This window comes from Tasmannia lanceolata, unplaced genomic scaffold, assembly GCF_043159265.1.
Source record: "Tasmannia lanceolata isolate RefF3 unplaced genomic scaffold, GAP_Taslan_0.1 ptg000012l, whole genome shotgun sequence".
Classification (NCBI taxonomy): domain Eukaryota; kingdom Viridiplantae; phylum Streptophyta; class Magnoliopsida; order Canellales; family Winteraceae; genus Tasmannia; species Tasmannia lanceolata.
Genome location: NW_027518689.1, coordinates 40,658,380 through 40,802,558, shown reverse-complemented (window position 1 = coordinate 40,802,558; position 144,179 = coordinate 40,658,380). Strand labels below are relative to the sequence as shown.

At 41.7% G+C, this 144,179-nt stretch overlaps 1 protein-coding gene, 2 long non-coding RNA genes and 1 pseudogene across 3 annotated transcripts; 2 read left to right on the top strand and 2 right to left on the bottom strand.

Moving 5' to 3' along the window:
- Positions 1-47,269: 47,269 nt before the first annotated feature.
- Positions 47,270-55,827, bottom strand: LOC143888221 (uncharacterized). The gene is made up of 3 exons (XR_013254506.1): positions 55,588-55,827; positions 55,435-55,507; positions 47,270-52,562 (listed from the first exon to the last, which is right to left on the bottom strand). It is a non-coding gene; the product is annotated as an uncharacterized LOC143888221 (long non-coding RNA).
- A 7,404-nt stretch (positions 55,828-63,231) lies between these two features.
- Positions 63,232-65,626, top strand: LOC143887356 (uncharacterized). Its single transcript, XM_077391456.1, has 3 exons — positions 63,232-64,284; positions 64,369-64,811; positions 64,901-65,626. The coding sequence occupies exons 1-3, from the start codon at positions 63,306-63,308 to the stop codon at positions 65,363-65,365; spliced, it is 1,887 nt and encodes a 628-aa protein (XP_077247571.1). The 5' UTR covers positions 63,232-63,305; the 3' UTR covers positions 65,366-65,626.
- Positions 65,627-75,509: 9,883 nt separating this feature from the next.
- Positions 75,510-112,722, bottom strand: LOC143888222 (uncharacterized). Its single transcript, XR_013254507.1, has 5 exons — positions 111,913-112,722; positions 102,973-108,867; positions 94,033-99,927; positions 85,092-90,986; positions 75,510-75,854 (listed from the first exon to the last, which is right to left on the bottom strand). It is a non-coding gene; the product is annotated as an uncharacterized LOC143888222 (long non-coding RNA).
- Positions 112,723-136,331: 23,609 nt separating this feature from the next.
- On the top strand, positions 136,332-136,787 carry LOC143888809 (secreted RxLR effector protein 161 pseudogene; annotated as a pseudogene).
- Positions 136,788-144,179: the final 7,392 nt, after the last annotated feature.

The following is a 144,179-nucleotide window of genomic DNA, read 5'->3' as shown; positions in this document are numbered from 1 at the left end:
ACGACAGGACACACCATATCAACAAATCAGGACACACTCCTAACTCTAAAACACCCTAAATGTCTAGGACAGAATCTTAACTCTAAGGGAAGATCTTTTTGAAAAGGTTTTGAAGAGTATTATATTTTTTAATGGTTTGAAATGTTTTATTTTTGAAAGTTTGGCCGGACTTGGGATATGAATCCTAAGCTGTACTACGTACCTCGTGGAAGAGGATCAAGCCAACGTAGTTCGAAACAGAATTCCTAACTACTCTCCTAATGACTCAAGATTTTGAGATTTTTGATTTTTTTTTTAAATATTTTTGATGTTTTGGTTGTTTTATAGTGTTTTTTGAGTTTTTGACATAAGAGGACAAAATCCTATCATCATAAGGGTAGGACGGACTCCTGATATCCCGCAAAGGTTGGACAGCATCCTATGCTTTGCGAGGGAAAAGAACAGAAACACAACTCTGCAAGGGTTGGACAGCATCCTATACCTTGCAAGAGTGGATAGAAAAACACATGATTTGACAAAAGGTAGGATAGAATCCTAACCCCTATGATGATAGAATTTGATTCCTGAACAAGAGGACTGATTCTCTAGACTAAGGGCGGATTCCTATGCTAGTGGACTATCAAACTAAGATAAAGCTCACAAGTAATAAGGAAAAAGAGACCCTGTGCATATTTGGCAAAGGTAAAACACCCAGCCAGGCCGGACAGCTACCTAGCCCTAGGGTGCAACAAATGTGCAACCCAATACCCATAAGGGTAGGGGTATGTTGCCAAGCCGAGTAAGGTGTTCTCCCAAAACTAAACGACGCACAAAGAGGAGGTTTAGTAAGAGAATGAGACTGGGTAAGTCTCTTAGACACAGAGGTAGGATAGAGAAAAATGCTAGCAAGACTGGGCAAGTTTCCTAAGCATGGGCTAGGGGTAATGCTTAAATGTCTAAGCAAATTTCTACCTAAAGAGGTAAAAGGAAGAATAAAGAGGGTACTACCATGATATGGTGAGTTCCCCTAAGGATGGGCTTGGGCTATCGCCTTCATCGCCCTTGCAATGAGAGGGGATTCTAGTATCTAAAGAAAATTAACAGAAATCTATAAGACTGTGTTAGTCTATCAAAGAGAGAAGAAAAGGCTACCAGATAATCGCAAATTCCATTCTATTCTTATAAAAATAAATCAAGTGCTAAGCAAAGAAGAATTTTCAATAATAAAAAAAATCTATAGCAATCATAAAATGATAAACAACATTAATTAGTCCAGACCAGCCGCTAGATAGCCTAATAAAGTAAAAGAAAATAATATCAAACACTTCTATGCCCAACCACAAACACCACCCCAATATGGGGATGAAATCAGATGATGCTAAAGTAATCATCTGATATCATATACACATGATAATATTTCTATATCCCGCCTTGAAATCAGACAGTACTCATGTCGATAATATCGAATAGAGTAGTCATCTGATCTCCTTCTTCTTATTAAACAATTTATTTAAATAAAAATGAATGAGTATAATAAGCTTTGAGATAATCTCACCTGAACAATCCATTTATCTTCAGAATCTAACTCAAAACTTAAGATAAAAGAAAAGTAATAAATTCTCAATATTTTACACAAATTTTTCCAATGATATTTCTAATCTATACAAAGTATAAATTAAAAGAGGTGAGGTTTGTACATATTAAAAATGGTGTGGGGCTGTTTGTACTCCAAGGGAATGAGGGCTGAAATGAAGAATGAATAGAAGGTCTAAACATATAGGAATTTCTCACCCAGTTATGTTCTGTTCTAGACACAATACAATGGTCCAAAATATAAAAATTAATGAGTACATATCAGACCTTAGTCATGAGCAAATTAGGCAATTTCAACAGCTCAAAAAATGCCTGATAACTGATCATGTTTATAACAGGAAAGGGCAAGTCAACAGGTTTCCATTGTCTTATATTAAAATGAACAGTGAGACTTCAAATCTAAATCTATTCCTCTCCGAATAAAGATATATATATATAAAACAATGCAACTATTGCAAATCCAAATTGATTTTAGATATCAACTAATTAAACTGCAAAGGCTAAAGGAGCCAAAACCCAATGAGACCAAATCCTATCTTAAAATCATTTAAATGCTCCTACAACATCAAATATTGAAGTAAGACTATGGATATAAATTTCAACTTGATCCAATCGTTAAAAAGAGTAATGTAAAAAAAAAAAAAAAAAAAGAACTTGCCTAGTTGTTCCTAAATATGAAAATCTCCATACTTTTCAAATGTTTGAGTGAAAGAACTTCACAACATCAAAACACAAACCCAAAAGGAACAGGTAAATCATATCAATATGCTTTTCAAATGCATACAATATCCCATAAACATCAAGAAACACAGGAACTTAAAGAAGACGACAGGATATCCAGGTTTCAAGATGATATGCCGTTAAATTACAACTGGAGAATACAAAATTGATAAGAATAGCAGTTATAAACCAATTATAGTCACTAAGGTTTCCACGCAGAATGAAAGCTACAAAAGTCAAAATAGTGTTGGGTTTTGAATTCCAGAACAGAGAAAAGGAAGTCCAGATTTAAAAATAAGTAGTCGGAATTTCTAATAAATATATAAAAAAAAATGACCTAATGAGGTAAAGGAACCTTAACAACTAGTAATAGCCACAAATGAAAATCATAGAACTTACATTATTCTCTCTAGCATGATATATATATAAAATATGAATGAGAAAATAAAGAAAATGATCACCTGAGTACGTATTGAAATAAAAACGATTATAACTATAATTCTTAGGATATATAAAAAAAAAACAGATCTCCTAATTTTCACAAGACTCAATTTCAGATCATATAAATCTCATGATTTTTATTATTCAAAACTAAAATTTACAGCTATTTCACGAATCACAAGTTCAGGACAAAACAACAACAAAATTCTAAACGAATATCACTATTAACTAAAGCCACAAAATTCAAGTCCTAAAGATAAAATAAACTTCGAGAGTAAAGAAGACTACCTGATGAAGCAAATTCTTTGTATTTTGAATAGATCTAACCTCTCTTTTTTTCTTCTTTTCTTGAATCAAGTGAAATACTCAATGAAATAATGATGTCCAAGCCACTTGTCTGAATCAAGAACTTCTTGAAAAAATCGAATTTAAGGACCTATGGCTAAGATGCAGGATTTTCTTATGGGATCTAATGTTTAGAGGAATAGATCTAAGATTTTGAGGAATAGATCCAAGGTCTTGAACTCAAGCTTAAGGTTTAACACAAACACACAGTGAAAAACCTAAGATCTCTACAGAAAAACAAAGAAGAAGATAGCAAAAGAAAAATCGACCGGAGTTTAGCCAGATTCCGACCGGAATCCCGTCGGAGAAGATAACGGAAAAGACGAACAGAGAAGAAGATCGGAGCCCGAGAAATGGCTTAAAGTAGGGTTTGTCTACTAGAAATGGGGAAAATGAAGATGAAAATGATGAATTAACAATTAGGAAAAAGATCTACACCTGGAAGTCAGAGATCTGGCGCAAATCTCCCGGAGAAGATGATCGGAAAAGGTGAGCTCGCCGGCCGTAGATTTACCGGAGAGGATAATCGGAGAAGATCAGAAAACGAAGATTGAGATTCGGAAAAGCTTGTCTTCTCTCTCGCTCTCTCTTTTCTCAGATCTGGTAGAGTAATGCTCGGATCTTAAATTTCCAAGTGGAAAACAAACGGCCGGAAAGAGAATATTAGCCGGAGCTCAAACAAAGCTTAACCAGAATTTTGGCCACAGAAGATGAGAGCAGAGAGTAAAAAAAAACTAGGCTAGGGCTTCAAAGATGATCTATGATTAATGCAAATGGAAGAAAACAGAGTTACGTTGCCAGATCCGCATAAAAAGCAATCAGAAATCGTCTGGATTCCGGTCAGATCTACCGGAGAAGATGAAGCTCGTCGGAGCTTAGATCCGCCGGAGAAAATGAAGATCTGCCGGAGAAGGAGAGAGCTTGTGCAGCTGGCCGGTAATGAAATGAAAACCAGATTCTAGAGAATTCCGCCGGAAGAAGCGATCGGAAGAGAAGAATGGAATTTGGGAAAAATAAAAATGAAATCTGCTGCTTCTCTCCCTCTCTGCGAATTTTTTTTTCTTCTTTTTACAGATTTTTTCACTTTTATAAAAAAATATGGGGCTGATAATGGCACTATCATTTGATAGGCGCGCGGTTTTTTTGATAAAGCGCGCGCGCAATCCGTGCCTTATTCAGATTTGTATCGCACTGTTCCATGATTAATTCGCCCCCTCTCAGGATAAACTCACCCCCCTTTCTGGTTTACACTACGCACACTATCTCGGCTCGTTTGCTAAGCAAACGTGCACGGATTTCGATAAAATTTTACGGGGAGCTAGATGGGACCCTAAGCTAGCCTAGGGTGAAGTTTGGGATCCTAATTCATTCATTTGATGGGGTTTTTGCGCAAAATCGGAAGGATTAGGGCACGGTCAAAATGGGGTGTCTACAACAACCAACATAGAACAACTTGGGTAATTTCTCTGTTTTTTTCAACAGAAAACGATGAAAACAATGAAAATCTTCATAAAATGTTAAAACCCAACAAAACATGAAAACCTTCATAAAATGTTAAAGCCCAACAAAATATGAAAACCTTCATAAAATGTTAAACCCTATTCAAGTAGTGGAGCATGAACCTACTTGGAGCTATGTTTATCACCCAAGTTCAAATTTGTCACAAGTAATTGTGTTTTTTTTAACAAAATACAATGGGAATGGAGCTTCCAAAGGATGGCAATGGCTGGACTAGATGGTTTTCACGTTGGATGGGTGGGGAAGAAGAAAGAAAAACGTGAAGTGGGTAGCTGAAAAAACATAGGGATTAGAGCATAAAAAATGGTCGGAAAATGAAAGTGGGGGTATATTTGTCCTAAAACTCATACTCTCTCACCTGACAGCATTTTTTTTACAAAATTTAAATATCTACCTTTTATTCACGATTTAGCATAAACTTTGCATTTTTTTAATAATTTTTCCTTAAAAAAATGCAAAGTTTATGCTAAATTGTGAATAAAGGGTAGACATTTAAATTTTGTAAAAAAAGGGCTGTCAGGTGAGAGAGTATGAGTTTTAGGACAAATATACCCCCACTTTCATTTTCCCACCATTTTTTATGCTCTAATCCCTATGCTTTTTTCAGCAAACCACTTCACGTTTTTCTTTCTTCTTCCCCACCCATCCAACGTGAAAACCATCCAGTGCAGCCATTGCCATCCTTTGGAAGCTCCAATCCCATTGTAATTTGTTAAAAAAAAACACCATTACTTGTGACAAATTTGAACTTGGGTGAAAAACATAGCTCCAAGTAGGTCCATGCTCCTCTACTTGAATAGGGTTTAACATTTTATGAAGGTTTTCATATTTTGTTGGGTTTTAACATTTTATGAAGGTTTTCATTGTTTTCATTGTTTTGCGTTGAAAAAAACAGAGAAATTACCCAAGTTGTTCTATGTTGGCTGTACAATTGTTTTAATTGTTTTCTTTGGTTTTAAAAGAAAGTTAGAACCACTATTTTCTCTGTTGGAAAAAGACAATTACTTGTTTCTACCCAATTTGGTTTGTACTGGTTCCGGGGTAGAAAATGTCGTTCCGTACTGGTTCCGGTGTAAAAAATGTGGTTCCCTAGTGGTTCCGAGGTATAAAATTTGGTTCCGTACTAGGTTCAAGGGTATAAAATGTGGTTCCGTAGTGGTTTTGGGGTATGACATGTGGTTCCGTAGTGGTTCTGGCGTATAAAATGTGGTTCCCAAGTGGTTCCGGGGTTGAAAATGTGGTTCCCTAGTGGTTCCAGGGTATAAAATGTGGTTCCCTAGTGGTTCCGAGGTATAAAATTTGGTTCCGTACTAGGTTCAAGAGTATAAAATGTGGTTCCGTAGTGGTTCTGGGGTATGAAATGTGGTTCCGTAGTGGTTCCGGCGTATAAAATGTGATTCCCAAGTGGTTCCGAGGTTGAAAATGTGGTTCCCTAGTGGTTTCACGGTATAAAATGTGGTTCCCTAGTGGTTACGAGGTATAAAATATGGTTCCATAATGGTTGCAGAGTATAAAATGTGGTTCCCTAGTGGTTACGAGGTATAAAATGTGATTCCGTAGTGGTTCAGGAGTATAAAATATGGTTTCCTAGTGGTTCCGGGGTATGAAATGTGGTTCCCTATGGTTCCGGCGTATAAAATGTGGTTCCCAAGTGGTTTCAGGGTATAAAAGGTGGTTCCGTACTAGGTTCAGGGGTATAAAATGTGGTTCCCTAGTGGTTCTAGGGTTTGAAATGTGGTTCCCTAGTGGGTTCGGAGTATAAAAAGTGGTTCCCAAGCGGTTCTGGGGTAGAAAATGTTGTTCCCTAGTGGTTCAGGGGTATTAAATGTGGTTCCCTAGTGGTTACGAGGTATAAAATGTGGTTCCCTAGTGGTTCCAGGGTATAAAATGTGGTTCTCTAGTGGTTACGAGCTATAAAATGGGGTTCCGTAGTGGTTGCGGGGTATAAAATGTGGTTCGCAAGTGGTTCCGGGGTATAAAATGTGGTTCCGAGGTATAAAATGTGGTTCCGTAGTGGTTCAGGGGTATAAAATATGGTTTCGTAGTGGTTCCGGGGTATGAAATGTGGTTCCCTAGTGGTTCCGACGTATAAAATGTGGTTCCCAAGTGGTTCCGGGGTAAAAAATGTGGTTCTGTACTAGGTTCAGGGGTATAAAATGTGGTTCTCTAGTGGTTCTGGTGTATGAAATGTGGTTTCGAATTGGTTCTAGGGTAGAAAATGTTTTTCCCTAGTGGTTCCGGGGTATAAAATGTGGTTCCCTAGTGGTACGAGGTATAAAATGTGGTTCCGTAGTGGTTGCGGGCTATAAAATGTGGTTCCGTAATGGTTTTGGGGTATAAAATGTGGTTCCCTAGTGGTTCCGAGGTATAAAATGTTGTTCTATAGTGGTTTAGGAGTATAAAATATGGTTCCCTAGTGGTCCCGGGGTATAAAATGTGGTTCCCTAGTGGTTCCGGGGTATGAAATGTGGTTCCTTAGTGGTTTCGGCATATAAAATGTGGTTTTCAAGTGGTTTCGGGATATAAGATGTGGTTCCCTAGTAGTTCCGGTGTATAAAATGTAGTTCCCTAGTGGTTCCAGGGTAGAAAATATGGTTCCCTAGTGGTTCCGAGGTTTAAAATGTGTTTCCCTAGTGGTTACGAGGTATAAAATGTGGTTCCGTCGTGGTTGCGGGGTATAAAATGTGGTTCTCTAGTGGTTCCGAGGTATAAAATGTGGTTCCGTAGTGATTCAGGGGTATAAAATATGGTTCCCTAATGGTTACGGGGTATGAAATGTGGTTCCCTAGTGGTTCCAGCGTATAAAATGTGGTTTTGTAGTGGTTCCGGGGTATAAGATGTGGTTCCCTAGTGGTTCCGGTGTATAAAATGTGGTTCCCTAGTGGTTCCATGGTAGAAAATATGGTTCCCTAGTGGTTCCGAGGTATAAAATGTGTTTCCCTAGTGGTTACGAGGTATAAAATGTGGTTCCGTAGTGGTTGCGGGGTATAAAATGTGGTTCCGTATTAGTTTTGGGGTATACAATGTGGTTCCCTAGTGGTTCCAGGTATGAAATGTAGTTCCCTAGTGGTTCCGGTGTATAAAATGTGGTTTTCAAGTGGTTCCTGGGTATAAGATGTGGTTCACTAGTGGTTCAGTGTGTAAAATGTGGTTACCTAGTGGTTCTAGGGTAGAAAATATGGTTCCCTAGTGGTTCTGAGGTATAGAATGTGTTTCTCTAGTGGTTCCGGGGTATAAAATGTGGTTCTCGAGTGGTCATGGGGTAAAAAATGTGGTACCCTAGTGGTGCCGGGGTAGAAAATGTGGTTCCCTAGTGGTTCCGAAGTATAAAATGTGGTTCCGTAGTGGTTGCGGGGTATAAAATACGGTTCCCTAGTGGTTCCGGGGTATGAAATGTGGTTCCCTAGTGGTCACGGGGTAGAAAATGTGGTTCCCTAGTAGTTTTAAGGTATAAAATGTGGTTCCAGAGTGGTTGCGGGGTATAAAATGTGGTTCCCTAGTGGTTCCGATGTATAAAATGTGTTTCCCTAGTGGTTCCGGGGTCTAAAATGTGGTTCCCGAGTGGTCACGGGGTAAAATATGTGGTTCCCTAGTGGTTCCGGGGTAGAAAATGTGGTTCCCTAGTGGTTCTTAGGTATAAAATGTGGTTCCGTAATGGTTGTGGCTTATAAAATGTGGTTCCCTAGTGGTTCTAGGGTATGACATGTGGTTCCCTAGTTTCCCTAGTGGTTGTGGGGTAGAAAATGTGGTTCCCTAGTGGTTGCGAGGTATAAAATGTGGTTCCGTAGTGGTTGCGGTGTATAAAATGTGGTTCCCTAGTGGTTCCGAGGTATAAAATGTGTTTCCCTAGTGGTTCCGGGGTATAAATGTGGTTCCTGAGTAGTCCCGGGGTAAAAAATGTGGTTCCCTAGTTGTTCCGGGGTAGAATATGTGGTTCCCTTGTGTTTTTGAGGTATAAAATGTGGTTCCGTTGTGGTTCAGGGGTATAAAATGTGGTTCCCTAGTGGTTCTGGGGTATAAAATGTGGCTCCTTATTCGTTACAGGGTATAATATGTGGTTACCTAGTGGGTCCGGGGTATAAAATGTGGTTCACGAGTGGTCTCGGGGTAGAAATTGTGGTTCCCTAGTGGTTCCGAGGTATAAAATGTAGTTCCGTAGTGGTTGCGGGGTATAAAATGTGGTTCCCTAGTGGTTCTGAGGTATAAAATGTGGTTCCCTAGTGGTTCAAGGGTACAAAATATGGCTCTCTAATGGTTCCAGGGTCTGAAATGCGGTTCCCTAGTGGTTCCGGCGTATAAAATGTGGCTTTCAAGTGGTTCCGGGGTATAAGATGTGGTTCCCTAGTGATTTCGGTGTATAAAATGTGGTTCCCTACTGGTTCCAGGGTAGAAAATATGGTTCCGTAGTGGTTCCGAGGTATAAAATGTGTTTCCCTAGTGGTTCCGGGGTATAAAATATGGTTCCCGAGTGGTCCCAGGGTAAAAAGGTGGTTCCCTAGTGGTTCCGGGGTAAAAAGGTGGTTCTCTAGTGGCTCCGGGGTAGATGATGTGGTTTCCAAGTGGTTTCAGGGTATAAGATGTGGTTCCCTAGTGCTTCAGGGGTATAAATGTGGTTCCTTAGTGGTTCCGGGGTATGAAATGTGGTTCCCTAGTGGTTACGGTGTATAAAATGTGGTTCCCTAGTGGTTTCGGCGTATAAAATGTGGTTCACAAGTGGTTCGGGGGTATAAGATGTGGTTCCCTAGTGGTTCCGGTGTATAAAATGTGGTTCCCGAGTGGTTCCAGGGTAGAAAATATAGTTCCCTAGTCGTTCTGAACTATCAAATGTGATTCCCTAGTGGTCCGGGGTATCAAATGTGGTTCCCAACTAGTTCCGGGGTATAAGATGTGGTTTCGTAGTGGTTCTAGGGTATAGAATGTGGTTCCCTAGTTGTTCCGAGGTATAAAATGTGGTTCCAAGATTCTAACTTATTGTTCAAATTGTGTGCTTTTAACATTCTAAAGTGGTTGTATCATTGTAAATGGTTGTTCATAGTTTGTATTGAAATTTTATGAAGGTTTAATAATGGTTCTTAATATAATAGGGTTTGCGAAAATGGTGGAAAGAAGGGCTTCTTTTATCTTACACGTTGATGGGTACTTGAAGGATGAAGTATCATTTCAGTATATTGGCGGGATGAAGATGCCTTTAATTGTGAATCGACATATAAAATTTTCAGAATTTGAGTCTCTAGTTCACCAAAAAATTGGGACCACAGCAACCGGTATCTCGCTATCTATAAAATGTCGATATGTCGTTGATCCATATCAAATCTTATTGTACGACATTCGAAATGATGATGACCTAGCTATGGTGATGATGCTTTTTGAGAATTGCCTCTTCAATTGTATGAGCCTGTAAATAACCAAAGAGTACAAAGTAGGAGGAATTAGTTCTGCACCGATCCCCGTCCGGAGGTAAAATATTCACTCAGTTGGAAATTTTCGTTCTTTGAACTCTCATTCCATTACACTATTAGCTCATGTGAAATTTGTCATTGGTCAGGAATATGGTGGATATAAATCAACATTATGAAGATCCTATTTTATATGGAAATATTTGTGAACCTTCTTCTCGTCCTCTTGAACCGCCATTGAACCCCAGAAATAATTCCATCCGTGCAGCCTCAGCAACACTTAATCGAAATGACGTTGCTGGTCCCAAGAACATACCAATATTGGACAGAATTTGAAAATATACCAATATTGGTCGAAATCCGAAAAGATATTCAGTGGACTTGAACCAAGACTATGAGGACCCTATTTTTAATGAGACAGAGGAAAATACAACTCAACATATGAGCACTGCCATGTAATCTTCTAATTACTAATTACATTTACTTGGCCAGTTCTATGTTTGTCTCATACAATATTCATTGTAACGTAGTCCCTACTGTGCAGGCACGATGTAGAGTTCAGCAGGGATTTCCATAGTGATATGCATGTTAGTGATGGCATTGAATGCGAGGATGGTAACAGTATAAAGGGTGATGATTCATTTGGTGATGATGACTTTGTTGAGGACAGTAAGCGCGAAGGTGACTTTGGTAAGGAAGATGAGTGCGAAGGTGTACGCCCCCTCGTTGGTCTACAGAACGTTGTGGGCGACCCGTTCTGTAATATGTATACAAGGGAGCCGTTGGAAGTAGATGAGATGGTTGTAGATGAATTAAATGAGGGACGTATAGGACTTGAGGAGATCAAGGTGGGGGGAATCGTCGCGAATTTGAAAGTATTTAAGAACAAAGTCAAAGAGTACGCAATTGAACGAAAGTTTGTATTCGTCCCAGTAGAATCAAAGCCTACAAAGTATGATGTTAGATGAAAGGATAAAAGTTGCTCCTTCAGAATCAGTGGGAGAAATTATTTGGATCATGTTATGGTAAAAAGGTTTGTGCCAGAGCATACATGCTCACGTACTTTGAGGGGTAATGACCATCCCCTTGTCACAGCAGCTTAGGCAGCAGACACTTGCCTTGGGTTATTTTCCCGCCCAGGAGACATGAGGCCTACTTTGATAAGAGCATACATCAAGGATAAGTGGGGTATAACCATAAGCTATGCGTAGGCTCTCAATGCGAAGATCATTATACACGAAATAATGTATGGAAATGCCGAGGCGTCTTACCGCATTCTTCTTGCATATGCTCAAGAGATGGAGAGATGCAATCCTGACACCATTATCCGTGTATATCGAATTCGGGAGCAATGGAGGGGTGGAGATCATACATTTGGTCGTTTATTTTGGTCATTCGGCCCTAGCATACGCGCCTTCAGTCGAACAATTAGACCACTGATACTAATTGATGGGACACATTTGCGAGGCAAGTATAAATGAATTTTATTGGCTGCGACTGCAGTAGATGGTGACGGTCGATTATTTCCGTTAGCATATGCAGTGGTTGAGAATGAGATGTATGAGAGCTGGCTATAGTTTCTTCGTTTACTTTGCCAGAGGGTGATACCAGCAGAAAAAAATAATAACGAATTCACTATTTCCTCTGATCGGATGAAGGGTTTGCCTAGAGCTATAGACGAAGCATTGCCAGGATCATACCATAGCTACTGTATTCGTCACCTCAATGCCAATTTTCTTAAGACCTTTAAGAGTCAAATAATTTGCAAACTATTTTTGAGAGCCGCATATGCTTTAAGGGAGAGAGACTATAAGGAGACGATGGAATGTATTAAAGCGAAGAATGCAAAAGCAGAGAAATTGATATCTGAGATTCCTAAAGAAAATTGGGCTAATGTATACTTTAAAGGGTCTATGTGGAATATGTTGACAACTAATGCAGTAGAGTCCTTCAACAACGTATTAAAGGGTGCACGGGAGTTACCGATCGCGGCTCTAGTCGATCACACTAGATGGAAAGTACAAGACTACTTCCACCTTCGCTGCAAGGCTGCTTCTGAATGGAAAACGCAATTGACCCATAATGCAGAAAAATGGTTAGACAGATCATGTCTGTATGACAGTAAGTTTACACCCCGGCCGTGTAGTTGGAATGAATATGAAGTGATATTATCAACTAATACGGATCGTGTGGACTTAGAGAAGAGAACGTGTACGTGTGGTCTTTTCCAAATGATGGGATTGCCGTGTGGGCATGCCATAGCAGCCATGGGAGTAAACAAGCTGGACAAATATAGGTACTGCCAGGATTGGTTTTTGGCTTCAACTTATCAGACTACATATGAGGAGGTGATTCACCTTACTTTAGATCGAACACAATGGCTGGAGCCATCCCATGTTTTAGAAGTAGTGTTGCCACCACGAGTAAGAAGACTGCCTGGACGACCCAAAACAATACGAATGGAAAGAGGGCTGCAATTTGGACAACATCACAACTGCAAATCATGTGGGAAACCTGGACACAACAAAAGAACGTGCAAAAATCCCCCCCTCGTAAATCGTCAGTTAAATATGACTCCCATCGGGCCATCCGCACCTACAGTAAATAGGTATGTTCCATTATTACTCACTCGATATGATTTCTATATCAAACCCATCATTTTATTTATTGTTGCAAGTTTCTCTTGTAGGTCCGGTGTGTCCTTTGCACCTCCTTTCTTCGCTTAGGGATGGAGTTATTAGTTTTTTTGTACATGATACTTACTCACACGGAATTGGTAGAAATTAAATGTTATTGTAGCTACTATTTGGATGGAACTGTACATTGATTTTATGTTTACCTCTCTCTCTATCTATATCTCTCTAGATCTCTCTCTCTCTCTCTAATAGTAATAAATTGGTTCGAAGAGTGCAAGTTGTGTTCGGGACATTCTAATAGTATTCAATTGGTTGTACAACTGATCATGATTATTGTAAGGTATTTTAAACATGTTAGAACCATTACGTAGGCCTCGGAACCACTAAAAATACTGGTTTCAAGACTGTAAATTATGGTTCCAAGAGTCCAACTACTGTTTCATACATTTTAATAGTATATTATTGGTTGTAAAAGTGATGGGTAATGTATCATTGCTGTTGGAAATATCATTGGGGTTCGAAGAGTCTAAATTATTGTAGCTTGAATTTCTATAAGGTAGGCCCCTCTTTGAAACACAATCAATGCTAATGAAGACCCCATACACCCCTCCGAACCCCATACCCGAATCTAAACACGACTGAAAACTCACTGGGCCCACATTGTTTGGATCATCGGATCATCATAACCCATCCATCTGTGGACCAACAATGACTACTTAGCCCTACTCGGAAGTCCGAACCAAGATTCAGACTTCCGAATAGAATCCACTGATATGGGCATTGCAGTGGACTTCATACGGAAGTTCGAACTTTCGATTGGAAGTCCGACTCGGAAGTTCGACACAAGTATCGGACTTCCGACTGGAGCCAGTGACATGACTCTTCTACTGGACTTCATTCGGAAGTCCGAAATATCTTTCGGAATTCCGAAACTATTTCCGAACTTCCGAATGCAGTCCAGTAGAATGGCCATATCACTGGACTCCATTCGGAAGTCCGATACTTTGGTCGGACTTCCGAGTCGGACTTCTAACCAACCATTCGGACTTCCGAATGGAAACCAGTACAATGGATTCAGGAATGGGGTTTGGATGGGCGTATGAGGTCTTCATTAGCATTGCCTGTGTTTCAAAGAGGGGGCAACCTTATACAAATTCAAACCACAAGGGAGTTTACATGTAACTGTTTAAGCTATCAATAGAGACATTGGGTACAAGTATATTTTATTTACAAAACAGCACCCATAATACATACAAACAATGGGTACAAGTCATCCCTCAAAGTGATTACAACAACAATTCCCCAAACCATCTCACTACCTCTTTGATACAGTAATTTATCAATACATTACACACTGTCCTAGATATACCAGTTAATAAAGTATTCTATCCATAGAAGAAGAGAAATAAAAACAGCAGAGGCTCCCTCAATTTCCTGTGACCTTTAGGCTCCCAAGAAAAGGCAACAATCTTGTCATTCTTGTTCTCAAGCTCCAATACCTCAATTGGGATATCTTTTTCTTTGATAAAGAACAACTCAAAGCTAGTGTAAGTGCTTTTCTTTGTTTTGGTGTATCTATCAACCTTAATGGTGATCCTTAGCGGTGAGGTACTCCTTGTTACTTTGCCAGTACATTTTGCAGTCACTAACGCTGAAGAGATTGTTTTGTCTCAGTTCCTCTTTCCCACGAATTTGAACAAGGCTTACCTGCAAACAAGCACAATTATCATAATGAAATAAGTAAAACGAACAGCATTTCAGGCGAAGGGGAGAAACAAACGAAGTAATTGCACAATTATCCCAAGTAAGAGTGTCGACAAGTTACAGGGATACTGTCCCATACACCCCATTCAACATTTCGGAAAGTAGAGAAGCTCGCATAGCCGTAATATCTTTTTGGGTGAAATCGAGGCTAGCGTCACGGCTGATGTATTCCATCTCTTTCAAAACGAAAAGCCCACAGTCGTGGCTGCATAACATGAAGAATATATGCAACAATAAGAATTATTTATTTACGGAGGTTTCCTAATCTTAAGTAATTGTACGTAACATACCTGTTAGCTTGTATGGGCCGATCGGCTACTACATCAATGGGGAATGCACTTATATCACTGTCATTCACCCTTCTGAACCATTGAACAAGGTAATCGACCTACAAATCAATAATTATGTACGTTAGGCTAGTAGTAAGCACAAATTAATTAATAATTGGCCTACGAATCAAGTTTAGGGTAGTACTCACAAGGGGTTGCACCCTTCTACAATCCGTGTGACTGATTAGAGAATCGTAAAAAAGGAAGGTACGGTGCATCATATCCAACACTAAAAGAACCCAATGAACCATATCTATGTTAATTGGAATGAATACTTTTCGTATCTCTTCAAGTGGGAAGTTCTGTAGACGATTTACGAATCTGGAACATGCATCGGGACGTTCACATCTTTCGTGAAGTATAAGTTGCTGCAACCACAAAAACAAATGTTACAATTGCCTGCAGCTTCAAATACAAAAAGCATTACTTATAAGTCAATTTAATCTCACAGCTAGATGGGTAGTGTAGACACCCCATTTTGACCGGACCCAAGTTCGTGCTGATTGTGCAAAACCCCGTCCAAAGAGTGAATGGGTGACCCAAATTTAACCCCAGCATAGGTTAAGATCTCACCAAGATCCCCATAAAATTTTGTTGAAATCCGAGCTTGTTCACTTAGTAAACAGGTCAAGATAGTGGGCGTAATGCAAATCAAAAGGGGGGGTGAATTATCTGCTGAGGGGGTTGTCCAGGAAAAAAGGGGGAAATATATCAATTTTTATAAAAAAGGGTGAGAATTCATTTTCTTCGATTTTTCCAGAGAGAAATGGAGAAGAAGAATGAGGTTTTGGGGAAAATCTCAGATCTGGATCTGAGACTTTGAGAGAAAATCTCAGATCTGGATCTGAGATTTTCATAAATAAGAGATGGTTTTCTTGATTTTTCGCAAGAGAGGAGGGAATTTCTGAAAAAAGCAGAGGGAGAGAAGAAGGGGAAAAACCTTCCCGCCGGCCATCAACCTCATGCCCGCCGGTCATCTCCTTTTCTCCGGCCCCACCATCTTCTCCCCTCCGGCTCCATCTCAGCCACCCCATCTCCACCTCTATCCCACCACCTGCAACATCCAAACCCTCTCAAACCCACCTCCAAAACCCGAGCATCATCGGCCCAATCACCCAGCTTCGGCCAAGACCCATCTCCGGTGAGCTCACCATCTTCTCCGGTCAATCCTCTCGTCGGCTATCTCTTCCATTTTCCGATGGGCGTCAGATTCCGATACGGTTTGGGATAAATTCCTGCCGTCGGATTACTCGGAAATCCTATCCAGCTTTTCTTTGGAGAGGTCGAGTGGTTAAAAATGCTATATGTTGTCTTCAAGGGAGCTTTGTATTATATGGGTAGATACTCCTATGTATTGGCAGTGGATTTCTCTACCTGAATCTAGGGTTTGTGCTGTTGAAATGTGAAGCTTGGGGTCTCCACTCCAAGCTATTGATTTCATTTTGATTCAAAAGCCTCGAGTTACATTACAATTGGTAAGATCTTTTCATTTGTTAGTTTAAATCCCTTTCAAGAGTGAATTTGTGAAAAAAAATTAATATCAAGGAGGGAATTAAACGCTTTGGATTGTTCGATTCTGGAGTTTCAAGAAATTATGAGCAAGCAGCTCATCTAGATATGGATTTGACGTTTTTGAATGGATTAATTTTAAACTCTGTGAATTTCCAAGTATGTTTGTAAGTATTGGTTATTTCCAATTATTAAAGCCTAAGAAGCCAAGTCTCTTGCACTGAATCGGCATTTACAGCCTTTGTTTTAGTCTTGCTTGTTTACTGTTTGATTAAAAGTGTGAGAGAAAGCATTCTTCTTTCATTTTAATATTTCTCCATGAAATGAATTGTTGACCTGTTTGGTTAAATGAGACTCAATAATCAAACTAGACAGAGTTACTCACAGTTTTCTTTTGTTTGGGGAATTGTTTGATCAAAAGCCTCATCCACCATTCCATGTATAAGAGCTTTTCATTTCAATCAGAGCCATGAAGGATTTTAATTGCATGTTGCTTTGTTGATCGAATGTACAGCCCGTTGAATACTCTGATACTGTTTTGAATTGAACTTTAGAGATTTAGTCAACTAGAGACTCCTAAGGGCAGATATTATTGGAATTCTGTTTAAGATGAGAATATTATTCCTCGGGATTGGAAGTGTTAAAAGTCCCTAAGGATTCAGTCGTTTTTCAATCACTGAGTTTTCTATCTTCCCTTGCATCAATCAGCCATATGATTAGCGGAGCGCCAAACGTGACAAAGACCTTGAGAAGCAAGCCATCCAATTGAACTTCTCGTCAAATGGGGAATCAAGCTGCCACCAGTGAGGGTTTTGGGATTTATTAAGCCACCTAATAACATTCATAAAATCTCCTTCTACAATCATTTGTCCCTTCATTGCCAGGGCGATGAAGGCGCTAGCCCAAGCCCATCCTTAGGGGACTCGCTCAATCCAAGTAGCGCTCCCCTCTTTTGTTTAGTAGGCCTACCCAACCTTTTGGATTTCTTTTAACCATTTTTTTTAAAAAAAAAGAACCCTTCTCTGGGCAATGATAAGGTTACTTGGAGTCCGTCTTTGTGTTTTGTGGCTCACTGTTTTTACACTTGAATCTGCACAAGTTGATGCCTTCTGCTACACACTACAATTTGTATAAATTAGAATTATCATAATCTTTTGATTTCTTTTTTATATATATTCTTCTCTTGTACTAATCTTTGAGTTAGGTTTTGAAGATGATAATAAATGGACTGCTCAGGTGAGACTCTCTTAAGTTTCATACACTTGTCTTTTATTTAAATAAATTGTTTTAGGAAAGAAGGAGATCAGATGACTACTCTATTCGATATTATCGACATGAGTACTGTCTGATCTCAAGGCGGGCATAGAAATATTATCCTGTGTATTTGTGATATCAGATGATTACTTTAGCATCATCTGATTTCACCCCCATATTGGGGCAGTGGTACTTGTGGTTGGGCATAGAAGTGTTTAATGTTGTTTCTTGCTTTATTAGGCTATCCAGCGGCTGGTCTGGACTAATTAATGTTGTTTATCATTTTATGATTGCTACGGGTTGTGCACTCTTTAGTTGTAGATCACATTTTTCTGATATTTGATTTGTTTTTATAATAATTGATTGAAAATTTGAGGTTATCTGGTATCCTTTTTCCTCTCTTTGGATAGACTGGCGCAGTCTTCTAGATTTCTTTAGATAATAGAACCTGTACTAGGAGACATACTCTGTCTTGTTAGGCAATCCTCCTTTGGAGGCAAGCCTCATTTGTAGAATCCTCTCTGAGATTACACCTCAGTTTGTTCATTTGTTAATTAGAGACCAATTTGGTCAATTTGTTGTCTTAGCCTTGCTTCCCCCTTTGCAATGGCAATGATAAGGTTGCTTAGAGCCCATCTTTGTGTGTTTGGGAGACCCGTCCGGTCTCATTCTCTCGTTAATCCTCTTTGTGTGCTTTTTGATTTTGGGAGAACACCCTACTCGGCTTGGCTTCATACCCCTACCCTTATGGGTATTGGGTTGCACATTTGTTGCACCCTGAGGGCTAGGTAGCTGTCCGGCCCGGTTGGGTGTTTTACCTTTGCCAAATGTGCACAAGGTCTCTTATTCCTTTTGCTTGTAAGCTTCTCCTTAGTCGATAGTCCATTCGCATAGGAGTCAGCCTTGATTAGAGAGTCTTTGACTCATTCATCCTTTAGATAGTGTTATTAGAGAGTCTTTGACTCATTCGCCTTTTAGGTGGCGTTATTAGAGAGTCTTTGATTCATTTGTCTTTTCAGTAGTGTTGTAGGAGAGTCTTGGATTCATTTGTCTTTCAGGTGTTGTTATTAAAGAGTTCTGACTCAATCTTTCTCTTTTAGAGAGTCTTTGACTCATTTATCCTTTAGTCGGTGTTTTTGGAGTCTTTGACTCGTGTTTCTATCTCTTAGAGAGTCTTTGACTCGTATATCCTTTAGTCGGTGTTTTTGGAGTCTTTGGCTCGTGTTTCCATCTTTTAGAGAGTCTTTGACTCGTATATCCTTTAGTTGTTGTCAGTGGAGTCTTTCACTCGTGTTTTCTCTCTTAGAGCGTCTTTGAATCGTGTTTCCGTTTCTTTCGGAGAGTCTTTGACTCATTCGTCCTTTGGTTGATTTTGTTGGAGAGTCTTTGACTCGCTCGTCCTTTAGATAGTGTTATTAGAGTCTTTGACCTAGTTGTCTTTATTGATCTTGTCGGGGAGTCTTTGACTCATTCGTCCTTTGGGTGATTTTTATTAGAGAGTCTTTGACTCATTTGTCCTTTTAGGAGTGTTATTAGAGAATCTTTGATTCGTTTACCTTTGCTTTTGATAGTGTTATTTGTTTAGGGGTTTCCCCTATTTGCCCTAAGGTTTAGCCCTAGGGTTTTGCTTTGTGTATTTCCCTTAAGTCTTTGACTAAAAAGGTGAAAACAATTAAAATTCAAAAACATATTAAAGCATTTAAAGATCCCAAAACATTAAATATTTTAAAACTAAAAAACATTCGAAAAATCTTAAAAAAGCCTAAAGTGTTGAGTGTTTTAGAAGTATTAGTTAGGAGAGTTCGTTTCGAACTACGTTGGCTTGATCCTCTTCCGAGGTACGTAGTGCAGCTTGGGATTTACATCCCAAGTCCAGCCAAACTTTTGTAAATAAGGTTTTAAACTTTTTTTTGAATAAGCATTTGATTTCAAAAAGCTCTTCCTTTAGAGTTAGGACTTTGTCCTAGATAGAGAGTTTAGAGTTAGGATTTGACCTTTGTCTTGTTGTGTGCTTGTTTGTGTTTGTTTTAGAGTTAGGGGTTTGTCCTAGAGTTATAGGAGCGCCTTCGTCCGGTCAGTTGGCGATTCACATCGCTGACTGATGACTAGAGTAGGATACGCTAGTCCACCCTTGGTTTTCCTTAGGAAATACAGCCTAGTTACACATAGGTTGTAGGAACCACCTGCATTAGCCTAGGGCTAATCTGCATTTAGTTAGGGCATATAGGGTGTCCTAAAATCCACAATTCATTGGAATTTAAATAATCGTACAATAAACTTTAATAATTGGTCCGGTCTTTTAGATCGAGTTTAGGATAGAGGGCTAGGTGTCTTAGGCATCATAGCTTAGAATAGGCGCGAAGAACTACGTTGCCTTGATTCTCGTGGAGGCGGGGATACGTAGGCTTCTTTGGATGAATACCAGACCATCCGAGGACTCGGGCTAATGTTTTAGAGTCTTAGGACTTGTTGTGCTGTTATTGTAGGATTTGATGTGTTTTCTTACTCTATTGTACTGATTCTATACCTTTAGTTATAGCTTGCATGTGTTTGCACATCAGAACTTAGACACCCATTAGGCTTGTCACTCATAAACTAGCTATGCTTAGGTAACACATCTTTTATTTTATTTTATATGTGTTTATTATCTTTATCCCCAGGAAATGCATGCTTAGGTAGACGAGTCCTGAGGATTGTTCCCATTTCACATGATTTTTATTCAAACTTCTTTGGAGTTAATAATAAATGGCATAAGAGACCAAGTGCTTGCACTCGGACGAATCGGGGGTGCTCTCAGACCTTCCCCATTCGTAACCAGGCATGAACCCATATATATTTCTGGTTATCCATTGCACAGAGGATTTGATTTTAGGGTTCCATGGCATATCCATGGATGGCGACTCTGAGTTTATTTCAGGTATGTCTCGGTTTCGAGCCTCGGTTCCGGATCGAGACATATCTCTTTCTTTTTATGTCGCCACTCGTGCTATGCTATGAGGGTGGCATCCGTTTTGAGAGTTCCTTGGTAGAGCTCTCCTTCACATTGTGGATGATCCAGAGGGTGTTAGGGACCCGTTCCCTCGCTGCCTATCTCCGGATCGGGGTCCACAGGCTGGCGACTCTGCTGGGGAGTTTTTGAAACATTGCCTAACTCTATAAAAATGCCATTTTTACTAACTTTGGAGAAATTTGAGTTAAAATCATTTTAAATGGGAATTCTATCGTTAGAATCCAGGGGCACCAGACAGGTGCGTAATTAAAACGAGGGATTCACACACTACACATCATGCATTATCATATTTGTTATTTCTTTCATTGTTTTTCCTTCTTGGCTCCACGGGATAGATTCAATGCGTACCCGACTGGGATGTCTTCACCCTGATGGTACTGTTGAATCTATTTCCAAGCTATGCGCCAGCGCTGCAGCCGTAAACACTAGGTGTACTTGTGTTTACAGCAGCCGATGAGCAATGAAGCATACTATGTATAACACTAGGTGTACTTGTGTTATACATATTAGGTATGTTTCATACGCATAGTACCCGGTAGATTGAGTCCGGAGCTCTACTTTGTTTTATATATTATGTATATACTTACTAGCCTAGTGAAATCCAACTAGGAAGTACCTGTGTTTATATACATCTGTATTGCATTCATATAGGGTCGAACGTGTGTTGCTTACACATGTAGAGCCTAGAATTAGGAGCTTTGTCCCATTTGTAGACTAGGGTAGCTCATTTTTACATGGCTACAATGCGGTCCTAGTACACTCATTAGTCAATCTTGAGTCGAGATTTTCTCGACTCCGCTAGATTAGAATTAGGGCTGGTGCCCCTGGTTAGGATTTATGTGTATGTGTATATACCTATATATACTGATTATATATATTAGGGTTCTCCTCTTAGTCGAGATTCCTTATTCCTTTCAGTTTGTTATATCCATTCCTTATTCAGATCTAGATCTTGTCAGTGACTTTTGACCGCCATCACCTTGGCCAGGTTTAGTCCTTGATCTGTTGATTATAGGGTTTGACCCTTTGTTGTATATTCTCACCTTTGGTCAGTCCTTCAGTTGATCCCTTTTCTCTGGCCACCGTTATTCACATACCTTTGGTTGAGCTGTGGGAATCCTTTGTATAGCCGTTATGCTGTCGGATTTTATTTAGAATATTTTGAGCATGACTGCAATCTCTTAGAATTAGTTAAACCATGAGTTTACCTTACCATGGGCTTTCTTGTTTAGCTGTTATGCTGTCGATTTTTTTCGCAATACATTTTGAGCATGACTGCTAATCTTTAGAGTCGGTTTACTTAGTCTGGACCTTGACCTCCTTGTATAGCCGTTATGCTGCTGGATTTTATCCAAAAACATGTTAAGCATGATTGCTATCCTTTGGAGTCAGTCTACCTTGTCTTGATTCCCATATATACATTGTTCAGTAGGATTGGATCCTTACCTGTTTTATCTTGAGATCTGGCCGATAGCTCGTTTGCTGTCCTTATGACCATGGTCTATCATTTCTGATCATATTGATCGTACAGTTGTTGATATCCATCATTCAGATTTTAGATCTGGTCTTTGACCCTACTTTTGTCATTCTTATGGCCATGGTCTATTATCTGAGCCATTGATTTTTCATTGATCCATGTTTATCATATATCTTTTACCCCTGGATCATATCGAAATCATTGATGAAAAAGTTTGATCTTACCTGTATCCTTTGAGTGCATGATCATTGCTGAGATCGAAGCTTATTTTGATTAGGGATGTTTATCGTTCCTGACTCTTTCATACCCAAAAGAAGAACATTTGTACTCAAATGAGACTTAAAGGTGTGGATTGAGAATTCATTGAGACCCTGTTGATGTAGGTCATATTATCACTGTCTATTTTTCTTTAACCTTCATAGACAGTATTTCTTGGATTTTCAGAATAAAATACCTTTTGGTGTGTTTCAAGATTATTCTTTTCTCTATTTGTTCAGAATCTTTATCCCATGACTATTGATCTAGTGTGTGTGCTTCTAAGTCAAGAGTCTATGTTTAGCGAAAGACCATTCTTTCAAAAGACTGACCATATCTAAACTCATTTGATCCAGGCAGTCTATTGTTTTACCCACATTGTCAATATAAGCCTTTGGTTGCCCCATTTAACCTAGACCTTGTGGAATTGCCTTTTCTGGGATTCCTACTCCAGGATCGAACTTTATAATTATCATTCTCATGAGGAAAGGTGTATCACCTATAAACTTTTAGTGTCAGTTCACTACCTTTGAAGAAGTGTCCTGTGTCTTTAGATTTGCCTTTCATTGAGTGTACATCAACTTTCTTTTCTCTAAGTTGAAAAAGTTCAGTTATGTAGATGTTAAAAAAAGAAAGAAAGAGAGAAGTGTCATATCTGTCAGTCTTTCTTATATAGAGTCAGCGTTCTGTTTTCTATCAGAACTGATGAAAAGCCCATTGAGGTGTGTCAAAAATCATCAATGAACTTACAATCTTCAATTCTATAAAGTGGTTGATTTCGTATCTTTGATACTCTATGATTCACTCTTAGATTTAATGTTTAAATAACTAAAGACCCCCTTCTCGGATGAGAATGCAGACGAAATTCACCTCGAGATCTGAAAGATGGTCAAACGAGAGGAAGAACGTCGAGCATAGCCACTTAAAGAAGAAATCAAAGCCATTGATAGTGGTATCGAAATCCGAAACTCGGGAAAGATGGATTGGCAAAACTTTATCTCCTGAGGAGCGCAAAGAATTGATAAACCTGTTTATAGGGGTTTGAGGTAGTCTTGCTTGATCCTATAAGGATAAACCAGGGGAATACCCTGTCGTTGAGCAGAGCAAGACTTCATCTGCTTTAGACATCCAGTTGAAGAGTAAAATTCTAAAGAGTTGAACGTCAGGCACCCTGTGGAGCTGATGAAATATTGAGAGAAGATTTTCAGACAAAGTTGTGGTATCTTGAGCATAAATTCAAGATCTTCGAGATGAGAGTGGAGCTCAGTGGTTGAAGTTTTGCCAGAAAATCGCCAGACTCCTCGAAAAAAAAAATTTCAAAGATTTTGAACCTTAAACAAAAGAGCTTGTACATTAAATACATTAGGAGGCCATCCTTGATCGTTTGAGCTTTTATAGCCAAAATCCTAATGTTTTAAAATCCATTTGTAAACCCTTTGGGCCAAAAGCAAAATTAAAGCAACTTCTTTTCAAACACATTATAAACCCGGGGCATTTATGCGCCCGAACTACGTCGGACCTGATCCCCATTTCTTCAGGGGTACGTAGGCAACTTGATTAATTCAAGTTCGGTCAAACCTTGGGATAACATCCCTTTTCAAAATTTTGAAGCTAAATGCTAAACCATTCTTTGAAAAGTCCCTAAGCGAACTACGCGGATCTGATCCTCCATTTTTGGGGTACGTAGGTAGTCTGGCTAGACCAGATTCGGTCCAAATCCTTAGAACCTTAGGTATTCAACCCTTTTGAACCCAAGCCCACCTAGAAAGTCCTTCTGGTGAAACAAGCAAAGGTTCGAGACGAATGAAAAGAAAAACAGAAAGAAAAGAATGAGAGTCTGTAGACCCACTAGGTTGAAAACCCGAAAGGGCGACCTAGAGAAAGGTGAAAGTTTTTTTTCTTGCTAAGTCAACAAGCAAATGGATTGACTTATCAGAAAGTCAGGGTAGTGGTATGCTAGATTGGAAACTTGAAGAGACAATCTAGTCAGAGGCAAATACTTCCCATGAAAAGTTGAGTTGAATAGAAGCAGAAGGAGTTCCTCAGTTAAGTAGAATTCCCAAGTTTGAGTACAAGCAAAAGTTGAGATAAGTGGTCTTTTAGACTGAAAACTTGGAAGACATTAATTTTGACTTCTTCCGAAAAAAGATATCAAGGAGACTGAGAAGTGACCTCTACACAGGGCATGAATCTTGGAATCCGAGTAGTGTCAACAAGACTTACTTTGGGCACCTTTTTAAACTAGGGGCATTAAAACCAAGCAATCCAAAGGGGGTATAACCATGACGGAGATCTCGATGGAGGAAATTAGGTCCTCTTGACATGATTTTTGAGAGTACTCTAAGAGTGGCTAACCTTACTATAACAAAATAACACATTTTATCTAAGGGTGAATCAGAATTTAGTCAAGTCCTTTGAATAATTGTAAGTCTTCTTTGAAAGAGTCCTCAGGAGTCTATTCCTTGTTTATCATTGTTTTCTTTTAGAATCAAAAGTGTTTGGCACTGGAGAGAATGGGTGTACACCTCCCGAATTGTAAAGAAAAATCTAGAGTAGATCCTGGTTTAAGAATCAAAGAAGGGCAAGAGATTTGTTATTCAGACCTGCCTGAATCATCAAAGCCTCAAGCAATGAGCAAAATGAAGAATTCTTGCGTTCGGCCTTTGTAGAGATGGTCTTACCACTATACCAAAGAAAGAACCCATGTAAACTCAAATTTTTCCTACATACCTTGGTTCTGCTTTCTTAAGACCTTGTCATGGAAGCACATCATACTAGGGGCATCTTTTATGACTTGCGTCATAAAAGATATTGCACAATGATAACTGTGATATCTATTCTTAGCAAATAGAAACCAGAGAAGCTTGAGCATACTCTTTGAGTTGAATTCCTTGGTCAAGTTCTTTCTTTTGGAGTCAGTTTCAGAAACCTCAATTCCCAGCGAAGTATAGAATCTACTCTTGCATCCTTCAAACCTCATCAGAATGCCTTTCACCTGTTAAAAAGAGTCAGCACCTGAAAATCTCATCAATCTACTTAAGTTTTGCTTTCAGCAAAGATCATGCGCTCGTAGTTATTCTTGGTAAGAGATGACTGGTCCATTATTGAAATCAATCAAAGATGGTAAATTCTTCATTCCTTTTGAAGGTTTTTTTAGTAAGGATAGAAATTGATGGTTCCGTGTTCCACGGTTTGGTTTTTCTTCCATGGTTTTAGAAAGTTTTCAATAAAGGAAGAAATTACTATATTCTGTGTTATACGGTTTGATATTTTCTTCCATCATTAAAAAAAAAAAAAGAACTCTTTGAGTGATTAGTGTGTACTTATATGATTTGGTACTCTTTGAGTGTTTGATTTTGTTTGCTTTGACAAAGTTTTAATTCAAACAAAAAAAAAAAAAGAAAAAAAAAAGAAAAAAAAAACTCTTTGAGTGTTTTTAAGAGATGAGCATTACCGAACCTGTGTTACACGGTTTGGTCTTTTTGAAAGGTTTTAATAGGGGAAAATTTCTGATCCTGTGTTACACGGATTAGTCTTTTCTTCATTCTCCCGGGTATTTAGTACCCAGATGATTAGTAATGTAATGTCAAGAAGTGACTTACCTAATCATCGTTCCACAATGTGCAGCTTCCTAACGCGTTAGGAGTCATGCGTATCTGTGAAGAGGTTTGTATGGGACTGTTTAGCAGGACATACAAATTTGGGTTTACGTGGAACTGTTTAGCAGAACCGCGTGATCCGGAGTGATTCGCTACCTTGAAAGAGAGGAGTCAGAATTACTCGGATAGTTAAACAGATTTATTTTCAGCAATGATCTGTATAACTATCGCTGGGCTTGAGACTTAGTCTCGCCTCGGGTATTAGAAGTTTGAGTTTAGCTCGAATATTCGAATATCCTTTTAAATGGTCGAGTAAGTTTGAGACTGATCAACAAGATAAATTACCGAGCTTGCGTTACGCGATTTGGTCTTTTTGAAAGATTTTAACAGAGTTTGAAATTACCGAACTTGCGTTACGCGGTTTGGTCTTTTTTTGAAAGATTTTAACAGAGATAAATTACCGAGCTTGCGTTACGCGATTTGGTCTTTTTGAAAGATTTTAACAGAGTTTGAAATTACCGAACTTGCGTTACGCGGTTTGGTCTTTTTTTGAAAGATTTTAACAGAGTTTGAAATTACCGAACTTGCGTTACGCGGTTTGGTCTTTTTTTGAAAGATTTTAACAGAGTTTGAAATTACCGAACCTGTGTTACACAGTTTGGTCGTTTTGAAAGATTTTAACAAAATTGGAAATTACCGAACTTGCGTTACGCGGTTTGGTCTTTTTGAAAGATTTTAACAGAGTTTGAAATTACCGAACTTGCGTTACGCGATTTGGTCTTTTTGAAAGATTTTAATAGAGTTATAAATTACCAAACCTGTGTTACACGGTTTGGTCTTTTTTTTGAAAGGTTTTAGTAGGAAAAATATTTCTGATCCTGTGTTACACGGATTTGTCTTTTCTTTCTTCTCCCGGGTATTTAGTATCCTGATGGTTAGTATTGTAATGTCAAGTAGTGACTTACCTAATCATCGTTCCGCAATGTGCAGCTTCCTAACGTGTTAGGAGTCATGCGTATCTGCGAAGAGGTTTGTAGGGGACTGTTTAGCAGGACCTACGAATTTGGATTTACGTGGAACTGTTTAGCAGAACCGCGTGATCCGGAGTGATTCGCTACCTTGAAAGAGAGGAGTCAGAATTACTCGGATAGTTAAACAGATCTATTTTCAGCAATGATCTGTATATCTATCGCCAGGCTTGAGACTTAGTCTCGCCTTGGGTATTAGAAGTTTGAGTTTAGCTCGAATATTCAATTACCCTTTTAATTGGTCAAGTTTTAGACTGATCGGCATGTTTTTTTTAAAAAATTTTTTTTTAACTCTTTGAGTGTTTGGTTTTGAACTTGTTTTGGACGAGTTTCAATACGTTGGTCTTTGGTCTATTTTTGCAGGTTTCTAAAAAGGAAAAACTTTTTTTTAAGTGTTTGAGTTTGTGCTTGTCTTAGACAAATTGCAACATGATATAAAAAAATGAAAGCTCTTTGAGTAATTGAAGTGATTGGTTTGTTTGTTTGGTTTGTGCTCTTTGAGCAATTGTTATGTTTACTTTGGCTTAGCCTGATAAAAAAGGAAAATGTATGTTTGTGTTTTATAATCGTTCGTTCATCTTTGTTAACTAGTTTAGATAATTGAGTCATGAGTATTAGAGAGAGACTATCTCTTTGAGATGTCTTAGTCGCCAAGTTAAGAGTCGGTGAGAGGCTATCTCCTTATTGTTAGTGGAGTCTTGCCTTTATAAATACTGTTCTTAGAACCAAAAATCCAAAAAATTTGCTTTGCTTTCGGGTCAGTCAAAATGTGTCTTCTGTTCAGCTTTGCCATTCGCGTGTTACACACGCTCTGCCAAAGAGGGGCATCTGTAGACACCCCATTTTGACCGGACCCAAGTTCGTGCTGATTGTGCAAAACCCCGTCCAAAGAGTGAATGGGTGACCCAAATTTAACCCCAGCATAGGTTAAGATCTCACCAAGATCCCCATAAAATTTTGTTGAAATCCGAGCTTGTTCACTTAGTAAACAGGTCAAGATAGTGGGCGTAATGCAAATCAAAAGGGGGGGTGAATTATCTGCTGAGGGGGTTGTCCAGGAAAAAAGGGGGAAATATATCAATTTTTATAAAAAAGGGTGAGAATTCGTTTTCTTCGATTTTTCCAGAGAGAAATGGAGAAGAAGAATGAGGTTTTGGGGAAAATCTCAGATCTGGATCTGAGACTTTGAGAGAAAATCTCAGATCTGGATCTGAGATTTTCATAAATAAGAGATGGTTTTCTTGATTTTTCGCAAGAGAGGAGGGAATTTCTGAAAAAAGCAGAGGGAGAGAAGAAGGGGAAAAACCTTCCCGCCGGCCATCAACCTCATGCCCGCCGGTCATCTCCTTTTCTCCGGCCCCACCATCTTCTCCCCTCCGGCTCCATCTCAGCCACCCCATCTCCACCTCTATCCCACCACCTGCAACATCCAAACCCTCTCAAACCCACCTCCAAAACCCGAGCATCATCGGCCCAATCACCCAGCTTCGGCCAAGACCCATCTCCGGTGAGCTCACCATCTTCTCCGGTCAATCCTCTCGTCGGCTATCTCTTCCATTTTCCGATGGGCGTCAGATTCCGATACGGTTTGGGATAAATTCCTGCCGTCGGATTACTCGGAAATCCTATCCAGCTTTTCTTTGGAGAGGTCGAGTGGTTAAAAATGCTATATGTTGTCTTCAAGGGAGCTTTGTATTATATGGGTAGATACTCCTATGTATTGGCAGTGGATTTCTCTACCTGAATCTAGGGTTTGTGCTGTTGAAATGTGAAGCTTGGGGTCTCCACTCCAAGCTATTGATTTCATTTTGATTCAAAAGCCTCGAGTTACATTACAATTGGTAAGATCTTTTCATTTGTTAGTTTAAATCCCTTTCAAGAGTGAATTTGTGAAAAAAAATTAATATCAAGGAGGGAATTAAACGCTTTGGATTGTTCGATTCTGGAGTTTCAAGAAATTATGAGCAAGCAGCTCATCTAGATATGGATTTGACGTTTTTGAATGGATTAATTTTAAACTCTGTGAATTTCCAAGTATGTTTGTAAGTATTGGTTATTTCCAATTATTAAAGCCTAAGAAGCCAAGTCTCTTGCACTGAATCGGCATTTACAGCCTTTGTTTTAGTCTTGCTTGTTTACTGTTTGATTAAAAGTGTGAGAGAAAGCATTCTTCTTTCATTTTAATATTTCTCCATGAAATGAATTGTTGACCTGTTTGGTTAAATGAGACTCAATAATCAAACTAGACAGAGTTACTCACAGTTTTCTTTTGTTTGGGGAATTGTTTGATCAAAAGCCTCATCCACCATTCCATGTATAAGAGCTTTTCATTTCAATCAGAGCCATGAAGGATTTTAATTGCATGTTGCTTTGTTGATCGAATGTACAGCCCGTTGAATACTCTGATACTGTTTTGAATTGAACTTTAGAGATTTAGTCAACTAGAGACTCCTAAGGGCAGATATTATTGGAATTCTGTTTAAGATGAGAATATTATTCCTCGGGATTGGAAGTGTTAAAAGTCCCTAAGGATTCAGTCGTTTTTCAATCACTGAGTTTTCTATCTTCCCTTGCATCAATCAGCCATATGATTAGCGGAGCGCCAAACGTGACAAAGACCTTGAGAAGCAAGCCATCCAATTGAACTTCTCGTCAAATGGGGAATCAAGCTGCCACCAGTGAGGGTTTTGGGATTTATTAAGCCACCTAATAACATTCATAAAATCTCCTTCTACAATCATTTGTCCCTTCATTGCCAGGGCGATGAAGGCGCTAGCCCAAGCCCATCCTTAGGGGACTCGCTCAATCCAAGTAGCGCTCCCCTCTTTTGTTTAGTAGGCCTACCCAACCTTTTGGATTTCTTTTAACCATTTTTTTTAAAAAAAAAGAACCCTTCTCTGGGCAATGATAAGGTTACTTGGAGTCCGTCTTTGTGTTTTGTGGCTCACTGTTTTTACACTTGAATCTGCACAAGTTGATGCCTTCTGCTACACACTACAATTTGTATAAATTAGAATTATCATAATCTTTTGATTTCTTTTTTATATATATTCTTCTCTTGTACTAATCTTTGAGTTAGGTTTTGAAGATGATAATAAATGGACTGCTCAGGTGAGACTCTCTTAAGTTTCATACACTTGTCTTTTATTTAAATAAATTGTTTTAGGAAAGAAGGAGATCAGATGACTACTCTATTCGATATTATCGACATGAGTACTATCTGATCTCAAGGCGGGCATAGAAATATTATCCTGTGTATTTGTGATATCAGATGATTACTTTAGCATCATCTGATTTCACCCCCATATTGGGGCAGTGGTACTTGTGGTTGGGCATAGAAGTGTTTAATGTTGTTTCTTGCTTTATTAGGCTATCCAGCGGCTGGTCTGGACTAATTAATGTTGTTTATCATTTTATGATTGCTACGGGTTGTGCACTCTTTAGTTGTAGATCACATTTTTCTGATATTTGATTTGTTTTTATAATAATTGATTGAAAATTTGAGGTTATCTGGTATCCTTTTTCCTCTCTTTGGATAGACTGGCGCAGTCTTCTAGATTTCTTTAGATAATAGAACCTGTACTAGGAGACATACTCTGTCTTGTTAGGCAATCCTCCTTTGGAGGCAAGCCTCATTTGTAGAATCCTCTCTGAGATTACACCTCAGTTTGTTCATTTGTTAATTAGAGACCAATTTGGTCAATTTGTTGTCTTAGCCTTGCTTCCCCCTTTGCAATGGCAATGATAAGGTTGCTTAGAGCCCATCTTTGTGTGTTTGGGAGACCCGTCCGGTCTCATTCTCTCGTTAATCCTCTTTGTGTGCTTTTTGATTTTGGGAGAACACCCTACTCGGCTTGGCTTCATACCCCTACCCTTATGGGTATTGGGTTGCACATTTGTTGCACCCTGAGGGCTAGGTAGCTGTCCGGCCCGGTTGGGTGTTTTACCTTTGCCAAATGTGCACAAGGTATCTTATTCCTTTTGCTTGTAAGCTTCTCCTTAGTCGATAGTCCATTCGCATAGGAGTCAGCCTTGATTAGAGAGTCTTTGACTCATTCATCCTTTAGATAGTGTTATTAGAGAGTCTTTGACTCATTCGCCTTTTAGGTGGCGTTATTAGAGAGTCTTTGATTCATTTGTCTTTTCAGTAGTGTTGTAGGAGAGTCTTGGATTCATTTGTTTTTCAGGTGTTGTTATTAAAGAGTTCTGACTCAATCTTTCTCTTTTAGAGAGTCTTTGACTCATTTATCCTTTAGTCGGTGTTTTTGGAGTCTTTGACTCGTGTTTCTATCTCTTAGAGAGTCTTTGACTCGTATATCCTTTAGTCGGTGTTTTTGGAGTCTTTGGCTCGTGTTTCCATCTTTTAGAGAGTCTTTGACTCGTATATCCTTTAGTTGTTGTCAGTGGAGTCTTTCACTCGTGTTTTCTCTCTTAGAGCGTCTTTGAATCGTGTTTCCGTTTCTTTCGGAGAGTCTTTGACTCATTCGTCCTTTGGTTGATTTTGTTGGAGAGTCTTTGACTCGCTCGTCCTTTAGATAGTGTTATTAGAGTCTTTGACCTAGTTGTCTTTATTGATCTTGTCGGGGAGTCTTTGACTCATTCGTCCTTTGGGTGATTTTTATTAGAGAGTCTTTGACTCATTTGTCCTTTTAGGAGTGTTATTAGAGAATCTTTGATTCGTTTACCTTTGCTTTTGATAGTGTTATTTGTTTAGGGGTTTCCCCTATTTGCCCTAAGGTTTAGCCCTAGGGTTTTGCTTTGTGTATTTCCCTTAAGTCTTTGACTAAAAAGGTGAAAACAATTAAAATTCAAAAACATATTAAAGCATTTAAAGATCCCAAAACATTAAATATTTTAAAACTAAAAAACATTCGAAAAATCTTAAAAAAGCCTAAAGTGTTGAGTGTTTTAGAAGTATTAGTTAGGAGAGTTCGTTTCGAACTACGTTGGCTTGATCCTCTTCCGAGGTACGTAGTGCAGCTTGGGATTTACATCCCAAGTCCAGCCAAACTTTTGTAAATAAGGTTTTAAACTTTTTTTTGAATAAGCATTTGATTTCAAAAAGCTCTTCCTTTAGAGTTAGGACTTTGTCCTAGATAGAGAGTTTAGAGTTAGGATTTGACCTTTGTCTTGTTGTGTGCTTGTTTGTGTTTGTTTTAGAGTTAGGGGTTTGTCCTAGAGTTATAGGAGCGCCTTCGTCCGGTCAGTTGGCGATTCACATCGCTGACTGATGACTAGAGTAGGATACGCTAGTCCACCCTTGGTTTTCCTTAGGAAATACAGCCTAGTTACACATAGGTTGTAGGAACCACCTGCATTAGCCTAGGGCTAATCTGCATTTAGTTAGGGCATATAGGGTGTCCTAAAATCCACAATTCATTGGAATTTAAATAATCGTACAATAAACTTTAATAATTGGTCCGGTCTTTTAGATCGAGTTTAGGATAGAGGGCTAGGTATCTTAGGCATCATAGCTTAGAATAGGCGAGAAGAACTACGTTGCCTTGATTCTCGTGAAGGCGGGGATACGTAGGCTTCTTTGGATGAATACCAGACCATCCGAGGACTCGGGCTAATGTTTTAGAGTCTTAGGACTTGTTGTGCTGTTATTGTAGGATTTGATGTGTTTTCTTACTCTATTGTACTGATTCTATACCTTTAGTTATAGCTTGCATGTGTTTGCACATCAGAACTTAGACACCCATTAGGCTTGTCACTCATAAACTAGCTATGCTTAGGTAACACATCTTTTATTTTATTTTATATGTGTTTATTATCTTTATCCCCAGGAAATGCATGCTTAGGTAGACGAGTCCTGAGGATTGTTCCCATTTCACATGATTTTTATTCAAACTTCTTTGGAGTTAATAATAAATGGCATAAGAGACCAAGTGCTTGCACTCGGACGAATCGGGGGTGCTCTCAGACCTTCCCCATTCGTAACCAGGCATGAACCCATATATATTTCTGGTTATCCATTGCACAGAGGATTTGATTTTAGGGTTCCATGGCATATCCATGGATGGCGACTCTGAGTTTATTTCAGGTATGTCTCAGTTTCGAGCCTCGGTTCCGGATCGAGACATATCTCTTTCTTTTTATGTCGCCACTCGTGCTATGCTATGAGGGTGGCATCCGTTTTTAGAGTTCCTTGGTAGAGCTCTCCTTCACATTGTGGATGATCCAGAGGGTGTTAGGGACCCGTTCCCTCGCTGCCTATCTCCGGATCGGGGTCCACAGGTAGTAAGGCAAATGCATGTTCCCTTTTGTTTTGTTCGCAAACATTCGTCCCGCAAGTTCAAGTAGTCAGTATATACATTAACAATCTACAGAACAGACCATAGGTCAACGAGAAGGAACTTAAGAAGAAATGTGTAGCAACGCATTATTCACTCTTTACGTTACTAAGTGAACCATATAACATCTTACCGGAGATGATAACCACCCTCTACGATCGGTTAGTATAAGCAAGTATTCTTTACACATGTGGTACCCATCACTGTGAATGACTCTGTCACTGCAAATCCAGTAAAAAGTCATCTCCCTCTATGGACCTTAGCTCATATAATTCTACTGAAACAACCTATCTATGAAATTAAGCGGACAAATTAGAATTCCAAAACAATCTAGGTTGTACGGAAATTTACCAAGGTTGTAGCGCTGCCAATGCATCCACCTTCATTGCTGCAGGCCCGGTGACATTGCGAAGAGCATCATTGCTTTTCCGCTTGCTTATGAAATACGGTGAACTGAGTGCTCTACTAGGTTGTAACCTCCTTCGACGTTGCTTCACAATTTTTTCAATGCTCCAAATCAGTTTCTTATCTTGTTTCTTATTTGATTTCTTACTCTGACTGGGGTTCATATCAGGACTGTCAAGCAAGATAGTAACTATATTAGCTGCAGCATCCCTAACATCCCGAGTAATTAGGCTATCAATAGAGATATGTTCTACGCTATCATCAACCAAATATTTTCCCATATCATCTACAAAAACATCATCCCCTACTTCCCCCTTGGCAGTCACTATTTCGGCTTCCCCATCCTTATTTTCGGCCTCTCCTTCCCTCTTTATTGTTATCTTCGTTGGGATATCATTCCCTGACTCCAAACCTTCCCTCTTTCTTGAATCTCTCCCGAACAAATGAGTTTTTATCTCCCTCATTTCACGTTCAACTTTGGTTATCCTCTCCAACAATGATCTCTTTGTAACAGATTCATCTACTTTAGGGTTCTCATGTGCCTCACTTCCTCTCCTACTCCTCCTCCTTCTTTCCCTCCCCTACTCTACCGCAGTTGGCCCCATTGAATCCCCCACTACAGGCACAATTGGACCCATGCCATCCCCCACTGACCTCTTTGTAACTGATTCACGTACCTCAGACTTCCCATGTTCCCCTCTTTCTCTCCTACTCCTCCTCTGTTCTCTCCTCTGATATGTCGCAAGTGGCCTCATTGGATTACTCAGTACAGGCACAATTGGACCCATGCAATCCCCCACTGCAAGGACAATTGAACCGACTGAATCGCAAGGAATAGTAGCATCGTAGTCTTGATCATCGACAATAAGTAGAGATTCTTCCCTTACCACAGCTTTGACCCGCCTAACCACCTGGAATATATTCCATATTATTCATTACAAATACGACTATAAAACAATAAGACGAAAGACATACAATGATCAACATGTATTATACTCTCACATCCGAGGCTTTCACCGTCCCATGAAGAATACGGTTAATCAACTGTTTATGCTCCATCTTCTTCGTATCCATCTGAGCGGTCCACTTAAATAGACGCGGATACGCATCAGGACAAGCAGGTGCCCATAACGTGGTATGCTCAAATAGCCATACTTGATATCAAACTAGATTAGATCCGTATAAGATAGAAACAAAAAACTATATGCAATGAATGGAAAATTACCTGTAAAAGGATAGAGCAACCCAATATATGTCCCTTTCCACGGAGTGCAGCATGTGAATCTAATGATCTGACTAAGAACTCATGAACGGGATTAGCCCATGCAACATTTCCTATAGTCTGCAGATCAATATACAGGAATAGGCAAGAACATGCCTTCTGGTCCCTCTGCGCAAACAAGACAGTGCTGCAGAATAACAATATCAAATGCTTCACAGTCGATTTAACCAAGTCTTCTTCGTCTGAATCCATATCGGCATGAATAACCTTTACCACCTCGTCAAAGGTGGCTGTTGGAGCCCCAAACCTCCAACCATCCACACTATCCATGCTAGACCAATCTAATTGCAGCCTGTCCCCAATCATACTTAAACCTAATATTTTCGCTATATCACTAACTAGAAACGGAACTACAATGCCACCCAAACGAAATGCTTTCCGTTTCGGATCCCATTTTTTTACCAATGTCGTCAAAATCTTCTTCCGCAACTCCACATCTTCGAGGCCCTCATGTAGAATCAAATCTGTAAATGGGGTCTCCTTTATCAAATTCCTATGTGCATCCCGTAACCGAATATTTTTTAGGGACTCGTGAAAGCGTGACGGACAACATCTTAATAAGACATATTTTGCCTGCAAAAAATGATACTATGAAACAGTTGAGGTACAAACACAAGGAGATGCAAACAAAAAATAGAACAGTTACTCACCATGACGAAAATGCAAATAATTGATAGGAAAGATCCACAATTTCCTTAACTTGATCCGTATCTGTAGAAATCAGCAACAATCACTTCAAGCACAATATTAGTCCATTGAAACACAGTATTACTCCATTGAAACACGTGCTCTCCAACTCACTTCAAACAACTTAGGCCTATATAGATACTTAGACAACCATGACAAGCATACCATGCATCCAAGACAGAGAAATAAAACAACCATGATAACATATCATCCATCCATCCATAATAACATATGAAACCCGTATATAACATAACATCCATCCATCCATAATATCAACCACAACAACCATAATAACATATCAATCCATATACATGCCAGAAACAGTAAACCAAAAAAAATAAAAAAATTGCACTGTCATCACGTAAACCTCTCGTCAGCAGCAACGGTCTAATGATCTGGGGGCAACAGACGGCGGACCAACTTGCTGAGTGAAGAAACCTGCTCGGTGAGTGAGGTGACCGCCGTGCCGTAGTCCTGGCGGAGGCTGGAGACCTCGGTGCGTAGCCCAGTCAAAGCTTGCTGAGTCGCCAATTGGTCATGATGATGGGATTGTACAAGCTGATGAACCGCGTAAACTGCTCGTCAAGGTACTGACGATGTGCACGAAGCTCCTGCGCAAGAAACTCCTGTACATTAAGCCGCATGGCCTTTATAGTTTTAGCATTGAACGTAGTAGAGGGACTACGGCGTTCTTCACCACCTTGTATCAGCATCTCATGGTTGAAGACATGCGTGAGAAGCATCCCGAATGGTAGACTAGCCAAGGCCTTCGTCCTGGTGTTCTCCATGACCCTAAGGAGGATATAGCCAAGGCGAAGGGCCCTACCGCAAAGAAGTCTGTGCATAATAAAAGCCTCAGAAAGCCGGACCATGTCAGCATTACCTCCGCGAGGCGTGATATTGCTCGTCAGAATCTTGTGTAGGACTTTGCACTTAGGGCTGAGGGAATTGTATGATACGTTGGTTGAGCCGTCAGTAGGTGGGCCTCCGCAACTAAGCTCCCTATAGGTGGCGACCGGATCATCTATACAGGCACTAATGTCATCATAATACCAGGCCAAAAGTAGATTTCGTCGCCTGTGGTGGGAAGAGAGACGACTTCACAAAATTTTTCAATTGTCATATTGATGGTTTTATTGTTCACTCTGGATTGGAAGATCTTGGAATCTCTGTTGAATTTGTAATTGGCATAGAATTGCTTGACGAGAGTCAGGTACGAGTCACAGTGGATTTCGAGAAATTTCACCCATCCAACGGCCACAAATAAGGGTTTAACATCAAAGCTTGTGAGGTCTTTAAAAATGACTTTCCTACCTCGGAGTATGCCCTTCGTTTCTATACGACTGAGGGAGCCGACCTCTACGTCCTGATCGTCATCAGCCATATCCTCATCAGAGGCAGGAGGACTAGGGGAGGGCTCACGGATAGCCTTCCCACGTCGTTTGCAGGTGGAAGACCCTTCATCTACATTCACATTCTTCTTTCTTTGCTTCGCGCGCCGCATGACTATAGGGGTTTTGGCTTAGGTGCTTAGTGGGGTTCACAAAGTAAAAAGGGAGCCGCTTCCGGTCCTTATCTGCAGAAAGCAAGATAATAAACTTGGAGGGGAAGATACTTCAAGTAGAAGATAGTTGAAAAGTTGAAAATAAAGATACTTCAAAGAAAACCATGCTTCAGATAGTTTGTACAAAAACCACTATTTAGAGACTTCGAACCACTTCAAACCAATGTTAGGATAGAGGAACTACGGAACCACATATTAGAAAGTTTACAAATACGATAATTGGAACCACATATTAGAAAGTTCAAACCACAATAACTAGATAGAGGAACTACGGAACCACAAATTAGACAGTTTGAACCAGTATTACTGGATACAGGGTCCATGGAATACTGGTTCCAACTTGGGCAGTATATGTGGTTTCATGGATCCAACTTCCATGGAATAACGGTTCTAACTTTCAAACCCCTAATTGAAACCCTTCAAACACATTGAAAACATTGCAACCATTGAAAAGCATTGAAAACCATGGAAACCCCAAATGAAACCCTTCAAACCATTGAAAACCTATATGCAACCATTGAAGCCTTAAATGAAACCAGCCAAACCATTGAAACCATAAATGCGACCCTAAACCATTGAAACCCTTTGAAACCAAAAATTAAACTATTGAAACCCTTTGGAACAAAAAATGGTTCCAACTATATACAAAAAAGAAACCAAAGATGAACCCATTGAAAAATGCCGAAATAGAGGATCCTTGTTACGTGCAGAATCTGTAGCAGTTATTTAGTTATTTTCTTTTCTGTTAAGTGTATGTAGGGTCAGTCCCATGTATGTAATGGAGTTGGTTTTGAGTCATTGTGGTGTCAGTTATGGAGTCCTGTTACTAGTACGTGGAGTCAGTTGTGGAGTTGTGGTAGTTGTCATTTGGAGAATTGTATTGTACTTAAATTATTTTCTCATGAATGAAAGGCAGACAACTTTCTTCTCCTAAAAAGTATACTCTTTCCTGCAGGTTGGCTCCCTCGAAGTAGCCATTTTTCACGATAGGAAAATCCAACAGAAAGAACGTAACAGATTTGGTATCAGAGCTAAACGGTTCTGGTATGGCGGACGGAACCCGCTTAACGAAATTGGATGAGCCAGTCACACAATTGAAGGAGACCACCATGAAAATACAGGGAGACTATACTCTACAGCTTCAACTGATGAATGATTTCCTTCAAAGATTTTCTACACTAGACTCCAAGTATGAACAGCTTACATGAGAGCCTTTTCAAGATAGAGCGGAGGATTCAAACCGCCAATCCGTGAATAGGCAAACCGCGAGTTCACCAACTGATGGGAGTGGGGGGATCCAAACGCGGTCTACCAGGCTGGACTTTCCTCGGTTCGAAGGCGCGGATCCATCAAGGTGGGTTTATCATGCGGAACAGTTCTTCCGTTATAATCAAACACCCCCCAATCAAAAGTTGCAACTAGCTTCTTTCCATTTAGAAGAAAAGGGGCTACAATGGTTCCGATGGATGGAAAAAAGCGGAGCTCTTACAGATTGGGACTCTTTCTCCAAAGCTCTTGAGGTTTGATTAGGGCCGACAGAGTATGAAGATCCTACAACAGCGCTTGCTAAATTGCTTCAGACCACAAGCGTATCTGAGTACGAAACAGAATTTGAAGCGCTCGTGAACCGCACCGAAGGTTTGAACGAGTCATTTATGATAAGTTGCTTCATTGGTGGCCTTAAGGATGAAATTCGCTTGGAAGTCCAGATGTTTCGACCGCTCTCCCTCTCAGCTGCCTTTGGATTGGCTCGATTACAAGAAGAAAAGATGATAGCCCGTCGCCGGCGAGCCCAAATTGAAGGAAGCAGAGGCTCTTTGTCAACCGGTGCATTGCTCCCTAAACCTTCTACACCACCAATTAAACGGCTTACCCAAGCTGAGCTGAATGATCGACGTGATCGGGGACTTTGCTATAATTGTGATTAGAAAAACTCACCCGGACATCGATGTAAAACTTAAAAACTTTTTATACTTGATGGTGCTGATCCCGAGGAACCTTTACTGGAGGAAGTGGAAGGAGGTGCCAATTTCGAAGCCATTGATGCAGCAATTGTTGAAGGAGATCTCACCCCCGAAATTTCAGTACATGCCATTGCGGGTGCACCAACGCCTCAAACTATGAGACTGAAGGGTGTTATTGGTCAACATCAAATGGTGGTTTTGATTGACTCCAGCAGTACACATAACTTTCTTGATCCGAGTATTGCTCGTAGGGTGGGACTACCAATTAGTTCGGGTGGCCACTTCAGGGTGATGGTGGCGAATGGAGAAAAGCTTGCAAGTGAAGGTTGTTGTTTGGGAGTTACTATAAGCATACAAGGTTTTCCCATAACCACTGATTTTTATTTATTACAATTACGAGGTTGTGATGTGGTTCTTGGAGCCCATTGGTTGAGGACCCTTGGCCCAATCTTGTGAGATTTTGCTAACCTCTCTATGCAATTTACAATTGATGGGAAGACTCGCCAATTTAAGGGTGGGGTGACAAAAGAGCTAACTGTCACTAGTGGGGATGCATCAAGAAGGCTTCTAAAACTGAAAGAAGAGGAGTACTTCTCCAATTATTTAGTGTGGAGGGGAGTCTGCCAGAAGTAAATCCCAACTCACATCTCAAGACATCGCTGGCTGAATTCCAAGATGTCTTTGGAGAACCAAAAGGACTACGACCTCAACGCCAAATGACCACAGATTTCCTTTGCTTAATGGAACTCAGCCAATCAGTGTTAGGCCATATAGATACCCTCATTGTCAGAAATCAGAAATTGAGAAGTTAGTAAGAGAGATGATACAGCATGGTATAGTTCGACCAAGCGAAAGCTCCTTTTCCTTACCTGTCTTGCTAGTGAGAAAAAGTGACGGAAGCTAGCGTATGTGCGTGGATTATCGTTCTCTCAATCAGGCTACTGTCAAAGACAAGTTCCCAATCCCTGTAGTCGAAGAATTGTTGGATGAGTTGCATGGTGCCACAATCTTCTCCAAGCTTGACCTTCGTTCAGGCTACCATCAGATTCGAGTGCATCCGAACGACATTTCTAAGACAGCCTTCAGGACTCATGAAGGCCACTACGAGTTCCTTGTAATGCCCTTTGGGCTCACCAATGCACCATCAACTTTTCAAGGTTTGATGAACGAGGTATTCAAACCCTACCTACGCAAGTTTATTCTCATTTTCTTTGACGACATACTTGTGTACAGCCAATCATGGGATGCACACCTTTTACATCTTCGTACCACCTTGGAGTTATTAAGATCTCACAAGCTCTATGCAAAGGAGTCTAAATGTAGGTTCGGTTGTGACAAAGTGGAGTACCTTGGTCATGTAATATCAAGAGAAGGAGTACCTGCTGACCCAAATAAGATTTCTTGCATACTTAGTTGGCCTTTACCTACTTCAACTAAAGCATTATGCGGGTTTTTGGGGTTAAGTGGGTATTATCGAAAATTTATAAGGGATTATGGTAAAATCGCAGCACCTTTGACGGCTATTGTAAAGAAGGATTCTTTCAAATGGTCCGATGTAGCAAGGGAAGCTTTTGAAGACCTCAAAAAGGCAATGGCTGAACCCCCAGTGTTGGCTCTATCCAACTTCTCCAAACCTTTCACCATTGAGTGTGATGCTTCAGGAAAAGGGGTGGGTGGTGTCCTCATCAAGAAGGGAGGCCATTGGCCTTCTTCAGTCAACCCAGTATTTTCTTTTCATGTCTCTTTGCTCAAGAAGAAGTTGGGAGAGAGCATTCCAACCCCGACCTCACTGCCACCAGTTACTGATGAGGGATTAATCCAACCTCAACCTGAAATCATCTTAGATCGTCGAGTTCTGAAGCGTGGGAATCGAACCATGACTGAAGTGCTAGTGAAATGGCAAGGAGCTGAAGTTGAAGATGCAACCTGGGAGCGCTACCATGATCTATTGAAGAGGTTTCCAGATTCAAACCTTGAGGACAAGGTTGCTTGAAGTGGAGGGAAGTGTTACGTGCACAATCTGTAGCAGTTATTTAGTTATTTTCTTTTTTGTTATGTGTCTGTAGGGTCATTCCCATGTATGTAATGGAGTTGGTTTTGAGTCATTGTGGTGTCAGTTATGGAGTCCTGTTACTAGTATGTGGAGTCAGTTGTGGTAGTTGTCATTTGGAGAATTGTATTGTACTTAAACTCTTTTCTCATGAATGAAAGACATACAACTTTCTTCTCCTAAAAAGTATACTCTTTCCTCGAGGTTGGCTCCCTTGAAGTAGCCATTTTTCACCATAGGAAAATCCAAGAGAAAGAACGTAACAATCCTTGGAACCACAAATATGAGGGTTCGAACCAGAAGTTACATAGTTAGAACCACAATTGAACCAAAATTGACAATTGGGATAATTATTTCCACAGAAGGAACAATAGGAACCACTATTTTAGGAACAATAGGAACCACTATTTTCAGACTTGGAACCACTTCAAACACAGTATTAGACAGTTGGAATCAAAATCACTACTTACAAGGATCCTTGGAACCATACTTACTGGTTTCAAGGGTTTTAAAGTCTCAAAAATCCCAAAAATAATGGTTCTGCCTCTTTCCCTTCTATCAAAAGAGTGCAACACAAAATCGATAACGGTCCTTCTGCCAACAAAACCAAATGAAACCCTTTGAAAACAAAAATAAAACCCTTGGCCACCAAAATGAAACCCTTCAAAACATATAAATCCTGAATGAAATCCTAACAAACCACAGGTAGACCTTTCAAAACAAATGGAACCCTTTCGAACCCTAAATGAAACCCTTCAAAACATAGAAACCCTAAATTAAATCCTTCGAAACCATAGTCAAATACATGGAAGCTAAGAAAATATTTGGTTTCTAAAATATAATTCTTTCAATCCATCGAAACCCTAAAAAAACGAAAATCAACAAAATGAAACCCTTTGCAAACCATGGATAAACTAGAAATCAAGTGAAACATTTTGAAACCCTAACACAGGAACTAATTATAGCTTTATACAATTTCAATAATGGTTCCAAGTATTTCATATCCAACACCCTAAGAAGAAAACCCAAAAAATGAAACCCTACATTAAATGGTTTAAAAATACATTGGGAGAGTTGAAGTAGTGGTTTTGGCAAGAGGAGCTACACTTTCCGGCGAGAAGCAAAGCTTTCCGACGCGTAGCGAAGCTTTCCGGCAAGAATAGTATCGGTCGGCGACGTAAAAGGAAGAGAACGAGTGAAAAAACGAGTGAAAAATTGAGAAAACGAGTGAAAAAGGGTAAAAGGGGGTGAAAGGGTAAAACAAGAGGTTAAAGTGGATGGAAGGGTATTTTAGTAATCTTCCATTCCCAACCGTACCAGACAGCCCTTTTCTGATGAATTTGAAAACCCCACCCTTCATTCACAATTTAACAAAAACTTTGTATTTTTGTAAATAATTTTCCCTTCTTTCTTTTACATGGCTTATATTCTTTTGGTCACTCAAAATTATTCATTTAGCCATGTTTGGATTGCAGGAATTTTGGAAGGGAAAAATATTTCTAAATAATGCTACCTTCTTTAGATACTAAAAAAGATAACTTGGACCAACCTTGTTCAATTTTTACTTGAAGGGACTTTCAATTTTACCATAATATCCCTCTAAATTAACCATATATCATATCCGACTAAATTGTAGAAAGAAAAAAAGAAACTTTTCCATCAGAAATGTTTTTCTTGCAATCCAAACCGAGCCTTAGGGGCCCCTATTTGGATTGCTAGAAAAGATTTTTTTTTTTTTGGATGACGCAGGGCGTCCCCACCCCTTTCGGGAGTAAGACTATTCCCATACGGATGCACGCAGTGGCCCACAAACCATGTGCATCATGGTAAGTCTGGGTGGGATTTGAATACTCGTCTCCGGGGAGCAAACCCGTGACTTTATGCCGAAGAGCCAACACCCGTTTGGGCAGAAAAGGGAAATGATATGGTTTGGGCTCTTAGAATATGACGCTCATGTTGCAATCTATTTGATTGTACCGAAAGGCCCAATGAATAGGGATTTCTATATTGGGCCATGTCATTTCCGAGCATCATTTATCATAACCACAATTTCAAGGGAAATGATATGGGTTTAAAGCCCCTCTAAGTAAAATTTGAATAGAGCTGGTTCAAGTCATCTTCTTTCCTTCATAAAAAAATAAAAAAAAAATAAGGTAGGGACTTTTAGAAATATTTTTTCTTTTCAAAATTTTCCATGAAATTCCTAAAATCCAAACAAGGCCTTGATGAACTATTAGAAAGTTAGAATAATTTTTTTGTTAAGAAAATTTTAAGAATTTATCAACAACTCTTTGGTTATATTCTTTGTCACTCAAAATTATTCATTTGGAAGAACTATTAGACAGTTAGGATAATTCTTTATTAAATTGTCTTCATTTGTGACAACACCTTGGTCCACCATTGTCTTCTTATCATGCAAGGGAGACTTGAGAAGTAGTAGTAAGAGAAGAGCACGGATAGTGATCAACGGCAACATGCCTTGTGTTCGACGCTAATAAATCGTTACTCTTGTCTCTTGATGTCATGCTATAATTAATCATTGAGTTGATCAAGGGCAATCAAAGAATAACCCAAGTTATTTTGGGAACTCCAAAAGCATGGTAAAATGACAACTTGTGCCACCAAGCCATGAAGGAGCATGTTAGAAGGGCAAAATTAAGACACACAGTAGACCCCACTCGTGCATGTTTGGCTACAATGAAAAAAATATTCCATGGAATATTTGTGGGGTCAGTTGTGAGAGGAGTGGGTGAGAGGGGAGCATGAAAAGCCCCTACAAAATAGGAAAACAAAAACCCAATTTTGAGGAGATGGGCACTCCTTAATCTAATGGCTAATATTGACTCATCAAAGCTCAAGATTGACTACGTCTAATGGTGCGGATTGGTTCGGATACACTTTATCGAAGGAGTCTCCATTTCCCAAATCTATATGTCTATCCATTTTTATTTGGGATTAGCTTATCAAAAATAGACTAGAGGTTCACACCGAGACGGGTTCTTGCAACCAATCTTTTGTATATTTGCTCACGCTCATGATTAGCTGAAACTCTACTTAAATTTCAACATGAATTATTATTTAAACCTCCATTTTGTATGGCAGATCTCTGCAAATTTTCGCTAAGCATCATTAATGAAAATTCCCTTAGTGGCAGTTTGGATGCATGGATTTTATAATTCAGGATGGTAAAATCCTGGATTTTACAAGCTAAAACTTGGATTTTATAAGTCAAAACCTGGATTTTACGATCTCGGATTATAAAATTCAGGTTTTATGAAATCTATATATCCATACGGCCTCTAAAATCCAGGTTTTAGCTTATAAAGTCCACGTTTTAGCTTGTAAAATCCAGGATTATACAATCCAAGATTATAACCAAATAAAATCAATACCCAGCATGTGAAAGGACCAGATATGGCTCCTATAAATCAAATTTTAATAGACCCAATGGGGAAGTAACACATCATCTAGTTAAAGTATAAATAGAAGTTTCCGCATCTTTACTGCTAAACAATGAGGTCAAACAACCTTATTCATAGAAGTCTTAGAGACTACTACAAATAGGGCTGCAACAGGGTCGGGTTGGGCCGGGTTTTTCAAAACCCTAGCCCAACCTTGGATCCGGCCCTGACTCGCCCTGACCCTGAGTCAGGGCCAAAAAACCTCAACCCAATGCCCGCCTTGCAGGGCTCAGCGCTGCCCTGGCCTTCCCTATTGGCCCTGATTGGGCCGGGCGGGGCAGGGCCGGCCCTAATTGACCCTAGTGCAAATACCTGTTAAGAGTGCAAAAATAAAGCAGCCACATATCATATAGAACAAAATGATCAATAAACAAAGAAAGGGAACAAAATAAGACAATATGAATCAACAACATGACGGGCAGCAGAAACAATTAATAATAATAATCTAAAGGAGCATCAATCCAAGGTAATAGTAAACATTAAGAAAAGAAATATGCACATATGGTTTAATTCTATAATATAAAATAGGGTCGGGCTGACCCGAGGTATCAACCTTGAACCTGACCCGACCCTGAGTCAGGGCCTAAAAAATGAACCCTGACCCGCCCTCAAGGTTGGAAAATCCAACCCTGACCCTGTTCGGGCTCAGGGTGGGTCAGGGCTCACAGGGCCAAACTTGCACCCCTAACTACGAATTTATTATGAACTAATGAATTAAAAATATAACAATACAAGTGACCAAGCTAAAGATGCCAAAAATCCAAGGTAGCAGGTTCTCAATTTTCCCTGAAAAAAGATGATGAAAATTGTATCATGGAAAAAATTCCAGGGAAAATATGTTTACGGAACACTGGAAAATTGATTTTCCGTGGAAAAAATTTCTAAATTTTCTCCCTACAAATAATTGTGAAACATTATATTTAAAGAAAGAATAGAAGTACAAGAGGTACAAAGAATACAAGTACTGGTGTGAGTGATCGATCGACAAATGGGAACCATTACCAACAAATTGCATATTTGATAGCTTTGGGTGGAGAGAGTGCATATTGTTAGTCTAAGTTCTTATCTCTAACAAGATGATCACTATTTCAACTTCTTAATTATTCTTCTTACTAAATATGGATATTGTTATTCCAAAAAATTTCTATCTTGTTACTAAAATTTTGAATGTCTGTCTTCTCAATTTTATAATCCAGGATTGTAAACCCTAGATTTTACAATCTTGAAAATGCTCAATCCAGGTTTTAGCTTATAAGATCAAGAGAGGGTGACTAACTGGCTATAAAATAAGGAAAAATAAATCGTATTTTAAGTGACTTTTTTTCCTTGCTTTCCAGCCTTTTCTTACCATCTCTTCTCTCAATTCCTCTCGGGTCTCTCCCTCTTTCACCCTTCTCCACCATTGGGTAAGCAATTTTTTTCATGGAAAATATATTCATGGTTACCAACATGGACTTAAGGTTCTGAAAAACACTTCTTTTGCTTCTTTTTTTCACTCCACCGGAGAATGAGAATGGCAAAATTACGTTCCCCAACTCTAACTCACTTGGCTCATTTCACATTGAGCAGCTAGAAAGCTGGATTTGCACTGAGTTGCTTCAAGCGATTATGTTCTGCACCCGTGTGCTTGTTCTATAGTTTTAAAAATGAGAAGTGTTGAAGAACACATACTTTAGGCCCATCCAAACTATATTTATAACCATTAGGAGAAACTTTACTTAGGCCCATCCAAACTACTGTTTCCTTTGCACCTTCATTCATTCATAATAGATTACACGATTGTAAATTTTTTTGTCTTATCTAGTGTACCCTTTGCACATTCATTCATTCATAATAGATTACACGATTGTAGTTTTCTTTATCTCTACTAGTCGGTAGTTACATGAATAAGATAGTCTTTATCAAGATAGCTACCAACAGCTGCTATGTATGATGGGATAGACTCCAATATCCTAATTAGATATTCTAAAGAGTTACAAGATATGAGGTAACTTGTTGGGTAATTGGAGATCCTCAAGATCTTGTCAACAATTTCCGCTTACACGCCCCCTCAAACAAAACTCCCTTGTGGTGAGTTGAACTTGGACCGAAGATCTTCAAAGGTTCCGGTTGGTAGTGCTTTGGTCTTAATGTCGACAAGTTGATCCTTTCTAAAGATGTATTGCACGTACTGTATGGAGCTTCTTGGCTACCCGATCACGCACAAAATGGATATCAATTTCCACATGTTTCATTCTGCCATGAAAGATCAGATTCGCCTTAAGGTAAGTTGCGCCAACATTGTCACACCATAAGATTGGTGTAGCAGGTACATGGAAGCCAAGTTCTGAAAGAAAAGCTTGGACCCAAATGAGTTCAACAGTGGTATTTGCTAGAGAGCAATATTCAGCTTCCGTACTTGAGCGGGCCACTGTTCGTTGTTTACGAGAGCTCCATGAAATGAGGTTTGATGGGTAGTTGGAGATCCTCAAGATCTCGTCAACAATTTCCGCTTACACCGGGTTCCTCGAGCTTGAGGCATCGAAATTTAACTTCAACCACCCCGGGTTAATTAGGGTGACCATCTAGGGCCTAGAGTCTCGATCCTCATGGTCCCTACAACTGTAAATCTCTTTCCAACACCTTAGGTCCAAAGCCGAGTAAAAGGAAAACCCAGGAAGGACTTTAGCCTAAGAAACAACTGAATAGATTAGCCTAAGAAACAACTGAATAGATTGTCCTTGTGAAGGAATATGAGGCACTTTTAAGTCCATTCTTAAAAATACAAGCATCTCTCTTTCCAAAGGACTAAAATGGACACCAACAAAGCCAGATTCCATAAGGTCTTGCCCTTGCAGGGCCACATAATGAAAGTTTATCAATGAAGGAGATCTGACATATGAGTTGGAAATACCTCAGAAATTCTGAACATGTCCAAAATTTTACTCCAAACATCTTAGTGTACCTTTAGTGGGTGAACATATGGTACACTGTCTCGCTCGCTCCCACACAGAGGGCACAATGATCGACAATGAGCATGTGACAACGACAAAGCTGATCTATAGTCAATAACCTGCTCTGAAAAGCTGACCAGGCGAACGCTTGAAATCTAAGAGGTGCTGTAGTGCTCCATACATTGAAAAGCCGCGAGGGAGGGGAAGAAGGAGCCAAGTGGAGGTAGAATGATTTAGTCGTGAAGAAATCAGAGGCATTCAAGATCCAAAGCCTTTTATATTTGTTAGAAAACGTGAGATCTCACAATCAGATTATGTTGAATTCACGCCGTTGGATCACCATGGTACTAAAATGCCTTGTACCCTCGGAGTACGTGCCTGAGAGAGTTGTCTTGCCCATCAGGCTCATTCTCACCAATTTTGGCATTAGTCCATAGTGACTCATTTTATAGAGACTCGCCCATCGAGGCCTTGAGTCTCATCTAGCCCATTGTGGCTTCCCTTCGGCAATTGTGCCTGAGAGAGTCTTCAACTTCTTTGTGGATCGTTCCCAAAAGTCGATCCATCTCTTTGCCCATTGTGGCATTGGCCCATTGTGACCCGTTTCATGTAGACTCATCCATAGGGGTCTTGAGTCTCATCTAGTCCATTATGGCTTCCTTTCGGCAACCGGCTTTGGCATACATTTGGCAAGAAGCATCAATCTGCTGGGTGGTAGGGGACATTTTATTGTAATCAATTTGGAAAATCTTATTGTAAGCAAACGTTTATTGATTTTCAATCAATATACGTTTGAGAGGGCGTGTTAAGATTTGTCAAATCAGACCGTTGGATTATCTTGGTGTAGATTAGGCAAGTGGGTTGAATAGGAAAGGTAACTAGATTAGGTCGCTTAATTAAATTAGTAACTAGATTAAATTAGAATAATCTAGTATTATCTCTTTCCATGTTTACCACGATCTTCTTTCTATCTTCATCATGTAAGTGCTCTATATAAGCACCATTGATTCTCTTTGTAAAGTAATCCAAGTTTAGTGAAATCCTTAAAATTCTTCAATTAAGATTTGTCAAATCAGACCGTTGGATTATCTTGGTGTAGATTAGGCAAGTGGGTTGAATGGGATTAGGCAAGTGGGTTGAATAGGAAAGGTAGCTAGATTAGGTCGCTTAATTAAATTAGTAACTAGATTAAATTAGAATATTCTAGTATTATCTCTTTCCATGTTTACCACGATCTTCTTTCTATCTTCATCATGTAAGTGCTCTATATAAGCACCATTGATTCTCTTTGTAAAGCAATCCAAGTTTAGTGAAATCCTTAAAATTCTTCATTCTCTTTCCATGAGGCCGATCAAATGAACCTAAGGGGAGATGGCTACGAGAGTAGTGAAGGCATGGAGGAAAACCCATGGATGGAACATGGGAAAGTAGAGATGAAAATGAGGCAAACACAAAGGAAGCGAATTCTAAGAGTTGGGATTTAGATTTGCAGGGGCTGTTTTGCAGCGGATAAATTTGAGAGCTATGCTGGCCCAGCGGACGGCCGAGTTAGCCGTCCGCCGGAAAACGGAACTGCGAAAGCTGTGGTCAAGGACGGGTCGGATCGTCCCGCTTTGATACCATGAAGAATTATGATATTTTACTAATTTCTGAATGTTTTACAATGGATCTCAAAGTGTGCTTATATAGAGCACATACAAGATAAACATAGAAATAAATAAACATAACCAAGGGAAGAAATAATTCTAGAAATCCTACCTACTAAGATTAGCCTAATTGCTAATTTAAGCTAGCTACCTAATCTAGCCAGGTTACCCCATTCAACCCACTTGCCTAATCTAGCACCATGGTGATCCAACGGTGTGAATTCAACATAATCTGATTGTGAGATCTCACGTATTCTAACAATATTTTCCATGCTTCCCAATATAGTGAGATTCGAATTAGAGAACCACCGCATTCTCTTCCCAACCAAAAAGTTCCTTCTAAAACCAGTTTTCCATGATATCCTATTTCCTTCTCTCTCAACATAATTCGAATTTGAGTTCGCTCTGAAGAGATCCGGCAAGAGAATTGTTAGAGGTTGTTTACTGGGAAAACCAGAATGAGCTTTACACTTGGAGATAAGCAAACCAAGGAGCTGATTTTCTTTCGAAATCAGATTGCCCATGTAAAGGAGGACACATTCCCCCTCAACTCCTCCCCAAAGGTCTTTGTATGATCCTTCTTAAAGATTCCTCTGGAGCCCAATACTGGAGATTGTAAGTATGTGTCTTGGTACGTTGTAGTCGTCTTCGGCATGGCCTTCGATGCCTTCGTTTGTTTTCTTTGCTGCCTATGGGGCCCCCTTATTGTATTTTCTTTCTGGTTTAATATATCTGGTCGAGGTCACCCTAGCTTACTTATCCAAAAAAAAAAAAAAAAAAAAAAACCTTTACTCTGTCACCACTATAAATTCGAAATCTGAAACCTTTCTTGAAACTTAAAGTTCTGCCTTAAGAAATTGACTTGATAATTGAGATCATTCAATAAGAGCATGTCTGGCCGCCATGAAAAATTATGGAATATTTGTTGGCCCAATTGTGAGATAGGAGCTCAGGAGAAGAAACTTGTGAGGGAATGATTAGAGAGAGGAGAGCAAATGAGAAATCCCTAAAAACAAATGAAAAAAAATTCACTACTTCAAATTGGTTTTTTTTCTTTCTCTATTTTGCAAGGAGTTTTTATGCTTCCCTCACTCCTTCCCTCTCAAGCCTCTGTCTCTCTGTCCATCTCTCACAACCATGGCAACCATGAAAAAAAATCACGGAATATTGGTTTACTTAGGCCATGATTGGCCACCATGGAAAAATTAAAAACATTCCATGGTATGCTTGTGGGGCCCCAATTGTGAGAGATGGCAGGGAGAAGAAGAGACTTGAGAGGGTTGGGAGTGAGGGAAACCTTCTAAAAATCAGGGAAACAAAAAACCAAGTCTAAATAAGTATTTTCTTTCCACTAGTTTTTAAGGAATTTTGATGCTATCTCAACTCCAGCAGTCCTGCCCAATGCCCATGCATACAATTTCCGCCTTCTCAGTCCCTGTAAAACAGAGCACATGAATATTCCATGGCATATTTTTCATGGCTAACAAACACGGCCCTAGGTAGGAAGGGCAGAGAGATGGGACGGAAAGAAAGATTTGAGAGGTGGTGGAGTGAGGATTGCATGGAATGAGGCTGGAAACAAGGAAAATGAAATAACTACTTTAAACAAGGAATATTTTCTTTGCTTCCAACGCAATCACAAGCTCTCCTCTCTCACTGCCCTCTCCAATCTCTTTCTCATTAGCCCTCTCTACCCCTCTATCACCTTGGGTAAACAAATATTACGTGTATTTTTTTTTTGGGGAAATGAGAAATGCTCTTTTCGTTACTATGGACACCCGGGTGCACTTTATCTATGACTGCAAAGATGCAGCTGTACATCACATGGGAAGGATTGAAGGGACCTGATTGACATCGTACACTGCACCTGGGTTTCCCAGGTAATGAAAAGGGGCGCATTTATCATTTCCATTTTTTTTCATGGTTGCCAAACTTGCCCTAAGGCAATATTTGACAGCAGGGGCAAGTTTTCCCATAGAATAATGATTTTGTCAAGTGGTGCGAAAGGAGCAAGGAGGGTAGTAGAGGGGGGAATTAGAAGGCCAGAGAGAGGAGAGGTTGAGATGGGGCAGAAAATAGGGTAAAGAAATACTCTACTCAAAATATTCCATGAAAAATAATCATAATTGTCAAACATGCCCTATGTGTCATTTTTTTTGTCATGACATTTGCATGATAGGGCCTACAAATGACGGGTCGAGATTACATTAATGTAATGTGGGTGGATCTAAATCAAGCTTATTATCACTTAAGAGGAGTCTAAAAAGTCTCAAATAAAGAGAAGGGTGCATCTATCAAATCAAAATGGTGTATAAAAATAGAGATGCATGATAAATGGATGCTTGTGAAAGACTAATCAGAAGATCTTGTCTCTTACCCCTCTCAAGAAGTTTGGTTGAACTTTGAAACAACATTCATGGGTGTCGATCTCCATGTGAAGCCCTGTCAAGTACACAGTCCTTGCTCATACCTCCAGTTCGTTGCCTAGTCGACCTTGAATACTCTTTTACTTGTGTGAAAATAATGTAAAATTTACAGCAACTCGATTTCTGGTACCCCATTGTTTTAATAATGACACTCATTTCTTTATATATATATATATATACAGTTCTCTCATTAGCTGTTAAATCATGGCGCAGTCATGGGACACGCCCATGAAGGGATATTTTAAGATGAACTTTGATGACTCTGGCTTGGGTAATCCGGGGCGATCCCGCGTGACCATGATGGCAATACATGCTGGGTGTATGTTCTCAGGCCCCATTGGGATTGTATTCTCTAATGAGGAAGAGGTAAGATCCACTCATCAAGGTATAAGGTTGATGGATCACAACATCAAGTGGAAGGGGTTTCTCGATGTGATAAAATGGTTGAAGGGGTCCCACCCCCATGCTTGGTGGTTCACACAATGGATTGAGGATGTTTGATTTTCTTTCTCCTTAATATGGGTTGTGGTTGTAGATTGATCATCTCAATAGCCGGGCTGATCCCCCCATCCTTTTTCTGATTAATCCAAGTCTCTAGCATTTACTCAGTAATTACTCATTAATTAATTATTACAACTTCGAAAATTTAACCTTTTTTCACTTTAATTTTGCTTAGCATTAGCGATGTAGTTCTAGCTAACAAGAGGAATTATTAATACTATATGCATGATATCTGGCCAGGACATAAATATAAATATTCATGATATAAGAGCTGTTATAGTCAATTTCATGAATATCAAGCTCTAGGTAGACTTACCTAGGCCTATAGAATATAACACTATTGGACTCCTTGGAAACCCTGGTAGAGAGGAAAACAATGAGTGGCTCTTGAGCATTTGAGAAGGTAAACCTACCACCTTGTAATGGTAGATGAATTTGGTATATTTCTATGAATTGTCTTTGAGCTCGTACCTCAGTTGGAAGCTGCTTTGGTACTACAAAAATGGAATAAAATTTAATTAAAATATACATAAGCTCCTCTCTATCCAGCTTACCTACGAAAAAGTAGGGAAAAAACTACGGGAGTTCCTCCCAAAGGTTGCTTCTATTACTCTCTGAAGTAGGATCGTATGTATGTGTTTGACATTTTGCAGCTGGTCTGTTGCATGTCAAACCAGCCACCTCGTGAATGGAGACAAAAGATGTTTGTCTCCATTCACGAGGTGTGTGGGTGGTTTGAGATGCGACAGACCAGCCACGAAATGCAGATAAGACAAGCTTCAAATAAGATTATATACAAAGAACCCTTATGCTTTACACAGCACTACCATTTTTTGTCTGTTTCATCTTTTATTGGTTCACATTGGCTTCTTTTCTATTCCCTTTTTTATGTATGTTTTGGATGGTTGGTTGGTTAAATTATAAATATATGCTTGTACGATTGTGTGTCCATCGTAAAGGGGACAATCAAGTAGTAATAATTAGGGTTGCAAGTTGGGTTGGGTTTTATCCGACCCGCATCCACCCGACCCGACCCGAAAAGAACTTGGGTCGGGTTTAAAGAAAAACAAAACCTGAAACCCAACCCGACTATTATAGGTGTACTGTAACTTTCTTAAATCTCTTGAATAACATACCAAATTATTTTATAATATATTAATATAATTGTTTTCAGTGGGCTTGCCATGTTTGTGATGTGAAAAAAAAGTTTCCTTTTTAAATTTATATGCACTTGATGATATAAATTTAGGCCATGTTTAGATACCAGCAAGATTTAGAAGTGCAAAAAATTCCGATTTTCAAATCTTTTCTACAAGACATTATTTGGAAATCAACATTTGTGGCAACTTCCGTCACCATCGTTGCTCCTCGATGTTGCTCCGGCAGCAGCGAGACATCCCTCTCTCTCTCTCTCTTAAAACATGATCATGAAGATGATTGATGTGTTTTGTATCCAAAACTCAAATCCGAATCAAAATACAAATGCATGTTACTACGTAGGGTATAAATTCATCACATCATGTCTATTTCCATCTTGCCTTTGAATATATTTGATTAACCTCATTAAAGATGGGCTCAAAGACATTATGATCTTGATCATGAAGTGGACTAGAAGAGAAATCAAAGAAGGCTATAGGATATCCACGGTCTTGCATTAGCTGGAAACATGGGTAGAAATGATTTGGAGCCTATTGTTGTAGGACACGACTCACTTACTAATACACATCAATAACATTCATAGCTTTCCAAATAGATAATAGACAACATAGAGTGTACAATTATATAATACTTATAATAATTAGATTATATGATGTTGTGGCCTTTGTGGCAATTTATTCTTAGGATTTATTTATTTTATTAAATACTATACTTTAGTGGTATTTAGTTGATAAACATATTGTGTTATTCTATATAACCAAGTGCAGCGTAATCTTAGGATTGAGACTTGATTAGGTATATCAAATAACTAGAACACAACGAGTTATTTCAACCGGAGAAGCTTTTCAAGCTGAAAGATCAGATGACAATAGGCCATTGAACCTCTCCTTTCTTCTCTCTATTCAAAGACATGATTAGGAATTCAAAGGCTTCTTTTCTTCTGGTTGACTTCTATCTCTTCTTATCATCGATCTATGGAGAATTTGTACCAATTATAGAGTGCACCCTTCAATAAATACGACATATACATATGATACATTTTTTTTTTTTTAACTCTAATATTTCTCTAACACATTTCTAACCACAATTACCAATAATGATAATAATAAATAAATAAAAAGTCCAGACACGACCCCACATAAGTTGACACATAAGTATGCCTTTAATTCCCAACGAGAAGATTGAACATCCAACTTCTTATAAGAGAATATTAGTAAAAAAATGCATGTGAAATGCGGAAGCAAAACAAAAAGACATTGATTCTAATTTTAACTAAAATTAAAATGAAATATTCATGGCATATCAACACCAAAAAAAAACTTTACCCTAGGAAATCTTTAAAAAAAACTAAACAGAAAAAAAAAAAAAAAAAGTCTTAAATCCTTATTTAGAAATCATGTTCTTACATTTAATACATACCATAAAATTGCTATTCACAAATTTTCTCTCTCTGCCATTCAAAACTGTCAAAGAATATGCGTGTGTCTAGAGAGAGAGAGAGAGAGAGAGAGGGGGGGTGGCTAAGGGGAAGATAAAAATGGGTGGGGAGTTTGAGAAAAGAAGAGAATCCAAATCTATGATAATGAACCACTAATTTAAACATGAACGGTTAAGAGGGATAATGTATAGAGTGGTCGTTATCTTTAAAAACTTCATCACTCCCCATGTTTACATTTTAATAATTTATGTCTTAGAGTGTTGTCATTAAAAATTTTATTCTCATCTTTACAAGCCCAAATCTATGATAATGAACCACTAATTTAAACATAAACGGTTAAGAGGGATAATGAAAGTGGTTTCAAGGATAAATTTGATTGTCATCTTTACAAGCCCCCTAAAAATAGGAGATGCTTCTCCTTATAATATATTACAGTTTATATTTTTATAATGAAACTTCTATATGAATCCTATTTTTCATAGAATGTAAAAAAAAAGTAGTTGCAATACGATTTAGTTGGCAGTAAACAAGCACAAATTAGTATGTGTTTGTATGTGTCGAGTCTTAACTAGTAACTTTTTCCACATTAATTTAATGTATGTGTACAAATTAGTACTTGCAAGTGTTGGAGTTTTCTTTGAGTGAACTTTTCCTAAATTGCATGATTTTGTACACCTGTGAAGAGATGATCAAGGTCGAACAGACAACGAACTTAAGATCCAACTGCAAAGGGCCGTTCACTTGACAAGAATAACATGGATATCACTCACCCGGTATTCTCTTTCTTCATTCCTTTTGTATATATATTTCCACCGGCGGTTCGATTATTGATAACAGCACCACCTGAAAATAAGAAGAGTGAGAATTGAAGAAAGAGGGTGGAGTGAAGAAGGTGGGAATGGGTAGTTGAATTTCGCACAAACCGTTTGGACGGCTTCTTTGGAGGAGATATCTAGGGTTTCTTGTGTTTTTGGTACGGGTGCAACTTGGGTCGGGTCGGGTTGCGTTTTTTCTTTAAAATGAATTGGAATCAACCCGACCTGATTTAAGGTAAAAGCTCAACCCTAATTCGAAAAAATCGACCAGAGTTGCACCCCTAGTTTTTGGGAAGAGAGTTGGATTTATAAGGAGTTGAAAGAGTGCGATATTTGGAGGTTTCTAACTATTGTACTATGTGTGGGTTGGGTAAGGACAGTGTTGACTCGCGGGTGGTACTAAAGAGAGTGTGCATGTGTTAGGATATGGCGAGAGAAGGTGAGACTTTTAGGTTAGATGTGCTCGTGCACTTGTCTATCTACCTCTCTCTCTCTCTCTCTAGTCTCTATCTCTCAAAAATAAATGGAAATTAAGGAACTATATTTGCAGTTGGAAATAACTGAAAAGTGAGATCATTGTCTGTGGCCATTTCTATTGCCACGTTCACATTAGACAAGGCTTTGTGGGAATGCAGCTATCACTTCACGTAAATATATGGCTCTTTGGCTTTAAGTCATGGGTATGCTCCCAGTGACGAGAGTTCGAACCCCCCTGTGGTAAACTCATGCCCCTGGTTTACGGGTGATTGCATGCATCCATAGGGATTAGTCCTAGGGCTGCACCTCGAGCCGGGTTTTACCCGACCCACATCGACCCGACCCGAAAATAGCCTGGGTTGGGTTCAGGTTTCATGGGTTTCGGGTCGAGCCGGGTTGAGCATTCAAAAGCCCGCATGAATCTCGGGTCGAGCCGGGTTTGAAGGAGCCCGACCCGACCCGAGTTACATAAGTTATAGTATGTACATTTTTTTCTATTGTTAGTTAAAAGTTAAAAGTGAAAACCCACGCATCCACTGTTATTGTATGTGAGTGTAATTTCTGCTTCTATGAGTTGAGTTGATTCAAGTATATTGTATGTGAGTGTAATTTCTGCTTCTATGAGTTGAGTTGATTCAAGTATAGTTTGATTCAGCATTGTTTGATTGTAATTACAACATTGTTTGATTACAGCATTGTTTGATTCAAGTGTAATGTGAGTGTAATTACATTATTGTTTGATTCAAGTGTAATGTGAGTGTAATTTCTGCTTCTATGAGTTGTGTTGCCTTGCCAAACAAGAATTTTCTTTAAAAAATTGCGTCAACGTGAAAAAACCCAACCCAACCCGAGATTTATCATGGGTAGGGCCGGGTTTGGGAATCTTGGGTTTTCCGAAAAAAAAACCCGACCCGACCCGAGATATTTCTCGGGTAGGGTTGGGTTCTCCAAAACCCGACCCGCCCGACCCGAGTTGCAGCATCCCAATGACGAGAGTTCGAACCCGCCTGTGGTAAACTCATGCCCCTGGTTTACGGGTGATTGCATGCATCCATAGGGATTAGTCCCACCCTAAAATAGGATGGGGATACCTTATGTCATCAATATATATATATATATATGAGGAAACTGTTGGTGCGCTTAAGCTCACCATATGGTGCGCTTAAGCTCACCATATGGTGCGCTTAAGCTCACCATATGGTGAGCTTAAGCGCCCAATCACATGGGGGCCCACTTTGTTAGGATGATCCAAAGCATTCATTTGAAAGTCCATTACATCTGCCCATTTTTTGTCCTCCACAAATGGAGGGGTTAGGATGATCCTATGGAGCTGTTTTTGGTACACCCCCTATCTATCATAAGGCCTTGCAAATGAATGGTTTGGATCACCACAGAACAAGTGGGACCCATGTGATTGGGGAGCTTAAGCGCACCATAAGTTTGGTGCGCTTAAGCTCACCAACAGTTTCCTCTCTCTCTCTCTCTCTCTCTCTCTCTCTCTCTATATATATATATATATATATATATATATATATATATATATATATATATATATATATATATATATATATATACAGGGATTTGCTAGGGAACATCGCAGAAGGCATTTCGCAGGTGGGCTTTTGCATGAGAGTGCAGCCACATAGGTTGAATTGAATGAATATGAGTGTGTTTGGATTGCCGGAATCAGATGTTGGAATTCCCTACCAATTGCAGCATTTGGTTCAAAAAATAAAAGGGAACCAAGGAGGCGGAATTGAAACATTGGGCAGAATTAGAGGGGGGAAATGCTGGAATGTGTTTCCCCATCGCAAGAGGTGTTATTCTGATTTCATTCCAGTGGGAATGGATTTTTATGAGAATACTTTTGACTAAATTTTTATTTAAAATTTTCTAATTCTGTTTAAGGGAGGATTGGGATTGGAATTGGAATATGATGTTGATTTTGATTCTTAATTCTGGCAATCCCAACACAACCTATATGGATTAGAATTACGCTCGGTACAGTTTGTGGCTTCTACGCCACAAATTGGAAGGTTAGGCCATGTCTTTTTTGGATTTTTAAGAACCGATTATGAGTCCAAAGCTGAATACTGGATTCAAATTTATGTTTAATTTCGAAGTCCAATAATCAGTTTTGTACTGACAATCGGTTCTCAAAATCTAAAACAAACATAACCTAACAGATAAATGGTACCGTTAGGTTTGAATCGTCTGATATAAAGCTGCAGATTGTATGGGAACCCCTCTATGGATACCACTAAAATTCGTACTTATTTGTAAATAAGTACATTTTAAATTAAAATTTTCACAATGTGGCATTAAGACTACTTTAAAAGCCATTAACTAAGATAGATATAAGAGTATTATAATCATTAGATAAGATTTTATACAAATATAAAGCTGCATATTGTAATAAATTTTAGTCGAAACCTACTAATGCAATTGAAGGGAAGATGTTACTGTAAGTTATGGTGAGTAGGTGTGCCGTTCGGTTAGGGTAGAATTTTCAGATAAAAATGCGAGGAATGCTAGACTCACAGGCACCCTTGCAAAAAAGAGAGCAAAGGGCGCCCCTATTGGTCTGATTCCAATATAAGATCTTAAATGGAATCTGACCAATAGGGGTGCCCTTTGCTTCCTTTTTTGCAAGGGCGCCTGTGAGTCTAGCATTCCTCTAAAAATATTGCTGAATTGATACCCTTCCTTGATTTTTCATACAAAGGCAGCTGGTCAATGATATATCATTAATCTTTAGCTTTCCTACCTTTTAGCACTACTTTTTGTCCATCACTTACCAAATTTCAACAGCTCAACTAACAATCTTTTTTGCTTCCTAACCAAATTTAGAAAACAAAATCTCTCTCTCTCTCTCTCTCTCTCTCTCTCTCTCTCTCTCTCAAACAAAATCATGAGAATCAGTATAGAGGAGTGTGCCAATATCAATATACAGTGATATTACGAAGCAAAGAGAATAATAGGATATGGTAGTCCGCAGGACTTGTGAAATAATGGTTAGAAAATGGGATCCACCATATTATAACTCACAGCTGCAATCAATTGAACCAATAGCTAGCAATCCTTTTCATGGAGCCTCATCAGTCCCGCCAATGAAAATTAGGTGAGACTTTAAAATCCTCGTGGGACTACCGACACCCTCTTTACAATAATCAATTTGGGTTGCTGAGATATATGTGAGTATCACTGCCACCATGGTATTATCCACTTCTAGCTGTCTTTATTTGGTAGTTAGAAAGCTGGTAGGAAGAAGCACCCCGGGCTTCCAACTACCACAGTGTACTTCTCACTTTAACTGATCTGACCCGTCCATTGGAGCCCCTTCTTTTGATCAATCGCATTCTTAGCTCATGCGGGTAAAATGATGGCCCCACCCCATCAAAATATGAGGTGTAAGATGGTGGATCCCACTCTATGCATGGGATTGGGTAGATATCATAGGTGACCCACCCCATCAAAACATGAGGTAAACTGGTGGGCCCTATGCAAGGATCTAACATGATGGGCCCCACCTATGCTGTGCACTTCTCACCTTCATCTCAGTCGTGCCCTCTCAAATCTATCTCCTTCCACCCTCTCTCACCACCATTTGGAGACACTAATTTGTGGTGAATATTCACGACAAATTAGTGTCTCCAAGTGGTGAGAGAGGCGTAGTGACGATGGGAGGAGACACTTGAGAGGCCACCGATGAGTAGAATGAGAACTGGCTAAAAACAGAAGGAAAAAAAAAATCAATTAATTATATTTGGGTGGAGTTTTTCGTTTCCTTGTTTTCAGTTTTATCTTAGCTTCTCACTCAGTTGTCTACTCTATCCCTCTCCCACCCTCGCTCACCATTGGTTAAGCTAATATTCCAAGAAAAAGAATATGTGGGTATGCATGCTATAAAAGTTTTTTATGGAAAGAAAACAAATGACGAGGGAAAGCATGTTTAGTATAAATAAGAGGAATGATAGAATGAGGGGCCCTTGCAAAAATCAGCTTAGCCAATTGTAGGATATATAAAGTACTATATGCGTCCCGTTGAAGAACCCTTCCATCTTTTAAAGATAAAACACAATGAAGTCTAGTGGGGCCCACTCCATAGGATGATCCAAACCATTCATTTGATGGGCCACAAGGTAAATAGGCTGTTCCCCTGTGAATCGATACTAACCCTCCGATCTGAAAAGGGACTACACATTATAGAATACTCTACAGATCGAACGTTTAGGATAATCTTTTGGAAATGAATTTGGGAGTAACCTATTTACGATATAGCCTGAAAAGTGAACTGTTTGTTTGGATCATCCTATGGAGTGGGCCCACAGTACTTCATGAAAATACTGAAACTCCCGAGCAAACATTGTAAAATCTCTGTCCTAGGATGGTCCCGAACTGTCGTCATCTTTAGCGTTGTCCTTGCGTATAAAGGTGGGGGTGTTGTTTGTCATTTGAGAAAAAGGTAAGGGTATTTTTGTCATGAAAGTGATTCCTTCGGCCTGAGATTTCCTGTGGAGGTGAAGACAAAGGAACGAAATCATGTGAGGCAGCAGAAAGTAATTACAAATTAGAGAAGGGCTCCCACTTTGAACCGCTGAAATTTGGGTGCGAGACATGATAGTCTCAACAGTCTCTATCTCACACTAAAAAGCCACAAGTCGCAAAGTGAAAAGTTAACACTGATTGAGGGATCATTTTCTATAGACGGTGAGATTCTATTTGGAGGCACTTAAAATATCTAACATAGATATTTTTTTAGCCTTAAATTTATCTAGGAACAAGGGCGTCACCATAAATTTTGGGAAATGATATCAGCACAACCATTTTCAATAATTACACAAATCGGACTTGTCTTTACTTTTTTAATTCGTTTGTGACGAGATGAGTTTGTGTTGATATCACTTCCCTAAATTTTATTGATAAGAAAAAAATAGTTACTAGAGGGAGACAAAAAACCTTGCCTTTAACCCATCAAGATATAAAAAGAAAACAAGCAATATTTATCTAGTGTGAATCTAAAGAATAGACTTTGGACGAGAGCAACACCGTTTAAGCAAACTGCACCAATGTTGGTCTCCCAAGTACGATTGGTCAAGCTGTCGGCAATAAGATTACCTTCCTTAGTAATAATGAAAGGGCGCTGATATCCACCCCCCCCCCCCCCGCGCGGCTGGCTAACGTTTTCCCACTGTTAGACCAAAAATCGGTAACAGGTACAGCAGTGGCGTAAGAGCTGAGAGCGAGCGACGAGGGAGGTTGAGTATGAGTCCTGCGGTGAGTGCTTAGTCCTGCACAAGGCAAGCGAGGTCAGAAGACCAGACCGGGTTTTACTCCGGACAGGCCCTTCGACACTCAAGTCAGTATGAGCAGGAGTGAAGGGGAGATGTCTTAAGAGTTTAGGGAGAGAAGGGATTTTCGCATTACCCATCAGTCTGAGCTTTAGTCCCCTATTTATAGGGAAAATCTGTTGAGGTGTCCTGGACAGGTGTCCAGGACAGGTGGCGGCCTGTGAGAGGCTGGATCTCACCTACTCTGAACAGGTGGCAGCCTGTGAGAGGCTGAGTCTCACCTACTCTGGGACAGGTGGCAGCCTGTGAGAGGCTGGGTCTCACCTACTTTGGGACAGGTGGCAGCCTGTGAGAGGCTGGATCTCACCTACTCTGAACAGGTGGCAGCCTGTGAGAGGCTGAGTCTCACCTACTCTGGGACAGGTGGCAGCCTGTGAGAGGCTGAGTCTCACCTACTCTGGGACAGGTGGCAGCCTGTGAGAGGCTGGTGTTTTCACACCCCATCAGTTGCCCCCCAGTTTTCCAAGTCATTGAAGGACTTGGGAAAGTGTGATCACTCGTTTTTCTGGATGGGGAGACGTTGTTCGGGGGTGAATCGAAGAATTTAGCACGGAGTCCGGAGTTCGCAGTCCGGATTTCGGAGTTCGGAGTTCGCAGTCCGGCGTCCGGAGTACGGCTTCAACCGGACTGGCTTCTGGCGCATCACAGAGTCAAATATCCAGTCCGGAGTTCGCAGTCCGGAGTCCGGAGTTGGGAGTTCGCAGTCCGGAGTACGGCTTCAACCGGACTGGCTCCTAATGCTTCACAGAGTCAAATATCCAGTCCGGAGTTCGCAGTCCGGAGTCCGGAGTTGGGAGTTCGCAGTCCGGAGTACGGCTTCAACCGGACTGGCTCCTAATGCTTCACAGAGTCAAATATCCAGTCCGGAGTTCGCAGTCCGGAGTCCGGAGTTGGGAGTTCGCAGTCCGGAGTACGGCTTCAACCGGACTGGCTCCTAATGCTTCACAGAGTCAAATATCCAGTCCGGAGTTCGCAGTCCGGAGTCCGGAGTTGGGAGTTCGCAGTCCGGAGTACGGCTTCAACCGGACTGGCTCCTAATGCTTCACAGAGTCAAATATCCAGTCCGGAGTTCGCAGTCCGGAGTCCGGAGTTGGGAGTTCGCAGTCCGGAGTCCGGAGTTGGGAGTTCGCAGTCCGGAGTACGGCTTCAACCGGACTGGCTCCTAATGCTTCGCAGAACGCGTTATATTCAGTACGGTTTTTTCCGGACTGAATTTTGTCTTCTAGCGGCCAGTCCGGTGCGGACCGGACTGATTTTTGTCGTCTTGTGAGAACGCGTTATATCCAGTACGGTTTTTTCCGGACTGAATTTTGTCCTCTAGCGGCCAGTCCGGTGCGGACCGGACTGATTTTTGTCGTCTTGTGAGAACGCGTTATATCCAGTACGGTTTTTTCCGGACTGAATTTTGTCTTCTAGCGGCCAGTTCGGTGCGGACCGGACTGATTTTTGTCGTCTTGTGAGAACGCGTTATATCCAGTACGGTTTTTTCCGGACTGAATTTTGTCTTCTAGCGGCCAGTCCGGTGCGGACCGGACTGATTTTTGTCGTCTTGTGAGAACGCGTTATATCCAGTACGGTTTTTTCCGGACTGAATGCCGAGTGCGGAGTGCGGAGTGCGGAGTGCGGAGTGCGGAGTGCGGAGATCCACCTTTGGGACGTGAATGTTTACGCGCGTGCTTGATCGTATTGATGGTGGGAGAATGTGTCCGTCATAAATAGGGGACACGTGGCGCAATCCGGATGGCCTCGAGATGCGTGCATCGCATTTATTACCCCACCGCCTCCGAAAAACTATATAAGGAGGTTTACCCCCCTTCACTTTTTACTTTTTACCTTTCATCTTTTTTCTCTTCTTGCTCTGGGAGTCTCCACTTCTCAGTTCGCAGCTCGCAGTCCGCAGATCGCAGATCGCAGTTCGCAGCCCGTAGCTCGCAGTCGCGTTCCAAGATCTTTTAAGAGCTCCACTCACCGGTATTCCTCTCAGCCCTTCCTTTTACTATGTCTGATAGTACTTCCGATTCCGAGTCCGGTACGGGGTCCTCCACTAGCAGTATTTCGGAGTTTAGGATGCCTCAGGAGCCTTTTTTGGCTAGTCCGTCTGATAGGATAGACCTTGTAGATAGTGACGACGGAGGGGATAGGGATGAAGTGATCTTAGATCTGAATGCCACTCCACCCTTGACTGGCAGTCTCCCGCGAGCAGGAGGGAGTGTTGAGAGCGACGTTGCTGAAGCGTCCACAACATTCCTTCCTGGCCGGGCCGTGGAGGTGATCGCTAGAGCGCGGATGGATGCCGATCCAAAATACAACTTGCGAGCTCTAGTCGAGGAGAACTACCTCACCAGATCTATGCTGGGAGACATCAGGGATAAATACTGTGTGCCCCCGAGATTTGAGCTGAGGGCAGCTATAGAGGGAGACAGAGCCTGCAACGAGAGCCAGGATCTCTGTATTTATGAGGAGTCACTGAGGGCAGGACTCCGATTTCCGTTGCACCCCTTTTTCTCAGCGGTGCTGCGATACTACGGACTAGCCCCGGCCCAGGTAGCTCCGAACTCATGGAGATTATTAGTTGGGTTTTTATACCTCGTCCACGGTCGGTTAGAGAGGAGCGTGACTTTGTCACTGTTCCGTGCTTGTGCACACCTGAAGAAGCATAAAGAAGGGGGCTGGATCTACATTAGCCAGCGCCCTGAACGGAAGATAATCACTGGCATTCCTTCGTCGATTCACTCGTGGAAGAACAGATTCTTCTATGTTGTGGATCAGGAGGCCAGTGAGCCCTGGTCTGTCCCTCTAGTGTGGGACACTCCAGATACCTCAAAACTGAGTCGAAAGCCGCTCCTCGAAGGTGAGGACAGTATAACATTCGCCTTGATGCGGAAGGAGATTGAGCAATCGGGCCTCATCCGTTGTAAGGAGTTTTCTGAAGAGGCGATTCTGGTCGGGCTGGGCGTGAGTGCCGCGACTCCAGAACGTATGTAGCTAGACTTGTCTATGCAATCTGTTTATTTTTTTTATATACTTGCTTCTGACCGTTGGCTGCTCATTTGTCTTGCAGAGATGAAGAAACAATCAACCGTCGAGAAAATCAGGCAGGGAGCTCAACCGCGGGCACAAGAAGGTGCTCAACAGGCGCAGCAGGAGCGCCAGAAGAGAAAAGCGACTGTGCTGGGGAGTCCGGCCCCGTCACAGGGCATTCCTCCCCCATCCCAGAGGCCCAAGACTAAGGTGAAGCTAGTAGGCCCCTTTGCTCAGGGCGGTGGCTCTTCTAAGTCCGGTGGTGCTTCTACCGGAGCCGGTTCTGGGGCTCGCCCTCCTGCGGGGATTAGTGAGCAAGTCTTTCGACCCAATTGGGCCGTTCTGAAGGATGACACTGCCTTAGGCGAGAGCCGGGTAGCAGCAGAGCTTATGAGCAAGTGTTTGCTGCAGAAGGACAAGCAACAGGTCCTTTACGAGCCGCCAGCTACAGGAGAGGAGGCTGTGTTGTCCTCCGCTTACCAGGTAAGGAAGTAGTGCTTCGATTTGCTAACTTTCTGCCCATTTCTTCCTTTCACCATACTGATGCCTGTTTCTTTCTGTTCTTTCTTCAGATCTTGCTATACTATAATGACCTCAAGGAGAAGAGTAAGAGCTTCTCCCAAGCCATTACTTCATCTGAAGAGGTGAACGGAAAGTTGGCCGCTGAGGTGCAGGAGCTTCAAACGAGCATTGGGCGAATAGAGGAGGAGAAGAAGTTGTTAAAAGAAGATCTGGCCGCAGAGAAGAGGAAACTGGCCAAGGCTGCTGAAGCCATGGAGGCTCAAAGAGGAAGGGCCACTGACAGGCAGGAGAAGGCAGTAAAAGAGGCCACAGAGGCAAAGGAGGCTGAACTTTTCAGCCTGTCGAGCGAGGCTTACAGTCTTGGATACTACGACTGCCTCCAGGAGCTCCAGGCCTGCAATCCAAATCTATTGATGCAGAACATGACTCTCCCTGCCAGGCCGAAGATTACTGATGAGGAGCCAGATACTCCTGCTGATACTCCTGCTGACATCACCTCTCTTCCAGATGCTTAGATTTTTATTTTTTTGTTTTGTCTTTGTTTTGACCTCTTTTTGTAATGGTCCTTGAGACCCTACAGCTTTTACCAGCATGTTTAAAGTGAATTTTGTAATGGCCCTCGAGGCCCCACATATTCTGATCAATGAAATTTGTCTGTCTCTGATACTTCTCAGCTGAGTGATTTGCTTGACTTTGTCTTTTTATTTTGATAACCTGTGAGTGAGGCCGTTGATGGTCGAATTGCGACGAACTGGTCTTTTAACAAGTACCCAAGTTTTGTGAACTGGGTTTCCAGTGAGTACCCAAGTTTTGTGAACTGGGTTTCCAGTGCGTACCCAAGTTTAAGAACTGGGTTTCCAGTGCGTACCCAAGTTTAAGAACTGGGTTTCCAATGAGTACCCAAGTTTTGTGAACTGGGTTTCCAGTGCGTACCCAAGTTTAAGAACTGGGCTTCCAATGAGTACCCAAGTTTTGTGAACTGGGTTTCCAGTGCGTACCCAAGTTTTGTGAACTGGGTTTCCAGTGCGTACCCAAGTTTAAGAACCGGGTTTCCAGTGAGTACCCAAGTTTTGTGAACTGGGTTTCCAGTGCGTACCCAAGTTTTGTGAACTGGGTTTCCAGTGCGTACCCAAGTTTAAGAACTGGGTTTCCAGTGCGTACCCAAGTTTAAGAACTGGGTTTCCAGATATAAAAATGACACTGAATTTGCAAGAAGATTATTTATTCATAACAACAAATATACAAATTTACAAGATCACCTTTTCACGCCGGATAATTCGACTACTGATAATATTTCCTGAGGTTTTTGGAGTTCCATGCATGAGGTAATAGGTGCTCCTCCAGTGTCTCTAGCCTGTAGCTTCCTGGCCGGATAACTTCCTTCACTCGATAGGGTCCCTCCCAAGTTGGGGAAAGTTTCCCTACTTTCGTCGGCTGGGAGACGGCTGCCTTTCTCAGGACCAGATCCCCTGTCCTGAATTCTCTGGGGCGGATTTTGGAGTCGTGATAATTCGACACCTTCTGCTTATAAGCGGCGACCCGGATTCGAGATTCCTCCCGGATTTCTTCTAATAAGTCGAGGTTGGCGCGGAGTCCGTCGCTGTTCAGTTGCTCATGGAAACTGATGACTCTGGGAGATGGGGTGCCTATATCAACAGGTATCACGGCTTCAGTTCCAAAAGAGAGGTTGAATGGTGATTCACCAGTCGTCGTGCGAGGAGTGGTGCGGTAAGCCCACAGAACATGGTAGAGCTCATCTGCCCATCGGCCAGCCTTTTCATCCAGCCTTTTCTTTATCCCTTGAAGCAAGATCCTATTGGTTACTTCCGTTTGCCCATTGGTCTGGGGGTGAGCAACCGAAGTGAATCTCTGTTCAATCTTTAGGTCAGAGCAGAACTTCCGAAAGTTCCGGCAGTCGAACTGTTTGCCGTTATCTGTGATTAAGGCACGGGGAATCCCAAATCTGCAGACCACTGCCTTCCAGAAGAAATTCTGTATATTCTGCTCAGTGATCTGGGCTAGAGGTTCTGCCTCCACCCACTTGGTGAAGTAGTCGATTGCCACTACTACGAATATGCGCTTTCCGGAAGCCGGTGGAAAAGGACCAAGAATGTCCATCCCCCATACTGCAAAAGGGAGTGGACTGATAATTGGGGCCATCGCCACAGCAGGCTGGTGGATGGTGGGGGAGAATTTCTGGCACCTCTCGCACTTTTTAACCAGATTCAGCGCGTCTTGTCGTATGGTGGGCCAATACAATCCTCTGAGGAGTACCTTGATCGCCAGGGCTTTGCCCCCCAGATGTTCTCCACAGATTCCTTCATGAGTCTCTTGCAATGCGTACGCGGCGTTACTTGGTCCCAGACACTTCAGGTACGGGAGAGTGTAGGACCTTTTATACAAAATGTCACCGCTGAGGGAGAATCGGGCGGCTCTCTGTATCACCTTACGGGCTTCCTTCTTATCTTCGGGAAGTTTTGCGTCCCGTAAGTAATGAATGATCTCATCCATCCAGCACGGCTCGTTCTCCACCTGCATTATATCTGCGGCTTCCCTTTCGATGCTAGATCTTTGTAGAAATTCCATACGTATGCTTCCAAGAGTGGTGTATCCAGAAGCAGCCAGCTTCGACAGTACATCTGCTTTGGCATTTTCTGTCCGCGGTATTCTGATGACCTCGAAACTGGCAAACCGGCTGGAGAGTTGATGAACCTTAGCAAGATACTTAACCATACGCTCATCTCGGGCTTCGTAGACCCCTTGGATCTGATTTGCTACCAGCTGTGAGTCGCAGTATGCTTTTAATTTCCGGGCGCCGGTCTGAATTGCTAGGTTCATTCCGGCAAGGAGGGCTTCATATTCTGCCTCATTGTTGGACGCACGGAATCCGAATCTCAGAGCATAATCCGCAGTGAACTCCTCAGGCCCAGTGAGGATGAGGCCTGCTCCACAGCCGTTTTTATTTGAAGAACCGTCGACATATACTTCCCAAGTTGGTGTGCTGGTCATGGAGTCCTGCTCTGCCAGGGGTTGCAAGATTTCTGTCTGAGTTTCTGCTATGCATTCGTCAGGAACCGCTTTCTCTGCAACTGGGAGTTGTACCGTTTCAGGGTCGGCGACTTGCTGGGGGATGGTGCACTCCGCTACGAAATCTGCCAGTACTTGGGCCTTGATGGCTGGCCTTGGAGCGTACTGGATGTCGAACTCGCTCAGCTCTACGGCCCATTTCACAAGTCGTCCGGAGATATCTGGTCGATGGAGTACTTGCCGGAGCGGCTGGTCAGTCAAGACCTTTACAGTATGAGCTTGAAAGTACGGTCTTAATTTTCTTGCAGCCATTACCAGTGCGTAAGCCAATTTCTCGACCCGCTGGTACCTTGTTTCTGCGTCGTGAAGAACCTTGCTGACATAATAGATTGGTTTTTGCTGGCGGTGCTCCTCGCGGACGAGGACAGCTGCCAGTGCCGTGGAGCTAACGGAGAGATATAGAAATAATTCCTCACCTGGCTCCGGCTTTGTTAATAATGGCGGGGAGGACAGATACCTTTTCAGCTCGTCGAAGGCAATCTGGCATTCTTCCGTCCAGGGCGCAGTTTTGAGGCCCTTAACCGCACTGAAAAAAGGCAGGCATCTCTCCGCCGATTTGGAGATGAAGCGACCCAGCGCCGCTATCATTCCCGTGAGCCGCTGAACTTCTCTGATGGTTCTTGGGGCGGTAAGCTCTACCACAGCTCTGATCTTCTCGGGATTTGCTTCTATCCCTCGCTGACTCACCATGAATCCCAAGAACTTCCCCGAACTGACACCAAAGGTGCACTTGGTGGGGTTGAGTTTCATGTTGTGCTTCTTGAGGACCTGAAATGTTTCTCTGAGATCAGACACGTGGTCCTGTGCGCTTCGACTTTTGACCAGCATATCATCCACATACACTTCCATATTTCGGCCGATCTGGTTCTGAAAAAGTCTGTTCACCAGCCTTTGATAAGTAGCTCCGGCGTTTTTGAGGCCGAAGGGCATGACTCGGTAGCAATAAGTCCCTTGATCTGTGACGAATGAGGTCTTTGGTATATCCGATTCGTACATCCTGATCTGGTTATATCCGGAGAAGGCGTCCATGAAGCTCAACAGTTCATGACCCGCTGTGGCGTCGATGAGCTGATCGATCTTCGGGAGCGGATAACTGTCCTTGGGACAAGCCTTATTCAGATCAGTAAAATCGACGCAGGTTCTCCACTTTCCATTAGTCTTCTTGACTAGGACTACATTTGCTAGCCAGTCCGGATATCGAATCTCGCGAATGAAGTCAGCCTTCAGAAGCCTCTCCACTTCTTCTTTTATTGCCTGTCGCCTTTCAAAGGCAAAGTGTCTCCTTTTCTGTTTCACCGGTCTGCAGGTTGAATCGACACCAAGCCTATGAGTGCTGATCTCTGGATCGATGCCGGGCATATCGGCAGGAACCCATGCAAAGACATCTGCATTGCCCTGGAGAAACTCGGTGAGTTGATGTTGAATGCTACTACTAAGGGAGGAACCGATCAGAGCGACTTTCTCACCGTCCTCCGGGCACAGTGGGATGGAGAGTAGGTCCTCAGCGGGTTGAGTACCCCTGAGTTCGTCCCTTACATCAAGCAGTTCGATTGGCAGTGATTCCACTGTGTTTTTTCCTTTCAGTGCCATTGCATAGCACTCCCTTGATTGAGGCTGATCTCCGCGAACTTCCCCCACACCATTAGGGGTTATGAATTTCATTTTTTGGTGGTAGGCTGAGGCGACTGCTCGGATCAGATTCTGGCCAGGCCGTCCCAAGATAGCATTATAGACCGAGGTGGCCTTCACTACCAGGAAGTTAACCATGGCGAATGCTTGACGAGGTGGGTCTCCGACAAGAACGGGGAGCTCAATCTGCCCTACCACTTTTACGACCTCTCCGGAGAAGCCGAACAAATCTGAGTTCGCCGGCCTTAGACGGTCGTCGCCTATCATCATTTTCTCGAAGGCATGGTAGTATAGAATATCCGCTGAGCTCCCGTTGTCCACAAGAATTTTCTTTACCTCCCAGTTGGCAACGAGCATGGTTAACACCAATGCATCGTCGTGGGGCAAAATAAGGCTGTCCAGATCTGCGTCTGAGAAGGAGATCTCATTCTCCGTTCTTGACTTTTTGCTGGTTGTGTGAACGGTGTTAACTTGCCGTGCATATGCTTTTCGAGCAGCAGAGGAGGTGCCCCCGGCGGCTGGTCCGCCCATGATTGTATTGATAACCCCCCTTGGTTGAGATCGGGGTGCCTCAGGCTGCGCGTCGGTGACCTGAGAAGTCTTATCCTGAGGAGGGGGCTGCGGTGATCTTCGAGGGCTACGGCCCTGGGGACTCTTTCCTTTGCGCCCTTGGGTGCGGCCGTCATTCTGGATGTATTTTTTCAAATAACCCCGGCTGATCAGCTGCTCAATTTCTCCCTTGAGCTGCCAGCAATCCTCTGTGTCATGGCCGTGGTCCTTGTGGAACCGACAGTACTTTGAAGGATCTCTTCTGTTTCCTTTGGAGATCATTCTGGGCGGCCACTTCACAAACTCCTCCTCACTGATCGCTGCCAGTATGTGCTTTCTAGAGGTATTGAGAGGTGTGAAGTTCTCTTCTCTTCTCTGAGGGGGTGGAGACTTCTCTTTCCTGGGAGGTTTATCCTCCCTACGCTGTTTAGGCAGATTCTTCTCTTCAGAGGTTATCCTCCGGTTTGAATTAAGAGCTGCCAGTGTTTCTTCCACTGTTATGTACTCTTCTGCCCCGGCCATGAGATCCGCCAGTGAGTGCGGATTTTGCCGAGCCACCGCTCGACGGAAATCATCAGATCTTGCACCGGTGAGGAGTGCGTTCATAGCCGCTAAGGGATCTAAATTGGGCACCTGTAGTGCCTCCCTGTTGAAGCGGCGGACGAACACCTTCAGGGGCTCATTGTCTTCCTGTCGCAAGGCCATCAGGGAAGCTGTTGTTTTCTTTGGCCTGCGGCTGCTCATGAAGTGGCGGACGAGGTCCTCTCCAAAATCGTCGAAATTGTTGATGGAGTTTGGTTTGATCCTGGAGTACCAGTCTCTTGCCGCGCCAGTGAGCGTCGTTGGGAAGGCTCTGCAGATGAAGCCGTCGGAGGCGCCCTGGAGGAGCATCATTGTTCTAAATGTTTCCAGATGATCCACGGGATCGGTAGTGCCGTCGTACTGAGGGACGGCAGGCATCTTAAATCCTCTGGGTGCTGGAGCACTCAGGACATCCTTAGTGAATGGCGTTCTGCTTGAGAACGCTCTAGAGGCGGGCCGGCTCTGATCCTTCGCCAATTCCTCTATCCGGTGGTTCATCTCCTCCATTCTCTGTAGCAGCGGATCCGTTCTGCGGTCTGGGGACCTGATTCTTCCCACAAATGGGCTTGCCGCAGAACCGGACTGACTTTCCGGACTCCTACGACGAGGTCGAGATTTCGCCGGTGGCAAACGATCTTCGTGAGGCCGGCGCCTCTGCGTGGAGCGAGACCGCGATCTTTCGCGGTGATGAGGTTCTGTCTGGGCGTGCCTCACTATGGGGCGATAAACTTGTCTAGCGGAGTGATGAGTTCTGCCCTCCCCGTGACGTGATGACTCTCCCCTGTGGACTCCTTGGGCAGATCGCGGGGCCTCTGGAGGAGGTGGAGGGGGTGCTTGAAGTAGTTGTTGGTACTGACCAACAAGGGCCGTCATCTGCTGGAAGAGGGCTTGGACTTGCTCCGAGGTGGGCACGGGATTGTGATGCTCCGAGCGAGAAAGGCTTTGGTCGGCAGAAGCTGCCACTACCATCGAGGCGATTCGACCACTCCGGGTCCTGCGAGGTAGCGCGGCTTGGTCGTTCTGCGCAGAAGCTAATCGCGCACTCTTGCGCCCTGCCATTTTGTAAGTGAGATGTAAGAACAGCTTTTAGTTCTTGGTCCCACGGATGGCGCCAATCTGTTAGACCAAAAATCGGTAACAGGTACAGCAGTGGCGTAAGAGCTGAGAGCGAGCGACGAGGGAGGTTGAGTATGAGTCCTGCGGTGAGTGCTTAGTCCTGCACAAGGCAAGCGAGGTCAGAAGACCAGACCGGGTTTTACTCCGGACAGGCCCTTCGACACTCAAGTCAGTATGAGCAGGAGTGAAGGGGAGATGTCTTAAGAGTTTAGGGAGAGAAGGGATTTTCGCATTACCCATCAGTCTGAGCTTTAGTCCCCTATTTATAGGGAAAATCTGTTGAGGTGTCCTGGACAGGTGTCCAGGACAGGTGGCGGCCTGTGAGAGGCTGGATCTCACCTACTCTGAACAGGTGGCAGCCTGTGAGAGGCTGAGTCTCACCTACTCTGGGACAGGTGGCAGCCTGTGAGAGGCTGGGTCTCACCTACTTTGGGACAGGTGGCAGCCTGTGAGAGGCTGGATCTCACCTACTCTGAACAGGTGGCAGCCTGTGAGAGGCTGAGTCTCACCTACTCTGGGACAGGTGGCAGCCTGTGAGAGGCTGAGTCTCACCTACTCTGGGACAGGTGGCAGCCTGTGAGAGGCTGGTGTTTTCACACCCCATCACCCACCATTTGACCTCTCTCTCTCTCTCTCTCTACACACACAACCAGAACAGTTGGTGGGCCCAACCGAAACTGTTGGTGGAATGGTGGGCCTATCTTTGAACAACGTAGGCCCTGCCCATACCACACCATAGGATAATCCAAACCGTCCATTTGATGGGCCATAAACGTAAATAGGTTGCATCCCAAAATATTATTTCCATAGGCTGATCCTAGCCTCCGATCTAAATAGAAACTACATCTTATGCAACCTCTATAGATTGTAGGGTTGTGATCATCCTACGGAAATGATTTTTGGGGCACAACCTATTTACATTGTGGCCCATCAAATGAACGGCTCTGATCTGGACGGTACACTTCATTTTCAAAAATATGGGTGGGGCCTAAATTGGTACGAACCACACCATAGGATGATCCAAACCATGGACAGCTTGGATCATCCTATGTTGTGGACGGTACGCTTCAATTTGAAAAATATCAGTGGAGCCTACGATTGGGCCTTAATGTTAGTGTACGACCAACTCCATAGGATTATCCAAACCATGGACGGCTTGGATCATCCTATGTTGTGGACGGGCCTTAATGTTACTGTACGACCCCGGGATGATCCAAACCATTCATTTGATGGGCCAACCCTTTTGGGGGCACAACCCATTTACATTATGGCCCATCAAATGGACGGCTCGGATCATCCTATGGTCTAGACTGTACACTTCATTTTCAAAAATATAGGTGTGGCCTAAATTGAGCCTTAATGTTATTGTATGAACCACACCATAGGATGATCTAAACCATGGACGGTCTGGATCATCCTATGTTGTGGACAGTACACTTCAATTTGAAAAAATATCAGTGGCGCCTACGATTGGACCTTAATGTTACTGTACGACCAACTCCATAGGATTATCCAAACCATGGACGGCTTGGATCGTCCTATGATGTGGACGGGCCTTAATGTTACTTTACGACCAACTCCATAGAATGATCCAAACCATTCATTTGATGGGCCACAATGTAAATAGGTTGTGCCCCAAAAATCATTTCCATAGGATGATCACAACCCTACAATCTATAGAGGTTGCATAAGATGTATTTTCTATTTAGATCGGAGGGCTAGGATCAGCCTATGGATAGGATATTTTAGGACGCAACCTATTTACGTTTATGGCCCATCAAATGGACGGTTTGGATTATCCTATGGTGTGGTATGGGCGGGGCCTACGTTGTTTAAAGATGGGCCCACCATTCCACCAACCGTTTCTGTTGGGCCCACCACTGTTGCTATTGTGTGTGTGTGGAGAGAGAGAGAGAGGTCAAATGGTAGGAAAGTGACATATACGTTAAATCCTAACGTTTAACGTTAGCCAGCTGGGGGGGGTTGAATATCAACGCCCTAATGAAATACATAGTAGATATTATATTTCTTATTTCTTTTAGAATATAGTGAATGTGCCATGGTGTTTTATTTTTGCCTTTGATGATGTTGTTAAGAGCGAGACTATAAGATTCAATCCAAATTCTATTAATCTCTAAAGCAGCACTGTAGTGAAGACCGACTCTCAAACTTGTCTCTAAAGCAGCACAAGGAATATGCACCAGTTTACAAGGATGTGGAACTAATATGGTTTTAAAAGGTCTCAAGGGAATTAAAGGTTGTGGAATTGATATTGGAATCTATTACATTGAGTTGTGATAGTGTTTACTGAGATCTAAGTTTTAAGGCGGAAGTGTTTGAAACACAAGCTGGAAAAGTGGGTCTTAGGAAATCAAAGGAAATTGGTCTTTTAGGCCAAGTGTGAATGTTGGAATTTATGGCATTTTTGTGGCCTTGCACGACCATTTTATTGCCAATAATCTAATTTCCTCTTATAGTACTCTAATGCACAACATGTGTTAGATGGAGTCTTAGAAAATCCTCTTAGCCGATTTGGATCTATATTTCCATGGTGAGTGGGGTGTCAGGAATATGTATTGGCCTAATTAATGCCGGGACAAGACCACAGAATACATCGGGCAGTGGTGATAGGACCATGGGATCTGCCGATGGAATTAAGCCATGAATGTGGTACTTGGAATGTTCCACTAAGGTCTATCTAGAGAGATCGGCTCCCAAAGACTGGTGGCCTTATGTATTTGAGGAAAAACGTGAATCGTGTGTTGGTATGTCTCACACTGGAAAGTACTCATTCACCACGTGCGGAAATATACACAAGTGTGAGGTATCATAAAGTAATTGGGTGGAATTGGTCTAATGTACACTTTTTAGGACTATGTTGAATTACGTGCACTGTAATACAATAGTGTGTACTCAGCACGCTTAACTAGTGTACAACATGTGTTGGATGGAATCTTAGAAAATCCTCTTAGCAAGTTTGGGCCTATATTTCCACGATGAGCGGGGTTTCAGGAATGTGCATTGATCTAATTGATGCCGAAACAACACCACAGAATACATCATGCAATGATGATAGGAGCATGGGATATGTCGATGGAATTAAGCCATGAACGTGGTACTTTGTATGTTCCACTGGCGTATGTCTGGAGGAATCGGCTCCTGAAGACTGGTGCCCGATGTGTTTGAGTAAACACGTGGATCATGTGTTGGTGTCTCACACTGGGAAGTACTAATTCACAACATGTGGAAATATTCACATGTGGGAGGGATCAGAAAGGAATTCGATGGAATTGGGCTAATGTATGTTTTTTTCGAAATACGTTGAATTACGTGCACTGTATTACGATAGTGTGTCCATAGTACACTTAACTAGAGAAGCCTTTGTGGTGAACTCTTTGATATGGGACATAAGGCACTACACGGGACAAAGTGATGAATGCCCATGCTGGGACTCATTGCAATGTGTTGATCAAAGTTGAGGAATTAGTTGTTGAATTCCCAATTAAGTTATATTTAATCATATTTAATTTGAGTGTGTTTAGAGGCCTCAACAGAAACATGAAAATTGGCTATCAAGTCGAGGAACACTTTGAATTGAGGGAATCCGGAAATATATTGATATATTGAAAAAATGAAAAAATCTCATGTTTAGACTCGATTCAAAGTGGGGGTTTAATAGATGTAATTGATTGGGAAATCATCTAAGGGTTATGCACACTCGCTTTATTACAATTACCGATTGATAATGGTTATACTGGTAAATTATGTGACTGGTGATGGGTTGACCAATTTGCCCCTCACAAATTGAGAATTTACCAAGGAGACCTAACCATAGGTTTAGGGTTTTAGTGAAGCATATAAAAGCCATGAGATTCCACTCCCTGGCAACTGTTCAAAAATTTACAATCTCAGGAATTTGGAGATTGGAAGAGAGCACCATCGGACTCACGGTTGAACATGGAGGAGCTCAAAAGTGGTCGGCATTTTGATTTCTACATGTTGGCGATTTGGTAACTCCAAAATCTATCAACCGATTTTCCACTGCACATGCGAATTGAGGTACGCTTCTCACTTTCAAATTAATTAACAATAGCAATATGTGATACATATCACAATACTTCTATTTGGATGTGTAAATGTTTGAACTACAATAAAAGAGGGGATCAATTTGCAAATTTAACAAGATTCGATCAAGCAAAACAACAAGGCATCAAGAAACACCAGCTTAGAACGTCAAGCCATCAAACAAAACTATTTGCAATGTGCCTAAATAACAATCCCACAGTTATCATATGTCAATTGTACTAGTTGTGACATGCAAAGGCCATCAAATCTCCTCAATGTGCACAAATGATATGAAAGGTCACAGCATAAACAAGAAGTTGACGATAACTATATCAAAACATCAACTAGCAGCGTGGCCAAGGCTGTTGGAAATATGTCACTTTTCAAGTCTCTTGTAGAGCATAAAACAAAAGAAACACTTCAGAATTTATTATGCCTATGCAAATGACGAAACACCAAGGCCCCCTGCTCCTCTTGGATTTCGACAACCGACTGTGAGTCCAAAAACTAATTATTGGACTCAAAAGTACCTTTAATTTTGGGTCCACTAATCAGTTTTGGACTCAATTGGTTCTCAAAACAAAACAGAACAAAAAAACACAAACAAAACCAGACGTAAAGCAAACTGTAAGGAGCAAGTTTTTAACCTTTCCTTTAACCATTGAATCATCAAACCCAATATATTATGGAGAGAAGAATGAAAACAACAAGTAGTCAGGTCTGTTTAAAGTTCCCAATTTGAAGTTGGCATCTCTTTATCTGTGGAATCTTATTAGGAAAGGAAGAGATATTTGAAGGCTGCTGATATTCACACTAACATATTATGATAATGTCACTAATTAATATGTTTTTACAGCACTACTCCACTCTTTCTGCAACATGAACAGTTGGTGGGCCTAACAACTAATTTATTGAAGTTAAGGGTGTCAATTTTGGCTCGGGCTCGGAAGCTCGCTCGAGCTCGGCTCGAATCCTTAACGAGCCGAGCCGAGCCAGCTCGCCAGGCTCGGCTCGTTAAGAATTTAATATATTTAAATATATATATTATATATTAATATATACACTAAAAGGGTTGTCTAGGGAGTGAAAGAGGGAGGCAAAATATGTCACTTCATTTTTGGAGCCCCATTTGTTACTTGGACCACGCCAAAAAAGTAGTCAAATTACACTAGATAGGGCTGTCCAGGGAAGATGAGGGGTGTGAACTTAATATAACCTGAGCTTTGTAAGGTCGCGAGCCTGACCGAGTCGAGCCGAGCCCGAGCCGAGCTTTTGAGCTTAACGAGCCAAGCCGAGCCTGGCCAAGCTCGGCTCGGCTCGGCTCGTTTACACCCCTAATTGAAGTCTTTGAACAAGGTAGGCCCCACCCATATTTTTCAAAATGAACTGTATGACCCACACCATAGGATGATCCAAACTGTGCATATGATGGGCCACAACGTAAATAGGTTGCGCCCCAAGATATCATTTCCATAGGATGATCCTAGCCCTCTGATCTTATCCGTGACTAAGGGAAAATATAGAGTGATATGCTAGTGTGGAAGGCTGGGATCATGCCCAGAAACTTTAGCTCTCTCTCCCCACAGCTGAGAGGGAACCAATCGAAACCCTACTCTATTCGAAATTTTTTTGAGGGATTTCTATTTATTTACTTTTCTTTTTCTCGATAAGTCTGCTTTGTATGTAATATTAGGGCTCGGAACCCTTTCCTAACGAACATATTCTACTATGTTCGAATTTTTTAGGGTGCTCTATTTATTTTCTTGATAATTCTGCATTGTATGTAAAATTAGGGCTCGAAAGATTTCCTAACGAACATATTCTTTTGGTTTTTGTTTCCCTCATCCCGAAGGCTCTTTTGGGTTCAATTGTTTATAAAGCATCACATTGGTTCCTTTCTTGTGGACCCGCTATACGTTTCAAAGGAGACCCGCTATACGAACCAATGGGATGCTTTATAAACCACTATAGCGCAGATAAGCTCCCTGCACTGCAGCGCATGAACGCTTTTCTCATTCTCCATATGACATTATAATCAAAGTATGAATAATTACGTGGTTCTTTAGCATCAGTGTTTATGGGAAAAGTTATTGTAGGGCAACATAATTTTGTTGGAAATTTGTTTCCATTTAGGTGGTCTATAATTGATACACCTAAGATTTGGGAAATCTTAAGACTTTTGTAAAGTTGGTTTTTAGCTGCTAAAGATAACTCTCATTAAGAATCCTAAATTGGAAAGTATGTTAGTGTAATTGGGAAACCAAATCATTCCCTCAAGCATATATACGGGTGCTGCTTAATGTGAGCAACCATTCGATTCTATTCCTTTAGAAACTTGGATTTGAGGTTTTCTCTGTCTGCTCCCGGATCTACCAAAGAACGGCCCATGATTCCATTGATCTGAGCATAAGGCTTGGATAGATCTGAAGATAACGTCAGAACCGAGTTTGTCGTGTTGGATCTCGTGCATCATCAATCGCTTCTAACTTATCATCATGGCCGGAGGTAATGATCCTTTTCCGCATAAAGTTAACTAAATATCTAACATTTGGTATCAGAGCAGACCTCTGATCCATGATGGTCGATCGTAGCATGATGCTTTGATCGAAGAATTAATATGCTATTTTCAATTTTATTTGGTATTTATCGTATGCTTTTGGTTGGATCTATGTATCAAGAGCCGAGAAACTCCATGTCATTTCGCCAGATTAGTGATTAACATCTTCGATTTGTGGATATGTGATTTAGGGTGGATAAATAAATACTTTAAATTCCAGAAAAGATTGAAAATACTAAAGGAACCAAAATAAGATTAGCGTTTTGGAGAGGTGGCCCACTACGGGTCGTCGGTATTTAGCGGTGTGGGTCCCGCTAGTTTGCCTTGAGGGAATCTTCTCATTGTCATCCGACAATGGCGTACGGTGTGAGAAGATTCCGGTCGGCGGCGAACGGCACCATGGCCGCAAAGCCCCAAGCTTTTGTTATCGTTTTGCTGATAATGAAGAAGAAAAGGGGGCAAGTAGTCCTTTTCTTATTCCTAAGGGCATTGAAGTAAAGTTACCTCTCTTGTTGCCTTTTTGCATTAAATGCAATCAATGCGTACGAGATTTTTTTCAAAGTTACCCAAAAAAAAAAGGCTATTGATTTCAACACACATAGATATTAATTTTTAAAGTATATGGTTTGACTTGTGATTTAAAGAATACATAGAGGGCAAGTTGGTAATCTCACCCTCGACAACCCACTTTAGCATTTAATGCCATCAAGTACGGTTGCTAGGAAATTTGATGAAACAGTGAGGGCAAGGTTGTAAGCTTGTCAATAGTTTAATTACCCTTCTGCCATGTTTCCTATTAACTTCATTGAAATGGATTTCTTGAAGCCCAAAATGATTTTTTGGGGCCAAGATCGATTTTTTTTAAAAGGATGTTAAATTCGATTCTAGGACCCGCTCAAGTAGACCATTGACTTGGATTCTCAGTTTTAGGCCAAATAAAGTACTCCATTGGTCAACCTTCAAGCTCAATGGTTAAGGTTTTATCATTATGGGCTTTGGTGTATAAAATTGTTTTGGGACCTTAAGGTTTGCAAAGCATATGTTTGGCAAGGCCCACTTACGGATTATGTTTTATTTTGATGTGAATATAGATATGCTTCTAAATGATTAGTATGGGATTATGGTTTGTTTTTATTATTGATTCTTATGAAATTGTAATTCTGATATCCATACTCTACGGTTAGTACCTCCCCTAAGGGACCCTTGTAAACTGGAATCGACCCACTGGCATACGGTTTTGGGCCGATGAGTCGATTTCAGTTTTCTTTATGTCATGTAAAGGAGGATGTCAAGATAACTTGAGAGTGGCCACATCATCTTGACTTGTATTGGCATTCAATGGTTAATTAAGACCATTGGTTGCACTCAACCACATCAAGAGAATTCCATGCGAGTGAATCAAATAAGGATTTATTCATTCTAATCAATCTAAGGCAAGAACATCCAATTGACTCGGGAGTAGCCACAGCATCCTGGGCCATGAGGTGGTTCTTGTGGTGTGGACCCCTATCCGAGAGAGGCGGGGGGACGGGCCCCCGCGCGAGTCTCAGGATCATCCACGTGAAGGAGAGCTCCGCCAAGGAACTCTCGAAAGAGTGCCCCTCACAGCATGAGCGGCGATGTAAAGTGAGGTACCTCTCGATTCGGGGACCAGCCCGGATTCGAGACGCACCTTGAACAAAAAAAGAGTCGTCATCCAAGGAAGTAGGCCCTGGATCCCATGCTGTGCTCTGTCGCAACAGATAACCAGAGATACAAAAGGTCCGTGCCTGATGACGAATGGGGAAGGGGTTAGGCGCCCCCAATTCGTCCAAGTGCAAGCACCTGGTCTCTTATGCCATTTATTATTAACTTTGAAGAGTTTTGGGCAAAAATCATGTGAAATGGGAACAATCATCCCCGAGAAAATGTCTATCTAAGCATGCATGACCCGGGGATGGGCAAAGAAAAAGAACATCCAAATCCTAACTCATCGCATCTAATCCTAACTCATCACATCTAAGAAAGCAATAAACAATCGCATGCATAGCTACAGCTAAGCAGATAATGACAGATATAATGAGATAAGGAAAGCAAATATCTAAGTTTAGACAGATAATCAAGCTAAGACGAATGAATAAACGCTATAGCTAAGCGATCAAAGCAGTAAAGTAAACACACTAGCATGCAAGCCTATGCAAGAGATAAGACTAAGAAAATGGCAATCGATCGCACGCTAGAAGAACAAACAAACTAGAATGCATGAGAAATCTAAGATAAGCACACAGCAAGCTAAAAGGTGTAAGAAAAGAAAGAAATCGAAAAATCAACGGCATGTGAGAACCAAAAAAAAATGCCAGGGGAAAGAAGATGGAACACACGATAGGCTCAGAGGGCGATTCAAAATGAATCAAGCCCGGCGATCCTAATCTGCTGAAGATCGAAAAAGTCTCGCGATCGTCATGACCTATCGTTGGGCTCAGCGAGGGCAATCCCTGTAAAGGGGCCACGCTACGTCATCACCTGTCCCAAAACCCGATAAAACGTCAGAAAACCGATGAAAACCGGAAAATCACGATGAAAACCGGAAATGGAATGAAAAGAGGGCTCCGAGTGACCTGGCAATCACCATCCTTGCCCAATTTTGCTTTTGTTTTGAAATGTTTGAAAATATTTATTAAAAAGGTTTGACTGAACTTGGGTGGACGAAAAGGTGAGAAATATTTGTAAAATGGTGATTTAAAAAGATGGTGTAAAAAGATGGTGAAAGGGTGACTGGACTCAGGATGCCAGCAGCACGCCTGAGCTGCCTACGTACCCCTCAACTAGGGATCAAGTCATCCGTAGTTCGGACCAGATTTTCCTAACTACACTCTAATGAGTCGAGATTTTTGAGATTTTTGATTTTTAAGATGTTTTTTTATGTTTTTGACACAAGAGGACAGAATCCTATCATCACAAGGGGAGGACAGACTCCTGATATCCCGCAAAGGTTGGACAGCATCCTATGCTTTGCGGGGGGAATGAACAGGATCACGACTCTGCAAGGGTTGGACAGCATCCTATACCTTGCAGGAACGGACAAAATCACATGACTTGATGAGGGGATGGACAGAATCCTAACCCCTATGATGATAGGATAAACTCCTGACAGACTGAAGGACTGACTCCTATGCTGAAAACTGACTCCGAAAGATGGGAGGACGGAACCCCAAACTTTATGAAGGGATAGGACAGAATCCTAAACCCTACAGGGGTAGGACAGACTCCTAAACCCTAGGATGGTAGGACTGACTCCTAAACTCTCTAGGACTGACTCTAAAGAAGAAGAAATCCGTTAACCGGCAAAAATTCTAAGGCAGGAAGGGAAGGGGCTGGCTCAAGATGCGTTCCGTCATAGCCGGGACCCGCCGAGACGACCTCTGAAATCGATGGACAATCTCTCAAAAACCTATAAGAAACCCTAAGATTTAAGGAAAATCCTAAAACTAAGAGGACCCTCGAAAGGGAAGGAAAGAGGAAGATTAGTGTGGGCTCCGAGTAGCCTCATCATAGCCTACGAGCTCGAAACTCAGAATGGGATTTTAACCACAAGCCCGGACTCTTCTCTTTGTCCACAATTGAGGTTCAATAAATGAGTCAAGGAACAAAATTCATTCCTAATCTTTTTTTTTTTGATACAAGGATTGAAGTTCCATAACAACCAAAGGTGAGGTAAGCACACAGGAACTCGGATCAGTAAGGGTATTCCATGGACCAAATGGAGTTCAATGAGTTCAAGTTACTAATTCACCAAGCATCCTAAGAGATTGAGATCTATCCATTATTATGGTCGGAGGGTTAGAAGGGAGTTAGATAAATCCTAAGACGGAGACCAAATGAGGGCTTGGAATGAGTATCGACACCAATGATGAGGGAAGTGAACTCACGCAAGGAGATAATGAATCAGGCTTCACAAAATTTGAAACAATAAATGAAACAGCATTAAACCCATCACAATCCCATTTGCAAGCTCCCAATATGACCCAATGGCATTGTTAGGATCCAATTACAGTTCACCAAAACAACCAAGCTAAACAAAACAAGAATCAACTTCGAACAATCACACATGCAATGCAACATTAGAAAGACAAAATAAATAAATAAATAAATAAACATAAAAATAAATAAATGGATGAGATATTTGAGTTACCTAAGCGAAGAGCAGATGGCGGACAACGAAATGGGGAGATGGGGCCTCGGTGGATGAAACGGGGTTGATCGGAGAGTGTTCGGAAAGCGGAGCTCGAGCTCTCCTTCGGAAAATGCTCTTTTTTTTTCTTTATTATTATATTTTTATTTTATTTTTTTATATAAAAAAAAAACGACGAGCCCCTCTTCTCTCCCTCTCTCTCTCTCTCTCTCTCTCTAAGAAAATTTTAGATTTTTAGGGTCTGGTGGATTTGCAGGGAGGGAGAGTCAGATGGTGGAGGTGGTTCTTCGGAGATGGGTTTAGGCCGGCGAGGGTGTGGTACCCTGATCCCGCGAGAGGGGCGTGGGGCGAGCCGCCGCGCTCTCTTCTCTTGGTCTCCCGTACCCACGCGATTGGCGTGTGCATTTAATTATTGATTTGAATTCGTCTTTCATGTGAACTTGGGATCACTAAGGCAATCCGAATTCCACACGAAAGAGACTGACAGAGTCGCCACCTAGATGTGGGATCTAGGACCCGAAATTAACCAGAAATCTAGACTCGCTACCTGGTTACGAGAATGGAAGGTATGGGGAGTTATCCGCCACATGCACCATTCCTGCCCGATAATCGGTCTTCGATTCCAAAAGCTAACTCTTTTAAATTTATTTTAAATGGCTCATTCAACTCTATGTTAATGTGCGAACTAAGTGACATGCATCCTATGATCTAATTTCAATGAGAATCCTAAATGTGTATCTTGATTTATTAATTTGTCTGGATTCAATCTAAGTGAAAGTTCTCCTAGAATTCTAATTTCATGGAAAGTCCTAAGTGATTTGATTAAGTATTTACAAGAAAATTAATATACAAAACACCACAATTTGTTTGTGGTGCCGACTCGCGGGTGGTATGCCATCAGACATCCAAGCTGCCTACGTACCCAAGCCTCACTGGGATCAGAGTCGACGTAGTTCGGTGCACCTAAGCTAAGCTACTTATGCCTAACTCAACTAGGACACCGACCTAGACGGGATTGACTGTTTCAACAGTTTTAGGAGAAGTTATTTAATTCAAGTTGAGGATTTTATTATCTTAGGATTTCATCTAAGATGCTATATGATTCTCATCTAAATGCAAATGGTCCCTTAGACTAATGCAGGTTTGCCTACATCCTAGTTTACTAGGCTTGTCCTAGGGAAAGATTGGGTGACTAGTGTAACTAGACCTATGGCACGGTTGCTATACATAGCAAACGTCCGTGATGAGGCTGGACTCCTAATTCTAGGACTCCCTAAAACTTAGGACACAACACGACACGACACCATTGTTCCTAAATTGGGCTCTAAGGGTTCTTACGACGGAAACCATAATCCAATGGTTCCGAGAGACACGAGATGAATCGAGATGATGAATAGTGTGAGGGAATGGGAAAGATAGAGAAAGGTGCGACTGAACTTGGGAGTGCCAAATTGCCTACGTACCCCGTGATGGGGATCAAGCCACACGTAGTTCCACCGGCGAGGTTGCTTGGATTTTGGAAGACAGAATTGGTATTTGTATCTGGAATCGGGTTTGCATTTGAGCATTGGACTTGAGATTCAGAAACATTGATCTAGCAATGGGATTTTGGAATTGGGAATTTGCATCAAAGAATTGAGCATATAGGAATCATCAAGGGTTTGAATTTTCGGAATTCAAAGTGGGCGGGCTTATGAGATTCGGCCAAATGGATTCAGACATGCGACTCGGATTGTGTTGGGATATTACTTGGTTGGATTGGGTTAATGGTTAGGGTCAAGTGAGTCGGGTCTAAGTTAGGAGCAAACCCGAGACTAGCCATGGTCTAACTAGGAGGAAGCAGGGTACAAACCAGGGTGCGGACCAGGGTGCACCAGGGTGCGAACCAGCAGGGAACCAGGGTGCGAACCAGCAGGGGAACCGGGGTGCAACCAGCAGGGAACCTGGGTGCAACCAGCAGCGAACCTGGGTGCGAACCAGCAGGGAACCAGGGTGCGAACCAGCAGGGGAACCAGGGTGCAACCAGGAGGGAACCTGGGTGCAACCAGCAGCGAACCTGGGTGCAACCAGGGTCTAACCAGAGTGCGAACCAGCAGGGAACCAGGGTGCGAACCAATATCGAACCAGGGTGCGAACCAGTAGGGAACCAGGGTGCAACCAGCAGGGAACCAGGGTGCGAACCAATATCGAACCAGGGTGCGAACCAGTAGGGAACCAGGGTGCAACCAGCAGGGAACCAGGGTGCAACCAGTAGGGAACCAGGGTGCAACCAGCAGGGGAACCAGGGTGCGAATCAGTAGGGAACCAGGGTGCAACCAGCATCGAACCTGGGTGCAACCAGCAGCGAACCTGGGTGCAACCAGGGTCTAACCAGAGGCTAACCAGGGGGAAAACGGACCCTACATGCTTCCTAACATGGTTTTTCTTTTAAAGTAAAAGATATGCATGAAAACAGACCCTACATAGAATTGAAATAAATGCCTACCTCTTTGGAAACCCACTTTGTGTTTGATTTTTCTTTGATGTTAATTCCTTGAAGATGATTCCTTGCTTGATAATTACTGCTTTTGATATATATCACCCAACGTATAAAATCACCCGATCCGGCAAGGATGGCCGAACCCTTGAAGAGATGAGGGAGAGGGATGAATTTTCTAAGAGAGGGGTTCTTTTTTCTTCTTCTCTTCTTCCTTTCTTTGGATGGTGGGATGAGAGGGTATTTATAGGAGAATGGGATAGGAGGTTAGGTGAGGTTAGGTGAGGTTAGGTGAGGTTAGGTAAGGTTAGGTGAGGTTAGGTGGTTAGGTGAGGTTAGGTGAGGTTAGGTGAGGTTTGGATGGTTAGGATGAGAGGAGAGGTTAGGTGAGGTTAGGTGAGGTTTGGATGGTTAGGATGAGAGGAGAGGTTAGGTGATTTTGGATGGTTAGACCCAGGTCAAGATCTGCCATTGATCTAACGATTTACGGAAATCGGGTCTCGGAATGGAATCAGGGTCCGGGCTATGAAGTGACCCTAGCTTATTTTGTCCCGATTGATGATCCGTAAAGTCAGATCAAGATATTAATGACCTAAAACATATAAATCAATGATAGAGGGGGTTCTCACATGGATTTAACACACTAAATTCACCAATCAGGGTATTTTTCAATTTTTCGGATCTAATCATCTCACCAGGTACATCTCTTTATCATTTTGTTTTTTTCAAAAAATTTGAGGATGCATACTTTACCAATGAAATTCTACGGATCAATATATTAGGTTATTGTTGGTTAAAGTAAGGCAAAATGTGGGTGTCTACAGATGCCCCTCTTTGGTAGAGACGACGTAGTCATCGAATACCAAAGTCAAAATGACAGAACCATTTTGCGTAGCTTTAATCGACAAAGAACCCCCTAAACACAATGCAACCTAATATAATGCAAGACCTTAGATGAAATCCTAGAATTGGAATGCAATAAAACAAACCCGCTGCGGTGCCGCTGGCAACGAGAGAAATGGGATACCATTTTCAAATGGATTTTCGGAGGGAAAGGAATATCGCTTTTGAACAGCTTCAGAGGAAATGAGACGTCATTTTCAAATGGTCTCAGAGAGAATAATGGATGACTTTTGAAAGATTCTTAATGAAAACGCAGCATCATTTTTGAATGGGCTTGGGCAAGATGAAATACCGTATTTATACGGATTCGAAGGAAATGAGACATCATAGTTGTATGATGTTCAAAGGGTATAAGAGACCATAGTTGTATGGACTCGAAGAGAATGAAATACCGTATTTGTACGGATTCCAAGGAAATGAGACATCATAGTTGTATGATGTTCAAAGGGGATAAGAGATCAAAGTTGTATGGACTCGAAGAGAATGAAATACCGTATTTGTACGGATTCCAAGGAAATGAGACATCATAGTTGTATGATGTTCAAAGAGGATAAGAGACCATAGTTGTATGGACTCGAAGAGAATGAAATACCGTATTTGTACGGATTCCAAGGGAATGAGACATCATAGTTGTATGATGTTCAGAGAGTATAAGAGACCATAGTTGTATGGACTTGAAGAGAATGAAATACCGTATTTGTACGGATTCCAAGGAAATGAGACATCATAGATGTATGACGTTCAAAGAGGATAAGAGACCATAGTTGTATGGACTCGAAGAAAAGAGGCACCGTTCTCAAACGGGCTCGAAGAGGATAGAAAACCATTCACAAATGGACTCGAGAAAAGAGGCACCGTTCACAAACGGGCTCAAGGAGAAGACAAGACCATTCACAAATGGATTCGAGAAATGAGGCACCGTTCACAAACGGGCTCAAGGAGGACGATACCATTCACAAATGGATTCGAGAAAAGAGGCACCATTCACAAACGGGCTCAAGGATAAGACAAGACCATTCACAAATGGACTCGAGAAATGAGGCACCATTCACAAACGGGCTCAAGGAGAAGACGAGACCATTCACAAATGGACTCGAGAAATGAGGCACCATTCACAAACGGGCTCAAGGAGAAGACGAGACCATTCACAAATGGACTCGAGAAATGAGGCACCATTCACAAACGGGCTTAAAGAGGACATGAGACCATTCACAAATGGACTCAGAAAATGAGGCACCGTTCACAAACGGGCTCAAGGAGAAGACGAGATCATTCCCAAATGGCCTCGAGAAAAGAGGCACCGTTCACAAACGGGCTCAAAGAGGACATGAGACCATTCACAAATGGACTCAGAGAATGAGACACCGTTCACAAACGGGTTCAAGGAGAAGACGAGACCATTCACAAATGGACTCGAGAAATGAGGCCCCGTTCACAAACGGGCTCGAAGAATTTAGAAATTTTTTATGAACTTGAATTTGACGTAGGATTGGATTTTTATTTTTATTTTTTTTTAATTAAGGATTTGGATTTGATAAATTTTTTTATTTTTGGAAAATGAGGTACCTTCCGCAAACGGGCTCAAGGAGAAGATGAGACCATTCACAAATGGCCTCGAGAAAAGATGCACCATTCACAAACGGGCTCAAAGAGGACAAGAGATCATTCACAAATGGACTCAGAGAATGAGAAACCTGTTCACAAACGGGTTCAAGGAGAAGACGAGACCATTCACAAATGGACTCGAGAAATGAGGCACCTTTCACAAAAGGGCTCAAAGAGGACATGAGATTTTTCATGAACTTGAATTTGACGTAAGATTGGATTTGTTTGAATCGAGGATTGGATTTGATGAATTTTTTATTTTTGGGAAATGAGGTACCGTCCGCAAACGGGCTCAAGGAGAAGACGAGACCATTCACAAATGGCCTCGAGAAAAGAGGCACCGTTCACAAACGGGCTCGAAGAATTTAGAGGTTTTCATGAATTTGAATTTGACGTAGAATTGGATTTGATGAATTTTGGATTTTTTTTTTTTTTTGAACTCAATGAAATCGGGGACATTATAGATCGTGCCCAGTAAAGATATTGGAAACCAAGACTTTGACGAATGATGAGACGACCAACCTTATGAACGAAGAACCATTAGTAACAAGAATGGATTAGGAACACTTTTATGAAACTTCAACAAGATTTTTCTCAATGAGACTGTTGGTCTTGTCTTCTGGGGATTTTGATAACTGAAACCTTGAACAAGACATTTGAGATTGGTAATTTAGAACAATGGATCTCCTGGATATAATCATGGAAAAGTGGGATTTGTCTCTTGACAGGTGTTTAGATAAACATTTCTTGACCAGGATAGTATTTAACTAACTAGAAGGAGATTCCGAATTTTAATGGTTCATCTTTCTGAGAAATTGGCTCAACCACCATTGCATCTGGGGCTCTTCCAAGCTTAAGGTGCCTTCCTGGGGTATGATCTTTTTACGGAAGCTGGGCTTTCTGATGTTTCTACTTCTGAACTCTTCTGAGTTGATCTTCTTTGAAATGTAGTTGTTTGACTAGATTCTCGAACCCTTTCAGGTATAATTGCAGGGAGCTGCTTAGGTCGGGCCTCCTTCACCAAGACAGTTACATCATTTGGACATAGGAACGACGATTGACTCTTTCTAAAGAGAAAACTTAGATGAAAGGCACTACTCAAAGGATTGAGCAGCTCTGAAGGAGTGAACTTAGAATGACAAAGATTGACTAACGACACTGACAGACATAGTAATGCTTCTGACTTAGTTAACGTTTTATTTGGTAAGTCTATCCTTTCGAGGAATGCTTCTTTTTTTTTCTTTTTTTTCTTTTTTTTTTTTTGAAATTGTAAACATTAGACTTCTTCCTTGAAACAGTAATGCCTCAAGAATTTAATTACGACTCCTAAGATTGCTTAGCTTCAGTGCCCCCAGTTTTGAGGATATCACTTGAATTTGCTTGAACTTCAGTTGATCTTCAGTCATGATACCGGCTGTAGCCTTCTTATACTGATTCTCTTACCATGACCAAGTCACCTCTTCAGGGTTTTTGACTTGGCGGACCGTGCTAGCCTTAACTTTTGCCTGAACCACCTTTCTAGGTTTTCTATCCAGCAGGCTATCCCCTTAGCTTTTGCCTAAGCCCTTTCGGGTTTTCAACTTAGCAGGGGAATGATCTTAAATTTTGCCTAGACAGCCCTTTCAGGTTTTTAGTCTAGCAGATCTTCAAACTCCGTTCTTTTTTTTTCTTTTTTTTTTTTACTTTTTGTGTTTCGGGACCTAGCTCATTAGTTCTGAACACCGGAAGGACTTTATAGGTAGGATAGGGCTTTTCAAAGAATGGCTTAAGGTTCAACAAAGATTTCGACCGAACCTGTGAACAGGTTGCCTACATATCCCAAGGTAGGAATCAGGTCGTGTGTAGGTCAAGGCGAATGCCCCTAGTTTGAAGATCAATTGTTTGAAGGTTAATTGATTTTTTTCCTTTTTTCTTTTCTTTCTGGAACAATTAACTTCTCTTCTTTTGGAACTTGTCCCTCTTTTTTTTTTCTGGAACGATTGATTTTTCTTTTTCTTTTTTTTTTGAATCGACCGAACTCGGTTTAACCGAGCTGCCTACGTACCCCAGTGTAGGGATCAGGTCTCGCGTAGTTCGGGGCGGATGCCCCTAGTTTGATGGGTTTTCAAGAAAATTTGATTCAGGCTCGAAGGATTTGCAAACCGGTATTCTTTTGACGTTGGGTTCTGATTTTGGGATTTATTCGGCCAAAGGAGGCCTTCCGATGTTCAAATTGGGAATCGATCTAGGTTACTAGGGTCCCTCTGGTACTGATTATTTATTTATTTTTTCTTTTCTTTTTTTTCACAGAATTTGACGGCATTTCCAGGTAAGAGATAATGGATCTTCTTCTTCCAAGATTCTAATACGTGCTTTTGACTTTCATAGAGTGAAACTTGTTCTTTGACATCCTCCATCTATGGATTCGTACTCTCGATATCTGATGATCACTTTTCATTGTTTGCTCTTGAACTTTTCATCTTGAATTTGTTGGCTTTATGTTGTGAATTTGAGAACCAAGGTCATTGATTGGAAATATGAAAGTTGTTTCCACTCTATGCCCCTTGTATAGCATATATCTTCTCACTTTCTTCATTTTCTTTGAGCTTTCCATCTATGTCTTGCCCCTGGTATCGGTTGTAGCTTTTCTAGACAATCTTCTTATTCTTGAAATAATTTTATCAATTCTTCACACTCTTTAGAGGGTAATGTATTTTCAATCGGCATTCACTGAATCAAAGTTTCAGTGCCAGTGTTTATCATTTCAATTTCATCTTTGAAAGGTTGGGATTGGCGCTCCTCCTCTCGTTCAAGTAATTGCTGTGACTCAAGTGGAGTTTCGTCAATTTTGTCCTCATTTGAAGAGGGAGTCTTATTTTAAGATCAGAAGCACACTTAAGAACAGACACAAGTGAACTTTTTGGAACTGACTGAAATTTTATTTAAAGAAAAGCTATTACATCAGACGACCTATCCTGAACATGCTCAGGATTCACAACTCTAAATAAGAAAGGGAAACATAAGATAACTTGCCTGGACTAGGCATTGACCTTTAACTGTAAGACCGGACTCAACAATTATACTGACCATGATGACTGACTCAACATAAAATAGTAAGTGACTAAAACTTTAACTGCTGCAACTGTTTGGCGTTGAAGGCTCGGCGAAGGCTGGTTCGTTCTAAACATCATCATGGCTGATACTTTCAATTTTGGACAATGATGACTGATTCGCATAGGGAAATGCCCCTAGCTCAAGGATTCTGAGAGTGAACTCTGAAGGACTTAGCAAAATAATCTTGAAAAAGGTAGCCCCTAGAGGAGGAACAGACCAGGGGTACAAGCAAGATTGGATTATCTGGACCAGGCATGATCAGATCATGAGAACGCATAATCGAAAGATTGTGAGATTCTGCATCTGCCAGTTAGGGGATGGCATGAAGATACGATCGAATCGTATGACAGAAGAACGAAAGACGCACGATCAAAAGATTAGATGAGATAGCATAAGATTGCTTTCAACGGATAGATCATGAATGACTAATCCTATGAGATCTTTGGAAATGATGGGATTTATATCCTAACCCAAAGGGAATTTTTTTTTTTTTCACATTTTATCAGTGTTACCTGAAGGCATCAACCTTAATCCTAATCTATCGGAGTGGAGAGAGAATCTCGACTCATGACTTTGTTCGTGTATATAAAGACCGATCGTGACCATTGGAAGATGGACCACGGCCTAATCTAGACACCAATGGGTAGGATATCCTAAACTAGGCTCACACACGTGATGCACATGTGTTCGTATACTACATGCATGTGTGGGTTAATCTAGGGGTAAGGCCAAGAGTTCCCTTAGCGCGAATCCCTGCTCGATATACTGTACCAGTGTCCGGCGTATCAGTACGTGAACAAGAGATCCGTTTACGTACCATAAAGGTACCAGGCTAAGGGTGGAATGCTTCTCTAGCACAGAGGCACCAGGTGATGAAATCCCAGTCAACCATGCTAGATAACACTCCGGGTTCCTAAAATAGGACGTGTGTGCACGTGAGATGCAAGGGTTTAGATGCAAGTGATGTAAGTGTGTGCAATAAGTTCGCGCGATCTATGATGCCTTCAGGTTTTGTTAGATTAAGTTTGAGTAAAATGTGATGAGAAAATAAAACAAGACAAACTAATCTGACAAGTATACAAGAGATAGAGTTCTTATGAGCCAGTTAAATTAAATTCAAATGAATTATCTTTTGGAATTTTAATGAAGTTAGGTGATCCCCAGCAGAGTCGCCAGACTGTGGTACCCTGATCCCGCGAGAGGGGCGTGGGGCGAGCCGCCGCGCTCTCTTCTCTTGGTCTCCCGTACCCACGCGATTGGCGTGTGCATTTAATTATTGATTTGAATTCGTCTTTCATGTGAACTTGGGATCACTAAGGCAATCCGAATTCCACACGAAAGAGACTGACAGAGTCGCCACCTAGATGTGGGATCTAGGACCCGAAATTAACCAGAAATCTAGACTCGCTACCTGGTTACGAGAATGGAAGGTATGGGGAGTTATCCGCCACATGCACCATTCCTGCCCGATAATCGGTCTTCGATTCCAAAAGCTAACTCTTTTAAATTTATTTTAAATGGCTCATTCAACTCTATGTTAATGTGCGAACTAAGTGACATGCATCCTATGATCTAATTTCAATGAGAATCCTAAATGTGTATCTTGATTTATTAATTTGTCTGGATTCAATCTAAGTGAAAGTTCTCCTAGAATTCTAATTTCATGGAAAGTCCTAAGTGATTTGATTAAGTATTTACAAGAAAATTAATATACAAAACACCACAATTTGTTTGTGGTGCCGACTCGCGGGTGGTATGCCATCAGACATCCAAGCTGCCTACGTACCCAAGCCTCACTGGGATCAGAGTCGACGTAGTTCGGTGCACCTAAGCTAAGCTACTTATGCCTAACTCAACTAGGACACCGACCTAGACGGGATTGACTGTTTCAACAGTTTTAGGAGAAGTTATTTAATTCAAGTTGAGGATTTTATTATCTTAGGATTTCATCTAAGATGCTATATGATTCTCATCTAAATGCAAATGGTCCCTTAGACTAATGCAGGTTTGCCTACATCCTAGTTTACTAGGCTTGTCCTAGGGAAAGATTGGGTGACTAGTGTAACTAGACCTATGGCACGGTTGCTATACATAGCAAACGTCCGTGATGAGGCTGGACTCCTAATTCTAGGACTCCCTAAAACTTAGGACACAACACGACACGACACCATTGTTCCTAAATTGGGCTCTAAGGGTTCTTACGACGGAAACCATAATCCAATGGTTCCGAGAGACACGAGATGAATCGAGATGATGAATAGTGTGAGGGAATGGGAAAGATAGAGAAAGGTGCGACTGAACTTGGGAGTGCCAAATTGCCTACGTACCCCGTGATGGGGATCAAGCCACACGTAGTTCCACCGGCGAGGTTGCTTGGATTTTGGAAGACAGAATTGGTATTTGTATCTGGAATCGGGTTTGCATTTGAGCATTGGACTTGAGATTCAGAAACATTGATCTAGCAATGGGATTTTGGAATTGGGAATTTGCATCAAAGAATTGAGCATATAGGAATCATCAAGGGTTTGAATTTTCGGAATTCAAAGTGGGCGGGCTTATGAGATTCGGCCAAATGGATTCAGACATGCGACTCGGATTGTGTTGGGATATTACTTGGTTGGATTGGGTTAATGGTTAGGGTCAAGTGAGTCGGGTCTAAGTTAGGAGCAAACCCGAGACTAGCCATGGTCTAACTAGGAGGAAGCAGGGTACAAACCAGGGTGCGGACCAGGGTGCACCAGGGTGCGAACCAGCAGGGAACCAGGGTGCGAACCAGCAGGGGAACCGGGGTGCAACCAGCAGGGAACCTGGGTGCAACCAGCAGCGAACCTGGGTGCGAACCAGCAGGGAACCAGGGTGCGAACCAGCAGGGGAACCAGGGTGCAACCAGGAGGGAACCTGGGTGCAACCAGCAGCGAACCTGGGTGCAACCAGGGTCTAACCAGAGTGCGAACCAGCAGGGAACCAGGGTGCGAACCAATATCGAACCAGGGTGCGAACCAGTAGGGAACCAGGGTGCAACCAGCAGGGAACCAGGGTGCGAACCAATATCGAACCAGGGTGCGAACCAGTAGGGAACCAGGGTGCAACCAGCAGGGAACCAGGGTGCAACCAGTAGGGAACCAGGGTGCAACCAGCAGGGGAACCAGGGTGCGAATCAGTAGGGAACCAGGGTGCAACCAGCATCGAACCTGGGTGCAACCAGCAGCGAACCTGGGTGCAACCAGGGTCTAACCAGAGGCTAACCAGGGGGAAAACGGACCCTACATGCTTCCTAACATGGTTTTTCTTTTAAAGTAAAAGATATGCATGAAAACAGACCCTACATAGAATTGAAATAAATGCCTACCTCTTTGGAAACCCACTTTGTGTTTGATTTTTCTTTGATGTTAATTCCTTGAAGATGATTCCTTGCTTGATAATTACTGCTTTTGATATATATCACCCAACGTATAAAATCACCCGATCCGGCAAGGATGGCCGAACCCTTGAAGAGATGAGGGAGAGGGATGAATTTTCTAAGAGAGGGGTTCTTTTTTCTTCTTCTCTTCTTCCTTTCTTTGGATGGTGGGATGAGAGGGTATTTATAGGAGAATGGGATAGGAGGTTAGGTGAGGTTAGGTGAGGTTAGGTGAGGTTAGGTAAGGTTAGGTGAGGTTAGGTGGTTAGGTGAGGTTAGGTGAGGTTAGGTGAGGTTTGGATGGTTAGGATGAGAGGAGAGGTTAGGTGAGGTTAGGTGAGGTTTGGATGGTTAGGATGAGAGGAGAGGTTAGGTGATTTTGGATGGTTAGACCCAGGTCAAGATCTGCCATTGATCTAACGATTTACGGAAATCGGGTCTCGGAATGGAATCAGGGTCCGGGCTATGAAGTGACCCTAGCTTATTTTGTCCCGATTGATGATCCGTAAAGTCAGATCAAGATATTAATGACCTAAAACATATAAATCAATGATAGAGGGGGTTCTCACATGGATTTAACACACTAAATTCACCAATCAGGGTATTTTTCAATTTTTCGGATCTAATCATCTCACCAGGTACATCTCTTTATCATTTTGTTTTTTTCAAAAAATTTGAGGATGCATACTTTACCAATGAAATTCTACGGATCAATATATTAGGTTATTGTTGGTTAAAGTAAGGCAAAATGTGGGTGTCTACAGATGCCCCTCTTTGGTAGAGACGACGTAGTCATCGAATACCAAAGTCAAAATGACAGAACCATTTTGCGTAGCTTTAATCGACAAAGAACCCCCTAAACACAATGCAACCTAATATAATGCAAGACCTTAGATGAAATCCTAGAATTGGAATGCAATAAAACAAACCCGCTGCGGTGCCGCTGGCAACGAGAGAAATGGGATACCATTTTCAAATGGATTTTCGGAGGGAAAGGAATATCGCTTTTGAACAGCTTCAGAGGAAATGAGACGTCATTTTCAAATGGTCTCAGAGAGAATAATGGATGACTTTTGAAAGATTCTTAATGAAAACGCAGCATCATTTTTGAATGGGCTTGGGCAAGATGAAATACCGTATTTATACGGATTCGAAGGAAATGAGACATCATAGTTGTATGATGTTCAAAGGGTATAAGAGACCATAGTTGTATGGACTCGAAGAGAATGAAATACCGTATTTGTACGGATTCCAAGGAAATGAGACATCATAGTTGTATGATGTTCAAAGGGGATAAGAGATCAAAGTTGTATGGACTCGAAGAGAATGAAATACCGTATTTGTACGGATTCCAAGGAAATGAGACATCATAGTTGTATGATGTTCAAAGAGGATAAGAGACCATAGTTGTATGGACTCGAAGAGAATGAAATACCGTATTTGTACGGATTCCAAGGGAATGAGACATCATAGTTGTATGATGTTCAGAGAGTATAAGAGACCATAGTTGTATGGACTTGAAGAGAATGAAATACCGTATTTGTACGGATTCCAAGGAAATGAGACATCATAGATGTATGACGTTCAAAGAGGATAAGAGACCATAGTTGTATGGACTCGAAGAAAAGAGGCACCGTTCTCAAACGGGCTCGAAGAGGATAGAAAACCATTCACAAATGGACTCGAGAAAAGAGGCACCGTTCACAAACGGGCTCAAGGAGAAGACAAGACCATTCACAAATGGATTCGAGAAATGAGGCACCGTTCACAAACGGGCTCAAGGAGGACGATACCATTCACAAATGGATTCGAGAAAAGAGGCACCATTCACAAACGGGCTCAAGGATAAGACAAGACCATTCACAAATGGACTCGAGAAATGAGGCACCATTCACAAACGGGCTCAAGGAGAAGACGAGACCATTCACAAATGGACTCGAGAAATGAGGCACCATTCACAAACGGGCTCAAGGAGAAGACGAGACCATTCACAAATGGACTCGAGAAATGAGGCACCATTCACAAACGGGCTTAAAGAGGACATGAGACCATTCACAAATGGACTCAGAAAATGAGGCACCGTTCACAAACGGGCTCAAGGAGAAGACGAGATCATTCCCAAATGGCCTCGAGAAAAGAGGCACCGTTCACAAACGGGCTCAAAGAGGACATGAGACCATTCACAAATGGACTCAGAGAATGAGACACCGTTCACAAACGGGTTCAAGGAGAAGACGAGACCATTCACAAATGGACTCGAGAAATGAGGCCCCGTTCACAAACGGGCTCGAAGAATTTAGAAATTTTTTATGAACTTGAATTTGACGTAGGATTGGATTTTTATTTTTATTTTTTTTTAATTAAGGATTTGGATTTGATAAATTTTTTTATTTTTGGAAAATGAGGTACCTTCCGCAAACGGGCTCAAGGAGAAGATGAGACCATTCACAAATGGCCTCGAGAAAAGATGCACCATTCACAAACGGGCTCAAAGAGGACAAGAGATCATTCACAAATGGACTCAGAGAATGAGAAACCTGTTCACAAACGGGTTCAAGGAGAAGACGAGACCATTCACAAATGGACTCGAGAAATGAGGCACCTTTCACAAAAGGGCTCAAAGAGGACATGAGATTTTTCATGAACTTGAATTTGACGTAAGATTGGATTTGTTTGAATCGAGGATTGGATTTGATGAATTTTTTATTTTTGGGAAATGAGGTACCGTCCGCAAACGGGCTCAAGGAGAAGACGAGACCATTCACAAATGGCCTCGAGAAAAGAGGCACCGTTCACAAACGGGCTCGAAGAATTTAGAGGTTTTCATGAATTTGAATTTGACGTAGAATTGGATTTGATGAATTTTGGATTTTTTTTTTTTTTTGAACTCAATGAAATCGGGGACATTATAGATCGTGCCCAGTAAAGATATTGGAAACCAAGACTTTGACGAATGATGAGACGACCAACCTTATGAACGAAGAACCATTAGTAACAAGAATGGATTAGGAACACTTTTATGAAACTTCAACAAGATTTTTCTCAATGAGACTGTTGGTCTTGTCTTCTGGGGATTTTGATAACTGAAACCTTGAACAAGACATTTGAGATTGGTAATTTAGAACAATGGATCTCCTGGATATAATCATGGAAAAGTGGGATTTGTCTCTTGACAGGTGTTTAGATAAACATTTCTTGACCAGGATAGTATTTAACTAACTGGAAGGAGATTCCGAATTTTAATGGTTCATCTTTCTGAGAAATTGGCTCAACCACCATTGCATCTGGGGCTCTTCCAAGCTTAAGGTGCCTTCCTGGGGTATGATCTTTTTACGGAAGCTGGGCTTTCTGATGTTTCTACTTCTGAACTCTTCTGAGTTGATCTTCTTTGAAATGTAGTTGTTTGACTAGATTCTCGAACCCTTTCAGGTATAATTGCAGGGAGCTGCTTAGGTCGGGCCTCCTTCACCAAGACAGTTACATCATTTGGACATAGGAACGACGATTGACTCTTTCTAAAGAGAAAACTTAGATGAAAGGCACTACTCAAAGGATTGAGCAGCTCTGAAGGAGTGAACTTAGAATGACAAAGATTGACTAACGACACTGACAGACATAGTAATGCTTCTGACTTAGTTAACGTTTTATTTGGTAAGTCTATCCTTTCGAGGAATGCTTCTTTTTTTTTCTTTTTTTTCTTTTTTTTTTTTTGAAATTGTAAACATTAGACTTCTTCCTTGAAACAGTAATGCCTCAAGAATTTAATTACGACTCCTAAGATTGCTTAGCTTCAGTGCCCCCAGTTTTGAGGATATCACTTGAATTTGCTTGAACTTCAGTTGATCTTCAGTCATGATACCGGCTGTAGCCTTCTTATACTGATTCTCTTACCATGACCAAGTCACCTCTTCAGGGTTTTTGACTTGGCGGACCGTGCTAGCCTTAACTTTTGCCTGAACCACCTTTCTAGGTTTTCTATCCAGCAGGCTATCCCCTTAGCTTTTGCCTAAGCCCTTTCGGGTTTTCAACTTAGCAGGGGAATGATCTTAAATTTTGCCTAGACAGCCCTTTCAGGTTTTTAGTCTAGCAGATCTTCAAACTCCGTTCTTTTTTTTTCTTTTTTTTTTTTACTTTTTGTGTTTCGGGACCTAGCTCATTAGTTCTGAACACCGGAAGGACTTTATAGGTAGGATAGGGCTTTTCAAAGAATGGCTTAAGGTTCAACAAAGATTTCGACCGAACCTGTGAACAGGTTGCCTACATATCCCAAGGTAGGAATCAGGTCGTGTGTAGGTCAAGGCGAATGCCCCTAGTTTGAAGATCAATTGTTTGAAGGTTAATTGATTTTTTTCCTTTTTTCTTTTCTTTCTGGAACAATTAACTTCTCTTCTTTTGGAACTTGTCCCTCTTTTTTTTTTCTGGAACGATTGATTTTTCTTTTTCTTTTTTTTTTGAATCGACCGAACTCGGTTTAACCGAGCTGCCTACGTACCCCAGTGTAGGGATCAGGTCTCGCGTAGTTCGGGGCGGATGCCCCTAGTTTGATGGGTTTTCAAGAAAATTTGATTCAGGCTCGAAGGATTTGCAAACCGGTATTCTTTTGACGTTGGGTTCTGATTTTGGGATTTATTCGGCCAAAGGAGGCCTTCCGATGTTCAAATTGGGAATCGATCTAGGTTACTAGGGTCCCTCTGGTACTGATTATTTATTTATTTTTTCTTTTCTTTTTTTTCACAGAATTTGACGGCATTTCCAGGTAAGAGATAATGGATCTTCTTCTTCCAAGATTCTAATACGTGCTTTTGACTTTCATAGAGTGAAACTTGTTCTTTGACATCCTCCATCTATGGATTCGTACTCTCGATATCTGATGATCACTTTTCATTGTTTGCTCTTGAACTTTTCATCTTGAATTTGTTGGCTTTATGTTGTGAATTTGAGAACCAAGGTCATTGATTGGAAATATGAAAGTTGTTTCCACTCTATGCCCCTTGTATAGCATATATCTTCTCACTTTCTTCATTTTCTTTGAGCTTTCCATCTATGTCTTGCCCCTGGTATCGGTTGTAGCTTTTCTAGACAATCTTCTTATTCTTGAAATAATTTTATCAATTCTTCACACTCTTTAGAGGGTAATGTATTTTCAATCGGCATTCACTGAATCAAAGTTTCAGTGCCAGTGTTTATCATTTCAATTTCATCTTTGAAAGGTTGGGATTGGCGCTCCTCCTCTCGTTCAAGTAATTGCTGTGACTCAAGTGGAGTTTCGTCAATTTTGTCCTCATTTGAAGAGGGAGTCTTATTTTAAGATCAGAAGCACACTTAAGAACAGACACAAGTGAACTTTTTGGAACTGACTGAAATTTTATTTAAAGAAAAGCTATTACATCAGACGACCTATCCTGAACATGCTCAGGATTCACAACTCTAAATAAGAAAGGGAAACATAAGATAACTTGCCTGGACTAGGCATTGACCTTTAACTGTAAGACCGGACTCAACAATTATACTGACCATGATGACTGACTCAACATAAAATAGTAAGTGACTAAAACTTTAACTGCTGCAACTGTTTGGCGTTGAAGGCTCGGCGAAGGCTGGTTCGTTCTAAACATCATCATGGCTGATACTTTCAATTTTGGACAATGATGACTGATTCGCATAGGGAAATGCCCCTAGCTCAAGGATTCTGAGAGTGAACTCTGAAGGACTTAGCAAAATAATCTTGAAAAAGGTAGCCCCTAGAGGAGGAACAGACCAGGGGTACAAGCAAGATTGGATTATCTGGACCAGGCATGATCAGATCATGAGAACGCATAATCGAAAGATTGTGAGATTCTGCATCTGCCAGTTAGGGGATGGCATGAAGATACGATCGAATCGTATGACAGAAGAACGAAAGACGCACGATCAAAAGATTAGATGAGATAGCATAAGATTGCTTTCAACGGATAGATCATGAATGACTAATCCTATGAGATCTTTGGAAATGATGGGATTTATATCCTAACCCAAAGGGAATTTTTTTTTTTTCACATTTTATCAGTGTTACCTGAAGGCATCAACCTTAATCCTAATCTATCGGAGTGGAGAGAGAATCTCGACTCATGACTTTGTTCGTGTATATAAAGACCGATCGTGACCATTGGAAGATGGACCACGGCCTAATCTAGACACCAATGGGTAGGATATCCTAAACTAGGCTCACACACGTGATGCACATGTGTTCGTATACTACATGCATGTGTGGGTTAATCTAGGGGTAAGGCCAAGAGTTCCCTTAGCGCGAATCCCTGCTCGATATACTGTACCAGTGTCCGGCGTATCAGTACGTGAACAAGAGATCCGTTTACGTACCATAAAGGTACCAGGCTAAGGGTGGAATGCTTCTCTAGCACAGAGGCACCAGGTGATGAAATCCCAGTCAACCATGCTAGATAACACTCCGGGTTCCTAAAATAGGACGTGTGTGCACGTGAGATGCAAGGGTTTAGATGCAAGTGATGTAAGTGTGTGCAATAAGTTCGCGCGATCTATGATGCCTTCAGGTTTTGTTAGATTAAGTTTGAGTAAAATGTGATGAGAAAATAAAACAAGACAAACTAATCTGACAAGTATACAAGAGATAGAGTTCTTATGAGCCAGTTAAATTAAATTCAAATGAATTATCTTTTGGAATTTTAATGAAGTTAGGTGATCCCCAGCAGAGTCGCCAGACTGTGGTACCCTGATCCCGCGAGAGGGGCGTGGGGCGAGCCGCCGCGCTCTCTTCTCTTGGTCTCCCGTACCCACGCGATTGGCGTGTGCATTTAATTATTGATTTGAATTCGTCTTTCATGTGAACTTGGGATCACTAAGGCAATCCGAATTCCACACGAAAGAGACTGACAGAGTCGCCACCTAGATGTGGGATCTAGGACCCGAAATTAACCAGAAATCTAGACTCGCTACCTGGTTACGAGAATGGAAGGTATGGGGAGTTATCCGCCACATGCACCATTCCTGCCCGATAATCGGTCTTCGATTCCAAAAGCTAACTCTTTTAAATTTATTTTAAATGGCTCATTCAACTCTATGTTAATGTGCGAACTAAGTGACATGCATCCTATGATCTAATTTCAATGAGAATCCTAAATGTGTATCTTGATTTATTAATTTGTCTGGATTCAATCTAAGTGAAAGTTCTCCTAGAATTCTAATTTCATGGAAAGTCCTAAGTGATTTGATTAAGTATTTACAAGAAAATTAATATACAAAACACCACAATTTGTTTGTGGTGCCGACTCGCGGGTGGTATGCCATCAGACATCCAAGCTGCCTACGTACCCAAGCCTCACTGGGATCAGAGTCGACGTAGTTCGGTGCACCTAAGCTAAGCTACTTATGCCTAACTCAACTAGGACACCGACCTAGACGGGATTGACTGTTTCAACAGTTTTAGGAGAAGTTATTTAATTCAAGTTGAGGATTTTATTATCTTAGGATTTCATCTAAGATGCTATATGATTCTCATCTAAATGCAAATGGTCCCTTAGACTAATGCAGGTTTGCCTACATCCTAGTTTACTAGGCTTGTCCTAGGGAAAGATTGGGTGACTAGTGTAACTAGACCTATGGCACGGTTGCTATACATAGCAAACGTCCGTGATGAGGCTGGACTCCTAATTCTAGGACTCCCTAAAACTTAGGACACAACACGACACGACACCATTGTTCCTAAATTGGGCTCTAAGGGTTCTTACGACGGAAACCATAATCCAATGGTTCCGAGAGACACGAGATGAATCGAGATGATGAATAGTGTGAGGGAATGGGAAAGATAGAGAAAGGTGCGACTGAACTTGGGAGTGCCAAATTGCCTACGTACCCCGTGATGGGGATCAAGCCACACGTAGTTCCACCGGCGAGGTTGCTTGGATTTTGGAAGACAGAATTGGTATTTGTATCTGGAATCGGGTTTGCATTTGAGCATTGGACTTGAGATTCAGAAACATTGATCTAGCAATGGGATTTTGGAATTGGGAATTTGCATCAAAGAATTGAGCATATAGGAATCATCAAGGGTTTGAATTTTCGGAATTCAAAGTGGGCGGGCTTATGAGATTCGGCCAAATGGATTCAGACATGCGACTCGGATTGTGTTGGGATATTACTTGGTTGGATTGGGTTAATGGTTAGGGTCAAGTGAGTCGGGTCTAAGTTAGGAGCAAACCCGAGACTAGCCATGGTCTAACTAGGAGGAAGCAGGGTACAAACCAGGGTGCGGACCAGGGTGCACCAGGGTGCGAACCAGCAGGGAACCAGGGTGCGAACCAGCAGGGGAACCGGGGTGCAACCAGCAGGGAACCTGGGTGCAACCAGCAGCGAACCTGGGTGCGAACCAGCAGGGAACCAGGGTGCGAACCAGCAGGGGAACCAGGGTGCAACCAGGAGGGAACCTGGGTGCAACCAGCAGCGAACCTGGGTGCAACCAGGGTCTAACCAGAGTGCGAACCAGCAGGGAACCAGGGTGCGAACCAATATCGAACCAGGGTGCGAACCAGTAGGGAACCAGGGTGCAACCAGCAGGGAACCAGGGTGCGAACCAATATCGAACCAGGGTGCGAACCAGTAGGGAACCAGGGTGCAACCAGCAGGGAACCAGGGTGCAACCAGTAGGGAACCAGGGTGCAACCAGCAGGGGAACCAGGGTGCGAATCAGTAGGGAACCAGGGTGCAACCAGCATCGAACCTGGGTGCAACCAGCAGCGAACCTGGGTGCAACCAGGGTCTAACCAGAGGCTAACCAGGGGGAAAACGGACCCTACATGCTTCCTAACATGGTTTTTCTTTTAAAGTAAAAGATATGCATGAAAACAGACCCTACATAGAATTGAAATAAATGCCTACCTCTTTGGAAACCCACTTTGTGTTTGATTTTTCTTTGATGTTAATTCCTTGAAGATGATTCCTTGCTTGATAATTACTGCTTTTGATATATATCACCCAACGTATAAAATCACCCGATCCGGCAAGGATGGCCGAACCCTTGAAGAGATGAGGGAGAGGGATGAATTTTCTAAGAGAGGGGTTCTTTTTTCTTCTTCTCTTCTTCCTTTCTTTGGATGGTGGGATGAGAGGGTATTTATAGGAGAATGGGATAGGAGGTTAGGTGAGGTTAGGTGAGGTTAGGTGAGGTTAGGTAAGGTTAGGTGAGGTTAGGTGGTTAGGTGAGGTTAGGTGAGGTTAGGTGAGGTTTGGATGGTTAGGATGAGAGGAGAGGTTAGGTGAGGTTAGGTGAGGTTTGGATGGTTAGGATGAGAGGAGAGGTTAGGTGATTTTGGATGGTTAGACCCAGGTCAAGATCTGCCATTGATCTAACGATTTACGGAAATCGGGTCTCGGAATGGAATCAGGGTCCGGGCTATGAAGTGACCCTAGCTTATTTTGTCCCGATTGATGATCCGTAAAGTCAGATCAAGATATTAATGACCTAAAACATATAAATCAATGATAGAGGGGGTTCTCACATGGATTTAACACACTAAATTCACCAATCAGGGTATTTTTCAATTTTTCGGATCTAATCATCTCACCAGGTACATCTCTTTATCATTTTGTTTTTTTCAAAAAATTTGAGGATGCATACTTTACCAATGAAATTCTACGGATCAATATATTAGGTTATTGTTGGTTAAAGTAAGGCAAAATGTGGGTGTCTACAGATGCCCCTCTTTGGTAGAGACGACGTAGTCATCGAATACCAAAGTCAAAATGACAGAACCATTTTGCGTAGCTTTAATCGACAAAGAACCCCCTAAACACAATGCAACCTAATATAATGCAAGACCTTAGATGAAATCCTAGAATTGGAATGCAATAAAACAAACCCGCTGCGGTGCCGCTGGCAACGAGAGAAATGGGATACCATTTTCAAATGGATTTTCGGAGGGAAAGGAATATCGCTTTTGAACAGCTTCAGAGGAAATGAGACGTCATTTTCAAATGGTCTCAGAGAGAATAATGGATGACTTTTGAAAGATTCTTAATGAAAACGCAGCATCATTTTTGAATGGGCTTGGGCAAGATGAAATACCGTATTTATACGGATTCGAAGGAAATGAGACATCATAGTTGTATGATGTTCAAAGGGTATAAGAGACCATAGTTGTATGGACTCGAAGAGAATGAAATACCGTATTTGTACGGATTCCAAGGAAATGAGACATCATAGTTGTATGATGTTCAAAGGGGATAAGAGATCAAAGTTGTATGGACTCGAAGAGAATGAAATACCGTATTTGTACGGATTCCAAGGAAATGAGACATCATAGTTGTATGATGTTCAAAGAGGATAAGAGACCATAGTTGTATGGACTCGAAGAGAATGAAATACCGTATTTGTACGGATTCCAAGGGAATGAGACATCATAGTTGTATGATGTTCAGAGAGTATAAGAGACCATAGTTGTATGGACTTGAAGAGAATGAAATACCGTATTTGTACGGATTCCAAGGAAATGAGACATCATAGATGTATGACGTTCAAAGAGGATAAGAGACCATAGTTGTATGGACTCGAAGAAAAGAGGCACCGTTCTCAAACGGGCTCGAAGAGGATAGAAAACCATTCACAAATGGACTCGAGAAAAGAGGCACCGTTCACAAACGGGCTCAAGGAGAAGACAAGACCATTCACAAATGGATTCGAGAAATGAGGCACCGTTCACAAACGGGCTCAAGGAGGACGATACCATTCACAAATGGATTCGAGAAAAGAGGCACCATTCACAAACGGGCTCAAGGATAAGACAAGACCATTCACAAATGGACTCGAGAAATGAGGCACCATTCACAAACGGGCTCAAGGAGAAGACGAGACCATTCACAAATGGACTCGAGAAATGAGGCACCATTCACAAACGGGCTCAAGGAGAAGACGAGACCATTCACAAATGGACTCGAGAAATGAGGCACCATTCACAAACGGGCTTAAAGAGGACATGAGACCATTCACAAATGGACTCAGAAAATGAGGCACCGTTCACAAACGGGCTCAAGGAGAAGACGAGATCATTCCCAAATGGCCTCGAGAAAAGAGGCACCGTTCACAAACGGGCTCAAAGAGGACATGAGACCATTCACAAATGGACTCAGAGAATGAGACACCGTTCACAAACGGGTTCAAGGAGAAGACGAGACCATTCACAAATGGACTCGAGAAATGAGGCCCCGTTCACAAACGGGCTCGAAGAATTTAGAAATTTTTTATGAACTTGAATTTGACGTAGGATTGGATTTTTATTTTTATTTTTTTTTAATTAAGGATTTGGATTTGATAAATTTTTTTATTTTTGGAAAATGAGGTACCTTCCGCAAACGGGCTCAAGGAGAAGATGAGACCATTCACAAATGGCCTCGAGAAAAGATGCACCATTCACAAACGGGCTCAAAGAGGACAAGAGATCATTCACAAATGGACTCAGAGAATGAGAAACCTGTTCACAAACGGGTTCAAGGAGAAGACGAGACCATTCACAAATGGACTCGAGAAATGAGGCACCTTTCACAAAAGGGCTCAAAGAGGACATGAGATTTTTCATGAACTTGAATTTGACGTAAGATTGGATTTGTTTGAATCGAGGATTGGATTTGATGAATTTTTTATTTTTGGGAAATGAGGTACCGTCCGCAAACGGGCTCAAGGAGAAGACGAGACCATTCACAAATGGCCTCGAGAAAAGAGGCACCGTTCACAAACGGGCTCGAAGAATTTAGAGGTTTTCATGAATTTGAATTTGACGTAGAATTGGATTTGATGAATTTTGGATTTTTTTTTTTTTTTGAACTCAATGAAATCGGGGACATTATAGATCGTGCCCAGTAAAGATATTGGAAACCAAGACTTTGACGAATGATGAGACGACCAACCTTATGAACGAAGAACCATTAGTAACAAGAATGGATTAGGAACACTTTTATGAAACTTCAACAAGATTTTTCTCAATGAGACTGTTGGTCTTGTCTTCTGGGGATTTTGATAACTGAAACCTTGAACAAGACATTTGAGATTGGTAATTTAGAACAATGGATCTCCTGGATATAATCATGGAAAAGTGGGATTTGTCTCTTGACAGGTGTTTAGATAAACATTTCTTGACCAGGATAGTATTTAACTAACTGGAAGGAGATTCCGAATTTTAATGGTTCATCTTTCTGAGAAATTGGCTCAACCACCATTGCATCTGGGGCTCTTCCAAGCTTAAGGTGCCTTCCTGGGGTATGATCTTTTTACGGAAGCTGGGCTTTCTGATGTTTCTACTTCTGAACTCTTCTGAGTTGATCTTCTTTGAAATGTAGTTGTTTGACTAGATTCTCGAACCCTTTCAGGTATAATTGCAGGGAGCTGCTTAGGTCGGGCCTCCTTCACCAAGACAGTTACATCATTTGGACATAGGAACGACGATTGACTCTTTCTAAAGAGAAAACTTAGATGAAAGGCACTACTCAAAGGATTGAGCAGCTCTGAAGGAGTGAACTTAGAATGACAAAGATTGACTAACGACACTGACAGACATAGTAATGCTTCTGACTTAGTTAACGTTTTATTTGGTAAGTCTATCCTTTCGAGGAATGCTTCTTTTTTTTTCTTTTTTTTCTTTTTTTTTTTTTGAAATTGTAAACATTAGACTTCTTCCTTGAAACAGTAATGCCTCAAGAATTTAATTACGACTCCTAAGATTGCTTAGCTTCAGTGCCCCCAGTTTTGAGGATATCACTTGAATTTGCTTGAACTTCAGTTGATCTTCAGTCATGATACCGGCTGTAGCCTTCTTATACTGATTCTCTTACCATGACCAAGTCACCTCTTCAGGGTTTTTGACTTGGCGGACCGTGCTAGCCTTAACTTTTGCCTGAACCACCTTTCTAGGTTTTCTATCCAGCAGGCTATCCCCTTAGCTTTTGCCTAAGCCCTTTCGGGTTTTCAACTTAGCAGGGGAATGATCTTAAATTTTGCCTAGACAGCCCTTTCAGGTTTTTAGTCTAGCAGATCTTCAAACTCCGTTCTTTTTTTTTCTTTTTTTTTTTTACTTTTTGTGTTTCGGGACCTAGCTCATTAGTTCTGAACACCGGAAGGACTTTATAGGTAGGATAGGGCTTTTCAAAGAATGGCTTAAGGTTCAACAAAGATTTCGACCGAACCTGTGAACAGGTTGCCTACATATCCCAAGGTAGGAATCAGGTCGTGTGTAGGTCAAGGCGAATGCCCCTAGTTTGAAGATCAATTGTTTGAAGGTTAATTGATTTTTTTCCTTTTTTCTTTTCTTTCTGGAACAATTAACTTCTCTTCTTTTGGAACTTGTCCCTCTTTTTTTTTTCTGGAACGATTGATTTTTCTTTTTCTTTTTTTTTTGAATCGACCGAACTCGGTTTAACCGAGCTGCCTACGTACCCCAGTGTAGGGATCAGGTCTCGCGTAGTTCGGGGCGGATGCCCCTAGTTTGATGGGTTTTCAAGAAAATTTGATTCAGGCTCGAAGGATTTGCAAACCGGTATTCTTTTGACGTTGGGTTCTGATTTTGGGATTTATTCGGCCAAAGGAGGCCTTCCGATGTTCAAATTGGGAATCGATCTAGGTTACTAGGGTCCCTCTGGTACTGATTATTTATTTATTTTTTCTTTTCTTTTTTTTCACAGAATTTGACGGCATTTCCAGGTAAGAGATAATGGATCTTCTTCTTCCAAGATTCTAATACGTGCTTTTGACTTTCATAGAGTGAAACTTGTTCTTTGACATCCTCCATCTATGGATTCGTACTCTCGATATCTGATGATCACTTTTCATTGTTTGCTCTTGAACTTTTCATCTTGAATTTGTTGGCTTTATGTTGTGAATTTGAGAACCAAGGTCATTGATTGGAAATATGAAAGTTGTTTCCACTCTATGCCCCTTGTATAGCATATATCTTCTCACTTTCTTCATTTTCTTTGAGCTTTCCATCTATGTCTTGCCCCTGGTATCGGTTGTAGCTTTTCTAGACAATCTTCTTATTCTTGAAATAATTTTATCAATTCTTCACACTCTTTAGAGGGTAATGTATTTTCAATCGGCATTCACTGAATCAAAGTTTCAGTGCCAGTGTTTATCATTTCAATTTCATCTTTGAAAGGTTGGGATTGGCGCTCCTCCTCTCGTTCAAGTAATTGCTGTGACTCAAGTGGAGTTTCGTCAATTTTGTCCTCATTTGAAGAGGGAGTCTTATTTTAAGATCAGAAGCACACTTAAGAACAGACACAAGTGAACTTTTTGGAACTGACTGAAATTTTATTTAAAGAAAAGCTATTACATCAGACGACCTATCCTGAACATGCTCAGGATTCACAACTCTAAATAAGAAAGGGAAACATAAGATAACTTGCCTGGACTAGGCATTGACCTTTAACTGTAAGACCGGACTCAACAATTATACTGACCATGATGACTGACTCAACATAAAATAGTAAGTGACTAAAACTTTAACTGCTGCAACTGTTTGGCGTTGAAGGCTCGGCGAAGGCTGGTTCGTTCTAAACATCATCATGGCTGATACTTTCAATTTTGGACAATGATGACTGATTCGCATAGGGAAATGCCCCTAGCTCAAGGATTCTGAGAGTGAACTCTGAAGGACTTAGCAAAATAATCTTGAAAAAGGTAGCCCCTAGAGGAGGAACAGACCAGGGGTACAAGCAAGATTGGATTATCTGGACCAGGCATGATCAGATCATGAGAACGCATAATCGAAAGATTGTGAGATTCTGCATCTGCCAGTTAGGGGATGGCATGAAGATACGATCGAATCGTATGACAGAAGAACGAAAGACGCACGATCAAAAGATTAGATGAGATAGCATAAGATTGCTTTCAACGGATAGATCATGAATGACTAATCCTATGAGATCTTTGGAAATGATGGGATTTATATCCTAACCCAAAGGGAATTTTTTTTTTTTCACATTTTATCAGTGTTACCTGAAGGCATCAACCTTAATCCTAATCTATCGGAGTGGAGAGAGAATCTCGACTCATGACTTTGTTCGTGTATATAAAGACCGATCGTGACCATTGGAAGATGGACCACGGCCTAATCTAGACACCAATGGGTAGGATATCCTAAACTAGGCTCACACACGTGATGCACATGTGTTCGTATACTACATGCATGTGTGGGTTAATCTAGGGGTAAGGCCAAGAGTTCCCTTAGCGCGAATCCCTGCTCGATATACTGTACCAGTGTCCGGCGTATCAGTACGTGAACAAGAGATCCGTTTACGTACCATAAAGGTACCAGGCTAAGGGTGGAATGCTTCTCTAGCACAGAGGCACCAGGTGATGAAATCCCAGTCAACCATGCTAGATAACACTCCGGGTTCCTAAAATAGGACGTGTGTGCACGTGAGATGCAAGGGTTTAGATGCAAGTGATGTAAGTGTGTGCAATAAGTTCGCGCGATCTATGATGCCTTCAGGTTTTGTTAGATTAAGTTTGAGTAAAATGTGATGAGAAAATAAAACAAGACAAACTAATCTGACAAGTATACAAGAGATAGAGTTCTTATGAGCCAGTTAAATTAAATTCAAATGAATTATCTTTTGGAATTTTAATGAAGTTAGGTGATCCCCAGCAGAGTCGCCAGACTGTGGTACCCTGATCCCGCGAGAGGGGCGTGGGGCGAGCCGCCGCGCTCTCTTCTCTTGGTCTCCCGTACCCACGCGATTGGCGTGTGCATTTAATTATTGATTTGAATTCGTCTTTCATGTGAACTTGGGATCACTAAGGCAATCCGAATTCCACACGAAAGAGACTGACAGAGTCGCCACCTAGATGTGGGATCTAGGACCCGAAATTAACCAGAAATCTAGACTCGCTACCTGGTTACGAGAATGGAAGGTATGGGGAGTTATCCGCCACATGCACCATTCCTGCCCGATAATCGGTCTTCGATTCCAAAAGCTAACTCTTTTAAATTTATTTTAAATGGCTCATTCAACTCTATGTTAATGTGCGAACTAAGTGACATGCATCCTATGATCTAATTTCAATGAGAATCCTAAATGTGTATCTTGATTTATTAATTTGTCTGGATTCAATCTAAGTGAAAGTTCTCCTAGAATTCTAATTTCATGGAAAGTCCTAAGTGATTTGATTAAGTATTTACAAGAAAATTAATATACAAAACACCACAATTTGTTTGTGGTGCCGACTCGCGGGTGGTATGCCATCAGACATCCAAGCTGCCTACGTACCCAAGCCTCACTGGGATCAGAGTCGACGTAGTTCGGTGCACCTAAGCTAAGCTACTTATGCCTAACTCAACTAGGACACCGACCTAGACGGGATTGACTGTTTCAACAGTTTTAGGAGAAGTTATTTAATTCAAGTTGAGGATTTTATTATCTTAGGATTTCATCTAAGATGCTATATGATTCTCATCTAAATGCAAATGGTCCCTTAGACTAATGCAGGTTTGCCTACATCCTAGTTTACTAGGCTTGTCCTAGGGAAAGATTGGGTGACTAGTGTAACTAGACCTATGGCACGGTTGCTATACATAGCAAACGTCCGTGATGAGGCTGGACTCCTAATTCTAGGACTCCCTAAAACTTAGGACACAACACGACACGACACCATTGTTCCTAAATTGGGCTCTAAGGGTTCTTACGACGGAAACCATAATCCAATGGTTCCGAGAGACACGAGATGAATCGAGATGATGAATAGTGTGAGGGAATGGGAAAGATAGAGAAAGGTGCGACTGAACTTGGGAGTGCCAAATTGCCTACGTACCCCGTGATGGGGATCAAGCCACACGTAGTTCCACCGGCGAGGTTGCTTGGATTTTGGAAGACAGAATTGGTATTTGTATCTGGAATCGGGTTTGCATTTGAGCATTGGACTTGAGATTCAGAAACATTGATCTAGCAATGGGATTTTGGAATTGGGAATTTGCATCAAAGAATTGAGCATATAGGAATCATCAAGGGTTTGAATTTTCGGAATTCAAAGTGGGCGGGCTTATGAGATTCGGCCAAATGGATTCAGACATGCGACTCGGATTGTGTTGGGATATTACTTGGTTGGATTGGGTTAATGGTTAGGGTCAAGTGAGTCGGGTCTAAGTTAGGAGCAAACCCGAGACTAGCCATGGTCTAACTAGGAGGAAGCAGGGTACAAACCAGGGTGCGGACCAGGGTGCACCAGGGTGCGAACCAGCAGGGAACCAGGGTGCGAACCAGCAGGGGAACCGGGGTGCAACCAGCAGGGAACCTGGGTGCAACCAGCAGCGAACCTGGGTGCGAACCAGCAGGGAACCAGGGTGCGAACCAGCAGGGGAACCAGGGTGCAACCAGGAGGGAACCTGGGTGCAACCAGCAGCGAACCTGGGTGCAACCAGGGTCTAACCAGAGTGCGAACCAGCAGGGAACCAGGGTGCGAACCAATATCGAACCAGGGTGCGAACCAGTAGGGAACCAGGGTGCAACCAGCAGGGAACCAGGGTGCGAACCAATATCGAACCAGGGTGCGAACCAGTAGGGAACCAGGGTGCAACCAGCAGGGAACCAGGGTGCAACCAGTAGGGAACCAGGGTGCAACCAGCAGGGGAACCAGGGTGCGAATCAGTAGGGAACCAGGGTGCAACCAGCATCGAACCTGGGTGCAACCAGCAGCGAACCTGGGTGCAACCAGGGTCTAACCAGAGGCTAACCAGGGGGAAAACGGACCCTACATGCTTCCTAACATGGTTTTTCTTTTAAAGTAAAAGATATGCATGAAAACAGACCCTACATAGAATTGAAATAAATGCCTACCTCTTTGGAAACCCACTTTGTGTTTGATTTTTCTTTGATGTTAATTCCTTGAAGATGATTCCTTGCTTGATAATTACTGCTTTTGATATATATCACCCAACGTATAAAATCACCCGATCCGGCAAGGATGGCCGAACCCTTGAAGAGATGAGGGAGAGGGATGAATTTTCTAAGAGAGGGGTTCTTTTTTCTTCTTCTCTTCTTCCTTTCTTTGGATGGTGGGATGAGAGGGTATTTATAGGAGAATGGGATAGGAGGTTAGGTGAGGTTAGGTGAGGTTAGGTGAGGTTAGGTAAGGTTAGGTGAGGTTAGGTGGTTAGGTGAGGTTAGGTGAGGTTAGGTGAGGTTTGGATGGTTAGGATGAGAGGAGAGGTTAGGTGAGGTTAGGTGAGGTTTGGATGGTTAGGATGAGAGGAGAGGTTAGGTGATTTTGGATGGTTAGACCCAGGTCAAGATCTGCCATTGATCTAACGATTTACGGAAATCGGGTCTCGGAATGGAATCAGGGTCCGGGCTATGAAGTGACCCTAGCTTATTTTGTCCCGATTGATGATCCGTAAAGTCAGATCAAGATATTAATGACCTAAAACATATAAATCAATGATAGAGGGGGTTCTCACATGGATTTAACACACTAAATTCACCAATCAGGGTATTTTTCAATTTTTCGGATCTAATCATCTCACCAGGTACATCTCTTTATCATTTTGTTTTTTTCAAAAAATTTGAGGATGCATACTTTACCAATGAAATTCTACGGATCAATATATTAGGTTATTGTTGGTTAAAGTAAGGCAAAATGTGGGTGTCTACAGAGGGCGGCTGCAATGGTGGAGGAGAAATGGTTTTTTTTTTTTAATGGGGGTTTTGACAGAGGGTTCAATGAGGTTGAAGACGATGGAGGTGGTCGGAGATGGGGATCGTGGCCGATGGTGGTGGAGGAGAAAATGGGGGGTGGGGTCCGACGGTGGTGGAGGAGAAAATGGGGGTGGTGGCCGACGGTGGTGGAGGAGAGAATGGGGGTGGCGGCCGACGGTGGTGGTGAGTTTGGTGGAGGTTGGAGATGCAGAAAAAGAAGAAGGGGGAGGTGGTGGCCGGCGGGGAGGGGTTTGGTGGAGTTTGTGGTAGGTTTTAATGGCAGAAGATGAGGGAGTGTTTTTTTTTTTTTTTTGAAATGGGTTTTGGATTTGCAGAAAGAATACAAAATGATAGAGATGGTGGGGGTGATGGGCGGTTTTAATGGGGGTTGGGGTAGATTTTCGAGATGATGATGGGTGGCTGGGGTTTGATGGTGGTGGCAGCGGGGCGATTTGCCCGAGAAGATGGAGGAGGAGGTGGGTTTTTCAAAAATGGGTTTTGGGTTTGGGAGGTGTGGTGGTTTTCGGTTTTTTTAAGTGTTGAGAAGAGGGGAAGAAGAAGAAGGTGGGGGGGGGGGGTAGGCTTGCCGGATTCCGGCAAGCTTGCCGGAGAAGATGGTTTTGGCTGCCCCCCTTTTTTTTTTCTTTTTGGAATGGGTTTTGCGAGGGATGGTGAGTTTGGTTAGAATCGGTTTTGGTGGTGGTGGCTTGGTGGATGAGAAGGGGGGTTGAAGGTGGTGGAGGGTTGGAGAAGAAGAAGGTGGACGGCTGGGCTCCCTCTCTCTGTTTTTTTTTTCCCTTTTTTTTTTAAAATGGATGAGCTCCCTCCTTCTCTCAAGCAAGACTCTCTTTGTTTTATACTTAGGGTTAAATCCCTAACTCTAATCCTAACCATCTATGTGGCATCTTCCTTTCCTTGATTGATCTCAACCCTTGGTCTACTTTCTCCACAAACATTCCATTTTAGAAACCCTAAAAACCTTGAGTGTTCTAACTAATCTAGACCCTACACCTCATCTCCTTGATCCAATGGCTATGCTTGTGGCTTGTAAAGGAAGCAACACTCATTTTATTAAAATACCCCTAGGACAAGGTGATTTTACGTCCTCCTACCCTTAGGCTCTACTTGCCTTTTCTTCCTATCAATGGGCACCTTTGTTATGCTAGTTCACCCCCCTCTTCTGCAATAAAGGGAGACAGCATCAACACTACCACGCTTTGATAGTTGCACTAACCTGTTCGTCCTTTCTTCCATTTCTTGTCCAATTCTTGTAAAATTTGTAGGGACACTCTCGGAGAGGTTAGCCACCCTGGGAAAATTTGCATCAATTAGCGAACACCGCGAGCCAATAAAATTTTGGGGTTCCTTCGCATTTGGGTTTGATTCATTGCGGATTTCAGAATTTGAAACTTGGCTTCCGGGAGATTCTGAGGTTGACTTTAAGACTCGAGTTTCGGGATATTTGGGAATCGGATTTTTATTCGATCTCGGGAATTTACTCGACCTCTGGGACAAATTTGAATTTGGGGGTAGGTCAAAATGGGGTATCTACAGATGCCCCTCTTTGGCAGAGGGTGCTCGTCACACGAATGTCAAAGCCAAAAGGACAACGCATTTTGACCTGCCCCGGAAATTGGTTTAAAGAAGGAAAGAATTATCGAAAATGATTTTGCGAATGTTGAATTCTTAAAGAGCGCCAGATACCTCAAGGGTCTTACACAGAAGGGATGCCTCAGGGGTCTTACACAGGAGGGATGCCTCAGGGGTCTTACACAGATGGGATGCAAGGGGACGACGAGATGGATCGACGAGACAGATTCTCATCGAGAAGGAATGATAAGATGAAATTGACGAGACAGATTCTCGAAAAGAAAACTGAGATGGACTCTCAAGGGATAGTGAGATAGACTCTCACAAATTGCAGAATGGAATGATTAGACAGCCTCTAATTAAGCCACTCAGGGATTTGGAGATTATAAAGCGGAATGATTAGACAACTATCATGATCAAACCAAAATTATGATCTGAGAAGACAGCATCTTGACAGATGAACAGAGTGGAATGATTAGACAGCATCATGATCATTCCTAAATTATGATCTGAGAAGACAGCATCTAGACAGATGAACAGAGCGGAATGATTAGACAGCATCATGATCATTCCTAAATTAGGATCTGAGAAGACAGCATCTTGACAGATGAACAGAGCGGAATGATTAGACAGCATCATGATCATTCCTAAATTAGGATCTGAGAAGACAGCATCTTGACAGATCGACAAAGCGGAATGATTAGACAGCATCATGATCAAACCTAAATTAGGATCTGAGAAGACAGCATCTTGACAGATGGACAAAGCGGAATGATTAGACAGCATCATGATCAAACCTAAATTAGGATCTGAGAAGACATCATCTTGACAGATCAACAAAGCGGAATGATTAGACAGCATCATGATCAAACCTGATTTAGGATCTGAGAAGACGGCATCTTGACAGATTGCCAAAGCGGAATGATTGGACAGCATCATGATCAAACCTGATTTAGGATCTGAGAAGACAGCATCTTGACAGATCGACAAGGCGGAGTGATTAGACAGCATCATGATCAAACCTGATTTAGGATCTGAGAAGACAGCATCTTAACAGATCGACAAGGCGGAAAGATTAGACAGCATCATGATCATTCCTAAATTGGGATCTGAGAAGACAGCATCTTGACAGATCGACAAGGCGGAATGATTAGACAGCATCATGATCAAACCTGAATTAGGATCTGAGAAGACAGCATCTTGACAGATCAACAAAGCAGAATGATTAGACAGCATCATGATCAAACCTGAATTGGGATCTGAGAAGACAGCATCTTGACAGATCGACAAGGCGGAATGATTAGACAGCATCATGATCAAACCTGAATTAGGATCTGAGAAGACAGCATCTTGACAGATCGACAAAGCGGAATGATTAGACAGCATCATGATCAAACCTGAAATTAGGATCTGAGAAGACAGCATCTTGACAGATCGACAAAGCGGAATGATTAGACAGTTATCATGATCATTCCCAAATTAAAATTTTGATTTGAAAAAGGCACTGAAGTTTCTCGAATTTTGGTTTGTTAAGACTGCTATCTCAACTATCAATGCAAGCTAGGTATCTTTTATGGTCTGACTTTCATCAGAACATAAAAGATGCCCCTAGTATAATTTCGCTTCCAATTCAGGAACCTTAACAAAACTCGAACGGATTCAAGCTTTCTTTCATGAAATTTGGGTTACAAAGATTTTGAAGGAACAAGAGACTAACTCTTGCTGAAAGGTCTACCACTTTTATGCCAATAGCAGGGCTCCGGGCCTCAAAGGCTTTCAAAATGCACAAGAGACTGATTATGCCTGAAACACTTTCAATTTTCTACCAGCTGTCAGAATTTCAGGTTACAATGGTTTTCAACTTTCAAGCAGACTGATTCTGCTTGACACATCTTCAATCTCCTGCCTGCTGCAGGGATTCCAAATGGGCCCGAGAGCTCGCCGCGCTTCTAGACCATGTATTAGTCATTTTGCCTTCTGGAGATGCGACTTCATTTTCTGGTATATGTTACCCCAGCTTTTGAAAGGATACTGAACCAAACAGGTCACTTTGGGACACACCTGACTCGACCGAGTACATGACTTTGACTTGACAAAGAATGACCTTGACAACTGCTTGACAAAGGACTTTTGGTGAGTACACAACCGAGTTACAAGACTGACTTTCAGGAAAGGCTGAATCTGCTTCTTAATTTGATAATTGTTTTAAGATGGTACAGCTTACCACTCTTGGAACTCTTTGAATACCGCGTTTTAAGGTGATTTCGCCTCTTTCTGGTATTTAGTCATGGTTATTACACCCTTTGGATTGCTCGGTTTTAACCCATAGCTTAGAGGAATATCAAAGGAAGCCTTGCCGGCACTATTCAAACCTTGGAAGTGATGCCGATACAGGTATGAAAGTCTTGCTAGCTTCTGAAATTTAGTCCTTTACGAGAAGTCACTGCCATGACCAGACTGCCCTTTTGGGTTTTCAATCTGGCGGACCGCTTGCCTTAATTTTTGCCTGGACTGCCTGCCCTTGCAGGTTTTCCATCCAGCAGGCTCCGCACCCTAATTTTTGCCTAAGCCGCCCTTTCGGATTTTCAGCTTAGCGGGTGAATGACCCTAACTTTTGCCTAGACCGCCCTTTCGGGTTTTCAGTCTAGCGGGCCTAAGACTCCATTATTATATTTTTTCTTTTTCTGTTTCTCCACAACCTTTGCCTTATCACACCAGGAGGACTTCTAGGTGGGTTAGGGTTTGAAAGAATTGGATTAGGGTGTTTGCATTGACTGGACCGAATCTGGACCCTTCTGATAGCCTACATACCTCCAAAGAGTGAGGATCAGGTCCGCGTAGTTCGCCCATTGGGGACTTTGGGTTGAAATTATTTTGATTTGGCTTCTTTTTTTTCTTTTTGAAAGTTCTCTCTTTTTAAAAGTTCTCTCCCCTTCTTTTTTTTTCTTTTCAACCGCTTTGAAAGATTTGACCGAACCCGACGTTGTCAGGTTGCCTACGTACCCTGTGGAAAGGGATCAGGTCATGGCGTAGTTCAGGTTTTGCATCTTTTATGGCGTAAGTCATAAAAGATGCCCCTGGTTTGAGGGTGACAACGAAATTTTGATTTTGCTTATTGGCTCAAAGGGTTTGCAAACGGTCTTTGACTTTTCTCTTTTTTTTCAATTGGATTTTTGGATTTGAAGCTCATATCGACCAAGGACGGCCTCCTGGTGTCTTAGGCATAATACTTTTTAAGTTGATCAAGGTTTGTGGGTTCTGTTAGTTTTTCACCATTTTGATCAAGGAGTCTGATGGCTTTTCCAAGCAGGACTTCATCGACAATGTAAGGACCCGACCAGTTTGGTCTGAACTTCCCTCGGGGATCATGGACCGGTGCCCTGTAGGATTTCAAAACGAGGTCACCTTTCTGGAGATCTCTGATCTTCACCTTCTTGTTAAAGGCTTTCTCAATTCGACGCTGATATCCCTGGACATGATACAGAGCTCTGAGCCTCTTCTCATCAATCATCTGCAACTCCTGATACCGGGCCCTTGCCCATTCTGATTCTGGCAAACCAGCTTCCATCATTACCCTTAACGAAGGAATTCTCAGCTCAACTGGTAGGACCGCTTCCATCCCATACACTAGTGAATATGGCGTAGCTCCCGTAGAGGCCCTGATCGACGTTCTGTAAGCCCACAAAGCATATGGTAGCTTATTTGACCAGTCCATGTACGTCTCTGTCATCTTGCTGATGATGGTTTTGATGTTCTTGTTTGCAGCTTCGACGGCTCCATTTGTCTGGGGCCCGTATGGTGAGGACTTGTGATGCTTAATCTTGAATTCCTCACATAGGCGTACCACTTCTTTCTTGAAGTGCGATCCATTGTCTGAGATCAGCTCATGCGGTACCCCATATCTGCAGATGATGTTCGCTCGAATGAATTTGGCAACTGAGGCTGAAGTCAGCGATGCGAAGGATGCGGCTTCGATCCACTTGGTGAAGTAATCGATGGCTACCAGGATGTACTCATGCCCACTTGAAGATTTCGGAAATACCTTTCCAATAATATCGATTCCCCAGACTGAAAACGGCCACGGCGAAGTCAGAGAGTGTAACTCAGAAGGCGGCACATGAATGAGGTTGGCATAAACCTGACATTTATGACACTTCTTCACAAATGCAAAGCAGTCAGCTTCCATAGTAGGCCAGTAGTACCCAAGTCTCAGGATCTTTCTCGACAGCATCTTCCCGTTCATGTGAGGCCCACAGACTCCTTCATGCGTCTGTTCTACGAGATTAGCTGCTCGATCTTCATCTACGCAAAGAAGCTGGATTCCATCAAATGACCTCCTGAAGAGCTCATTGCCGCAGATAATGAAGTTAGCTGCCAACTTCTGGAGAGACCTCCGCTCTTTTCCTGATGCTTCAGGGGGGGCCCTTGGCCTAAAATGAGATTCTTTATATCAGTGTACCAGGGCTTCCCATCTGGACATCGGGCTGCTATCTCTATAGCGTTCACATGCGCTGGAGCCCATTGTAACCGCACTGCTAGAGGCTGAACTTCCATTGATGCAAAGATATCTAACATTGAGGCTAGTGTAGCCAAAGCGTCCGCGAAATGATTTCTTGTCCTCGACAGATGAGTGAATGTAACATTCTTGAATCTCTTGACCAGGGAATCCAAATGCGTGTGATACGGGATCAATCTATCCTCCTTTGTTTTCCATTGACCATTGATCTGACAAATGATCAAGATTGAGTCCCCGAAAACATCTATCTCTTGAATATGCAAAGCCAAAGCTGCTTCGAGACCAGCAATGCATGCCTCATATTCGGCCTCATTGTTGGTACACTTGAACTGCAATTTGATGGATACGGGGATGTACTCTTTCTTCGGAGATATCAATACTGCCCCAACCCCTTGACCTCGGTTGTTCACAGCACCATCAAAGTACATCAACCATCTGGTGCTTGGGACCTCATCTTCTATAGCCATGATCTCTTCATCAGGAAAATCTGCCGTCAGAACTGCATTCTCATCTACAGGCGCATCAGCCAACTGCTCAGCTATCACACGCCCTTTAACTGATTTCTGGGTTACATAGGCAATATCAAATTCAGCCAATAGCAGCAACCATCTGGATGTTCTCCCGGTGAGGGCGGGCTTCTCGAACAAGTACTTCAACGGATCCATCCGTGAGAGTAAGAGAACCTTGTTTGATAGCAGGTAATGCCTAAGCCTCTGAGTTGCCCAAACCAACGCCAGACAAGTCTTTTCCAAGATAGAATATTTGATTTCGTACTCCAGCATCTTCTTGCTGATGTAGTAAATAGGCTTTTCTTTCTTCGACTCAGGGTCTTGCTGGGCTAACATGCAACCCATAGCTGTGTCGGTGACAGATAGGTACAGCAACAGTGGCTGGTCCGGAATAACTGGTGAGAAGACAGGAGGCAGAGTTAAACATTGCTTGACTTTCTCAAATGCTTCCTGACACTCATCATTCCACTTCTTTGGAGAATTTTTCTTCAGCAGCTTGAAGATGGGTTCACACGTCATTGTCAACTGATTTATGAACCTTCTTAGGTACTGAACCTTTCCCAGGAAACCACGGATCTGCTTTTCGGTCCTCGGCGGCTCCATCTCTTGGATTGCTTTGATCTTTTGAGGATCTACCTCGATCCCTCTTTCGCTGACCATGAATCCCAATAACTTCCCTGAAGTAACCCCGAAAACACACTTGCTCGGGTTCAAGCGAAGCTTATACTTTCGGATCCTTTCAAAGAACTTCCTCAGGACTACGGCATGCTCTGGTCGAGTCTTAGATTTAACAATCATGTCATCGACGTAAACTTCTACCTCTTTGTGAATCATGTCATGCAATAAGGTGGTAGCCGCCCTTTGATAGGTTGCCCCAGCATTCTTCAGCCCAAATGGCATCACTCTGTAGCAATACGTTCCCCATGGAGTGGTGAACGCAGTTTTTATCATGTCCTCAGGGACCATCTTGATCTGATTATATCCGAAAAACCCATCCATAAAGGATAACAAAGCCTGACCAGCTGTATTATCCACCAGGAGATCGATGCTCGGCAAAGGAAAGTCATCCTTGGGACTCGCCCTGTTTAAATCTCTGAAATCCACGCACATTCTGACCTTTCCGTCCTTCTTGGGCACCGGTACTATGTTAGCCAACCATTCCGGATATTCAACCACTTGAATGAAGCCCGCATCTAACAGCTTCTTGACTTCATCATGGACTTTCAACTCCCATTCTGGTTTTAATTTTCGAAGTTTTTGCTTTTTGGGCTTGGCACCTGGGATTAGGGGAAGACGATGCTAGACAATGTCTTCGCTTAACCTCGGCATGTCATCATAGGACCAAGCAAAAACTTCTTTGTATTCCTTAAGCAAAGTGATTAATTCTTCACGCTCCTCCGGGGATAACGTTTTGCCAATCCGTATTTCCCGGATTAAGGTTTCATCACCAATGTTGACGGTTTCAATTTCTTCTTCAAGTGGTTTAGCCCGACGCTGCTCCTCCTGAGTGATCATGTGTTTGATCTCAGGGAGAGTTTCGTCGGCATCCTCATAAGAGGGGGAGTCTTGATCATTGTTATTAGTTTTATCAATTTGAGAAGCAGAAACAGAGACAGGAAGATACTGAAACGAGTCCTTCATTTCATTCATAGAATCAAAATTTACATCATTGATCAATTGGCCCACAGCAGGCTTTACAGTATGCTCAAAAAGAAAGTTTGTATCGTCAACTGAAATGTTGACACCTGACTCAACTGGACTATGTATGGACTTTGCAGTATATTCTATAACGGACTCATCTTCATAGACAGCATCTATACCGGAGGACTCGCCATCCGCACCAGGAATGTCTAAGCTTCCTAAGGTATCTGCATCCAAAGAATTGTTAGAAATAACAGACTTTATATTCGACTCGGAAACAGACACATACTCAGAAACGTTAGACTCTTTTGGAGGAACATGACTATACTGAAGAACTGAATGAGGAATGACCTGAGAAGTCCAGTTATCAAGGGGTACCTCAGCTGGGGTAATTCGGCCCTTAGGGTTCAGGATGTGCGCATCTTCTCTGATCATGGCAATGACCGGTGCCTCAACCTCGAAGAGGGAGTCTAGAAGGCGCGGTTCTAAGTTCTCCGCCCAATCAAATTCCTGTTTTTCGACAGCTGTAATCTGCCCATGGAAGTACTCATCCGGCAATTCATCAGCGAAAAAGATTTCAAAACCTGGCAGCTCTTTCCCAGACTCATCCAACCACGGCTCGGGGAAACCACAGAACGGGCGATCAGCTCCTTCTTTCCTGTACCTACCATTCATCAACAGACTGAACGGTCCCATAGGCAGCTCTAGGCCCCGACGACGCAGCTCTTCCCACTTCAGTATGTACTGCTTCCTTTCCCTGATCTCCTTTCGGGTGGGTTCATATCCTAACCCAAACAAATTGTTCGCGACCTTCAGCTCCGGCCACTCAGTTAAACCCTGCAGATTTCTCCCTAGACCAGTTCCAGGAATATACCCATATTTGCGCATTATCCGTGCTACCTGCGCATTTGCACTGGACATAAACAGAATTTCTTCGCTCAGAGCTTCTTCCATAGTAATGGTCAAAACTTCAAGCGAAAACCCAGTCAGACTGACATCTATGGTGCTTGAACCAATCTGCTCTTCGGATATCTATCCAACCTCTGGTTCTGGGTCCCCTCTAACTGTGATAATTCTGTTATTCTTGATGAACTTGAGCTTCTGATGGACAGTAGAAGGAACCACTCCGACTTTGTGAAGCCAAGGTCGGCCGAGAAGGAGAAAGAAGGAGGTCTTGATATCCAGAACTTGGAATTCTATGTCAAACATTTCACCTCCAATCTTAATTTCGGTGACCAAAGTTCCAATGACATCCCTTCTGGTCCCATCGTAAGCCAGTATCCCCTGCTCCGACGGAATATAGTCATTCGGCCCAAACCCCAAGACAGTAGCGGTGCTCAAAGGACACACATTCAGAGCTGACCCGTTGTCAACCAAAACCTCTGGTACTTTCTTCTTATTGCACACGACGGTAATTCTGAGAGATTTTGTATGATTCTTACCCTTCGGAGTCAAATCTTCATCCGAAAAGGACACGGTCATAGCTGATCTGGCCATAGATACGAGCCCAACCAGCTCATCAGGGGTTATATTCACAGACACCTGTGCTGTATTCAATTCCCGAAGTATAACCTGACGGTGCTTAGGCGATGACATCAACAAACCCCAGATAGAAACATTAGCTTGAGTCTTCCTAAGCTGTTTCAACAGAATGTCCTCATCCTCCTCAGGACTCAACCTCTGATTCCTGCTTTCAACTGCTCTGGCGATCTCGGCGGGATTCTCTGCTCTCAGCTCGGGAGGCTTAAAGACACGTCCACCACGGGTTCTACCACGGGTAACATGGCGAACCTCATCATAGGGCTCGTTCAACAGCAGCAAGTCCTCATCCTCAAGCTTAAGGACATATGGGACTTCGCTTTTCTCTTCCTCCCCCTCGAATCTAATGACATAAGGACCTTCAGAGGATTCCCCAACTTCTTGCGCAGAGGACAATACATAAGGCTTTTTGCATTCAACTTCCTCATCATCGGATTCCCATCTCAAGATATACGGCTCATCAGAAATAACGGCACATATACGGGAATGATCCAGCACAACCTCTTCAGTGAGAATAGCATAGACATTTGGAGGAGGCATAGTATGCGTTGGCAATGGATTCCTAGTGACATTAGGGAGAGCTTCCACCGCAATTTCTTTTGCCTCGATCTTATCCTGGATCCTATGTCTTAGTGCCATACATCTGTCAGTCAAATGCCCAACACTCTGGTGATATTCGCAGTACTGATCCTTTCTCCAATATTTTGGGAGAGGATTTGGGGCTTCCCGGGGTTCTAGTAGAGTGATCTTCTTGTCACTCAACAGTTTTTTGAGAGCCACAGATAGGGAATAGGGTAGAGGAGTGAATTGTCTGGGCTCATTTCTTTCCGGACGAACTCCTCCGGGACCTTCTCTCCTAACTGGACGAGCAGTATTCACATTGTTAACTTCCTTCGGGGGTGCCATAGTCCTTTTTCCCTCTCTGACATCTGAAGTGGAGGTCCTAGCTCTCAGGCCGCCTTTAGCCAATATGTCTTCGATTCTAGTCCCGGTCTTGATCAGATGATCGAAGTCATTGAAGTACTGGATTGACATATGAGGAAAGTAAAAGGGGGAAAGATTCTTGACAGCAATCTTGATAAGATCGTCATCTGGTAACTTGTGGGTCATTTGGGCTGCCTTTCTCCTCCATCGCCGAATAAAGGAAGTAAAGGTCTGATTGGGTCCCTGCTTCAGCGATTTCAGATCCCTTTTTGTCACGTCAATCCCCTCTTCCATGGAGAATTGCTGGACGAATTTGTTAGCCACACCTTCAAGGGTCCTGCTTTCTTCTGGCTTCAGATGCAAAAACCACTTCTTGGCTGTCCCAGTCAAAGTCCTAGGGAACACTAAAGCAATCTGCTCTGAGGATAAACCGTGCTGCTGCAACAGAGGAATGACTGACTTGAGATGGCTACGAGGGCACCCCATTCCGTCGTATTTGTCAAAGTCTGGCATTTTGAACTTGGGCGGAAGTACGACCCCTGGAGCTATCATGAATTCAGACATATCCAAATTTTTGGGACCTTGGCACTTCATGGTTTCCATATCCCGGGTCAGCTTCTCAATTTGGTCAGCCAATTCCTGTGCTTTATCAGGATTTCCTAGGTTAGGAAGACAGTTCTCTGCTGCGTATTGGCACTCATCAAAGTCTTCGATTTCAGGCAATACAGCTGGCCTGGGAGAAACAAGAGGAACGGAAGGTATAACTGGGGATTGCTGATTGGCCGGGTCTTTAGAGGTAGAAAGACGATCATTTTTCAGGAGGGCTATATCATCCTTCATGGCACTCAACTGAAGGAGAATAGCCTTCATCATTTCATTCGTATCAGGACTGTTGTTTCCGGTCCCTTCCATTGATTCAGATGCCAGTGGAGAGGATGAAAGAATTTCTGGATGACCAAGGAGAAGCGGCGCATGAGAGGTGAAGGATTCTGGGGAAAAAGAAAGTCTATTCAGCCTGGAATCTGAAAACTGACGGGACCAGGCCGATTTTGAATTGACTTTCTTAGGAGCGATGATGTCCCGCTAAGACTCCTGAATGGAAGTTAATAAGTTAGATTGCACATTTGATAATTGAAATCAGGTAGCTTCCACAACTAGAGAGAAAGAAAAGAAACACACTTTGCATTGATTATATCGAGACAGGTTACAATGACGACGATTGGCAACGTAAAAATTGATGAAACTTTGAATCGCCAACTGCTTATAACATGTATCAAGTAAAACTCTTTTCTCTATATTTTCATCTATAATGAGACCGGGATTACAATCTTTGACTTTGATTATGTCCAAGTAAAACAAGTGAAGACAGTAAAGAAATGATAATCTCATGCCGAAAATATTCATGGTTCACCAATCCGAGCTTTTCGGCTTGCAGGCCCTCCGGACATTCCTTCCTTCCGAAGTTTAGACACGAAAGCAGATCTCCTCTCCGTGATTTTGTCTCTCCAAGCAGCTACTATGGATGCAATGAGATCAGGAGTAAGGTCTTCACAGTTAGGTGGTGTGATAACCTTAGGAGCACAAGAGCTTGCATTAATCTGGCAAGGGAAACACAAAGGTGCATAGAAAGATGATTTTTCTAAACCCATAAGATAGACAAATGAGTATGGGTAGGTGCTGGTGATAATTTTTGGACAGGATTGACTCACCCAATGAAATTGGTCTTCCCCTACATTCTGTAGCCAATGGTGCCACTCATTAAGCTGGGGTTGCTTAATCTTTGTCTTCCAAGAATGAAAACCCTTGAGGGTGTACTCAATGCTGTTTTGTGGCTGAATGATAGTGAGTTTCTCACATAGCCACACATATAACAGCTTAGCACATCCGAAAAAATTATCCTGCACCTTTTTACTAGCAATAAGGTCTAAGCCATAAAAGGTTTCGGCTAGCATTGTAGGGACAGGATTTCTCCCCTCATTTATCTGATCTACTATCGTCAACAAAGTGAAAGGGGCGGCACTAGAGTCTCTGTGAAGGACATGGCGTGCAAAGACAGCAAAGACTAGGGCATTACGTCGACATTCTTGAAAACGGGAGTCAGTTGGATCGACATTTTTGGAAAACAACTCAATGAGGGTCTGAAATTGCACATTTTTCTCTGCTAAGCAATGCAGGGTTTTCACAATCTTATTTTTGAATAATCTGCAAAAAAGATCATGAGGGGAGTCTACGCTCGAAGGTCGGATCCAAAGTCCCCCAGGAGGAAGTCCTAACAAGGCACACCAATCTTCGAATATAGGACAAAGTTCAAAAGACCCAAATCAAAAGACATGGAAAACAGGGTCTCAAAATCCAGCAGCTGCTTGAAGAAACTTCCAATCTATACCGCGACTGTTTAGATGAGTAAATGAACCGATAAAATGCTCAACCACACTCCTTTCTTCGCATCTTAACGGAAAAGATTTAACAGTCTCCGCTATCCATTTATATAACAAATTATTCGCCATGATCAGACCTATCATTCAAATAGGACAAAGATCAGGAAAGAATAGGAATAACTGTGCGCAGACAAATGACAAGGCTAACTCGGCAATCAGTTTTATGAAAAGGATACCGTCTGAGACAATGAATTTTTCATCAAAGATGAGGGGTAAACAATAGATCAGAAAAATAGACCACGGCCATAAGATGACAGAAGTAGGTCATAAACCGGATCTAAATCTGGTGCTGGAACCAACAACTTTACGATCAAGAGGATCAGAATTGTAGACCATGGCCATAGGGATATCGACTAGATCTCGAGGTGAAACAGGTATACAAACAAACATATATCCTAATGGATAATAGATATACAAATTGAATCTATGACACAACGAAAGACTGGATAAACAATCAGAGGGTAACGAATAAATTATGACCACAAGAGCGACACGTACATGCCACTAACCTAGTGAGACTAAAAGGATGTAAATACAACTGATCAAACCAGAAGTTCTCACTAAAAATGGGTTCTAAGCTAAATCAAGGCTATACCTGGGAATCGAGACAAGGAAAATTGACTCTAAAGAATAGCCGTCATGCTCAAAATATGCTGCGAAAAATTCAACAGCATAACGGCTAGACAAGAAAGATAAGGTAAACTCATGGTTTAACTAACTCTAAAGAATAGCGGTCATGCTTAACATGTTCTGTGAAAAATTTGACAGCATAACGGCTGGACAAGAAAGTCAAGGTAAGGTAAACCCATGGTTTAACTAACTCTGAAGAGTAGCGGCCATGCTCGAAATATTCTGGGTAAAATCTGGCAGCATGACGACGCTAGAAAGGATTCCCACAACTCAACCCAAGGTATATGAATAGGGGTGGTAAAAACAACTCATAATCGGTAAACGAAATATGGCTACCAAAGAAAGGTGAGCAAATGAAGGACTGACCATAGGTGAGAACACATGACAACGGGTCAAATCCCCTAATCAACAGATCAAGGACAAAACAGGGCCAAGGTAATGGCAAGCAAAAGACCACTGATCAGATCCAGATCTGAATAATGAATAGGTATAACTGATTGAAAAGAATAAGGGACTCTAACTAAGAGGAGAACCCTATGTAATCAGTATATAAATATACACATACATATATCCTAACCAGGGGCACCAGCCCTAATCTTAATCTAGCGGAGTCAAGGAAGTCTCGACTCAAGACAGACTGGTGAGTGTACTAGGACCGTGCTGTAGCCATGTAAAATGAACTACCCTAGTCTACAAAGGGGACAAAGCTCCTAACTCTAAGCTTCACATGTGTAAGCAACACATGTTCATCCCTATATGAATGCAATATACTTATATAAACACGGGTACTTCCTAGTTGGGTTTCAATAAGCCAATAAGTATATACATAATATATAAAACAAAGTAGGGCTCCGGACTCAATCTATCGGGTACTATGCGTATGACACATACTTAACATGTATAACAAAAGTACGCCCAATGTTATACATAGTATGCTTCATTGCCCATCGGCTGCTGTAGACAAAAGTACGCCCAATGTCTACGGCTGCAGCACCGGCGCATAGCTTGGAAATAGATTCAACAGTACCATCAGGGTGTAATGACATCCCAGTTGGGCACGCATCGAATCTATCCCGTGGAGCCAATAATAATGAAAACAATGAAAGAAATAAAGAATATGACGATGCATGATGTGCAGTGTGTGAATCCCTCGTTTTAATTACGCACCTATCTGGTGCCCCTAGATTCTAACGATAAAGTTCCCATTTAGCTTGGTTTTGACCCAAATTTCTTCAAAATTAATTAAAATGGCATTTTTACAAAGTTAGGCAATGTTTCAAAAAGTCCCCAGCAGAGTCGCCAATCTGTGGACCCCTATCCGAGAGAGGCGGGGGGACGGGCCCCTGCGCGAGTCTCAGGATCATCCACGTGAAGGAGAGCTCCGCCAAGGAACTCTCGAAAGAGTGCCCCTCACAGCATGAGCGGCGATGTAAAGTGAGGTACCTCTCGATTCGGGGACCAGCCCGGATTCGAGACGCACCTTGAACAAAGAAAGAGTCGCCATCCAAGGAAGTAGGCCCTGGATCCCATGCTGTGCTCTGTCGCAACAGATAACCAGAGATACAAAAGGTCCGTGCCTGATGACGAATGGGGAAGGGGTTAGGCGCCCCCAATTCGTCCAAGTGCAAGCACCTGGTCTCTTATGCCATTTATTATTAACTTTGAAGAGTTTTGGGCAAAAATCATATGAAATGGGAACAATCATCCCCGAGAAAACGTCTATCTAAGCATGCATGACCCGGGGATGGGCAAAGAAAAAGAACATCCAAATCCTAACTCATCGCATCTAATCCTAACTCATCACATCTAAGAAAGCAATAAACAATCGCATGCATAGCTACAGCTAAGCAGATAATGACAGATATAATGAGATAAGGAAAGCAAATATCTAAGTTTAGACAGATAATCAAGCTAAGACGAATGAATAAACGCTATAGCTAAGCGATCAAAGCAGTAAAGTAAACACACTAGCATGCAAGCCTATGCAAGAGATAAGACTAAGAAAATGACAATCGATCGCACGCTAGAAGAACAAACAAACTAGAATGCATGAGAAATCTAAGATAAGCACACAGCAAGCTAAAAGGGGTAAGAAAAGAAAGAAATCGAAAAATCAACGGCATGTGAGAACCAAAAAAAATGCCAGGGGAAAGAAGATGGAACACACGATAGGCTCAGAGGACGATTCAAAATGAATCAAGCCCGGCGATCCTAATCTGCTGAAGATCGGAAAAGTCTCGCGATCGTCATGACCTATCGTTGGGCTCAGCGAGGGTAATCCCTGTAAAGGGGCCACGCTACGTCATCGCCCGTCCCAAAACCCAATAAAACGTCAGAAAACCGATGAAAACTGAAAAATCACGATGAAAACCGGAAATGGAATGAAAAGAGGGCTCCGAGTGACCTGGCAATCACCATCCTTGCCCAATTTTGCTTTTGTTTTGAAATGTTTGAAAATATTTATTAAAAAGGTTTGACTGAACTTGGGTGGACGAAAAGGTGAGAAATATTTGTAAAATGGTGATTTAAAAAAATGGTGTAAAAAAAGGGTGTAAAAAGATGGTGAAAGGGTGACTGGACTCAGGATGCCAGCAGCACGCTTGAGCTGCCTACGTACCCCTCAGCTAGGGATCAAGCCATCCGTAGTTTGGACCAGATTTTCCTAACTACACTCTAATGACTCGAGATTTTTGAGATTTTTGATTTTTCAGATGTTTTTTTATGTTTTTGACACAAGAGGACAGAATCCTATCATCACAAGGGGAGGACAGACTCCTGATATCCCGCAAAGGTTGGACAGCATCCTATGCTTTGCGGGGGGGATGAACAGGATCACGACTCTGCAAGGGTTGGACAGCATCCTATACCTTGCAGGAACGGACAAAATCACATGACTTGATGAGGGGATGGACAGAATCCTAACCCCTATGATGATTAGATAAACTCCTGACAAACTGAAGGACTGACTCCTATGCTGAAAACTGACTCCGAAAGATGGGAGGACGGAACCCCAAACTTTATGAAGGGATAGGACAGAATCCTAAACCCTACAGGGGTAGGACAGACTCCTAAACCCTAGGATGGTAGGACTGACTCCTAAACTCTCTAGGACTGACTCTAAAGAAGAAGAAATCCGTTAACCGGCGAAAATTCTAAGGCAGGAAGGAAAGGGGCTGGCTCAAGATGCGTTCCGTCATAGCCGGGACCCGCCGAGACGACCTCTAAAATCGATGGACAACCTCTCAAAAACCTATAAGAAACCCTAAGATTTAAGGAAAATCCTAAAACTAAGAGGACCCTCGAAAGGGAAGGAAAGAGGAAGATTAGTGTGGGCTCCGAGTAGCCTCATCATAGCCTACGAGCTCGAAACTCAGAATGGGATTTTAACCACAAGGTCGGACTCTTCTCTTTGTCCACAATTGAGGTTCAATAAATGAGTCAAGGAACAAAATTCATTCCTGATCTTTTTTCTTTTTTTTTTTGATACAAGGATTGAAGTTCCATAACAACCAAAGGTGAGGTAAGCACACAGGAACTCGGATCAGTAAGGGTATTCCATGTACCAAATGGAGTTCAATGAGTTCAAGTTACTAATTCACCAAGCATCCTAAGAGATTGAGATCTATCCATTATTATGGTCGGAGGGTTAGAAGGGAGTTAGATAAATCCTAAGACGGAGACCAAATGAGGGCTTGGAATGAGTATCGACACCAATGATGAGGGAAGTGAACTCACACAAGGAGATAATGAATCAGGCTTCACAAAATTTGAAACAATAAATGAAACAGCATTAAACCGATCACAATCCCATTTGCAAGCTCCCAATATGACCCAATGGCATTGTTAGGATCCAATTACAGTTCACCAAAACAACCAAGCTAAACAAAACAAGAATCAACTTCGAACAATCACACATGCAATGCAACATTAGAAAGACAAAATAAATAAATAAATAAACATAAAAATAAATAAATGGATGAGATATTTGAGTTACCTAAGCGAAGAGCAGATGGCGGACAACGAAATGGGGAGATGGGGCCAAGGTGGATGAAACGGGGTTGATCGGAGAGTGTCCGGAAAGCGGAGCTCGAGCTCCCCTTCGGAAAATGCTCTTTTTTTTCTTTATTATTATATTTTTATTTTATTTTTTTATATAAAAAAAACGACGAGCCCCTCTTCTCTCTCCCCCTCTCTCTCTCTCTCTCTCTCTCTCTCTCTAAGAAAATTTTAGATTTTTAGGGTCTGGTGGAGTTGCAGGGAGGGAGAGTCGGATGGTGGAAGTGGTTCTTCGGAGATGGGTTTAGGCCGGCGAGGGCGGCTGCAATGGTGGAGGAGAAATGGTTTTTTTTTTTTAATGGGGGTTTTGACAGAGGGTTCAATGGGGTTGAAGACGATGGAGGTGGTCGGAGATGGGGATCGTGGCCGATGGTGGTGGAGGAGAAAATGGGGGGTGGGGGCCGACGGTGGTGGAGGAGAAAATGGGGGTGGTGGCCGACGGTAGTGGAGGAGAGAATGGGGGTGGCGGCCGACGGTGGTGGTGAGTTTGGTGGAGGTTGGAGATGCAGAAAAAGAAGAAGGGGGAGGTGGTGGCCGGCGGGGAGGGGTTTGGTGGAGTTTGTGGTAGGTTTTAATGGCAGAAGATGAGGGAGTGTTTTTTTTTTTTTTTTTGAAATGGGTTTTGGATTTGCAGAAAGAATACAAAATGGTAGAGATGGTGGGGGTGATGGGCGGTTTTAATGGGGGTTGGGGTAGATTTTCGAGATGATGATGGGTGGCTGGGGTTTGATGGTGGTGGCAGCGGGGCGGTTTGCCAGAGAAGATGGAGGAGGAGGTGGGTTTTTCAAAAATGGGTTTTGGGTTTGGGACGTGTGGTGGTTTTCGGTTTTTTTTAGGTGTTGAGAAGAGGGGAAGAAGAAGAAGGAGGGGGGGTAGGCTTGCCGGAGAAGATGGTGTTGGCTGCCCCCCTTTTTTTTCTTTTTGGAATGGGTTTTGCGAGGGATGGTGAGTTTGGTTAGAATCGGTTTTGGTGGTGGTGGCTTGGTGGATGAGAAGGGGGGTTGAAGGTGGTGGAGGGTTGGAGAAGAAGAAGGTGGACGGCTGGGCTCCCTCTCTCTGTTTTTTTTTCCCTTTTTTTTTTTGAAAATGGATGAGCTCCCTCCTTCTCTCAAGCAAGACTCTCTTTGTTTTATACTTAGGGTTAAATCCCTAACTCTAATCCTAACCATCTATGTGGCATCTTCCTTTCCTTGATTGATCTCAACCCTTGGTCCACTTTCTCCACAAACATTCCATTTTAGAAACCCTAAAAACCTTGAGTGTTCTAACTAATCTAGACCCTACACCTCATCTCCTTGATCCAATGGCTATGCTTGTGGCTTGTAAAGGAAGCAACACTCATTTTATTAAAATACCCCTAGGACAAGGTGATTTTACGTCCTCCTACCCTTAGGCTCTACTTGCCTTTTCTTCCTATCAATGGGCACCTTTGTTATGCTAGTTCACCCCCCTCTTCTGCAATAAAGGGAGACAGCATCAACACTACCACGCTTTGATAGTTGCACTAACCTGTTCGTCCTTTCTTCCATTTCTTGTCCAATTCTTGTAAAATTTGTAGGGACACTCTCGGAGAGGTTAGCCACCCTGGGAAAATTTGCATCAATTAGGGAACACCGCGAGCCAATAAAATTTTGGGGTTCCTTCGCATTTGGGTTTGATTCATTGCGGATTTCGGAATTTGAAACTTGGCTTCCGGGAGATTCTGAGGTTGACTTTAAGACTCGAGTTTCGGGATATTTGGGAATCGGATTTTTATTCGATCTCGGGAATTTACTCGACCTCTGGGACAAATTCGAATTTGGGGGAAATTGGGGGTAGGTCAAAATGGGGTGTCTACATGTGGCAAAGTGCAACGGAAAAGTGCATTACACCACATGGAGTTGATCGATTTGCATTGAATTAAGTGACAAAGGGCAATGCGATCAGGCAGTGAAACGTGATTGCTCGGCCCTACAGGGAAGCAATCATGGTTCACTGATTGATCGGTTGAGGTGATCAGTGGGAGATCAGTTTTGGGGATATTTCTAGATGCCCACAGATATAGGAATATCTCTGGGATTGGTTTTACAACTGGTTGACCCCATAAATAAGGATTCTGGCAAAATACTAGTTTGTTGCAACCTTTGCCCACAGAGGGTTGCAATGACGCATTTTATTTGCAGCAAGTGTCCTTAACGTGGGTTGATGACCTAATATATTTAAATGGAATCTAGCACGCATTTTATTAAAATGGCATGTTTTTATATTTTACAGTTGCACGTTCTGCTATGTTAAGTAATGAAGCTACTCTTATTCCCTTTCTTAATGGGGAAAATATCTCGAACCGGAAAGATAAGGTCTTGCTTACATTAGGGTAGATGGACCTTGATCTGGCTTTCCGTGTGAAAGAACCTTCTAAACCCACGGAAACCAATAAGCCAGAGGAAAAGGATCTGTATGAGAGGTGGGAGAAATCCAACTGATTGAGTCTTCTACTCATGCAGAGCCACATAAGTAAGAGCATTAGAGGATCCATCCCCAAGTGCGATAAGGCCACGGAATTTTTGAGTTCTGTTGAAGAACAGTATGTAAGTTCCGATAAGGCTCTGGCTGGCACCCTAATGGGCAGGTTATCTTCTTTAAAACACACTGGAGAGAGGGATCCGTGAACACATCATGGAGATGAGAGATATAGCCGCTCAACTCAACTCACTGAAGATTGAGATTTCTGAGTCTTTCTTCATGCCTTTCATACTCAGTTCCCTTCCAAGTCAGTATGGGCCATTTAAGATCTCTTATAACACACATAAGGCAAATTGGTCCATAAATGAATTGTTGACCATGTGTGTTCAAGAGGAAGGGAGGCTGAAGCAGAAGAAGTTAGAAAGTGCCCATCTAGCTACTCATGGAAATAAGCGAGGAAAGAAGGGTCCGGGTGTTCACAAGAAGAAGCATAAGAAATCGTCAGCTCGGTTTACTCGCGATAAGGAACAACGCCCTTGCTTCTTCTGTAGGAAGAAAGGAGACATCAAGAAAGACTGCCCCAAATATGCAAAGTGGCTTGAAAAGAAAGGTAATCTCTATTCATGTGTTTGTTATGAATCTCATACTGTTGATGTCTTTCATGATTCATGGTGGATTGACTCTGGTTCCTCAATCCATGTTGCCAATACCATGCAGGGCTTAACCAACCACAGAACCCCAACTGAAGGTGAGCAGTTCATCTATTCAGGAAACCGGATGAGCTCACGTGTGGAAGCAGTTGGGTCATATACACTTGTACTTCAGTCTGGTTTTAGTTTGCACCTTGAGAGAGTCTTTTACATTCCATCATTTTTCTAGGAACTTAATTTCTGTTTCCTAACTTACAACTTGTGGTTTCTCGTTTAATTTCTTTGACTCTACATTTGAGTTATCTAAACACCGTTCAGTTGTTGGCTATGGTAATCTTGTTGATGGTTTGTATAAATTACACCTTAAATCTCCTTCTGATTACAAACTAATGGCCCTACATGATAAAAGAGGCACTAAAAGACGTAGTATGGATAAGGACTCATTTATCCTCTGGCATAGGAGATTAGGACATATCTCCATAGAGAGAATCAAAAGGTTAGTGAATGACGGTATCTTAAAGACACTGGATTTCACTAACTTTGGTGATTGTGTGGACTGCATAAAGGGAAAGCAGACCAACAAAACCAAGAAAGGTGTCAGAAGGAGTACTGAGACCTTAGAGATCATACATACAGATATATGCGGACCTTTTCCTACTCCATGTTTGGATGTTCAAAGATACTTTATCTCTTTTATCGATGACCATTCACGATACATGTATCTCTATCTTCTATTTGAGAAAAGTGAGGCACTAGATGCTTTCAAATCTTATAAGGCAGAGGTAGAGAAGCAGAAGGAAATGAAAATTAAAATTGTGAGGTCAGATAGAGGAGGTGAGTATTATGGTAGGTATACGGGAACATGACAAAAACCTGGTCCATTTGCGAACTTCCTTAAGGAGGAGGATATCATTGCCCAATACTCCATGCCGGGAACGCCACAACAAAATGGCGTGGCTGAAAGAAGGAATCGTACGCTAATGGATATGGTAAGGAGTATGCTCAGCAACTTCACTCTCCCAATTTCTATGTGGAGTGAAGCCCTTAAGACCGTTGTATACATACTTAACAAGGTTCCCAGTAAGGTAGTTCCAAAGACTCCTTTTGAGCTTTGGAATGGTTGGAAACCCAGTTTAGGCCATGTACACATATGGGGTTGTTCAGCCGAGGTAAGGGTGTACAATCCACATGAGAATAAGTTGGACCTAAAGACTATTAGTGGGTTCTTCATAGGATATGCTGATAGGTCCAAGCGATATAGATTCTATTGTCCTTCCCACTAGGAGAAAATAGTTGAGGCTAGGAATGACAGATTTCTTGAGGATAGTGACATCGGTGGGAGCGAGCAACCTCGAAGTGTCGAACTCGAGGAGATGCGGCTTCAGAATTTTACACCTGCACTAGAGATGGTTGCACCCCTTGACATCCCACAGGATATCACGGTGGAGCAACCAACCAATACGGTGCCGCCCCATGAGGAACCAATTGTCACTGAACCCGTTGCCTTAAGTCCACTTCCAGTAGACAAAGAGGTGACTTTAAGGAGATCCTCAAGAGTAAGAAGATCGACTATTCCACATGATTATGAAGTGTACTTGCAAGAGATTGACCGTGAAGCTAATACCAATGGTGACCCAATCTCGTTTTCACAAGCCATGAGTGGAGAAAATGCCACGTCTTGGTATGACGCCATGAAGGATGAGATGGATTCCATGGCCAACAATCAAGTCTGGGATCTCGTTGAATTACCAGAAGGATTCAAACCCGTTGGATGCAAATGGGTTTATAAGGTTAAAAGAGACTCATCTGGTAATATCTAACGGTATAAGGCAAGACTTGTGGCTAAGGATTTTCTCAACGTAAAGGCGTGGATTACCATGAGACCTTCTCTCCAGTTTCTAAGAAGGACTCATTAAGAGTAATCATGGCATTGGTGGCTCATTTTGATTTAGAGCTACACCAAATGGATGTGAACTGGCCTTCCTCAATTGGGATCTTGACGAGGAAGTTTATATGGATCAGGCTGAAGGGTTCACATCGGATAAAGGAAAGCACCTTGTATGCAAATTAAAGAAGTCTGTGTATGGGCTAAAACAGGCATCCCACCAATGGTATATTAAATTCCATGACGTGATATCCTCGTTTGGATTCATAGAGAACGTCATAGATCAATGTATATACCTTAAGGTCGGTGAGAACAAATTTATATTTCTCGTCCTTACGTAGACGACATTTTGCTAGCTAGTAGTGATCTAGGGTTACGACATGAGGTAAAGCAGTTTCTCACTAAGAATTTTGATATGAAGGATATGGGTGAAGCCTGTTATGTTATAGGCATAGAGATTCACAGGGATAGGTCTCAAGGACTTTTGGGACTATCTCAGAAGGCCTACATCAACAAAATTCTAGAGAAATTTCGGATGCAAAACTGCTCGTCTAGTGTAGCCCCTATACTGAAGGGTGATAAGTTCCAAGAGGAACAATGTCCGAGGAATGAATTAGAAAGAGATGAGATGAGGAAAATTCCATATGCATGTGCAGTCGGCAGTCTGATGTATGCGCAGGCACTAGACTAGACATCAGATTTGCAGTTGGGATGTTAGGCAGATATCAGAGTGATCCAGGGATGGAGCACTGGAAGGCGACAAAGAAGGTTCTACGATACCTTCAACGGACGAAGGATTACATGATAACTTACAGGCGATCTAATCATTTGGAGGTGATTGGATATTCGGATTCAGACTTTGCTGGGTGCCTTGATACTAGGAAGTCTACTTCAGGATATGTCTTTCTACTTGCAGAAGGTGCCATTTCATGGAGGAGCGCGAAGCAGAGTCTGACCGCTTCTTCCACTGTGGAGGCAGAGTTCGTGGCGTGCTATGAGGCCACTTCACAGGCATTATGGTTGCGGAAGTTTATCACAGGGCTTAGGGTTGTTGATTCCATCACTAAGCCGTTGGTGGTTTACTGTGATAATCAAGCCGCGGTTTTCTTCTCAAAGAACAATAAGAGTGGTAGTGGTAACAAACACATTGGCAAGTATCTTACTGTTCGAGAGAAGATTAAGAATCGTCTAGTGTGATAGAGCACATTTGCACTGATATGATGATTGCAGATCCCATGACTAAGGGGCTTCCACCCAGATTGTATGAGGGTCATGTGGAGCGCATTGGTATAGTTAGATCATTTAGTGCTTGATTGTGATACAGTGACACCATTATTTTCATTTGAGTTGCAACTATGGTTTGATGATTCTTGCTATTGTTATTTTTATCTTTCAAGTACAGTGTATACATAAAGTTCCCATGAAAGATAAAATTTGTCCATAGGGACAAAATAAAGTTGGACCAGAATGGGCATTGGTTAGCCTATTCATAAAGGATTATACTAAATAAAATGTTCAATAAAGCGAATCAGTAGCATTGTGATACATGGAAGGGAATACTCGCTTTAGGGTAATACCGCCATGATTCATGTACTTGAGACTCTTTATTTGAACTAAGGTAAACTCTTTAAAGAATATGGATTGAGAGTTAGTTTTCGAAATGTATGGCCATACGTCAGGTTTGTAAAATGCTTAAAACCCAAGTGTCTTTTTAAAATAAAATAAAAACTTAGGCTTATCAATATGGACCAAGTGGGAGACTGTTAGAAATCTATTTCCATTTAGGTGGTCCATAATTGATACACCTAAGATTTGGGAAATCTTAAGACTTTTGTAAAGTGGATTTTTGGCTACTAAAGATAACTCTCATTAAGAATCCTAAATTAGAAAGAGTGTTAGTGTAATTGGGAAACCAAATCATTCCCTCAAGCATATATACGGGTGCTGCTTAATGGGAGCAACCATTCGATTCTATTCCTTCAGAAAATTGGGTTTGGGGTTTTTTCTGTCTGGTCCCGGATCTACCAAGCAACGGCCCATGATTCCATTGATCTGAGCATAAGGCTTGGATAGATCTGAAGACTACGTCAGAACCGAGTGTGTCGTGTTCGCCGTGGAACGTCTTCAACCGTTGGATCTCGCGCATCATCAATCGCTTCTATCTAATCATCATGGCCGGAGGTAATGATCCTTTTCCGAATAAAGTTAACTAAATATCTAACAAATTTCACTCCATTAAAGTTTAGGCACACTATGTATTACCATATATTTGCTTCCTACGAGCTCTCAGATTAAGTTGTTGTGAATTAGGGAGGAATGTGTGAATTTATAATCTTCCATATCTTTCTATGGTTTTTCCCAGGAAAATTTTAACTGAAATAAGTCTTACCTAAAAAAAGACACTACGAGGCCTTGGAAAAATCATCTTTCAAGGAAAAGGCTTTCTAATATTTTTCTTCATAGTTTCCAAGCATGCCCTAGTGAAAACTGGTTTCTTGATATTGATAATAATAAAAAATTAGTGTTTAGGGGATAAACATTTTGTGAACTACAATTCCTAATAAGTTGATCATGAATTTCACCATATGTGCTGGTAATATCTTACATCAAGGCTTGCGAATTCAGAGTTAAACTGAGATTGGGTTATGGACCTACCAGATTGGTAAGGTGCCTCAGATAAATGGAAAACGTAAACTCAGTTATGTGAGGAAATTCTTGATAACTTTCATGATTGAAAACAGTATCAAATCTGCAAGAGAATATTGCAACACATGCTAGTTGATTTCGTCTTCATCTGCTTTTTTTTTCTAATTATGGATGTCTGCTAGGAAGGCTTATTGTTTGATGATTTTGGTTATTTTTAAATGGCGTTTGATGGTTTTGATTTGGTCTTCATTTGCTTGTTTTCTTCTCTAATTATGGATGTCTGCTAGGAAGGCTTTTTGTTTGATGATTTTTTTTTTTTTTTTTAAATGGTGTTTGATGGTTTTGGTTATGTTCATTTGACATCTAATTTCTATTTTCTGAAGAATTCAGTCAGCTGAAATATGAAACATGGAAGAGGACAGTTTTGAGGGAGATAAGGGTTGGGATATTCACAAAGTAAGACATTCACGCTCAAACATAATTTTCCTATGATTATAACTTTGAATGGTATGGCGGAGCTGAGGTTTGCTGCCTCTGTGGTTCAGTCTGCTGTTCTAGATTTCTTGGAGCAAAATCTTGTTGTTTCGAGGCCATTTTTCTGTAGAATCTGAAGTTTCATACCTGCACAAAATCGTTAAAGCTACCTCATCTGCAATGACTTTTGCAAAATATTATAGTTGTGTTGGTTTATTATCCTGAAATCTGGATGACGAGTGCCTTATTTAATCGCAGACTAACGTATTATTTTCTGAGCTCAATGATTTGAAATTAAAGTTGCCTCTGCAGATAAACTATTGCAAGTAGGAACATGAATGCATTCTAGAGACAGTTACTACTTTTTCTGCTAAAGAGAGAGGTTGAGAGGGTAGGATGGGGGGTAGTGTGGGTATTCCCTCTTAGTATGTGGTGCTATAAAATCAACATGCTTATTCTGTAAAAACCATGAAGCATTTTGTAATTTCTTAACTCTAGTTTTTATTTCTATATTGCTTCCTTGTGGGTATCCTCTCTTAGTATTTGATGCTATATAATTAACAAACATTTTCTGTCAAAACTAAGAATCATATTATGATTTCTTGACTTCAGTATTAGTTTCTGTATTGGTTCCTCTATTGTTTAAATATATAGTTATTACAATGACTTTGCTGTCACATACACCATACCTATGCTCTTCCTGTGATGCATATGCAACCCATAATTTGCGACTTCACATTGTCAAATCTAACAATATTGTAAAGGCATGAAAGACCTTAATGCTTGATTTAAGTACAAAATTAGAAAGATTCTTTAGCAATAGATATGATGGATTTGAGTCCTATTTTCCTCTGTGGGTCCTAAGAAAGAACAAACGATTATCATGATGCAATTACAAATGTAGACTTACCAATGAGTTGGAAGGGTTTATTATGTTTTCTGCAATTTGTAGATTTGCAGTTATATCTCGCAGGCTTTTGTATTGTAAGTTGGATAGATTGGTTCTCTAAATGATAATAAAACACCTATACAATCTTCTTTGGTCCATTATGTCAGAATGGGCCTTTTCTTATTCCTTGATCCCATTCATATGTACCTTGATGATCTTTGTCTTTCTTTTCAACTGTAATTGGTTTACCTGGATTTTCTATTACAATGTCTATTGCGCAAATTTTTACTCAATCTTCCAAGCTAGTAAGGTACCTTTGTTTTTATTTTCAGGACTAGCAGCTAAGAAAAAGACCACTTTCAGGATTGTCTGTGAAATTCCAAGGGTAGGCCCGAGTACTTATCCTAACGGCAACTTGTGAGGAGGTAAAATTAGGTTCCTAACAAGTCTTAATCTTTTGAAGACTCTAACCCAATTTTGAAGATTAAGAGATCAAAAATGAAAATTAAGCACACAAGTTAAATCCTAAGTGCAATGCAAATATAAAGCAAGAGATAAGAGATAGTGCCCCCGAGATTTAAAGTGGTTCTGTCCTCCAACGTGAGGCCTACTCCACTTCACCAACCAAACCCGTTGATGGCTTCACTATTTGATCTTCTTAACTTCGGCGAAGATCGGTGCCGATTACAATTCCAATTGCCTTTAACCTTGGTGGCAATCCTCACCACGGAGAGTGGGCTCCGCTTCTCCGAACACTCGCCCGAATACAATCTTCTTGATAAAGAAAGAAAGAACAAAAAATCCCTCACAAGGGTTCACAATATTTGTAGAAGATGTACAAATTGAGCCTAATGATCCAAATCCTAATTCTAGAGGATGAGAGGCATAAACAAGCTTGATTCACTCTTTGGATCTTCAAATAGAGTTTTTGAGTGTTAGGATTGATAATTATGAAGTTTAGAATACCCATATATATAGAAAAACCAAATATGACCGTTTGAGGGGCATAGTGGTAAATCTGGCAAAATCCCCAACGGCTATAATTTCTTCCCGTTATAGTGTTCTCGGAGTTCCGAGAAATTTCTCAGAGTTCCGAAAATACAAACAGAAGTTGGAAAAATGTTACTGGACCATTTCTCTGAGCTCTAAGGAATCTCTCGGAGTTCCGAGAAGCCTATTTCCAGCAGATTTTCAATTCTTATTTTTTATTCATTTGGGCTTCCAACTCTACACCAAGTTGGGATTGTTATGAGGGTTCCAAAGTGTTGGAACACCACAAGGACAACCTCTTAAACATTTAGGGTGTGTGTGTTTTACTTTATTTATGCCTCTAAACACCTAAACTAGGATTGGATCTTTACATTCTAAAATGACTTCGATCTTCAATTGCGATGCTTCAAGTCTTCGTGCGTCTTGGATCTCCGATGTCTTTGGCCTTCCGAATGCGGTCCAATGAGAGCTTCTTGGCCTCAATCCAAGCAATCTTGTCTTAACACAATCATGATCTACAACTTAGACAATCAAACACATTAGTGATATAAAATCACTTGTGTATTGGAATCATCAAAAGAAGATGGGAATGCCAAGGTGGGAACCATTGGGCTTACAATCTCCCCCTTTTCTATGATGACAAGCACAAGAGATTTTCCAATAAAAGCACACATATATTTCCTTACACTAGATTTTTCTCCCCTTTTGGCATCAATCAAAAAGATGGGGTAAAAGAAAATCAAAGGGATAAAATTTTCAATTTTAAGCTCCCCCTTTTTCAAGGAAAAAGACAAACATAGAACTCTCCCTATTGGGAAAACAAATTCCATACAAGAGGGGATTTTAAAATTCAAAGATAAAGATATACAAATTATTAATTGCAAGCCCCTAATCTAAACACATATGAATAGAATCATATGGGGGCTTTGGGAACCCAAGCTTTCTTGGTTCCACCACAATCCCTAATCTTAGATGCACATTGGAATTGGTAGTGACCATTGATTCCACAATAATGGCATCTAACATGAGGGTTAGATAGACTAGTCCTATCATATAATACATGTTAGGTCTATGATTAGCTTTCTTCAAGATTATGTCAATAATTTTAAGAATAATTAGTGTTTGGATTCGGGTATGGGCCCACATTATTTGGATGATCCAAAGCGTTCATTTGATGGGTCCTGACATAGATAGGGTGTGCCCAAAAAATCAGCTCCGTCGGATCATCCTAACCCTTCAATCTATGGACGAACCTTCAGCTGAGGGGGCAAACCTTAAACAAAACGAAACTAGAGGGGATGTCTTTGTCACTTTTTAAACTATAGGGGTTGAAGTGGATGTGTCAGAAACTAGAGGGGGTGTAAATGTAATTATTCCATAATTTTGTTACCATTTAGGAATCCATGGAGACATAATCTTAACCTTTCATTTTCATTATGAAGATGGGTTATTTGATTTAGAAAATTATTAGTGTCATCTTCATAAGATTTTGAAGAGCTTGCTACAATTTGGAGCTTAGCAATTTGGCAAGATTTCTCATCCAAATAACCCTTAAGGGTTTCAATCTTAAGTTTAAAATTTTCAATTTTTTCTTTAGCTTGAGATTTGGAAGAAGAAGATTCATTTTTCAAAACATCAAGTTCATTTTCTAATTTTGAAATAGATTTTTTAAGAACTTTATTTTTTAAAATTTGAGAATGCAAGGTAATGCACAATTCATCATAAGATATGTTTTCACTATCACTACTTGATGAATAAGAATTTACCTCATCTTCATGGGTGAGTGCCATGAAACAAAGATCATCCTTATTAGCTTCCCCTTCACTTGAGCTTTTACCCGACGTGCTTGAAGCATCCCAAGCGGCGACGAGACCCTTATTCTTCTTCCAATCTTTCTTCTTTCCCTTGTATTTCGAGGAAGATGACTTGAGAAGTGGACACTCCGGTCTTTTGTGTCCCGTCTTCTTGCAATTGTAACACCTTATTCCTCCTTCTACTTCACTTTCTTCTTTCTTCTTCTTTTTATCCTTTCTGTGTTTCTTTCTCCATAAGCTTTTAAATTTTCTTAATGCTTCTTCCTCATCACTATCCGCTTCACTTGAGGATGATGAGTCCGTCTTGGAGGCCTTTAGAGCTAGAGATCGACTTTCTTTTTCTTTCTCTTTCGGCTTCTTCTCTTCTTGACGGCTAGTGAGGAGCATCTCATGAGTGATAAGAGATCCTACAAGCTCCTCCATAGTTAGCGTCTTTAGATCTTTTGATTCTTGGATGGCGGTGACCTTTGGATCCCAATAAGGAGGAAGTGACATAAGCAACTTACTCACAAGCTCATCAGTAGGATAAGATCTACCAAGATTAGCTAATTCATTTGATATTTTAGAAAATCGGGTATACATTTCGGAAATACTTTCATTTTGACCAATTCTAAACATTTGATATTTGCTCTTTAACAAGTTTATTTTGGAATCCTTGACTTGTGATGTTCCCTCATGGGTAACGGCAAGAGTATCCCAAATAACCTTGGCGGAATCCAAAAAGAGCTACTCTATTAAACTCCTCCGTAGATAAGGCGCAAAACAAAGAGTTTATAGCTTTGTAATTTAAATTTGCATGCCTTTTCTCTACAACATTCCATTCTTCAAATGGCTTGGAAGGCAAAGTGTATCCATTTTCTACAATATGCCAAAGCTCCACATCTATCGAAAGAAGATAGATGCTCATCCTTGTCTTCCAATGTCCATAGTTGGACCCATCAAAGAAAGGAGGTCTAGTTGTGGAATGGCCTTCCGGAAGTCCGATTCCATTTATGTTTGCCATTTCACAATTAGAAAGTTGCCAATGATCTTATGATCTTTCCCTTTTTAAAATTTAAAAAAAAAATTACCAAAGATTTTAGGAAAAGAAAATCTTTTAAGAGCCAAGGCTCTGATACCAAATGAAATTCCAAGGGTAGGCCCGAGTACTTATCCTAACGGCAACTTATGAGGAGGTAAAATTATGTTCCAAACAAGTTTTAATCTTTTGAAGACTCTAACCCAATTTTAAAGATTAAGAGATCAAAAATGAAAATTAAGCATACAAGTTAAATCCTAAGTGCAATGCAAATATAAAGCAAGAGATAAGAGATAGTGCACCCGAGATTTAAAGTGGTTCGGTCCTCCAACGTGAGGCCTACTCCACTCCACCAACCAAACCCGTTGATGGCTTCACTATTTGATCTTCTTAACTTCGGCGAAGATCGGTGCCGATTACAATTCCAATTGCCTTTAACCTTGGTGGCAATCCTCACCACGGAGAGTGGGCTCCGCTTCTCCGAACACTCGCCCGAATACAATCTTCTTGATAAAGAAAGAAAGAACAAAAAATCCCTCACAAGGGTTCACAATGTTTGTAGAAGATGTACAAATTGAGCCTAATGATCCAAATCCTAATTCTAGAGGATGAGAGGCATAAACAAGCTTGATTCACTCTTTGGATGTTCAAATAGAGTTTTTGAGTGTTAGGATTGATAATTATGAAGTTTAGAATACCCATATATATAGAAAAACCAAATATGACCGTTTGAGGGGCATAGTGGTAAATCTGGCAAA

What these genes read in the sequence shown, in the direction of transcription:
- LOC143887356 (XM_077391456.1), top strand. Translation starts at nt 63,306, where the DNA reads ATGTCTGATAGTACTTCCGATTCCGAGTCCGGTACGGGGTCCTCCACT. An exon ending in GAGTGCCGCGACTCCAGAAC is followed by an intron (nt 64,285 to 64,368) that starts GTATGTAGCTAG and finishes TTTGTCTTGCAG; the next exon opens with AGATGAAGAAACAATCAACC. An exon ending in TGTTGTCCTCCGCTTACCAG is followed by an intron (nt 64,812 to 64,900) that starts GTAAGGAAGTAG and finishes TTCTTTCTTCAG; the next exon opens with ATCTTGCTATACTATAATGA.